This window comes from Protopterus annectens, chromosome 6.part0, assembly GCF_019279795.1.
Source record: "Protopterus annectens isolate FY-2018-M chromosome 6.part0, PAN1.0, whole genome shotgun sequence".
Taxonomy (NCBI): domain Eukaryota; kingdom Metazoa; phylum Chordata; order Ceratodontiformes; family Protopteridae; genus Protopterus; species Protopterus annectens.
Window position 1 is genome coordinate 1,989,174,735 of NC_056737.1, and position 144,179 is coordinate 1,989,318,913.

A 144,179-nucleotide genomic window follows, 5' to 3' on the forward strand; every position below is an offset into this window, starting at 1 on the left:
GTCTGGTTACCATAGCCTACTGTGTAATACTGTTTTAGCTAACACAGATTTCACATCACTGTACACAAACATTCCACACAAGGATAGCATCACTAACTGACTTAGGAGAAAACAGATCAATGTGTTATTACCCAAATATAGTTGGACAATTTATATAATTTATTCTGATACATAACTTTAAATTTAAATGAAGCATTATGTTGACCCTATTGGAAATGCAGTGGACACCAAAATGGTGCTGTAATACATAAACCTCTTCTTTGAAGACCTAGAATAGGAATTTTATGGCACTGCGCACATGTACTACTTGGCTATTTGTATTTTGTGGTAATTTGCTTATTGTTTGGACACAGATCATCATCTCCCTCAAGAAATTCTACCAGGAACTCAACAACATCCATCTCTCTATACAAAGTATGCTTGAAGTAATCATTTTTTAAAATATCTTTATTGAAATGTCACTTTTGACATAGGGAATCATACATTTATGTAAACGAAAACAGGTTGTACTGATATATTTTCAAACAAACCAAAGTCCTGTGCCAATGCCAAAGTCCTGCCAGACACCAACAGCCAAATCCAAGAGTAAAAGAAAGTAAGGCAGAACACTGCTATGAAGCGTAATTCTTTTATTAAAACACAAATATCCAAGGTTAGCGCTTTCGGGATAAAAACCCTTCATCAGACACAGTAAAATCTCATCAAACATTATTTAAAATATCCACCAGCCAATGAGCTACTAGTAAACTACCCGCCTTTTTTGTAGTGCAGGTTTTAAAGGGACCATGTCATTAAGACCAGGGCTCCTATGAGCCATCAATTGCAAAATCCAACGTGATTCCAGGGATTCTGTGATTAATTTTACATCACCACCTCTATTATTCATTGTCACATTGGTTATGGCCTTAAAAAGAAAGGTATGGGTAGGATTTAATTCAATGTGCCTATATAGTGCATTGTGCTTGTCCTTGTTCCTAATGCTGGACAGGTGCTGTAGCACCCTTACCTTGAGCATATTATTTGTCTTTCCTACATAAAACCCCGTGCATTGTGTGCACTCAGCTATGTAGACCAAATTTACTGTCCTGCAAGTAGCTCTAGCTTTAAAACTAAAAGTTCGCCCATTATTTGGTTGAATAAAAGTGGTGTCTTTATTAATGTATGGACAAGCTTTACAGGCCCCACAAGGTACGGTGCCTATATTTACTTTAAATGGTCTTTCTATGGTAAATCCCCTCTCTTTACATAATATGTCCTTGAGGTTCCTGTTGCGCCTATACCCAAAAGTGGGGCATGGACCAACAATCTCCCTCAACTTGGTATCACTTCTTAGGATATTCCAATTTTTATATACAATATCCCTGATGTCACCTATGTTGCTACTATAGGTGAAGTATACCTTCGGACATTCTGTATTAACGTGGGGCATTTTAGGTACATTCATTTCACTTTGTGTGCATCTAAGCCAAGGCTTATATCTATCCACCCTTTTTGATTTGCTATTATTCATGGTCTGATCAACCAATTGTTCTTTATAACCTCTGTCCAAAAAGCAACGCTTCAAACCATCCACTTCTTTTTCAAATTGGGTGTCATCTAAACATATCCTTGATACCCTGCATGCCTGTCCCTGAACAATGTTCGCAAACATGTATCGAGGGTGCATGCTATCAAAACTAAGCATACTATTCTTCCAGCATTCCTTCCTGTAGATGCTGGAAACTAAACCCTTATTAGTCCTAGTAATACAGACATCTAAAAAATCAATTTGAAAATCAGAGTACTTTAAAGTAAATCTAAGAAAAGTGGTTGTGGAATGTAAATATTCCACAAAACTTTCCAAAGAGGAATGTCACCCTTCCAAAATACAAACACATCATCAACAAAACGCATATAAGCCCCTATGTATTGCATCCAATACTGATGGTGAAAGATGGTGTCCCTTTCCCAAAAAGAAAGGACCAGATTGGCATAGGTGTTGGCACAGGGGGTGCCCATGGCCACCCCCTGTGCTTGCCTGTAGATCTGCTTAGCTCCAATGAAGACATTGTTTTCTAAAACTAGGGTCAACATATTTTTGATTAAAGAAATTTTTGTAGCTTCTTCCCCCAGATCGTGTAGTACTTCCCCCACAGCATGTATGCCATACTCATTACTGATCACAGTAAATAAATTTTGAACGTCTAAAGTAACAAGTAACAAGTTACCTTTGGGCAAATGTTGGTTAAATTCACTTACTACTTGCAAAAAACTCGCTGTGTCCTTTAAAATATTAGGTATTCTGTTAACAAAGGGATTGAGAGTGTGTTCAAGCCAGATGGAAATGTTTTCTGTCACCCATCCCCTGCCAGAAACAATCAGGCGAAGGGGAGGGTCAGACAGTGATTTATGAATCTTTGGTAAAGCTTTGAACACTGGAGTTACAGCTTTCTCAATCAGCAAAAATTTTAGCAAATCTTCATTAATATTCATTTCAAAGCATAATTGCTTTAAGCTAGTATGCACATTATCTATCACCCTCTTCACAGTTACAGGGTTAATTGGTATATATGTCATTCTGTCTGACAATAAATGCTCAATTTTAATATTATATATAGCTGTATCTAGCACCACTACACCTCCTCCTTTATCTGCATTTTTTATAACCAAATTCTGATTATTACTCAAGTCCCTTAATACTTTCTGTTGTAACTGAGATAAATTATAAAATCTACTGGTCTCTTTATTCTTAAAGTATTCCTGCAGATCATTTTTGCAGCTACTAATAAAAAGGCTCATGGCTGGAGAAAAAGGTGGAGTGTAGCAGCTAGGCCGTTTCAGACCACCTCTATTAAAATTTGTATTACCAAATACACATTTAAGGGCTAAACCCCTACAGTACATCATTAAGTCTAAAATTATATCTTGAAAAGTACTATTTTGTCCTGGAACAAATGTCAATCCTTTTTCAAGAACATAAAGCTCTTCTTTAGTTAAAACATGTGATGAAAGATTGTATACGATACCAGAAGTATCAGAAATAGTCAGTCCATAGTTCTCCTCTTCTTGGTGGTGTCCCTTCCCTCGCTCAATGATCTCTTCCACGCACCTCGTTTCTTGACAGGTGCTGGAAGAACACCCAAAAAATGCTGTGGCTGTGGCTTTGGGACGTGCTCCCTGTTCCAAAGCCAATATGTCAGAAGCGACAAAATCAGAAGGAGGAGTAATTTCCTCTGATAAAGATGAAGACGCTAAATTGTCCACAGCTGGAGGAGCAGGGCATACCCTCCGCTCAGCCTGTCTTTCTTCTCTCGCTTTCACAGAGCCAAAACTATCAGCATTAGCTCCTGCTGAAACTATATGTCCCGTATCATTCAAACCATGCGGTAAAATGTGTACAATTTTTGCTGCTGCTTCCGTTGGTTCCTCCGTGTATTGCCTCGATGTGCAAACTTCCTGTTGACGTCGGCCCATTCTCTTAGTGTCACCCACTTCACTTCCTGATGGAAATGGCCCCTTGTACCTGGGCCATACGAAGATGTTGCCCTTTGAGAAATCCTCAAAGTCCCTTCGCAATTTATTAATTTTCTGCAAACGCAGCTTGTCATTGCTATCAGCTAGCGTTTGATAGAGCTGTTTCAAGCCCGTAAGATGGAAGGGCTCACAAAATTCCTCCTCCAGCTTGCAGTGCAAACCATCAACCTCTTTTTCTAGTTTGTTAATCTCTGGTGCAAAAAATGTGTTAAGAATGTCCATATACTTAAAGCTAGTAAGTATGTTAAGTGACTGCCATTGTGCTAGTAGTTCCGGGTAACGATCTCCTTGTGCAGGCATGCACAATATTCTCATACCTCGTGGTACTATTCCGTACTGCTTGCAGGCTTCAAAATGAAAAGTCTGCCACTTTAACCTTTGTAGCCTGCCCATTTTAAAGCTCAGATCTCTAATGCAGTCATCGAAGTTCTTATCTGTAGCTGCTGGAACACAGCTACCCTCTGAAACAATACTGCTCACTTTAAAGCCCAAATTCAATAGAGGATTACCTTGTGTAAGGAAGTCCATACTTTGCAACAAGTTACAGCTTTCCCCAGGTCTCCTTGTTGAGTGACCACCATCCGATGGTATGGTAGCTGCATTATTCGATATAGCATGCATAGCACTAATCGGACCAAAAACTAGTAACAAACAAACAAACCAAAGTCCTGTGCCAATGCCAAAGTCCTGCCAGACACCAACAGCCAAATCCAAGAGTAAAAGAAAGTAAGGCAGAACACTGCTATGAAGCGTAATTCTTTTATTAAAACACAAATATCCAAGGTTAGCGCTTTCGGGATAAAAACCCTTCATCAGACACAGTAAAATCTCATCAAACATTATTTAAAATATCCACCAGCCAATGAGCTACTAGTAAACCACCCGCCTTTTTTGTAGTGCAGGTTTTAAAGGGACCATGTCATTAAGACCAGGGCTCCTATGAGCCATCAATTGTAAAATCCAACATGATTCCAGGGATTCTGTGATTAATTTTACATCACCACCTCTATTATTCATTGTCACATTGGTTATGGCCTTAAAAAGAAAGGTATGTGCTGGACAGGTGCTGTAGCACCCTTACCTTGAGCATATTATTAGGATTCAGCATTAGGAACAAGGACAAGCACAATGCACTATATAGGCACATTGAATTAAATCCTACCCATACCTTTCGCTCTAGCTAAGAATCGAACAGGACAACGTCTTACTGTGAGGCGACAACGCTACCACAGCACCACTACCGCAGTAAGGTGTGCAATCAGGTACCATATAAAAATACCATATAAAAATAAAAGAATGGTGTTGAAGCTGATAGAATCATAAAACACAGCTTTTATTACAACTGTTTAGCGCTTTTGTCCCCGTACAAAGGGACTTCATCAAAACCTTTAAAAAATACACTTCTCCCTCCTAATATACTCCTCCCTTTTAAGAACACCCAAATAATAACGAAAAACTAAATGATAATAATAACTGTAAAGTACTGCATACCATTAAAGCTGCAGCTCACCTTTAGATGACTGAATGTATGTTAAAAAGTATATGTAACAAGTATGTATAACAAATATCATCCACACAGAATTTTGAATAATATGTGTCTAATGTATTAAATTTTCCAGCAAAATATTAATAAAATGAATTAATATAACTCTACATAATGTATGTAAGCAAACCACCATATTTTTGCAGAAAATTGTTTTACAAAACTAAGCATGTGTAATAAATATGTAAAATTACTAAAAAAATCATGTTTACAATTTATTAGCTCTAAATTTAAGTAGAGGATTAATATAAATAACTTTATTTAAACCAGGGAATACTGTAGTTCTCAATTTAATTTGCCAAACCATTTCAGAGTGTTCTAGTTTGATTTCCCAGTCACCCCCTCATGGGTTTCGTTTAACATGTTCTAAAATGCCAAACTTAAACTCCTTATACTGGGGTTGACAGAGAGTTGTTTATACAAAGTGTTATTTACGTTTTTGTTATTAATGTCACGTGTATGTTTGTATATGTGCTTACAAAAACATTTCTCAGTTTTGCCTACATAAAAACTTGGGCATGCAAGACATTTTGCAGTATAAAATAATCCCCTTAGTTGCACAGTTACCCTTCATTAAATGTACCCTGAAATTTCATCCTGTATCCAAGCATGTAACAGCATTGGTTACACATCCCACAGTTTTGGCTACCAAAGCAACTGTCTTTATAATTTTTGTTGTTTCAATTAATTTGGGATCATTCAAAAATTCCTTTCAAATTACAGGCTGTTTTATGCACAAAGATAGGTGTGTCCCCTAGCCATTTGAAAATTGTAAGATTTGCCTTTACAATACTCCAATTCTTTGCTATAATATTCTTAACCTCCTTTCTCCCATCATTAAACTCTACCACCATGGCTCATTGGTAATTAATATCCCCTTTTAGAGCCTTATTAACATCTTCGTTAGACAAACCAACTCCTAACAGGGTTTATGTTTAATACCCCACGCCGACTTTACTTCCTGGCAAATACTTAGGACCAAATCAATGGGATAATTTTGGAAATAAACATATTTATAATCATATTAATTTCTCTCACTATGTGTTTATATACTGAAATCATCCTAACAGCCTTTACACATAGTTCCTTTACTAAACTCCTTTTCTTGGACATAGGATATGCACTGTTGTAGTGTAGGGTTTCCTGTATACTTGTGACTTAAAACCATTGTTGGTGTGTGAAATCGTGGTAACTAAATAATTAGTACAACTTATATTAAAATGTGATGTAAAACACAAACAAATCAGTCATTTTGTTCAAATATTTTATAAAAAGATCCACCGTCTCACTTGGTCCATCTAAAAGAATAAAAATGTCATCTAAGAAACACAAGTACAACTTAATGTACTTACTAAATTCACATTTAAAAATGTACATCTTTTCCCACACAACCAGTACCAAATTGGCATATATGGGGGTGGATGCTGCCTCCATTGTAACACTTTAATTTGTTTAAAGATTTCCTCCTCAGAATGAATATAATTGTTCCAAGTACCTAGAAAATTAAAACCCTAAGGAAATTCACTTTGTTAGTTAATAAAAATTCATAATCCAGTAAACTATCACAAAATAGTTCAACACCTATTTTATGTGGTATAAAGGAAAAATGATCCAGTACATCAGTGATTAAAAAGCCTAAATTACTGTTCCATAACTTTGGTTGAAGATGGCTCAAGAAATCCCAGGAGTCCTTGATAAGGTGTAGGGGGGGGGGTCTTATCATAAACAGGCTTTAATCATTTGCCTATCAAGGTGGCTATTGGATAAGTTTTAGATCCTTGAGTGGCAACAATGGGTTGAAAAGGTAGACATTCTAAGTTCTTATGAACTTTCTGAATGCCAAAATTGTGGGTATTATGGATTTAGATACTTTTAAAGCATTAAATAAATCATTATTCATTCTGCCATTAAATACAAAATCTTCTAATACATCAATTTGGTGGTAAGCAATATTCAGTTGATTTCTAGAGACTGAAACATATGTGTTAGTATCATGTAAAATATTTATCATTGCCATCGAATAATCTAAGGCATTATACAGAACAGTACCCCCCCTCCCCCCGTCGGGTTTCATAACCCTCAAATTGTCATCACTCAACAATTCATGCATAAGTTGTCTTTCTTTTTCTGACAGGTTAAAATAACTCCTAAACCTTCTTTTGTTTTTATTCACAGGTCTATAAACCCTAATACCCCTTGCTCAAAAACACCAATCAATGGGTGTAAGGGTGGGTTAAAAGTACTATTTTTCTTTAATAACCCTGGGTGTTTTTGTTCTGTACTATCTTTTGTATTTTTATCATGACAAATATACCTAAACTGAATTTTCTAACAAGTATCTTAAATTCTTTAATGGTGTCTATCATATTCCATCTTTTGTAAGGAATGAATTTGAAAACTTTTTGAAAAAGGAGAAAGTGTTCTTTGGTTAATATATGAGTAGTATAATTAAAAATGTTATAACCATCATATGAAACCAAAACCTGCAGTTCCTCTCCTCCGCCTTGTTTCCATATTTGGTTCGGGGATAAAATGGATACTGAGGTTTCCCAGGTCCTGGTCCCTGAGTTTGTTTGTACTGATTCACCAAACATTCTGACTGGCCGAGGGTAGGAAAATCCTCTTTGTCGTATCCATATTTCCAGGCAGGGTTTGGTTTCCATAAGATGGTTATAACATTTTTTTATTATACTAACCATGATTGCTCATGATATCCTTGGCAAGACTCCACATGAGAAAGTACAGTGGTATTTGAAGTTTCTTTCATACCAGCACCAACACTGTTGTCTTTTCAAATCCCTGTGCTGGAGTTTGTCAGAACTGAAATCATTTGGTGGAGACAGCAGATATTCTTAAATCCAGGTCTTCCCTTTTCTCCACCTGTTCTAAAGCATAATTCACCACAGACATCTCAGACTTTGCTTGGTGAACATTTTCACGAGAGGTAAAAGTGCAGGGGGGAGTGTGGAACATAAAGGACAAATGCAAGCACATACGTTTCAAAGAGATGCTTGTCCTGATCAAGGCACTCAACTCTCTGAATCATGTTTGGTTCCAGGGACCTATTCAAGTTCTTACAGATAATACCACAGTCATGTGGTACATCAACAAGCAAGGAGAACCAGGTCATGGTCCTTTGCAGACTAGCCATGTTAGCTTGAGATATAAACTGCTCAGCATAATCTCACTCTACAGGCATCCTACATTTTGTTAGAGCAAAATTATGTAACAGACAATCTGAGCAGTACCAGGGCAGACCATGACGAATGGAAACTATATGGGGGGGGGGGTCTTCCAAGATTTTAGCCATCCATGGGGAGTTCCTCAAGTAGACCTCTTTGTCTCCTCTGTCAACAATCAACAGGCAAACTTCTGTTCCAGAACTCCATGCAAGAAGACCTGGAAGACAGATGCCTTTTCTTTTCCTTGGATGAGAATGTTCCTGTATGCTTTTCCACCCTTTCCACTAACATTCAGGGTACTTTATAAGATTCAGAAGGAATCCCCCAAAATCACTATGAGGACTTAGGCAACCATGGTTCTTCCCTAGTTTGTAAATAGCCAGGGGTAATTACCCCAAGTGTCCTCACAGACTGGCTCTACTCACTCAAGAACACGGGTGTTTGATGCATCCCAACATCAGTCAATCTCAGTTGACTGCCTGGATGAGAGGGTCTTAATTCATTTTAGGCACCTGTTTACTGAAGACACTTATCAGGTACTAATGGAGGCCTGCTATTAGAAAATCATATATTGGCAAATGGAAAAGGTTTTCTAGTTGGTGCCAACAACATAAGCAGTACCCATTTAGGACCAGTTGTTCTCTGGTTTTACAATATTTGTCTATCTGAGTTACTATCATGTGGCTTTTGTTATTCTGCTATCAAGGTTCATTTATTGGCCATTTCAGTTTGTCTTCCCATGGGTCGACCTCTTTCAAAGCAGTCTCATGTCAAAATGTTTTTGAAGGGGGTTTTGCACAAGAGGCCTCCAAGTGAACCAAGTGGCCTCTGCTTGGGATTTTAATTTTTATGTTAGAGAAGCTAACATTTGAACCAGCTAACCTGACTGACTTGAGGTTCGTAACATGGAAAACAATTGTACTGATTGCTCTGACTTCTGCAAGAGTATCTGAATTGCAGGCTCTTATGGTGAATCAACTCTATCTCATTTCCCACAGGGACAGGGTTTCTTTGGGTACTAATCATTCTTTTATGCCTAATATGGTATCTAAGTTTACTTTAAGCCAACCTATCCATGTCCCCTTTTTCTTTCCTGAACCTACCATACCTTGGTTGTCAACAGACAACTCAGGTACTATCTTTACAGAACTAAATCTTTCAGCTCTTTGGATGAATTGTTCATTTCTTGTGACTGTAAGGAGAAGGGGCAACTACATGGTTGTGTAAGGCTATTTCCTCTTGTTATACTCACTATAACGAAATTATTCCAGGGAAGGCCAGATTTGCCAGGGTCTGGCTTCATCTATGGCTTTTTGGAAAGGGTTGGATTTTAGAAGTATTCTAGAAGCTGCTACATACTTCTAGTAAGGCACTAAAAGCTTGACTCCTTCTCTAGGACCATTCTCCAGGGGTGCCTGGACTTTCCTACTTACAGCTCTCAAATGTAGTAAGCTAGGGTAATCTACCCATGCAGCTACGGTTACTGCAGCAGTGATCAGTATGATGGACATAGTACAGTTGTCTAAGTAAACTTAACATAACAGTAGATATTGGAATGATCATTGCTACAGTAACTGCTCCGTCCCGCCTTCCCCTTGTTTTTTGGTGTGTTTTTATGCCAGGATGTAGACTTTTATTTTTTGTTGTTTCTAATATTATCCTTTCAGGGCTCAGCCTCCCTTTCTGTGTTGGCAGGAAAGCTCTGAAGGGCTCGGCACCTAAACTTGTCTTTTAGTCAGCTCATCTTTAGCTGCCTGACAGTTTAGGTACCTGGAAAGTGCCCTGAAGCTATACAATCTGGCTAGTTGTTATATCCTTGACAGGATATAACCCATATAGCTAATGCTGCTGTAGCAGTGATCATTCGAACATCTGCTGTCATGGTAAGTTTACACAACTGTACTTTCTTAGATACAGCACACAATTCCTCCATTTATGTAGGTCCTCTTAATGCTGGTTTGTTACCTGTTTGTGGTTCAATCCTTTAAATATGGACGCTGGATAATAATATCTTAAGTAAGACTGTAACTTGTTGCCCTTTGGTTGTCTAAAGTACTTGCATTAGGATATTTTGATGTTTTGATGCCATTGAATGTGTTTTTAGTTTTCTTTAGGACGACTGAGTTTATTTCTGTGTGTAAGGCTGGGTTTATAGGTGTGTGTGTGTGTGTGTGTGTGTGTGTGTGTGTGTGTGTGTGTGTGTGTGAGACTCAGAGCAAGTAATTTCATAAGACTGCAGTATTAGGTCACCTCTATAAAAAATACTTGCTTAATAGACTTACCTAGTTAATGAATAAATAAAACTGTGATTAGTGTTTCGACTGGAAACATGCAGACTACTTTTCCAAGTGTTTTTTTGCCATGCACATGAAATCTTGTCTTTGAAACCCTAAGCTAAGGTTTCAGAGATTAGAAGGGATTTCACATGAATGCTAAATAACGCAAACTTTGTCTTGTACATGTCCAGATATTTTCATACAGAAAGTTGTCTTGCAGATGGCTAGATAATGAACAATTGGTAGTGTGTTGCTACAGTACAGACTATGAGCTAAAATGCACTGTTTCTCCTTAGTGACTACCTGACAGACATTTTTGACCATGCTGTTACCTTACTTTGTCCTCTCTCTAGATCAAGCTGTATTTTTCCTCTTGCATGAGACATTTAAAAACTATGCTGACTCATTCTAGGTGGGTCCTTGTGTAAGTACTAACAGAGTGACAGAAACAGCTGAGACTCCAAAAGGAAGGGGCTACCAAATGGCAAACAGGCTTCTAATCTTGTTTTCCCTCTGATACTGCTAAAAGAAACAGTACAGAATTTTCTCTTCTCTCAGTTTCACATCATAAGATCAACATTATTTACCTCATTATTAAGTAAATCATTTTGATCAGTAATTACTTACATTAGGCTAATAGGAGCTGCCTTTCTTTAACTTGTCTTCACTAATTAGATTGCCTGACAAATGTGTCAGTACAGTAAGAATAACAGATAAGACATCCGTTAACTGCAGTATGTTGAGTTATTCTAATACATATATAGAGAAGTCGGAAATGTATGGAACTGTAAAGGCAATAATTGTTTATCCTTATTAAAAGCAATGTGGAGTGCCACAGTGCAGAACTAAGGAAAAAGAATTACAGTAAACACAAGTAAAATCAATGCTATTATGACACAGCAAACATTTTCATTTAAAAGTCTTGTAAAAAGTGTCCTTGATGAAAATTTCTCAGCTTCTGTTAATGGGACATTGAACTGTTTCACAGATTTTAAAATAAATAAGCACCATTTAAAGTATGTGGGTATTTCAAGGAAAATCAGTCAAGCCAGGGCAACGTGATGTAATGGCCGAGTATAAAACTGCAGTTCACAAAGAAATGAACAGGTCTGCTTAATGTTTTGAAAGAAATATGTAACTATGAGATAAAACAAGAAAGAAAGAAAGGAAGGATATCTAAGGATATGAAGCACATTCTGAGTGGTAGTGACATTTTTTTATCTTACTGATAAAGCCCATTTGGTCATAACCAGCAGAGCAAATGGGCAACATTTTTAACTTATCATGACATTATGCATCCCTCGATTTATTTAAATAACTCGAGATAGTGCAGAGGGTGTTGCAAAATCCCCTGCACATGGCTGTGTGGTGGAGAGCTTCCCCCACTGCACATTGCCTATTGGCCTGTTAATCTCAAATAAAAAGGCTTTTTACAGCAAAAAAAAGTATTTGACTTGATGTACCATATTCACTGTGACACTTTTTTCCTACTTTTTTATTTTTTATTTTATTTAAAGATGAAGATGACAGATTATACATATGGCCTTTACAAGACACTGCATGTCGATTTTCAGTCTTGTTAACAGAAACTATGATATTTTTGTGAGTTTCATCAAACACGACATTATATCTTACTGTAACTTAAGCAGTTTTCATGTGATAAACCACAGATTAATAAACAACACACAAAGACAGCAGAACAGACTACAGCAGAGGGAAAGGAAGTGTTGAGCTATAAAGCATTCCATCACAAGTTGTAATTCAAAAGGATGAATGCTCATTTGGTTGAAAGGTTTTTGTGGGTATAAAAAGGAGTGACTGCAGAAATGAGTGAATGTTCATTTATGTGCATCACATACGACTGAATTAATTTTATATAGTGTAGGTAAGAGTGTACAGGAAAATTAATGTTTAAATGAAAGCGTGATGGTTGTGAAGATGTTCAAAACTGTGTTACAGAAGTTGTGTAAGTACAGGTATTCTCGAGTTGAGAGAATAAGGTTTAGGTAAGGGTATGGCTTCAGAGTTGTACATGCTTTGTGTTATGTGTTCTGTGTCTTTTTGTCTCAGATAGTGGTAGTTTTAGGGAATGGGTTTTAGTGATGTAATGTGCAGGCTTATGGTTAGGCACTGGGGTATGGTTTAGCTTAGAAAACATGAGTAAGGTAGGCGGGGGCTTCTTGTCTTACCCTTTAGGCAAACTACACCCAGGCCTCTAACACATAAAGCTGTCAGCCTGGCTTATCCTGTTTCATTGTTAACAAAAACTCCTGCCTTTTCAGAGAGTGTAGTTTCCATCATTTCCTTTTCTCAGACTGTTTGTGCCAGAATGACTTATCAAAACAAATGGATATGTACTTCTGGTTGGACTTCCAGCAAAAGAACAGATAATTTCACAGCTTTTTCCCTATTAGTTTTTTGTTCTTTATATGAAATATTTGGCTGTGGACTATGCTATTCTTCCACCAAATTTCATCTTTCTGCTATTTCCTATTTCATTCTGGCATCAACCCTGCTTCTTCAGCACCTCTTAAGGTCTGTAGAGCTTTCTTGCATAGTACCTTTTACCTTAGGCCCCCTGTCCAAAATTCTCTCTCTTCACAGACATTTATTTTATGCTAAAAAGTTCACTCTTCCACACCCGTAGCATGGTCTCTCAATTGACCTGAAGTTCCTTTTTCAAGACCCTCCTTCTCGTGGTTATCGTTGTTGCCAAAAGGATTTCTGAGTTGGAGGCCTTTTCTGCCCAACTTCCATACCCGACTTCTCATGAGGAAAGAGTACAGTTCATCTTGTCCTGTGGGGAAAAGGCTGAAGCCCTGATAATAACCAGCTGATCTGTGTTAAACTAGTGGCATGGGTGTCTAAGGGATTGCTAGGGAAGATGAACTTGAGTAGATGATGCTAGCTTGCTGATCCTTGAGGGGAGGAAAGCTTACATACCTGCCAACTAGTGGTACCAAGCAGTGGCTGGGTCTTTCACTCACCTCCAGTGGTATAGGCTCGTGCTATTAGGTAGGGATTTTCATGGTGAGTCGCGGAACAAGAAGTTTGTGTGTGTGCGCGCGCGCGTGTGTGTGTGTGTGTGTGTGTGTGCGTGTGCGTGTGTGTCTCTAAACAAGTACACCTGTTCTTCAACCAGGCAGCTATGACAAGTCTGAGACAGCATAGATGTAGCTCCCTCAGAAGGACCAGCATGCCAGCCAGCTCTCTACCATGTCATATTTTTAACAATAGAAGAATGTATGGGCCAAAATGGCTTTCTGGGCAGGAGCAAAGTAGGGCTCTGTCTTAGCCTAGGGATATTCAGCTCCTGTCACTGTACAATGACTACAACAGTTGGGTGCAGGGAGTGAAGCTGCTGGGCATTGTCCCTCAGAAGTGGGGTGGGCGAAAAAAAGGGTATGATTAGAACAAATACATTGTTTCTATCAAAGGTCATTAAAGAGTCCAGTATGAATCAGTCAATAAATGTGATTATCTTTTTTTTAAACTAGTCTAATCATGGAGAATACCTTTTGCATTATATAGATGCCTGCAGACAGCTGAGATGCTATATGGACAGACCTAAACCTTTTAACAAGAGTGACAAGTTGTATGTTTCTGATAAGTCTACATTTGATAAGCAAGTGTCTAATGTAAATTTGGTATGTTTCTAAGCTCACACTTTCCAGATGATTAGTTACTTGTACTGAATCCTTTCTCAGTAAATATGGAAATAATCTATCTGCAACTTCCATAGCTCATTAAGCTCAAGTAATGGCTACTTTTCATGCCTTTTTTTCTGTAATGTCACTGCTAATGAGAGTTGTGTGGTCACAACATGATCTGATTTTCTCGTAGCACTATAAGCTGGGCAGTATCTGCAGTTCCAGGCTCCTCTTCAGAGCTACTGCTGTCTGTAGTTGGTTCTTACGTTAGTAGGCCACCTAGGAGGACATTTTGTGCTCACCATAATGCTAGATCTTTAAGAAATACAACCCTCTTTGGTCACATACTTTGGTCACATCTGTCCCTACCTGTTGTGTCTCTTTACAGTTATCCTATCCCTCCTTTGCCTTTTTTCTGTTTCCTTCAGCTCAGTCCTGTAACAAGAAGAATTAGAGCATGTAAAATGAGTAATGTATGGTGAGAGGAGGAAGGTTTCCAGAGTTACCTGCTGAGTTCTGATACCTGCATCATCATCATCGTCATCATCATCATCATTGTGGCTTCATAAATCAATGCCAGTACTACACTCCCACACCATTGGCACTAGTCGATCGCTCAACCTGACATCTTGCATCTGGATAGCCACCCCTTCACCTCTCCCTAATTACAATTCTGGCTATTTTTGTTGAAATTGGAAATATTTCTTGAGCTTGGATGGATGTAGACATTAAAATGTATGTTTCTTGTTTAATTTGGGACATTTGTTAAGTTTTCTGTTTGGGGAATTGTGGAATACATTTGCACAGTTCAGGTTTGCTCTTTGACGTGTATTTTAAATGTAAAACCAGTGGCTCTATGAGTACCTCCACGAGGGACCTAAACATATACTGGGTCCTAAACATACACCAAGAAAATAAACAAGACTCATTGGTGAGATAGGTTCATAACTCAATGTATTGCTACCCAATGTAATAATTTAACACAACAGGTCTAGCAAGGTGCTGCTTTGCCTATCTTGAAGGCTAATCTTTGATTGTATGGGTAGACAGAAATATATACTCCAAGGTTACCATGTACAGCCCTGCTATAACTTAGGAGGTGAGCATTATTAAGTGCTTGAAAGGGGTGACAAGAACTTTTGTGTGTGCCTATGTAAATGTATATATGGCCTGGCTTAAGGTCCCTGTGAGATTTTGCTTAGTATTGTCCCTATGTTCCTGTTTGCTTTTCAGATTTACCATCATAGCTCTCAACCTCTTACACAAGAAATCTGGACAAAGCCAACAAATGGGCGTCAAAGGCCTAAAAATATGGACAGTTTTTAAATATTGCTCCTATAAACATAGAAAGTTGTTAGAATAAAAGGTTATGTTTTAATATGCATTCTCTGAAAGATATGAAGTCTGAAACTCAAATGACTGTCATTATTTACTAACTTCAATCCTTAATGCTTTGCCAGAAAATCACACATTTTATGAGGAACAGACCAAAAATTTAAGCTAAAAATCTGGAAATTCTGCAAAAATCTGGATAATTGAGAGATATGTTTACCATTCATGCTGTACCTGTGGTGAATGAAAACTTTTAACCTGATTCATGGCCTTTATGATTATTCCATGGTTGTGTGATTCTGGAGTTAGTATATTTAAGTAAGGGGAGAATGGTGAAGCCCCCATATCAGGGAGCAGTATAATGGTATAAGACCATATGGCAAATACTGCCATTGTGTTAGTCCGTAACATTTAAGGCACTTGGGAAGTCTGTGGTCTGGTAGTTAATGCAGGGTACTAAGGTGCTGAATTGTTAAACAAGATGATTTTTTTAGCATCTTAAATCAGAATTCAAAGGACATAGGTACCCACAGATTAATAGAAAAGAAAACAAACCAAAGTGATATTTCTCATTGTTTTCATGCAGTATACACATGCATTTTTTTAATAATCATTCATTCAAACATTAAGCTACTCCTTAAACCTTACTCTTCCTCCTGAACATTATTCTGCATGTATTATTGCTACAAATTCCATTTATATGTAATTTGTTCCTTCTCTTTTCTGAAGGTCCCACTTCCAGTTCTTTTATATAATTTGCAGTATTCAGTACTTTTTATACAGTTGGTTTCGTTTTTGATTTTCATTTCCTAGTAATTGCCCATTAGTCATTAAAATTAGTAAGACCTCACTATGTCTAGCTATTCAGATCTGGTGTCCCAACTCAAAGATTCTTTTTCTTAGTTACAACCATTTGCTCCCCCAACATTTCTAACAAAGAAATGTGTTATGAGTTTTGAAAATCTGCCAGAATGTTACACTCCCAAAAAACATATATCCAGTTATCTCTCTTTCACATCACACCTCCAACATTTGCTGTCTACCTGAGGAAAATCCTCTAGTCGCTACTTGGAGCATAATATGCATATGCAAACACTTCAGAGCAAAAAATCTTAAGCCTTCTGGACTTTGTTCCATACTTGAGAACCATACAGATGTCTTCCCATTATTCCTTTATAAATTGCCTTTCTAGAGTCTTTTCCCAATTTTTTTCAAAACTCCTCTGATTGATTCTTACAGTTATCATTCAGTATTTAAATGTCTTACTAATTATGGGTTTTTTACGGCAGATTCTGTACCAGACTCAGCTAAAAACTCTACCAGATCTGGTCTTTCAGTTAGCACTCCCCTACCCTTTTTCTTTGCCTATAGTCTGATATTAATCCCTGGTAGGGTCAGGGGCGGCCCGTGCTATCGGGCTGTCGGACTGCAGCCCCCTCAACAAAAAAATTTTTAAAAATTCACGCATGCGCAGTAGTCCAGACTACTGCAAATGCTCCAGGTAGGGAAACATAGGAGACGTCTGTACACTTCAGTCAGCGTCAGGACTGTGGATTAGGGTTTGGATCACAGGACTATGGATTATTGCACGGGCATTTGGATTAACATTATGGAGAATGGGCAGCAAGGACAGGTAAGTGTGTCAAGTATTGTTTAGAATGGTAGGGAAGTGTGTGAATGAATGCATGCCTATTTGAATGGACTGGTGTGTGTTTATTGTTTAGAATGGTAGGGAAGCCTATTTGAATGGTGTGTGTGTGTGTGTAAATGCCCCAGGTGCGCATGGTGGTGTGGTAGGGAATACCTCAGGCTTGAACCCTGTACCCTGTATGCAGGTGTTAAAGACTTGAGTTCCCTACCCACCACCATTTGTAAAAAAATTGCAGATTTTTGCCTCATATTTGATCTGATCTGTTCCTCATAATATCTGTGGTTTGTAAATGTTCCAATGCTTGATATTTGATGGTGTAGTAGTAGCATTGTTGCCTCACAGCTGCAGGTTCTCAGGTTTGATTCTTGGCTGGGGTTCCTTCTTTGTGGGGTCTGTATCTTCTCCCTGTGTTTGTGTGGGTTTGCTTTTGTGTCCTCCCATGTTACGAAGACATGTCTGCATTATTTCTTCCTGGGCCTCTGCTGAAAATTGTTTTTTGTTCCAAGTCAGACTGTCCTGATTAACAAATGTTAAATAAAATTGACAGGCATTTGAATTTCAGACTTCAGGTTTCTGAATGTTTAATTTCTTACATATTTGATGGTGCAGTGGCAGTATTGTTGCCTCATAGCTACAGGATTTGTGGTTTGATTCTTGGCTGTGGTGCCTTCTTTGTGCAATCTCCATCTTATCTCTGTGTTTGTGTGGATTTTCTCTGGTATCCTGCCATTTTACAAAGACGTGTCTACAGTATTTCTCCCTGGGCCTCTGCTGAAAATTGTTTTTGTTCCATCAGAAGTAAAATTGACAGGCATTTGAATTTCAGACTTCATAGTCTTCAGAAAATACATAGTAAAACAACTTTTTATTCTAGCAATAAATATATAGTAACACAACCTTTTATTATAGCAATTTTTTATGTTTATAAGATGACTATTTGAAATTTTTCCTTATTTTTGGGACTGTAATACCCTGTTAGTGGCTTTGTCCAGGTTTTTTGTGCTAAGGTTGACAGCTATGGCAAGAACTGAATTCACTGAATATGTTTGAGGGCTGTATTCCCTCATTACTGGGTTTGTCCAGGTGTTTTGTGCTACGGGGTGGACAGCTATGGTGAGAACTGAATTAATTAAATGATAGCCATTTAAGTTTCAGTCTCCCTCTCGTTCACAAAACAGCTGATTTGGCGTAGTGGTATGTTGCTCTTGACTGTTTTGCACAGGGACCTCGTCTGTAAAATTACGATGGTAACACAGCATTTTTCTTTCACAAAGCAGGTGATTTGGCATAGTGGTATGTTCTGACTCTTTTTTGCACAGGGACTTTGGCAGTAAAATGTATGGTGGTACCGTGGTAACACAGCATTTTATTCTAGCAGCTTTCCAAGATTATACAAGCAATGTTTAATGTGTCCCTGGTTTTTGCCCTTTTGACCCACCCCAATAAATTTTGCTTTTTCCAGACTTCTTGTGCTGCGAAGTTGAGATGCAGTTGAGTATTGAGCAGATTTTACAAGGAGCTGAGAGCTGCAGGGAAGAGAAGTTTAGTGCTAATAGCACAACAGGCTGTGTGCTTGCTTTTGATGCAGAAGGTTGTTGGTTCTACTCCCATAAGGGGTGAATGCTGAAAGTTAAGATACTAATTATGAGCCTGTTATCAGTTTGCCATCCATTTCCTATTGCAATATTACTAGCTTATTTTTAATATAATTTAGGCAATTTATTCCACAGGGGCATCAGACACTTTATTGTTCGATGAAACCATGAAATGTAAAGGTGATTGCTAGCACCAACCTCTTCATTTCAGATTTATTTAACGTGGAATTATTTAGATGACTTTTTTACTACTTCAGAGATTGTGCATATTTACTGATAATGGTGGACTGTAGAATTGCGCATATTTACTGATAATAGTGGACTGTAGAAGTTTGAGTAGACTTTTATGATGGAAATGTTCTGAATTGGACAGTTTTGTTTCATTGTTTACTGGAAAAATGTTCAAAGCAATAGGAAGGTGTATCAAAGAGCACATGTATGTTTCATATGCAAGGGGCCTATGATTTGAAAACAGCCTAGAATTCATTTTTATCTGCCACGAGTAAAATGTATTTTCTTTGAATGTGGATTTTAATGTTGTTTCAGTGAATGTGAGTTTCAAGGGCAGAGAAGGTTTAATGCCAAGTTTGTTATGTCTTAGTGTTTGTGCTGTAAAATGCAAAAATAAAACTTTCAAATGAAGTTCAAATCATCATAGAAGTAAATCAGTATGCACATTAGTGTTTATGGTAAATGGAGTGAAATAGCAAATTAATGGATCATTGGAATGGCTGCAGAGAGGCTCCATTCGACCAGGGTTTTGTGAGGGGGAAGGGCAGCAAACTTAGACAGCCCCAGCTGAACCATACCTCCCAACTGTCCAGATTTTCAAAGAATGAATAGATGTTTTGCTTCTTATTTTTGATTTATTCCTCATAAAAAAATGTGGTTTTCTGGCAAATCATTTAGGAATTAAGTCACTAAATAATGACACACCTAGTTTCAGACTTCATAACCTTCAGAAAAATGCATGCTAAAGTAAGACCTGTTCTATCAACTGTCCCAGTTTATAGAAGAGCATTTTTAGTACTGTTTATATGTTCCCCCCAATATATTTGGCCTTGTCCAGATTCATGTCCCAGTTTATACAAGAGCAATTTTTAGTACTGTTTATATGTTCCCCCAATATATCTGGCCTTGTCCAGATTTATTGCATTAACAGGTTGAGAGGTACATGCAAATAAATTGCTTTATAGAATTAGGCATAGCCAAACCTCTGAACTGTCCCTGATTTTGACTCAAAATGTTGCTCTTCCCCTAATGATCCCTCCGCAAAATAGCAATTTTGGAAGAAAACATGGAGGGTTTATAATTAAGAAATAACTGTAATAATCAGATTACTTTTATTTCAGAAATGCATGTAGATTATTTTATTTTGTCAGTTGCTCAAGTTAGCAGTACTAATATTAAAGTGTCCCTTCCTTGACAGGTTCCCAGCTGTATTGTGTTGCTATTTTATATTTTTACATCATATTTTTTGGTCCATTTTTCATAAAATTGTGTTTTTTGGCAAATTAGTGACAAATAATTAAAGACTGAAGTTAGGAAATAATGACAGACATTTGAGTTTCAGATTTCATACCATTCAGAAAATTCATACTAATGCAAGACCTCTATTAGCTTTCTAAGGTTATAAGAGCGATATTTTAAAAATTGTCCTTATTTTTGGGCCTTTGTCCAATTTCTTTGTATGGCTTTGTCCAGATTTCTTGCTCTGAGGTTGAGAGGTATGACAAATGTGTCAGGGCCATCACAAGTCAGCCAGAGACATTTCAAACTGTGACATACTTGTTACACCCCACTCCCCCATGTAGTGACTCTGGTTGTGTCGAAGCAAGGCAAGGAGTAGTTATGCAGTGTAAATGTGCAGAGAATCCCACCCATCCAAGGTAGACACAAGTACTAGAGTGGCTTTTCATCTGTGCTTGATTTTTGCAGAATGGTCTGGTTTCTGTCATATTTTTTGTACTGTTGATTTATGCTTATTACTCAAAGTGCATGTTGCTCTGTGTTTAAGTAGCAATACTTTAATGACCATCAGGTAAGCTTGGCTGAGATTGCAAGATGCAAGTAAGCTTTAATAAGCATACTGTTAAAGAATTGCCAACATTGAAAGCCTTTCTGTTGCCATGTAGAGAATACTTAACTAGATAATGTATAAGCCTTGGGTATTGAAATGCATATGCCAGTATTTGTAATAAAGGACAGAATTACATTATTTTAAGAGTCTCATTACACTTGGAGACTTACAGTCATCTCTGCAGGCTTTAACCATAAACCGAATGCCAATCGTGTGGTCTATAACCTGTACAGTAATCCTTTTAAGCAATGTATCTTGAGCTTATTTTTTGTTTGCTTTTCATTTTTTACTTTGATCATGTTTTCCCCATGAAACAAGTAGTTGTTAGGCAGCAGGTCTTTTTTTGTATAAGGAACATTTTTACAAGTGGGGGCATCAGAGATTTCTACTTTCAGCATGTTACTTTAATAAAGCTGAATATAAATTATAATTAGAACTGCAGTGCAAGAAGTGGTTTGAGTTGAGTGCTGCTTGTTTTTCTTATACTTGATTTTGACTGGCATTCCATTAATGTATTTAAAAAAAGTAATTTATTTCTTCATGCCTCACAACCTTTTTTGTTTCCATCTAGATATTAAGCTGTCATGCAGACAATGCATTGAAATATTGTTATTCTTCTACACTTCATTTTGTCTTGATTGGACTCTCATGACAACTGTTTGGCACCCAATGCAGTATATTTAGTTTTTGTGGTTTGCTACTACAGGTGTTTGTGTGTGCGGTAGGGAATACCTCAGGCTTGAATCCTGTACCTTGTATGCAGGTTTTAAAGACCTTAATTCCCTACCCACCACCATTTGTGAAAAAAAACTGCAGATTTTTGCCTCATGTTTGATCTGATCTGTTCCTCATAGTATCTGTGGTTTGTAAATGGTGTAATGCTTGATATTTGATGGGGCATTTGTAGCATTGTTGCCTCACAGCTGCAGGTTCTCAAGTTTGCTTCTTGGCTGGGGTGCCTTCTTTGTGGGGTCTTTATCTTCTCCCTGTGTTTGTGTGGGTTTGCTTTTGTGTCCTCCCATGTTACAAAGACATGTCTGCATTATTTCTTCCTGGGCCTCTGCTGAAATTTTTTTTTGTTCCAAGTCAGACTGTTCTGATTAACAAATGTTAAATAAAATTGACAGGCATTTGAATTTCAGACTTCAGGTTTCTGAATGTTTAAGCCTTTGCATATTTGATGGTGCAGTGGTAGTATTGTTGCCTCACAGCTATAGGTTTTCTGGTTTGATTCTTGCCTGGGGTGCCTTCTGTGTGGAGTTTGCATCTCCTCCCTGTGTTTGTGTGGATTTGCTCTGGTGCCCCGTCATTTTACAAAGACGTGTCTGCAGTATTTCTCCCTGGGTCTCTGCTGAAAATTGTTTTTATTCTGTCAGCAGTAAAATTGACAGGCATTTGAATTTCAGACTTCATGTTCTTCAGAAAATACATAGTAACACAACCTTTTATTCTAGCAATTTTCTAAGTTTATAAGATGAATATTTGAAATTTGTCCCTATTTTTGGGACTGCATTCCCTCATTATTGGCTTCGTCCAGGTCTTTTGTGCTAAGGTTGACAGCTATGGCAAGAACTGAATTCACTGAATGTTTGAGGGCTGTATTCCCTCATTACTGGGTTTGTCCAGGTGTTTTGTACTAAGAGGTTGACAGCTATGGTGAGAACTGAATTCACTAAATGATAGCCATTTAAGTTTCAGTCTTCCTCTTTTACAAAGCAGCTGATTTGGCGTAGTGGTATGTTACTCTGTTTTGCACAGAGAGCTTGGCAGTAAAATGTATGGTTCTAGCAACTTTCCAAGATTATACAAGCAATGTTTGTGTCCCTGGTTTTTGGGCTTTTGACCCCCCCCCCCAATACATTTTGACTTTTTCCAGTTTTCCTGTGCTGCAAAGTTGAGTATTGAGTAGATTTTACAAGGAGCTGAGAGCTGCAGGCGAACAGAAGTTTAGTGCTGCTTAAGTGACGTTGGTTTGCCTTGTTATAATAGCACAACAAGTTGTGTACTTGTCTTTGATGCAGGAGGCTGTGGGTTCTACTCCCACAAGGGGTGGATGCTGCTGTACTGAGAATGTTCTCCTTGGTGAAGATACTAACTATGAGTTCGTTATCAGTTTGCCATCCATTTCCTCTTGCAATATTACTAGCTTATCATTTTTTTAATGTAATATAGGCAATTTATTCCTGAGGGGCAACAGGCACTTTATTTTTCGATGAAACCATGAAATATAAAGGTGTTTGCTAACAGCAACCTCTTCATTAGTTACAGATTTCTTTAATGTGGAATTATTTAGATGACTTTTACTTCTTCAGAGATAGTGCATATTTACTGATAATGGACTGTAGAATTGTACATATTTACTGATAATGGACTGTAGAATTGTGCATATTTACTGATAATGGTGGACTGTAGAATTGTGCATATTTACTGATAATGGTGGACTGCGGAAGTCTGAGTAGACTTTTATGATAAATGTTCTGAACTGGGCAGTTTTGTCATTATGGGTGCATGCATTTTGTTTCATTGTTTACTGGAAAAATGTTCAAAACAAATTTAAAACGCCCTCTAACAACTGTAATATATTGTACAAGGAATATAATTTAGTACAATGAGGAAGGTGTATCAAAGAGCACATGTATGTTTCATATGCAAGGGGCCTATGATTTGAAAACAGCCCAAAATTAATCTTTATCTGCCACTGGCAAAATGTATTTTCTTTGAATGTGGGTTTCAATGCTGTTTCAATGAATGTGAGTTTCAAGAGCAGAGAAGTTTTAATGCTAAGTTTTCATTGTGAGACTGCATTGCTTTGTTTAGTAGATGACTTAGTGTTTGTGCTGTAAAATACAAAATAAAACTTTCAAATGAAGTCCAACTCATCATACAAGTAAAGCAGTATGCACATTAGTGTTTATGGTAAATGGAGTGAAATAGCCAAGTAATGGTTCATAGGAATGGCTGCAGAGGCTCTTCAACCGTGATTTTGTCAGGGGGGAAGAGCAGCAAACTCAGACAGGCCCAGCTGAACTATACCTCTCAACTGTCCAGATTTTCAAAGAATGAATAGATTTTTGCTTCTTATTTTTGGTTTGTTCTTCATAAAATTTGTAGTTTTCTGGCAAATCATTTAGAAATTAAGTCACTAAATAATGATACACTGAGTTTCAGACTACATAACCTTCAGAAAAATGCATGCTAAAGTAAGAACTGTTATTCTATCAACTGTCTCAATTTATACAAGAGCAATTTTTAGTACTGTTTATATGTTCCCCCAGTATATTTGGCCTTGTTCAGATTTACTGCATTAACAGGTTGAAAGGTACATGCAAATAAATTGCTTTATAGAATTAGGCATAGCCAACCTCTCAGCTGTCTCCGATTTTGGCTTAAAATGTTGCTCTTCCCCCTAATAATCCCTCCGCAAAATAGCAATTTTGGAAGAAAACATGGAGGGTTTACAATTAAGAAATAACTGTAATAATCAAAGTTATAGATTACTTGAAATGCATGTAGATTATTTTATTTTGTCAGCTGCTCAAGTTAGCAGTACTAATATTAAAGTGTCCCTTCTTTGACAGGTTCCCAGCTGTATTGTGTGGCTATTTTATATTTTTGCATCACATTTGGTCCATTTTTCATAAAATCGTGTTTTTTGGCAAATTAGTGACAAATCACTAAAGACGGAAGTTAGAAAATAATGGCAGACATTTGAGTTTCAGATTTTATACCCTTCAGAAAAGTCATACTAATGCAAGACCTATTCTATTATCTTTCTAAGTTTATTAGAGCAATATTTAAAAATTGTCCTTATTTGTGGGCATTTGTCCCACTTCTGTGTATGGCTTTGTCCAGATTTCTTGCTCTGAGGTTGAGAGGTATAACACATGTGTCAGGGCCATCACAGTCAGCCAGAGACATTTCAAATTGTGACATACTTGTTGCACCCCACTCCACCATGTACTGACTCTGGATGTTTCCAAGCAAGGCAAGGAGTAGTTATGCAGTGTAAATGTGCAGTGTGCCCCCCCCCATCCAAGGTAGACACAAGTACTACAGTGGCTTTTCATCTGTCCTTGATTTTGCAGAAAGGTCTGGTTTCTGTCATATTTTTGTACTGTTGATTTATGCTTATTACTCAAAGTGCCTGTTGCTCTGTGTTTAAGTAGCAATGCTTTAATGACCATAATGTAAGCTTGTCTGAGATCATAAGATGCAAGTAAGCTTTAATAAGCATACTGTTAAAGAATTGCCAACACTGAAAGCCTTTCTGTTGTTGGCATGCAGAGAATACTTGACTAGATAATGTATAAGCCTTGGGTATTAAAGGACAGGATTCCATTATTTTAAAAAGCTCATTACACTTGTTGGAGACTTCCAGTCATCTCTACAGACTTTACCCGTAAACTAAACAGAATGCCAATCATGTGTGGTCCATAACCTGTACAGTAATCCTTTAAGCAATGTATCTTGAGCTTGTTTCTTGTTTGCTTTTCATTTTTTACTTACATGTTTTCCCCATGAAACAAGTAGATAGTTGTCAGGCAGCAGGTCTTTTTTGGATAAGAAACATTTTTACAAGTGGGGGCATCACAGAGATTTCTACTTTCAGCATGTTACTTGGCACTTTAATAAAGCTGAATATAAATTATAATTAGAACTGCAGTGCAAGGAGAAATGGTTTGAGTTGAGTGCTTCTGGTTTTGCTTGTACTTGATTTTGACTGGCATTCCAGTAATGTATTTAAAAAGTAATTTATTTTTTCATGCCTCACAACCTTTTGTTTCCATCTAGATATTAAGTAAGCTGTCATGCAGCCAATGCATTGAAATATTTTTATTCTTCTACACTTATTTTTGTCTTGATTGGACTCTCATAATGATGATTTGCCATGCCACCCAGGGGAGTGTATGTAATTAAAGTTAGTTTTTGTGGTTTTGAGCATAGCTCCTCCCCTTTCTGGTTGGCCACACCCCTTCCCCTTGACCCCACCCATTCAGCTGGCTCCTGCAGCCCCCCTTTGATTTGAAGTCACCAGCCTCCACTGGGTAGGGTAAGCAATCTGTAACCGACAGTCCAAACTTCTATTTGGACTCACTCACTCTCTTAACATTCTGTCTCTCTATCTTTCTCTACTTATTGACCCCAGTGGCTTGGTTCCTTTGTTAATTTTCTCCAGTACATTTCTTCCCCCTTTTGCCTATTTTCTATACCTTGATTGCATTCATCCCTAATTGCAAAATCTCCTTTCTCCATTCCTGTGTTGGCTTAGTCATTAAAATTCTGTTTGCTACTTTATGAAGACAATATTATGTATGTTTTTGCATTTTGTTGTTCTCTTTAAAGGTCAGCATCCAAAATACAGCTGCCTCTCCTTATTTTTTGTACCTCTGTCCATTTCATCATCATCCCTTTCCAGTATGATTTATAAATGTTTACCTGTTATGTATATGAGCCCTAACTGCATAGCTGTAAAATAATTCTCTAAATCAAGTAATCCTAAACCACCTTGTTCTATGCAAATAACTTACTTATCAACTTAATTCCTGCTGTCTTCCATACCTAAATAAATTCCTTCAACCTCTCCTCTGGTTGAAAAAAAATATATGTGACCTGTGTATAAAACTAGAGGCCTAAATACATTTTCACTGCTTGTATCTTACTATCCATATCCATAATCAAGAATGTTTCTAAATGAAAATGAGATTATTCTTGTAGTCCTGGGTACAATGTTTGATACCTTCCACCTCCCTTTAAGTACTGTGTTACTTTGAGCAAGTCACTTAACCAGACAGCGCTCCTGGGTCACCTCTGGAAAGGGAACTTGTGTCCAGTGAGTTTACCCAATTAACTAATTAACAAACTTAAACAAAAGTCAGTACTTGAGATTACTGAATATGAACCTTCTTCTTGTAGATCTGCAGTTATGTTAAGCATGTAACTTTTATTTAAATAGAGCAGGACAAGAGCCAGTGGGAGAACTATTGTAGAGACTAGTCCATAAAGTAAAATCCTACTGGATGCCTGAAGTTCTTGCATCAAGTTTTAAAAGTCTACCCACACTGCTGTCTTGAAAAAAGATCCTTATGTTATCATCATATCTCCTGTCTCAATAGCTGCTATATCTACCGCACTGCTAAAATATGTTCTCAAATCCCTGTTTCAGAATCGTACCACCAGAATAACAGTATAACAGTTGAATATATTTTATGAAGCTTTTTTGTGTCTAAAAGGTCATGTGCAAAATTGTGCAACTATATCAGCACCAAAGTGAAGGAAAAAGTTCTTACACTAGGTGTTTGCATTTTATTTCTACCTAATTGGGAAGGTAGGTCTCTCCATAAATATTTGAGCTGCAGTAGCAAGATTTGGAGAACGGATATATTATTTAATATATTTTATAAAGGTGAAAGAGCTCATGACTCACCACAGGCCTGCTGGCATACAGTAAACCTAATTAGAGAGGTTTGTTTGGTGATCATACCACTGTAAAGTCTGCCTAGATCTGAAATTATTTAATATTGTACCTGTAGAGATTTCAGAAACATCTATAACTGGGAGTTATAAGCTGTCTTTGTACATTTGCACAAGTTCATGGTTTTAAAGGCTTCCATACAGCTGTTCGATTTTTCAGACTGTCAGAACTATCATTGGCTCTATTGATCTGTTTATCTTTTGTCTTCCACTGCAGCAATAGGCAGCAAAAGAACTGTACTGTTTAAGTCAAAGACCATTGAACAAATGGTTTAAGGAAGGTGTTCCTCATGTAGATCACTGCTGCAACAGTCTTAGCTATATGGGTTTGTATCCTGCTAAGGATGTAGCAGCTGGACATCTCCTAAAGCTTGAAGGCACCTTCCGTTTGCCCAAACCATTAGTTAGCATAAGCTGAGTTGACTGAAAAGGCAGGTTTGGGCAGAATGCCCTTCGGAGCTTTCCAGCCACCAAAGAAAGCAACATAGAGTTGTCAGATCTGACTTCAGGACTGATTTTGAAGCTTACATGGTTCTAGAGCTCTGACTCCTCCCCTACCCATAATTCCCTGAACTCCACCCTAGTACTTCAAATCTCATTTGCCACCTAAAGACTTCAGATGTATTGTGAGGCCTGTCATAGCATATCTTGTATAACAGTTATTTCTTCTGGTCTTATTCTACTGGGAGACTTTTTCTCTCAAGTTTAGTGCGATTAGTGTAAACATTTTTTCTGTGTGTTATTATTATTTGTATAGCCATAATATAGAGTAGTAGCTTTCTTTGTAGGGTTATATTTATATATTTGTTATAGGGTTGTGGGGTTATATTTATATATATATATATATATATATATATATATATGCAAGGATTCACTTCAGAAGACTGAAAGCCAAAATCTTGAATTTCAAAAGAGTGAAACCAAAATCTTGAAAGTTCAAAAGACTGAAAACTCAAAATACTGAATCTCAGAATACTAAAAACACACAGGATGCCAACACTTATTATATTCCAGCACAACTACATACAGAAACAAATAAAAGATAAACTGTTTACCACTTCTCCAAGTATAAGCAGGGGGGCAAGCCCCCATGCACCCTCAATGTTGGGGCTGGGCCCCCTACACCCCCTACTACTTAAATATTTCAACTCCAAGATCGCACTCCACAGAACAAAATAGCAAACATACCATTACGTGTTTCATAACTGCCTGTTGTAACCTTAGTCATGTTCCCTTCTAACTTGCAATACTACAACATAATTCGTGTTAGTGTAGTAAAGTGTGATCTCATAGTTGATATATATAAGTAGCAGGGGGTGGGGGGGGGGGTGCAGCCGCTGCTGCTTAATCTTGGAGAAAAGTAATATGTTTTTTATTATATTTGTTTCTGTATCTACCTCTGCTGGAATATAGTAAGTGTTGGTATCCTGTGTGTTTTCAGTATTCTGAGATTCAGTATTTTGAGTTTTCAGTCTTTTGATCTTTCAAGATTTTGGTCTCAGTCTTTTGAAATTCAAGATTTTGGGCTTTCAGTCTTCTGAAGTGAATCCATATGTGTGTATATATATATATATATATATATATATATATATATATATATATATATACACACACACACACACACACACACACACACACACACACACACACACACACACGTATACAAATTTAGGTACTTAGATATAGTGTTGTGTGTGTGACAAGTTATGCTTTAAGATAATGGCTGACTCTCAAATCTTTAAGAAGTGTGCTGAGTGTGCTGTAGGTAGATGCAACCCCCTCAAGACCCTTAACACTTTGTGTGCGTTTAATTTTTGGGCACTGCTGTTAGATTCAGACTGCCAGTCTTATTCCCCTTTCAGCACCAGGGCACTTTAAGCTAGGCTTGAAAAGCGATTGTAAAAGGTGGTCTTCCTCCACAGACAGAGTCATCATTGCCTGGACCTTCCTCCTCTGCTTTCCCAGAACAGGATAAGCTAAAGACTAGGGAGAAGTCACAAGAAAAAGAGAAGGGCAAACAGACAGGAAAAGAAAAGGACAAGTCTCCTCCTTCATCCAAAAAGCATTCTCCAGATCCAACAGTGCCAGTCAGACCTGATTCAAACGTGGCCAAGAGGTCAGTGCTGACAGCTTCTCAGATCTCTCCATCATTTTCTCGGCCCTGGTTCTCACCAGAACTGGTGAACCTGAGCCTGAATTCAAAAATTCTTTAGGAAAGAAGATATTCCATGCCTTTGTCTGTGGTTTTTTCTGCTCAGTGATTTTGTAGCTTAATGGAAAATTATACTGACAGGATAATGAGAAATTTTCTGCGAACACAAATCCAACTTGGGGTTCTTTCAGTACTGTCCCCAATATACTGACTATTGGACATTCTATCCCTCCACTCAACTTGCCTGTTCTAGTCTAGTGGCTCTGGCAGTGTTGGATCCGAGTAACTCTGAGGTGCCTTTGTCAGTGCCTAGAATACAATCTACTTTGATAATGACAGCTTCCCTCTCTCTTTTGACTCAGATACCTTCAGATTGGGAAGGAAAGTAATGTAAACCACTCCAACTACAACCAAACACAAACAAAAAACAATTGATAACAGTCCCAAAAAGCCATATAATACATCCAAAGTTTGAGCACTTTTGTACTTTAATATTTGTGCTTCTTCAGAAGTGGAAAAATATGTTTAAAAACATTTAAATACTTCCTCCTTTAAGGTCACATGATCTAACCATCCAATCATACAACACCAAATTGAAACAAGGTGTAAAAGCAATGTGTTGAAAAATACATATAAGTTTAAACCTTATTGTTACATGTAATTAAAAATATATTAAATGTATAAATAGTAACCAATTGCTTGTACTATGCTTTTAATCTAAATATACAATTAATAGAAACCACATTGTTTAAGCCTGGTGGTGTTGCTGCATTTAATTTCATTTGCCACCATAGCTCCTTCTGCTCAAGGTGTATCTTCCTTATATGATCCACTCATAAGATTGATTTCAATTTTTTTCCACCACAGAGAATAAACATGTATGTGTGGGATTTGCTTCAGTACACTTACATAATGCACTGGTGTTCTTTTTCTTGTTAATTTCATAGATTGGGAAGGGTCTCAGAGTTGTAGGGTTAGTGCCGGGTTCTGCAGGGGGGGGGGGGCTTGACCCAGAGATTTTTGGAGCCATCTCTTCCCCTTGGGGCTTTGGCACTAGACAACTCAGGTCTAAGATCAACTTTAATGCCAGAGTTTGTTGGTGTTGAGGGTTCTGTCTCATCTTCAGATCCTTGGAGGACATCGGTATGGACACTGATTTCGGCCTTCAAGGCCTTTGAAAGTGTGTTTGCCATACCCAAAGGGGAAGGCATTTTCATCTAGCTCGATTCCACCCAAACCCCAGCTAGATCTTGCTGCTTCTTCTTTTCATCATCCTGCCAGACAGGGACAGTTGGGACCTCAAGCTTCTGAAACTACATACTAAATTAGCTCCCAGTCTGATTCTGACCTCCCAACAGAACCAGTTCATGAGAAGCTGATGTGCAAGTGAAAGCACAAAGACACGTCTCTAGAGTCCTTTGTGGAGTTTATCAACTTGGATGAAAGTGAGGGGACCCTTCCACCCCAGAAGATGTCACCTTTGATGAACTCTGTAAGCTTATGAAACACAGATGGAGGTGGTCCATGGGAGATCCCTCACTGGACGAATCTGTATTTTTAAAAGCCTTCGGTTCTGGCTCAACTTTGTCCTGGGTGGTATCATCCATTGATCCTCTTATTGATCTCATGGTGCAATGGGCTTGGAAGACCCTGATGTGGTAGAGCCGATACCCAAGAAGCTGGACAGGAATTTAGCAGCTACAAAGGACAGGAAACATTGGAGCAAAGATCCACCAATGGATGCTATGCTTGTAGCAGAGGTCACCAAGAAGGAATTATCTTAGGAAAGTTTCTCTGTCCATCCCCCTAATAGGGAATCTAAGGGGTTGGACAGATTTGGGAAATGGACTTTGTCATCACAGACCTTTGCTCTTAGGTCATTGAATTACTTGGCTCATGTCATTAGCTTCCAGAAAGACTTGACTAAGGAACTCTCCAAGTTTCTCTCCTGAATATGCCTACAGATGTTCAGAAGAAAGTGGACACCCAGCTCTCTTCAGTCAGCCTCTAACGTAGCCGTGTGACTGTTTCTAATGCATCTGATGGATTGGCCAAAGAGACAGGCACAGGCCTCATAGTAAGACAGCATGCCTGGATGCATCTTTGTGATTTTGTGGAAGGGTTTAAGACCTCCTTCATCAGCACTCCATACAATGGCGCCACACTTTTCGGACCTAAAGTTAAAGACTCACTGATCAGGAGCCAGCAGGATGGTAAGACTCTCTGTCTGCAGTGGGCATCCATTTTTCCACCCTCAAAGATCCTTCTCTAGGAATCAGAGGGCTGGGAAAAAGATGTGGTTTTATAAGTCAAAGAGCTGTTATCATGACTCTTCTGGTGATAAGACCTCCAAGTGACAGAGGTGAAGGAAATTCCAATAGATGTTGCCCAAGATGCAGAGGTGGACCATATAACCAGGGCTTCTATGGTTCTTTTACCGAGAAGCCCTGCCAACATTCCTGATGGGTTGCCTTACTGCTGCACTCTGGTGGCAGTCAAGAGATGCTTATCATTGCATCCTCAAGCCTGGTAAAACATAATAAAAGATTCATGGGTGCTAAAGCTAATTTTCAGAGGCTATTCTTTTTCCTTTTCCCTTCCTTCAGTAAAAAAGAAGTAATTTCCGACATTCCACCCAGTAAGTGGGAACCAGCAACAGCAGAGATTCTCAAGCTGCTAGTAGTAGTAGTAGTCATCCAACCAGTCCCTTGAGACCAGTTAGAATCCAGAGTCTGTTCAAGGTTCTTTTTAGTATCAAACAATAATGGGGGAACCTGAGACCAATTTTGGATCACAGTAATCTGAATCAGTTCTAAAACAGATAAAGTTCTGGATGGTCAAAGTTTACTCTATATTATTTCAATTGAGGAAAGATGATTGGTTGTGCTCAATAAATCTCCAGGATGGTTGCTACCAAGTAAAAATAGAGAAGCACTCCAGAGGATTCATCCATTTGTAGCTGGGAGCCAATCACTACCAGTTCAGAGCCCTGCCTTTCAGTCTCACCACAGTCCCCAGGGTGTTCACCAAGATAATGAAAGTGGTAGCAGTAAGTTGTGTGCACTAGTGATCCAAGTCTTCCTCTACCTCGATAACTGGCTCCTAACTGCTGCCTTGGAGCATCTGCTTCTACATTAGTTGGACCCTTTGCAACAATTGTTACTGGACCTAGGTATAAAAGTAAACTTCTCCAAGTGTCAGCTATTACCAGTTCAACAGATAGAATTCATTCTATGCCAGCTCAACTCAGCTTTACAAATTGTCAGCCTTTCTTACCACAGGGTTACATCTTTATGTCTACCAGCCATGCAGGTAATTCATCATCCCTCTCTTCCAGCACATTTGATCCTACATCTGTAATGCTAATGATTCCACTGGCCTGTTGCTATATGAGAGTGCTTTAGTGAACTTTATCAGTGCAGTGGTCACAGAACTTTTCACCCATTACATGTGAAGATTTAACTCACAAAGATTTGCAAGCAACACATCGCCTGATAGATAACTTCCCCTTTAGTAACTGAAGGACGACCGTTTCGCACAGATCTGCCATTAGAGGTAGTAATTACCGACACCTCCATTCTAGGGTAGGGGCATTTCGAAGGGAGGATGATCCAAGGCACATGGGCAATCTTATAGACCATTCTTCACATCAGTGTCTTGGAGATGAGGGTGGTCTTGTTAGCACTGCAGGCATTACGAGATGTTCTCACAAAAGGGTGCAATTTCCATACAGACAGAAAACACATGGCAGTCACATGGTGCGTCAACAAACAAGGAAGAACTCATTTTAATCCCTTGTGTCAAAAGGAAAATGTACAACTATAAGAAATGATTGTTACACTAAGGCTTTTCGCTTTTTACTTTGATTTTATGTAACCTTATTATACATATCACTACAACAACAGGATATGTTATTATTATTACTATCTCATATTATACATTATATACATACATTATACATTTATATTATAGTAGGCACAAGCTGAATGTTTATCTTTTTGTACACACGTTTTTTTTACATACGTTTTTTTTTACATGTCTTTACATGTTTTTATATGAGTTTACTACGTGTGTTCTATTTACATGGAACTTATGTTTTTTAACTAAACATTAATTGATTAAATATGAAAAACTGAAAGATATAACAAAAAAGTTTTTTAACTATGTACCTTTAAATTTTGGTTCCTAATTTGGTTCTAATTAACTAATTTAATATATATATATATATATATATATATATATATATATATATATATATATATATATATATATATGAGTTGTTTTTATGGCAGTGTTATTCTGAGGAAGTTTCCGTACCTTTGGAAATGAAAGCGCTTAATGGAACCACTGCATTTTATTATTAATTAAATTGGTGTTGTTACTTCTGGACTGAAGAGTCTACTTGATTTTGTGAACCATCATTTACCTCTACGCTTGTGGGACTGCCTTCATTGGGCTCTGTACAACGGGGAACATATTGTAGTTTTTGGTTGGGTTTTCCGTTTCTCCGTTTTCCACCATATTTTGTGGTTACTAGTGACTTCCCATTGATGACATTTGTGCTGCAGCAAGTTGATCTATGGTCCACAACTTTGTGTCTCATTATAAAATAGATATGCAGTCCAGATCTCTGTCTTCCTTTGGATCCACCATCCTTAGAAATGTCCATCCTTGATAATCCGAGAAGGACAGCCTAGGAATCTGTCCCATATGTTGAATCAGATGAAAATAGGCAACATTGGATATAAAATGTACGTATTTACCATAATGATAGATCCATGTTTGATTTTCATCCTATTCAACCTTCTTCCCCCCTGCCCCATATGGAAAATTGATACATATGGCTTAGATGAGCAAGCAGTCAGTACATTATACCCGTTCTATGAGTTAAAAGTAAGCACGGTTTAGCTGCAAGAATATTGTCAAATAACTAAAGATTTGAGCTTTAAAATAGGCACGATTGAAATCATATCATTTAGTCCAAAAGAGCCAGCTGCATTTAATTTGATCAGCCAAGAAAGTTCCCTGATTTCCAGTGTTTTGAAATGAGATTGATTAATAAGGAGGTGTTAGGAAATGGCCCCCTTATTATTTTTAAGAAAGACTGGTGTATTAAGAATTTTATAGAAAGATTATGAGGAGCTGCAGATATCAATTTTAAACATAAAAAAATAGGTAGAAACAAAAGTGGGAGGTGTTTGTATTGCTGCTATGTTTTCGAAGGAATTGAGGTGGACACCAAAGGTGCAGGCACAGTCAATGCCAGGCACCATATCAATTGTCAAATAAAGGGCTTAGTTTATGTAGCCATCTGCTAAGAATGTTTCATGTTTTATGTAGGGAAAACTGAAAGGGCCTTCAAAGATCATATTTATGAATACCTTTATGCAATTAAAAAGCAGCTTCAGACTAATGCTTTGTGGAAACATATCCACATGTATGAGTGCCATCGTTTTAAGCTTTTTTTGTACTTGAAGTGGTCAGAGAAGATTTTAGGGGGAGGACTGTAATGTCCCCACTCTGAGCCAGTAATCAAGGAGCCTGAATCCCCACCACTGACACTGGAGAGGGACATTCACTTGGAATACAAATGGATGCACTCATTATTTCCAGATGCCGACCTCTCTGCATCAAGCACAATTTTCCTTAAGAGCACGCAGAGCACACTCTCAGCCCGGGATTTGAGTGTCTCTGTCTCCCTCCAGGTCCCCAGTAAAACTCCTCACTGGTACAGCTGTAGTGTTAGGTCCTCAGCTGAGTGTCCAAGCCAAGATTTCCAGCTCTATGAAACCAGTGCTTTGTGTCCCTGCTCCCTGTAGCTGACACACACACACACACACACACTCTTTGAGATTTAATTTTCACACACACATACACACACCTGGAAAATGCTGTCAATGATTACTCACTCTACCAACTTTGTCCAGACTGTAAGGTAGATTCACTGCCACCAGTCAGTTACTATAAAGCGTTTAAAAGGGTATCCAGTTATGCTGAGTGAAGTTAATATTAATACAAATGGTAATGTTAACCAAACAGAAAGGCTTTCTAGAGTGGCCACAGTTATCCCCAAATAAATATATGCAAACACTCTCAAAACTTAAGTATTTTCTAAAAAGGACCAGCCACAAGTTTAACTATATTTAATAATGAATAATAAAATGTATTTATTATTTATTTATTTGCAGTTGTTTTACCAGGATAGTCCATTGGGCCAAGGAATCCGTTTTCAATGGAGTCCTGGGGAGAAAAGCTCCAAGACAAATTAAATTACAGTGAATTTTACATAGAAAATTAAAAAAAAAAACGTTTTTGTTTGGAAAGTACAGAAATATAAGGAGAAACATTGAAATTAATTATGCAATTACTAAAATAAGAATGAGTGTACAGTACAATTTATAAAATAAAGTAGTAGGAGGACATTAAATTTAAAACCATTAATTTCCTAAAATAAAGACGTAAGGAGGACATTAGATTTAAAAGCATTCATTATCTGAAAGGGTGAAGTAGGAACGAAGTACAGTTTATACAGTAAGGTTGACACACAAAAATACAGGCTCAGACAATAAAAGTGACACACAAAAGTACAGACTCAGAGAATAAGAGTGATACTTTAAAGGTTTGGATATGTGAAAAAGCAGGAGTATAGCAATTCATCAAGAGAAAAACAATGGCATTATGGGTGAAGTTATATTTTGTATGAATATATTGTTATACTTTTACGGTTGTATTAGTTAATGTATTCCAAGTTAATTACAGTACAGGGCGTACAACTTGCATTTATTACTTTTGTGCAACTATATTCTTCTAAGTGTACTTAATATATTTTCTATATGGCTACCATTTAATTTTCTATTTGTGTGAAACTTAGTTAGGATGGGAGCAGGAGCATATCCATTGAGAGGCAAGATGTGAGTGTAATGAGGTTTTGAATGAGAAAGGCAGGAGATAGTGCAGATGGAAGAAGGAAGAGAGTTCCAGAGGCATGCTAGGAAGAAGGATAGCAGGTGATTCCCAGCTGGATGTAAGGGTTTATGAAGTTTAATTAGGTTTTGGGAATTGGATCTCAAGTGTCGATTCGGTATGTACATTTCAAAGGTATTAGCTAGGGAGAGGCAGAGATATAATTTATGGATGCGTTTATGGGCTTGGATAAGTTGGGTGTAAGTGAGGAAATTGGGTAGCTCTAGCCAGCTTAGTTGATGAAGGGAATTATAGTGGTGGGAAGAGGATTTGTGACCAGCAGCAAACTTGGATATTTTGTTATAACAAGTTGCAAGTTTTATTTTAAGGGAGGGTTGCAGATTGTTAAAGATAGTTGCCCCATATAACAGGGATGTGATAAGGTATGTGTTGGCTAGTGTGATTCTAGTAGAGGGAGAGATGAAACGGCTATGACGGGAAAGCATACCTAGTTTTTTTATGGTGTTTTTTGATGTTGACTAGCAGATGCTTGTCAAATTTTAACTGATCATCAATGACTATTCCTAATAATTTTGAGTCGGAGACAATTTCAAGGGGAGTATTGTTTTTGCTGGTAATAATGAATGACAGTTTGTCAAGAGGAGAGTTTTTGGTGGGGGTCTGAAAAGCATCAGTATAGTTTTGGAAACATTTAGAGCCAGATGGTTTTCAAGCATCCATTGCTCAGTTGCAGAGATTGCGGCTTGAGTGAGATGTGTGAGATTTGTGAGGGAGGGGGAGGAAGAGATTATAGTAGAGACATCCGCCTATTGAATAACGGTGAAATTAGGGATGGCTTGATAGAAATCATTAATGAATATGTTGAATAATAGGGGGCCAAGAATGGAACCTGGAGGGCACCTGTAGGTGTATTGAGGAAGGGTGAGGAGGCCTTATCCCATTTTACTGCTTGTTGTCTATTTGTGAGGTAGCTTGAGAACCACTGGATGGTGGAAGGGGATAGGTTTAGGTTAGTGAGCTTGGTAAGGAGTAGGGTATGGGGAATAGTATCAAATGCCTTGAAGAGGTCGAGGAGTAGAGAGGATACGAAGTGACCAGAGTCACGGGCTTTATTGATTGTTTCAAGGAAGGTGAGGAGGGCTGTGGAGGTGCTATGGCCTGGTCGAAAACCATGTTGTGTGGGGGTTAGAAGTTTGCTATTGGTAAGCTAGGGTAGAAGTTGTTTGTGTACACACTTTTCAAGTAATTTAGAAATAGGGGACAGGATACCGATTGGCCGAAAGTTTTGAATGTCATTATTGTTACCGCTTTTATGGAGAGGTATAATGAAAGCTTTCTTCCAGAGTTGGGGGACTTGATTCTCTGCGATGTAACGATTAATAAGTATGCTAATAGGGAGGGCAATTACTTCAGAAGCTGCTTTTAAAAAGTAGGAGGGGATTTCATTGTGGGCATTTGAGCCTGGTTTTATTTTAAGGAGAAGTTTTTTGATGGTACAAATAGAAATGGGGTTGATAGTAAAAGGTGCGGGTTGTGGAGTTGAGGTGTTTAGGGAGGGAGAGGTGGGCTGGGGATGAGTTGCTGAGTTATTAGTGAAAGTCGATATTAGTTTATTGATGGTATTTATGAAAAAGGAGTTAAATTGGTTTGCTAAGTCCATGTCGGATGCATTTAGGTTAGGACATGGGTTTTCAGTTTTACCTGGGTTGAGGAGAGATGAGATTCCTTTCCAGAAAGGTTTGGGATTGGTACTGTGGTTAGTTTGGAGGTTGGTAAAGTATGATCTGCGATCAGTAGTGATGAGTTTTTTGACTTTATTACGTAGGCTTTTATATTCGGTGAGGATGGAGATGGTTTTATTTTTTTGATAACGTGCCCAGGTTCTGTCACGGAGTTGCATGGTAGCTAAAGTGTTTTTAGTTAGCCATGGGACTGTATTAATCTTGATACGCTTAATTTTTAGTGGGGCAAATGAGTTTAGTAGGTTTATAAAGGTGGTTTTAAAGTAGGTAAGAGCCTTGTCGAGTGAAAGGGTCTTTAGAGGGTTCCAGTTTGTGGTTTTTAGTATATATGAGAAAGTGTCTGGGGTGAAGTTTTTTAGGCAGCAAGTGGTAATATAGGAATGGGTAAGTTGGACAGAAGAGGGGAGATGATGAACGAATGTGGGGAAGTGGTCAGCTAGTGGGTCTGGAAGAATGCCACTGTCAGAGAAATTGTGAGGATGGGCTACTAAGATCAAGTCTATGATACTTTCATTAGTACAGTTTTTTGTGGGTCTGGTGATGAGATTGATTAACTGGATGAAATTATATAAGTTAATGTTAAGTGAGTTTGTGGGAGCTAGGATTGTGTTCCAGTTTATATTAACATCACCCAGGAATATGGTTTCATGAGTGATATTAGAGGAGACCCAGGATAGAAGGTCTTCGAGGGTTGAGATGTTATCACCAGGGGGGATATAGAGGGAGAGGACAAATATAAGTTTATGCTTGTTTATGTGTAATAGGGCTGATATCAATTCTGCTTTACCGAAACTAGGGAGGGGTTTGGTGTGGGGAGTGACTAGAAGGGAGGCAGAGTATAACATTGCAACACCACCACCTTTTCTAGGAGTTCTGTCATTCCTTAGTATACGGTAGTTGTGTGGGAGCAGCTCATAATCTTTTATGTGGGGCTTAAGCCAGGTTTCAGATATATTGAGAGAATGTCTGGTTGATTATGTAGTAGCCAGACTTGTAGGTTTGGGATTTTATTACAAAGGCTATGAGCATTTAGGGCAGCAAAGTGAAAGGATTTACCAGTTGGCTGAGAGGAGTGGGGTAGAGCGGTTGGATCTGGACAGGAAGAGGGGCCAGGAGTGGGGTGGATGTCTCCAGAGAGAAGGATAGAGATGTAAGTTTGAGGGAGATATTGTCCAAGGTGGCGTCGGCTGATGCAGTGAGAGATTTTTACGGATATAGGGCTGATATAGTTTATAGTTATATTTTTGGTTAGGACTGCATAGGGGAAGAGCATATATGTGTTGAGGGGAAAGAGACAATGGGATATATAGATGGAGCCCTGTGTATTGTTGTTGAGAATAATTGTGGTGGTATGGAACTGGGCATTATGTTTTAAATTTGTGGATTGGGTTAGGTAGTTTAGATAGGAAAGGTTTGTTAGCATAAATATTTGTATAAGGATGGATTGAGTTTTGAGAGACATGGTCGTTTTTAAATATGGATGGTGGAGTATAATTTAGTGAGAGCTTAGTTTAGTTTGCTGGATTTAAGTTTATGGGTGTATCAGAGACTCAGTGGGAGAGGATAGCCTATTTAAGACTTTTAGTGGAGGAGGAGATTTAGAATAAGATTTGATTGGGCTGTATGAGAGATGAGAGTGGCTATAGGAGAGGAGATTTAGAATAAGATTTGACTGGGCTGTATGAGAGATGGGAGTGGCTATACAAGAATAAATGTAGAGACCCTGGAAGTGGGTGGAAATTGGGGGTAGGGTAGGGGAGCGGAGTGAGCCCACAGGGCGAACAGAGCAGATAGATCCAAATGTTGGAGGAGCAACCAAGAGAACAATCAGAAACTGTAGCAATGCCTACAGCAGAAAGGTAAGTATTGTAAAGCTTGCTTGCCTAAAAAACCACCAAGAGAAAAGTATAGGGGCAGGAGAACAAATGTGAAACAAGCTAAAAAGAAGAATTTTATCAGGGTAGGGGATCAGTGAAGGTCTAGCTATATAGTTCACTAGTAATAGAAATATATTCAGAAGATATATAGTGCCATCTAGAGGCAATGGGAAAGATTGCAGCAGGGATGCCTACTTTACTAAAAGAAGTCTAGTTGGGCATAGGGAGAGAATATTGGGAGAACTTAGGGGGTGAGGGGTGCAAGCAGGCTATGGTTGGCTGCTTTCATGCGGCATGCAAGTATAACTCTCATAAGTTAAAGGCAAATATATTACAAAGTTATATATAGTAGTGTAGGTAACATACACTGAGGCTTCTTATGAAAAGGCGATAACCAGTCTGAAGGCACGTTGCCTCGTAGAGGTATCTTCACAGGTTATCAGGACAGGTAGTTTCTGGAGTTTGTTTTGTTTCCTGACTTAGGTTTACTTGACTCATGCAAGAAAAATAAGGGAGCACCCGGGCAGGACTCTGTAAAAAAAAAAGAACAAGAAAGTAAAGCACAAAAACCTCAGAAAAAAGATATTGCAATATGGAAAGGTACAGAAGAAGAAGAAAAGAAAGGGTAAGAGAGAAACAAGATAGAGTGGTCAGGAAGGAGGCTTAGCACAGATAGCATAAGAGGTGTAGAATCCAGAAACATAGACAAGGAAGGACCATCACCTGCTACTATCAAGGGAGAATACACCCAGTTAAGAGATAAGACAGAGCAAACACTTTTACCGCCCACATGCAGTAGAGAGAACAAGGTTCGGTAACAGTAAAGGCAGAGGGGTAACAAGTGTAACAAATAAAAGTTAGTGACAACAGGAGTAGAAATAATTGCATGCAAGTAATTTGTAAGCAGCAGCAGTTCAATGCAAGTGGATGTAAGACAATAAAAATTACATTATCAGTAAAACAGACAATAATAGCCAAGGAAGTCTTTCCTGACTCATAATCAACACTGTCATCATAGGAGCTATTTCTGTATCTTAGATAAGCAGTAACAAACTATGTCTAAATAAGAAAAAACGTTTTCTCAAGCATCACAGTATAGTAACACAGTCTAATGCCACCCTTTTCCTACTCATTCTGTATCGTAACGAATTGTTAGCAAACCAAAGGGAAAATCAGATTTGAGCAGGCATAACAGTGTGGTAGCGACTGAGTACTGTCACTCTTTACATACTAGTTCTGTGTCTAATGGCACAATTAGCAGACTATATCTTTTAAAAATACAAACGAGTATTCAGCAGAAGAACAGTTTACTGGCGACTATGTACTACCACACTTTTAAATACTAAAGCTAACAGTCGGAGCTGGATAATCAGTATAGTATATATTATCCGCAAACTCAAAGTAGATTAAAGGCAGGAGATCCAGATATTTCACAAGTTAATCACATTCATGAATACAGTTAGCTGTGAGGCAAGCGGCAAGGTACAGAACGAATACACATTAACTCAGTATATCACAGCTCAGCATATAGCTTGTCTCCTAGCATACACACTGTAAAACAAAATCAGTTAACCAGAGGCAAACAGTCTAACAATAAATGGCTAAATTGCAAAAAAATGGGTAAAAAAAACCCATCACATTGCAAGTATTTCTGCAGAGTTATTCACTTACCGAGAAGCGCGACAAGCAACTAGACCACAGGGCCACTTACAGTGGATGTTGCATGCACTTTAGTTGATTTAAAAATGGCGCCACATACACCTCTGAGAAGATATAATATTCGGAAGGAGATGGTGTAGGGGAGGGGATAAGGGAGGGGGGAGTGAGGCAGAACTGGAGAGGGGAAGAAGGGGGCGGGAAGAAAGCCAAATGTTGGAGGAGCAACCAGGAGAACAATCAGAAACTGTAGCAATGGCTACAGCAGAAAGCTAAGTATTGTAAAGCTTGCTTGCTTAAAAAACAACCAAGAGAAAAGTATAGGGGCAGGAGAACAAATGTGAAACAAGTTAAAAGGAGAATTTTATCAGGGTAGGGGATCAGTGAGGGTCTAGCTATATAGTTCACTAGTAGTAGAAATATATTCAGAGAAAAGCCCTATAGAAGATATATAGTGCCACCTAGAAGCAACGGGAGAAATTGCAGCAGGGATACCTACTTTACTAACGGAAGTCTAGTTGGGCATAGGGAGAGAATACTGGGAGAAGTTAGGGGGGTGAGGGGTGCAAGCAGGCTGTGGTCGGCTGCTTTCGCGCGGCGTGCAAGTATAACTTTCATAAGTTAAAGGCAAATATATTACAAAGTTATATATAGTAGTGTAGTTAACATACACTGAGGCTTCTTATGAAAAGGCAATATAACCCCTCTGAAGGCGCGTTGCCTGGTAGAAGTGTCTTCACAGGTTATCAGGACAGGTAGTTTCTGGAGTTTGTTTTGTTTCCTGATTTGGGTTTACTTGACTTATGCAAGAAAAATAAGGGAGCACCCGGGCAGGATTCAAGAAGCGCAACAAGCTGCTAGACCACAGGGCCACTTACAGTGGATGTTGCACGCACTTTAGTTGATTTAAAAGAACAAGAAAATACTAAATATCTATTTACAGTAAACACCAGAGTTTTAGTCACAGGAAATACTTAAAACAACATAGCTAGAAAGAGTTGCATAGTTACAGAAAAACAATAATTATCTATTCTCCCCGTATTTTCCTGACTAATCTAAAGAATTACTGTTCCTATATACTGAATAGAGCAATGCAAGATGATGTGGCTGAGTTGTCTTCCTGCTTTGTCAGTTTCAAAGAACAGACTGCTCCTGAGACTTCAGTCTTCTTTAATATTAAACATTATTTCTTTACATAATGACATCACATAAATTTGGTCATCTGACTTCTGATTCCCATGCACCCCTTTTGCTAGAAGCTGTCAGGATTTAGCACCTATGTGTTACCATATACACATAGCTTTGCTCAGATCTGCTGCAGCTGCTGAAAGTCATAAAACCATTTTAACAGTTCTCCTCCTGCAAAGCTACTAAGGCATATTTCTTACAGATATTGCATCTTGACTTCATTCAAAACTGTAAGATAACATCTTTCTGATCTAGTAGTCAGCCAAACTCTTCAGTCCAAGCTGTTTTTATTCTTCCAACTTACAAGTCTTTGTTGAAAGAATAAAAACAGCTTGGACTGAAGAGTTTGTTTGACTGGAAGTGTTTCCTACTGCTTCACAGTGTATGATTTCAGACTTTTTTTAGTTATATTTTACACTGTGGTTACTTTTGTTTTTTTATTTTTATGACCTAGGGTCATTAGTTTAATTTTTTTACTGAGTTTGAAGTTTGAGATTGACCTGTTCTCTTCCAGTATCCTCTGTCAAAACATATTTATTTTTATTTATTTATTTATTGCATTTGTTAACAGTATGATGGCCGACTGGGTTAAGAGCCCGTTTTCAGCGGAGACCCAGGGTGAAAAGCTCCACAAGTTACAAAATAAGCATACAGAAAATGTAACTGATACATTACAGAAAATACAGAATAGAATTAGGAACTTTGAACAATGACTTGAAACTAAATAGGCTAAAAGCAGTGTGGAAAAAGAAAGGAAACAATATTGTCAATACAACTTAATTGCAATCACAATAGAAAAAAAACTTGCAAACAGCATTATGGGGAATCTGTACAGCAGTAAAGTTAGCTAACAGTGAACGAGATGTATGAATAAGTATTACAGCATATGAGAGAAAGACTGAAAGAAATAAGTAGAGCATGGATGAAATTAACCTGGAGAATAGCAGGAACAAAGCCAATGATTGGAAAGGTGGAGATTTAAGAGTTTTTTGAATTCTTGATAATTAGGGTTTTGTGTGATCTGCTGAGGGAATGTGTTCCAAAGTTTGGCAATTTTGTAGGAATAGAGGGAGTCTCCATGTTGGTTGTGGGTGTGGCACACTTGTAGCATCAGTTTATCTGAAGTTCTGAGGGCCCTAAGACTGAAACTAGGTTGGAGAAGGTTAACAAGGACAGGGACACTGCTGAGTTGGTGAATAATTTTGTGGGCCATGGTGAGTTGATTGAGGGATAACAGGTTAGAGAGTTCAAGCCAGCTGAGTTGAGAGAGAGCAGTACAATGATGAGTCCTATATGGGAGATTGGAGGCAAATTTGTCAATTTTGTTATAACAGGATTCTAGGTTATTGAGGTCAGACTTGCGCAGGTTTGTGAAAATGAGGGAGTCCTAGAGGAGAGGAGAGAGCAGATATGACTGAGCAGTGGCTAATCTAGCACTGTGGGTTAGGAAAGGTTTAGCCCAATAGAGGGTACTAAGTTTGATATGAACTTTTTTGATTGTCAGAGAAGTATGTTTGTCAAATTTTAGGTTTTCATCTATTGTAACACCTTGAAGTTTAGTTTGGTTGGTGGGAACTATCCTGGAACCATCTGAGGAGAGAAGAGATAGAGAGAACTGACTTGATATAATTTTTTTGTTATTGAAGTCTATTACCTTAGTTTTATTAGGGTTTAGAATGAGTTGGTGTTCAGGGAGGTACTTTTCTATGTCTTGAAAGGTTAATTGCATTTTTTCTTGCAATTCTTGGGGTGAAAGGGCTGAACAGATGAGAGAAACATTATCTGGATATTGGACAATGGAGGCCAGTTTAGTAGCAAAGTTGAGGTTATTTATAAATATGCTAAAGAGGAGAGGCCCAAATATAGAACCTTGGGGTACACCGACAGAGATAGAGAGCAGGGGGGATACGTTGTTTTCCCATTTAGTTACCTGCTGCCAGTTGGACAGATATCTAAAGAACCCGGACAGGGATGAAGAATTGAGGCCATATGAAGAGAGTTTGTTAAGTAGCTGTTGATGAGAAACAGTGTCAAATGCCTTGAACATATCAAGAAATATAGAGGAGACAAGTTGGCCTTCATTTAAAAGATAATGAATGGTGTTGGTGAATGATAATAGGGCAGTGTTGGTACTATGTTTGGGTCTAAAACCATGTTGCGAACTGGATAATAGGTTGTGAGTAAGGAGATGGTTGAGGAGTCGATTGTGGATGCACATTTCTAGTATTTTTGAAAGGGGGAAAGGATGGCAATGGAACGGTAGTTAGTGAGTTCTCTGGAAGAACCGCCTATGTGAAGGAGAATGATGTGGGAAATTTTCCATAGAGCTGGGACATCATTTTCAGAGATAGATCTATTAATTAGGCTTGATATAGGGTAGGCAATGGAGGGAGTGGCGATTTTTAGAAATTCATTTGGAAGTAGGTCAGCAGCGAGGCAGTAGGGTTTTAGCTTGGATAGAGGAGTTTTTATGTAACTGGTATAGATGGAAGAGAAAGTGAAGGGGTAGTGTTTGTCAGGAGAAGGAGTGGGAAATGTAAGAGGTTTGTTAGGTTAGTCATTTAGCAGAGTGGTTATGGTATGTACAAAATGAGTGTTGAATTGAGTAGCAATAGGGTCAGAATTATGAGAGGTAAGAGGGGTTAAGGAGTGACCTGGGCTAAGGAGATAATTAATGCTTTGTCAGAACTTTTGTAGTTTAAGAGTGTTTGTTGACAGGTTAGGAAGTAAGTTTGTTTATCTTTCTTGATTTGTTTTTCAACTTGGTTTCTTAGCTGTTGAAATGCAGACAGGTTTGTATTGTTTCTGGTAATGTGGTAAGCTGCCCAGGCTTTGTCTCTATGCTTTAGCAGTATTTTAGTGTCTGTGGTAAGCCAAGGAAGGTGTTTGGCTTTTAGGCAAATTTTGCTGGTGGGAGCGAGTAGATTAAGAATACTAAGGAAGGTACTATTAAAGTACTGCACAGCTAGGTCTAGTTGAAGGACTTTAGGTGGTGCCCAGTTACATTGTTGGAGTAACTGATTAAATGTGGAAGGTGAGAAGTCTTTCTTACTACGGATGTATTTATAGATAATGTTGCTCTGAGACTGGACATATTTTCTGTATAGGAAAGTTGGTGTATGGCCACTGAGAGAATCTGGTAGGCAGCCCAAGCTATATATATAATGCTATACATGCTATACAATGTATGCTATACATTTAATTCAGTTACAGTAATACATGTACATTTCTTTTCTTTCCAGCAGGCACACTGTTAATACATTTTCAACACAAGCAAACTCACAAATACATTTTAAGCACAAGCATCTGTACAAATCAGTTTGATATACAAATGACATATAATTATTTATAAAACTTCAGCTAGCTGTGCTGGCATATGTAACACATCCACTGCCCTACTTCTCCTGGCATAGCTGGCAGTACCTCCTATCATCAAGGACCATAGAAAATCTGGAAATCAGGGAACTTTCTTGGCAGATGAATTTAAATGCAACTGGCCCCTTTGGATTAAATTATATGATTATTTCAATTGTGCTTATTTTAAAGCTGAAATCTTTAGTTATTTGAGAATATTCTTGTTTTTATGCTTCTGTTTTACACATACAAATGTATATTTTTGGTATATTGTATTTTTTTAAGTTTTTGTTTATTTTGGTCTATTTATGCCCAATCTCAACAGGCATACCTTGCTTGTATTATATTATTGTATGTTTGAAATCATTTATCTGTGAGTATAACTTTAAGAAGTGGAATGTTACATTATGTGGAAGCTTTATAGGAAGTTATGTCATTTTGCTTCCTTTTTTATCTCCGATGAAATCTTCTTTTATGTAGAGAGACAAAAGCGCTTAGATTTGAATAAAAACATTATTTTTTTATTGTTAGCCAGTTGAGTTATTTATAATTACTTCTCAACATTTAGTGTAATACTACATTGTTAGCAATAGTAGTTTCCTGGATGTCCCTTTATGTCATGCAGCTAAGCCATGCTTACTTTTAACTCATAGTAGTGGTCCTGTTTAAGTTCATGCAGAGTGGCTAGAAGCAGCAACCCCACATTCAGTGGCATTTTTTCTCCATTGTAGTTTAGGCTGTGGATTATTTCTTTCAATATTTTGGGTTCCTATTTTCTTACATTCACATGCTAATGTTTGGCAGGCTGGTGTTTTATATGGTTGTTTCTTCTTATCTCCATTTGAACCTATGTCACATCCTTCAAGACTTTTCATTTTCATGACAACCCTCAAACAGAAACTAAATATATTTGCACAATACCCCCATTTCATATTAGCTTAGAAAAAACACACAAAGCTATGTACATCTTCAAAAAATGATAATTAAACCTCCAGATGGGAGCAATTGAATTGCCACAAATTGAGAGCTGCACCCATGAGTAATTGAGAGCTGCACCCATGACCATTATCAAAACTAAAATTTTGGTAACCATGCTAAACTTCATGCTAGAACCTGTGTTTCCATTTACACTGATTGCTCTATGTTGCTTTTTCTTATCTTTATTCACTTTACAGATGTGAAAGGCAACTTACATGTTTTCAGAAAGCATTAACTTTTAGCCTTTAGAAAAAATGTACTGACTATCTTTAAATAAAACTAAATTAAACACTGTTGTATTTAATGCATTAAAGTATTAAGGCTGCTAGGAAGGCATTGAATTGCTTGCCATTGTATCTTTAAATTTTGTATTTCCTCTCAGCAAAATGTACTCAGAACACTCAATTGCTTGCACTGACAATCAGCTTGTCTCCTTGGAAAAACAGTCAGCAATGGATATTTGTCAATTTCACTCAGAGCAGAACGTACAGATGCGTTCAGTGGCAGATTCTTGACTCCCACTGAATATTTGCCAGTGAAAAAGCTAATATCTTTACATATGTAGGATACTTAGCATTTTTCATGACTTTCATTTTGTCATATTTTTCAAGCCTACTTGATTACAGAAAACACTTGTTTATAGCTTAAGCCAAGTGCATTAGTCTACATATTCACATTTGTAAAAATAAGAGAAAATATCTTAATTCTACGTATAATATAATCAGTGCACTTTTGCATCTCACCCTAGCAACTCAAGATTATACCCACAAAATGCGCAGCTCCGGAACAATAAAGGCTGTTTCAGTGTTCAAGGACCGAGCTGGCCCTAAAATAATCCAAAAAGTCCAATCAAAAATGAAATTAAGAAGTATTTTATTACGCTGGTGAACGCACACAAAATAAAATAAAATGTATGAATACAGAACATAGATTAAGCACTTTTGTCTTCCTCCGGATACTTCTTCAGAATCAAAAATTTGACTAAGGCTGAAATGCATCTGCTTAATGAATTAAGCAGTAACAAAAGAATTTGTGTGATGAAACCAGATAAGGGGGGAGTGGTATTAATGGATAGATGGGACTACATTAAGAGAATGAAGGACATTTTGGACAAGGAAAATCATTATGGGTTAGTGACTAGGAACGAGATCTATATCTCATACAAGAAGATAGATTTAATATTGGAAGATTATGTGTTACAAGGGTTGATTGATATTGATTTGTATAAATTTCTAAAAGTCCCTAAGCCTGTTATAACTGTTACTTTTGGTATACCGAAAGTACACAAGTCACTTTATAACACACCCATGAGGCCCATAGTTTCATCACAAGGGTCTAAGACACAACCTTTAGCTCTTTATGTCGATACTAAGTTAAAAAAGTTTTACAATAAATACGATCATATTTTAGTTGATTCGTGGGATTTTTTAAACAAAATTGGTAAGAGTATATATACATATCATATAATATTTATTACGATCGATGTAAGGGACTTGTTTTCAGTGATGCCACAGACTGAAGGTTTGGGATGGTTTGAAGAAATGTTGACCAAAATGAATTTTTTAACAGGAGATGAATTTAAAGTGGTTTTAGAGTGCATGGAATTGGTTTTAAAATGTAATTATGTTTATTTTCAGGGTGACTATTATCACCAAAAAAAGGGAGTTGCTATGGGATCAGCATGTGCCCCCATATACACAAATATTATTATGTTATTTTGGGAGTGTAAATATGTTTTTAGGTCAGAATATAGTCAGCATATAGCAAAATACTTTTGTTTTCTGGACGACATTTTTGTTTTATGGCTAGGACCTTACGATTATATAAAGGAGTTTATCTACTATATCAATCATACAACTACATTTTTACAATTCACTTATCAAGTGGGAAGAGATGAAATTCACTTCTTGGATGTAAAATTAAATAAAGACCACCAAAAATAAATGTTATAGGTCACACATCTATAGGAAGGAACATTTTTCAAATGCTTACTTACATTTTGAAAGTGACCATCCTTATCAATTAAAGAAAAATATTGTTAAAGGACAAATTATTAGGATGGCTAGAATGATTTCTGATGAGGGTGATTTTGTGAATGAAATCAACAATGTGGAGAGAATGTTCCTTGAGAGAGGATATCCGATGGAACTTACAAATTCCATCAAGGAATATGTCCTTATAGGCAGGAGTAACAAATTTATTCCCCTTTTGACTAGTGGGGGCACTTTAGATTCAGGTTTTGAGTCAAATATCATAACGAACACCCACAATGGGCAGAGAGGTGATAATACTGATAATTTAGATACAATACCATACTTGACACTAACATACTACGGAGGTATGAGATGGTTAAAAAAATGTATTAATGAAACTTGGGATTTGTTTAGAAATATATCTACAAAAACTAATGTGTTTCAGTGCAATATAAAATATAGTTTTAGGAGAAATAAAAATATTAAGAACATAATTGAAAGAGAAAAAATAAATACAGGAGGGACCAGTAGGAAATATGGCACTTTTAGATGTGGTAGATGTGCACAGTGCTCTTATATTGCTGGATTAAAGGAAGTGAGAATACCTAGCCTGGACATGACACTTAGGGCTAGGAGGTATAATAGTTACTATTCAAAAGGGGTAGTTTACTTAGCATTCTGTCAGGCATGCTGGAGTCACTATATAGGGAAAACCGAGCGCCATCTCAGATCTAGAATTTATGAACATATCAGGGACATCAACAAGCAAAATGAAAATAATGCCCTGTATAGGTACGCCTTGACTTGTAATGTGACTGATTTTAAGAACTGGGTAATAGAGGAGGTCGCTTACCCAGAAAGGGGTGGTGATTGGGAGACACTTTTGGAGTATAGGGAAATGATTTGGCAACTGAGACTTGATGCATGTTGGGGCAAGGGTCTCAATGACCACATTTATATTACTCCAGCATTGAAATTGTTAGCAGCAGACCCTAAGATAAAGAATAAAGTTAAAACAAGATGATAGTCATCATATTTAATTTTTTTAAGGAATTTTTAGAATTTTATATAAAACATTTTTTTATATATATTTATTTATTTACATATATATTCATATATTTAATTATTTATATATTTATATTGATGGGTAAATATATCTACATTGTGCAGTACAGAAACAAATTTCTCTTCAATCATACTGAATTATACTGAATTTTGACTTATTGTAGTATTTTGATTTTCCCAAATTTGCCTTTATTCTACTGTTCTGCTTTTGGAGTTTTGTTTTTTCTTTTTTGTTTTTTAGTATATGCTAGCCCTCTCCTCATGTTAGCCCTTTAAAGATTAATTAGGTAATTAAAGATGTTACTGCTAGCCAATGATCTTGGAACATTATGTATAAAACAAGGACCATTGGAAAATGATGTTAGATTCTGAAGAAGTCTCCGGAGGGAGACGAAAGCGCTTAATCTATGTTCTGTATTCATACATTTTATTTTATTTTGTGTGCGTTCACCAGTGTAATAAAATACTTCTTAATTTCATTTTTGATCGGATTTTTGGATTATTTTAGGGCCAGCTTGGTCCTTGAACACTGAGACAGCCTTTATTGTTCCGGAGCTGCGCGTTTTGTGGGTGTTTTGTGCTTATTTCTTTCTTTCTTTGGTTAACTCAAGATTACAGCATATTCACAATAAACTTGCTTTTGTCAAGTCTTTCCACTCTTGGTATACTATAAAGCCTATATTTCTTATGACTAAAAAAATTATTATCTTTAACACATACAACAGTCACTGAAAAGAGACTTCTCCCACACACATCTTTAAATACTCTTGACTACACAAAATTGCTTTATTATATATAATATGCACTTTATATCATGAAATGTTTTATACAAATAGGAATAACCTGTCTCAGTTTGGATTCATCAAGGGCAGGTCATGCTTATTTATCATGGTAGATTTTTTTGAAAAGGTCACCAAAGCAATGGATGAAGGCAAAATTGTACACACCACATACCTTTAACCTGGCCAAAGTTTTTGACATAATTTCCTACTAGGGCATAGTAGAAAAGCTAAATAAACTGGGAATAGACTTCTATGTCACCCACTAGATTGCCAACTGGCTCACAGATAGGACACAAGAAATCAATATATGGGAGGTTACCTCCACAAAGAGACCAGTCATCATTGGTTTCTGGGAACTCTCCTGTTTGTCATCTACTTTTCTGAAGTAAAAGCCATTAACAAAGGGCTTTGTCTGACTACTTTTACAGATGACTGCAAGCTAGGAGTAGTAATCAAATTCCCAAATGTCTTAGCCATTCTACAGGAAGGTCTGTCCCAAATAAATAACTGGTGCCAAAATCATGGACTGAAACTAAATTATATAAATGCATTACTGTATCTTTTGAGGAGTAATCTGAACTGGGAAACTATCACATTAACAGTACCCCCCTAAGAGTTTACCCAGTTATATGGGATTTGGGAACGTATGTGGACAGTGGCCTAACATTTGACCAACATGTGTCCATTGTTGTAAGAAAGTTCTTCTATATTGCACAGCTTATAAACCAAGAGATTGTGTCTAGATCTAAGGATGTTATTGGCCCCCTTTACTCAGCCCTCATTAGGCCAATCATCTAATATCCCCCTTTTCCATGTATCTGCCCAGACACATGCAACAACTGGAACACCACAGAGAAATCTTATTAAAAGGATACAAGGCCTAGATAACATGTCCTATGTGGATTGGCTCAAAGCCCTGTCACTATACGTGGTATCCTGTAGACTGCTCAGAGGTGACCTGTGTCTGGCATAAAAGGTATCCTCTGACCTAATACTGATGGATTTACTACACATCAGCACATCAGATGGCATCAGAAATAGTCTATGGATCTAAACCTCTTCTGCAACATTAATAGAATGGTGTAGAGGAACAGGTACATCTGACAGAGGATACCACATCTCTGGAACAGACACCTAATCCACTTAAAACAAAGTTCATATCTGTCAATATTCAAGCATAACTTGGATCTATGGATGGGAAATAGAACATTTATCCCAGGACTGACCCATGTACTATTAATGGACAGAGGTAGCTCCTTAATGCTTTATCCCATGCATAGGTCTATGGTATGATCCTAGTTATTCCCATTAGAGATAATATATAATTATTGACCATGGGTTGTATATAGCCAGTTGCTAACCAAATGGGTAAGTTAATTTGAGCACAAAAGAGGAAATTGGTTAGGCTTAAAATTGCCCACAAAAGCAGCAAGTGTAGCACTATGGACCTATATAAGAACAAAAATTATTTTGCTTAAAGTTACTTTTTCCTTTTTGGTGTTCTTTAAAGTGGGTGTATACTTTGCAGTCTACTGACAAGTTTAACAAAGTCAATGAAAGTCCTGTCACTCTCAATCACTTTTTCTTGTAAAGCCATATTTGACAAATATGATTACTGCTTTATAGTCTCTGAGTTATTCACTAATTTAAGTGTTACTTGTCTTTTTCCTATTCATTTACATCTCCCAACACCACACTCTGGTCCAAGTCTAAGGAAATCCTAATTCTTCTAGTCAACTCCTGTGCTTTTTCTGTCTCTCAAACATATTCATTTGGAACAATGGAAAAGGTTTCACTGGCAACGTCTCTCTTGCTGCTTCCAAAAAATGTATTTGATCATCTAGGAAAAAGTATTCTGAAGACAGCTGGATAAATCAGCTTGAATCTTACACCTTCCTCTCAACATTCCTTGATTATTGCAATAAAATGTTCTTCTCTTCTGCCTGGTGAACAATGAATAGTCAGTTCCCACAAATACTCTGCTGTCTCCAATTTTTAATACTTTTACCTTCTTCCACAGTTTTGTATGGATCAACTCTTTCTGCTAGTATGATTACATCTTTACTAATACAGGTCTTGGCTGCTTTCTCGTTGCCAGGTTTGGAGTATACACTCAATGTGCCCTTTCAGTTAACAACTTTTGCTGTGGAATACCAGTCCAGTTGCTTATTTATGCTTTCATAAATAATACGGTGTATTACTTCCAGTTTCTGTGGTAGAGTACAAGATCTCAGGTTTACCCTGAATGCTCTGTATTCTAACTCTGCCATTATAGGTTCATAGGTTGGTACTAGGCTATTGGCCCTAGGGCCTATACAAGCCTAGCCATAATAGTTCCTTGTTTTTTTTTATCAGAATATTACTTCCCTGGACCCCTGTCTAGCAAAGCTATTGATGTGATCCCCGGGGTAAATTTCATATCACTCATCCAATCATCAAGGTTCCTTTTGAAGAGGGCCAAGAAGGCGCTCTGCTTGACATGTATGGGCAGTCTATTCCAGAGTATGGGCAGTCTCTGGTACAGGAACCTCTCTCTCCAGCATGTCTTGTTCATTGTAATGACAAGGTTTAGGTCCCTGGAGCATCTGGCTCTGAGGGATTGGGATTTCTTTAAGTGTAGCATGTCCAACATCTCTGGGTTTGACATGGCCTTGTATGTTAAGCAGAGATCACCTTTGAGTAGACAATATGCAACAGAGTATAGCTGGAGTTTTTTTAGTCGGTCAGGATAGGGCATCTACTTTAGACCTGTGATTCTTTTAGTGAGGTACTTCTGCTGCCTTTCCAGTTGCTGCAGATGTCTAGTGAGGTACATACCAAACAGGGTGTTGTACTCAGTTATGTGTCTAATGAGGGATGAATACAGTGGGACAATGTCCTCTTTTTTTTCCGGATGAAAAGCCCTTGGTGATGAGGTGTGCCACATAGAAGGATTTCCTAATTGCTGTGGCAACATGGTTATCAAAGGTGAGACCATTGTCCACCTGTATTCCCAGGTCTCTTATCAAACTTTTGGTGTTTAGTGTGCTGCCACCTATGTGGTAATTCACAGGTACATGCTTTTTCCCCAAAGGGGATAACTATACACTTCTTGGCATTGAGCTTGAGCCCATGGCTCTGGCACCAAGCATCTGTTTCTGTAAGGCCCTTTTGTAGGATATCCACATATTTTGGTGATTTAATAATGGCTCCCAGTTTGCAGTTATCTGCGAACTTTGTTAGCCACAGACCCTTAGTGTTGGCTTGTACCTCTGAGAAGTAGATACCAAACAAGAGAGGTCCCAGAACTGAACCCTGAGGCACTCCGCTTGTCACTTGTCTGGAGCTGGATTTGAAGTCTGCTACTTTTACAGTGCGGACTCTGTCAGTAAGCCAGTTTGCGACCCATCAAGTGACATAGGGATTAATGCCCAGCTTAGTAAGTTTATCTATGATTCCAGAGTGGTGGGTGGTGTTGAACGCCTTTGCCAGATCCAGATAGGCTGTATGGACCGCCTTACCCTCGTCCATGACTCAAGACTGATTCAAAGAAGTCAGTTTTAGGAGACACGATTGGCCCTTCACGAACCCAAAGTGGGTGGGGTCCAGTGTTTGAAGGTAGCCAATGTCTTTGTTTATAAGTTCCATGATAATATGTTACATAGCCTTGCAGATCAAGCTCGTCAGACTGATGGGGTGGTTATTGCCAGGATCCAAGGTGGATCCCCCCTTGTGGAGTGGGATGACTGTAGCTGTGCGCCACTCAGTGGGTATGATGCCTGAGGTGAGGCTGTGGTTAAACATGACACTTAGGTGAGGTGCCAGCTCATCCTGTAGTTTATGTAATACACAGCCCGGGATGTCATCTGGTCCCATGGAAGCTGTATTCTTAGCTTTGGAAAGTGTGGATTTTACCTGTTTGGCTGTGATTACCAGAATTTGGCAGTCTTTCAGTATTGAGATGGGCCCTTTATGGGGTGAGAGGGGGGTGAAGTTGGCATTGAATTGATCTGCAAGGATATTGGCAATGTCCTTGGGATGAGTATATTTAATGCCATTCTATTGTAGCTCAGAGCAGATTTGAGTATTGCCATTTAGATTCCTGACATAACTATAGAATGCCTTGTGGTTGTCTTTGGAATCTTTGGAGATTTTATTGTTGTAACTAGCTTTGGAGGATTTCATGAGGGATCTCAGCTTCTTACTGAGGCTAGTAAGGAAGTTTTTCGTAGCCTGGGATTTTCCTTTTTTCTGCAAGAGTTTCTTCCTTCTGTTATATAGTTTGTTTATGGCAGGGGACCACCAGATTGGCTTCCTTTTTTTTTTGGAGACAAGCATCTTGGTTCTATTTAGGATGGCATGATTCATGCACGAGTGTATGTGCTCATACAGTGCTTTAGTGTAGGATTCAGCAGTCGAACTTTCAGTTCCCAGCTGCATGGGTTCCCTGAAGTTTGTCACTTCTGACTTGAGTAGCATGAAGTTGGCTTTGGAGAAGTTTTTTACGGAGGTTTCCTTACTAGAGGGTGGGGGTGGGATATGGATGTCGAAGGTGATTAGCTTATGGTCAGACCTAACCAACGAGGAGGTGACCACTGGTGTGGAGGAACAATTTCCCATGTTGGTAATGACCATGTCTAGGATATTTGTGTCCCTGCTGGGACAATGGATGAGTTGATCCAGGGTGTTGGAGTTTATGAATTCCACGAAACATTGGGCAAAGATATTGGTACACGAGTAGTTTTCCCAGTTAATGGCAGGGTAGTTGAAATCATCCAGTATTAGGGTGTTTGGTTGAATCTTAATACTTTCCATTATGTTTAGAAAGGTGTTTTGAGAATCTTGGGGCATGGTGGGGGATCTGTATCAAGGTACAATTCAAATTGCAGTCTTGCCTAGTGTTAGTTACACCTGGAGAATTTCAGATGCATTGTGTTGGGCAACTAGCCTGGAGGTGTGGATATCCTTGGTGAATATGGACACTCCTCCACCTTTAGTGTTTCGGTCCTGGTTTAGTAGCCGAAACGTGTGGTAAGAGTTGTAGTCTGGTATTGCAGGGGTGCTCTCTGGAGCCTTGAACCAGGTCTCAGTTACTGCACAGATATCAATGTTCTCCATTTTCAGAAGTGCCTCAAGAGAGTGCATTTTGAGGTCAAGACTTCAAGCATATAGTAGCATAACCTTCAGTTTTTGCAAGCTTGTATCAGTTACAGTGGTGGTTTTGTCCTTTGAGCCTTGCCTAAAAAAAGGTACTATAGGGGTGGCAAGAGCCCTAGCCAGTAACCTGAATCCCAGGGGTGACAGGTGCAGACCATCTCTGGCAAATCATCATGGTCTGTTGATCATGTCGTCCCAGGCAGACAGGTACTGGATCCCCTTTGAATGACACCAGAAGCTTAGCCAATTGTTGAAGTCAATCATTTTGTCTTTATATTGTGGTATCATTCTGGGTGAAGGCAGGATGCTGCTCAGGGCTAGGGTCATACCTGCCTGGGCTGCATGATCTGAGAGCTCCTCTATATCTCTTTTCATGTAGTCCAGGGAGGTATGTCTCAAGTTATTCACTCCAACATGGACAATGACAGACTCGTATTTGTACTTGTTGTGGAGTGACTTGACTGCATGCGTTATGTGGTGGATCCTGGCAACCGACAGGCAGCTGACCATAATTCTCTCTTTGCTCAGCCTGGTGAGTGGGATGTCAGTGTGCCTGACTATGGAGTCACCTATGACTAAAGTGTTGGGAACGTTGTCTTGCCTTAGGGGCTGTTGTTGGGTGGCACACTGGTGTTGTGAGCTATGTGAAACTTTGGTTGTGATTGGTGTTTGTTTGAGTTTCTGCTTTGGATGTCCTTGTTTCCTGGGAAGGTTAATATTAAGGGCCTCCACATATGTGGGTTTACTGTTTCTATGTGTGGGTGTTGGTGGCGAGGGTTTTCAGAGGCTATGTGTTGCTTGAGGTGTAGTGCAGGTGCTAACCTTCTCCTCTTGGTTGTCTAGCACAATCTTGGTTGGAAAGAGCTTTGCTTCCAGTTTGGCTATGTAAGTGCTTTTCTCACAGTTTGTGGTGCTGGGTGATAGAAGGAGAGGGTTGTCTGTGTACATGAGGCAATTGCTGCATTGCCCAGTATGCCCAGATTCACCAGGTGGACAGGAGAAATCACCAGAAGCTGACCCTTGGACATGCCTGGTTTGGTGCTTTTTGTAAAGTACAAGAGCTGTTTTCCCTTCCCTTGGCAAGGTACTTTACAATTATAGGCTGTTTACTGCTTGTGATTAATTACACCTTATTAGCAAGGAGAGTTGAGTGCTTGGATTCGTTTAAGGCTTCCTAGTGCTTTCCAGCAGGTTTTAGAGCAAGTGCTAGCCACAGGAAATCAGATTTTAGTGCTCTCCTAAGAGTTCTGCTAGTTCTAAGGGAACATTTTGAACAGCAGACTTTCCAGCACCGGGAACTGTTTAACCGTAGCCCCGCGTCGATGTGCAAAATCACAGAAACACACATTTTTATGCCAGAAAGTTAAAGGGGATAGAAATCAGCCCAAAATGGCCAATAAGCTGCAATTTTAGTGCTGAAACCACTCTAGCGCTAGATTGGCAGTACAATGCTCACCACTCTCACTGGCAAGCAGAAGGACGTCCCTGTAACACAGCAAGGTTTGGAATAGCTCTGATCACAAGAAATAAAGTCCTGAAACCAGCAATGCCTGGGATCTGGACTATACTAGCTTAGAAAAGCAGGGAAACAAGCAAACAAGTTTTTTTTTTTTTTTGATAAAACAGGCAGAAAAATGCAATTAAATAGTGAATATATTCAGAAAAGGCAAGCACACTTGAGTGTGTTGCCTAAAACACTAAATGCAATAGAAAAACAGCAAATGCAGTTAAAAACATTTAAATTAACAAGCGGAAGTGAACAGTAATAAAAACGATTTAAATGGCAGAGATGAAACAAAATAAAGTAGCTATTAGCTTTAGATGCTTTAGAGAAGTGCAGAAACAGCAAAAAATGATCGTTAGACAGCAAAAACAAACAGTTTAAGCTAGAAAGTACTTGCAGTCAACCAAAAGTCTCTCTTTCTCTTTTCTGGTGCTGCATTAGTCTGCAGGACTCCCAAACAGGATCTGCTGATCTACAACTCCAGTGGTTATTTGAAACATCTCCTCCTGAGAAGTTTCATACTTAGCCAGCTTTTTCTTCATTTCAGACTCTGATTTTTGTAGTTTTATCAGTTCATCTGAATAATTAGTTAAAGCTTTTTTATTTTTCCAGCCTTTTCTTATTTGAATTGATATACTCCTTTAATGTTTCATTTATTTTAATCACCTGTGAATACATTTGATTTATTTTTCCTCTAAACCACTGGAAGCCATCTCTTGTACCAAAGCTGAAGTTTGAACTGCTTTTCGCTGAACATCTACAGGACTCTTCCCAGCCAGTGTTTTCTCTTCACCTTTTCTGGTTGATTTTCTTTCAGGTTCTCTAAATTTCTTTTTTTCTGGGATTCATGCAATGTACTTACTAGCCAGTAACTGATTCTTTCTCAGAAAAACAGTTTCACAGGATCCCATTTTTTAGTTTCTGTTTTCACACTGAGAGAGCTGAAATTAAGCTGTTGATCAGTGTGCAGCCAGACCTGTTAATTCAGCAACAAAACAAGGACATTTGATTGGTTCACAAGTCACTACACCTCCCAGTTTATGAATTGAGATGTTAATCTATGATAAAGGTTTATTTTGCTCTTAAGTTGCTCAAGGGCTACAGGATGCCATGAAAATCTCTACTAGGAAATTATACCTCATGGTGGGATTGATTTTATACCTTTCATTTTCAACTGTAGCTTTCCCAGGTGTTATACCCCTGTCCCATACCCCTTTTGAAGGTCTGGTTTGAGTATCTTTTAATTTATGTTCGCTGCTTTTTCAGCTAAGAATACCTTTTGTCTGCCTGATAATAGCCATTAACATTTTTTATTTCCTTTTGGCACCTGGATGTCAGACCCCATTGGATGTAGGACTGCATTTGTCCCATCTACATTACCCAGCATCAACCTTTGCATTGGCTACAATGTGTTGATGTCTGTCCCTTCACAAGCTAATTAGACTGATGCCAGTGCTTGTAGTCTTTTTTGGAAACTCATCTGGTTTTCTTGCTGTTGTCAATTTATTTCTTTAATGAGTTCTGCACGAAAAAACTTTGGTTCCTAAATTTGATGTTTGTTTTATTTTAAAATCATCAAGAAACCAACTTATCTGACATCAAAGATCTGCAGTCGGGGGACTGCATACATATTTGCTGATCTCATCAGATCCAAACAGTGAAAGTTTTAAAACATGAGGAGAAGAAGTCTAAGATGGCATATTTGCTTAGTTTAACATATGCATTTCATTGTCAAGCGAGAATGGAAATAAAACCATTAAACCATAAGCAGACTAAAATCAGACAGCAACTGAATGTGCCAAAAAAAACTAACAAAAGAATATAAACAGAAAGATCAGATGAGAAAGAAAGAAATGTGGAAAATCATAAATATAGTGGAAAGTACAGAGATCTCCTGGTGCAACCTCATGTTGACCAAACTTTAATGCAGGAATAGTTAGGGAGAGGTGAATTGAAACCAGAAGATGAAAGATTGATAATGGTGGTCCAGGATATAGACCACACACACACACACACACATATATATATATATATATATATATATATATATATATATATATATATATATATATATATATTTATCAAATCCATTGAAAAGGTGGGAGAAAGACAAATGCAGGTTCTTTATAAAAGAACTGGAAACAGCCGCACATTTTATTGTTGGGTGTGATACACTCATGGCAGAAGGCATATGTAATGAAAAAGCATAATAATGAGTCAAGACTGTTGCTTCAGGAATTGTATAAACAGTACAATATAAAAGAAGCTGAGAAGCATTGGAAATATGATCCACAAAGCATTACAAAGAATGATATAGTGTATGTCACATGGGATCACCCATTACCAACAGTTCAAATATTAGATGCAAGAAAGCCAAATACAGTAGTGTATGAAGAAAAGACAAAAGTGGCATTGATCATTGGAATTACTACACAAAGTGATTACAGAGTCTTAAATACGGAGAGACACAAAGTCATAAAAAAATATTTGCTGGCAGAAATGTGAGCGATATGGAAGATAGTTAACCAGACAATTCCAGTAGTAGTAAGAGGACCAACAGGTCTAATAAAAAAATAATTTACAACCATTCTTAAATATGCAACCAGTACATGTAACTCCATATGAATTATAGGAGTCATTTGTGGACACATTGTAGGGGCTGAGAAGAGTACTCTTGCCTAACATCAAAGATTGAAACAATCCTAATTTCATGATCTCTAACCATACTGTGACTTAGGAATGCAGTTCATTCTCATCATGGTATTAGAAACCCCAAATACTTGGGAGAAAATAAACCAAAAAAGGGGAAGGTTCTGTGTATAGAGTTATAGCCCCCACTCCAGTCCTTACAATGTAGAAATACTTTAGATACTGCTCATTCTTTCCTAGTGTGAAACAGCTTAACATGTCTCAAAAGAGGATGATTTGCAGATTCACAGGAATAAGTTACAAGTTGTCCATCACTTTTGGTACATTTCGCCAGAAATCTTTCTCATCCTGTTTCTGACAATCAAAAAGCACAATTTTCTTGACACTTTAGTTGTTTTTTTTTTCCTATTTCTCATTCAGGATGTGTGCTTTAACTTTAGATTCAGTATCATTAAATAAATTATGTTATGCCAAGCAAAAACTTTCTGAAGATACACGCTTCATGCTTATTATGCTTTAGCCTTTCCTATCAAGAGATTATTAATTTCTCTGTGGGACGAATGACCATACCCTGACACCACTGCAAAACATTAAAGAATTATTTTATGGTGGAGAGCTCCAGTAAATGGAGTATTTATCATATTTATGTTCAGATATGGCATTTAAACGCTATCAACACTGCCCAGACGTCAGAGGAGAGGCTCAAAGAGTCCCAGTACTGAAAGAATACATCACTTGCATTTTTAAAACCTATGTTAAAAATTGGCTTTGCATGGGATATTCTCACCATTTCATCCCATTTTGATCATAGTGGAATCCCAGGTTTAACCTCAGGCCAAAGAATTTATATTGAGGTCTGCTGCTAGTAGGACTGAACCTGTTTTCTTGCCCTTTCCCACCTCTCCTTCATTGAGGGTACCACAAACAAAAGCCCCTCCTTACATTCTTTACATGTCATTTTATGCATACCCATCGCTGTGTTGCTAAAGATGGATTTTTTTGTGCTTGGTAACATCCATTAAGGTATTAGCTTTCCCACTGGCACCTAGGTGTCATACCCCAGTGGATGCCAGTGATGCATTTGTCCCACTTTTTAACACAGGAGTATCCCTAACATTTAATATTAGGCGAGGATGCATCCATCACCTATTTGATACCATTGGTACTATGCCCTGTGGTGTTAGAGCCACTGGCATCAGAGTTGCTGGCATTGGCTTACCAGACACTAATAGCATTTGCATTGGGATGGACATGTGTCTGTCCCTCAGGCTTCTGTCCTGCCTTTGATATTTATAGTCACTTGTATGCCTAATGGCCTTTAAACTTCTCACAGTAATCTGGACATAAGACATTTTTCTCTGTTCCCTTTTTTTGACATGAGCTGTGACAAACAGGAAAGTTTATTTATTCAAATATTGTAATAATCAGCTTGCCCATCATGCACTATTAAGTTATTTAACGTAAACTGCTAATAGTTAAAAGTCGTGTTGTAAATCTTATTATTGTAGACGTGTATCTTGTTAATATATCAGAAAAAGTAAAACTCCTGATTTTACTTTTTTCCTAATGCCAAAAGGCCTAGCGATGTATATACAATTGCTTTATAGAATATTGCAAGTCTATTTTCCACAAATAATACACTTTTATTGAATAATTTACTAAATATTGCTTACTTTAACTGATATTTTTCCTTGGAGTATTTTTATTATTACCTACATTCAAAAGAAGAAATGTTTGATGTGTTATACAAATCAGAAGTGTTTTTTCTTTTTCTTTTTGTATATGTTTCTTGCCTCCATGCCTGTCAATGACTCAAAAGTCTTGAGTCATTTCATTTCCCCATATTAGGTATATTCAGCATAAAAACAAGAGCAAACTAGATGGATCATTATCTATGCGGTCATGGAGGTAGATTGTACCCTGTCTGGTATTCTGCCAATGAGGGCATTTTTGTTAAGACCTTAATTCTGCCTCTCGTAGCCGATATGAATAATTTTAATGGATGACATCCCACACTCATCCTGCATGGGTGCACACTCACTTCCACATGCTAATATAGGCTACCATCACTTGCTTGGAATTGCCAAGCAAGTATTTGTGGTCTTGCCCTTTCTGGTGCTGCGCAAGCAACTGCTTGCATGTTGGCAGTTGGCATACTGAAACCTCAACTTCTTCCATGCCAGATGAGCTTGCTAGTGTCATCTGTTACCTCCCACCCTCTCACCCAAGCCTGTATTTGAATTTGGATAATCTGTTTTGTAGTTTGGCTTTATCATAGATTCATACATTCACTAATGCTCAAAGGCCACTGAGTCTTATGACAATTCATGACTTGCTAGTATGCTTCCTCTTGCCACATCTCCTCTACATCAGAGAACTGGGGTAAAATCAAAAGTGCTTTATGAAGAAAAATAATGCACAAAAGTAAAACACAGTAAAAAGCAACAGTTGCTATGTTTCTGTTTTGTATTATAAAAATACGCAATTGTGCCTATTTCATAAATACAGTAAGACAAACTAGTGTGTGTAGTACAGATATTACTGCACACCTGGGCTTGTAAGGCATGAGTTTTTACAATATTCTGGGTATGTTGCTACACTGCTACTGTACTCACCATAGCTCATCCTACTGCCTACATGGTGCATATTTTGGTATTTCAGCATTATGCTTCTTAACAGAGAAAACTTAGATTGGTGGACATCTGACAGTGTTACAGATAGAGAAGCAAAAGACAGACACAGTGTCACATCGGATAGGCTTTTAGCTACCTGATAGGCAGGTAATGGCTGCATGACAACAAACCAACTAGATTAGTTAATAACCCATTTGTTTTACTGCTCAAGAGCATCTCTCTTTTAAAAATCTGCTTTTATGATAAGTATGCCATGCTATACTTCTTAAGGAACAACACTGGACCAGGATTCACCAAGATTCGTAGATGTTTAGTGCATTGCACAGTTCAAATTAGCAGAGGTAGCAGCAAGAGACAGGATGTGAGTGATCCAAAACACAAATAGGCTTGGAAATGAGGAACACAATGCGCATGATGACACCCAAATGGCAAACTGAATCAGAAGTATATACAATGGGTGGGTTTACATCCAGTTGGTCGTGCGGCCAAAGGTTGATCCGGCGGAATTCTGAACCGAATTGTCGAATCTCGTTTGTGTGAATGTGCAGAATGTGACGCGCAACATTGAATTCAAATTTCCCAATCGCACACCAACCACAACAGGCACTACCATAGGTCGAGAGGGGGGATATAGTGGCCTGGATGGCATTCAGTATTCCCAGGTTCGACGTTCGTAGCTTTGACGTTCTGCGGTCCTGGTGTTCTGCAGTCGGCATTTTTCCATTCGAACATCGGCCGTACTGGGTTGGGTTGCATGACTAGGCTTATAAAGACCCTGGTGGTCGTTAGCCATTAGGCTAGTATCAGCATATAAGTCCCTTCAGGTGGTTGTTCACAGTCCCATAGTTTCTGCATTTACCTTGCCATAGACTGTGTCAAGTCCTGATACTGCATGTCAACACAGTGGACAACAACAATGGTCACTTCATGGCAGCTTATCCCCACCACTGAAAGATGTTATCCCTGACTCTCCACAACTTCACAGCATATGTAGTTACTATGTTCACCTGCCATCACCCTATCCCACCCACCCCAACCTCTGTAGATAAGGTGATGTCTGCTGTACAGTGAGTCCAGTCCATGCACTGCCCTGCATAGCATAGGTATGATATTGACTTAGCACCAGTCATTTGTCTGTGTTAGACCCACTTGCAGGATATTAGTGTCATGAGAGGAATTTAAGGCAACTCCCAATTTGCAGTGATCTGCAAACTTAGTGAGCCAGTGGCCCTTGACATTAACCTTGACCTCTGAGAAGTAGATAGCAAACAGGAGTGGACCCAGCACCGAGCCTTATGGTACACCACTGGTGACATGCCTCATGGTGGAGGTGGTCCCACCAATCCCGACTTTCTGGGTCCTATCTGTGAGCCAGCTGACAATCCAATAAGTTGCATAGAGATTTATGCCTAGTTCAGTGAGTTTGTCCACAATCCCCAAGTGGGGTATTGTGTTGAATGCCTTAGCTATGTCTAGGAAGGCAGTATACACCATTTTCCCTTTATCTGTTGCCTTAGTTACCTTCTGTAAGATGTCCACTAGGTTAAGTAGGCATGGCCTTCCTTTGACAAAACCAACCTGTGATAGGTCCAGTGTTTGAAGGTTGTACATGTCTCTATTGATCATTTCCATGGTAATTCATTACATGGCTTTACATATTAGACTAGTCAGACTAATGAGTCTGTAGTTTCCAGGGTCAGTTAATGATTCCACCTTTGTGAGGAGGGATAACCATTACCATCCTCCATTTGCTTGGTATGCAGCCTGTTTTGATGTTGTAGTTGAAAAGTAACTCAAGTCCTGATAGGTCATGTTTCAGGCTATTTAGGAGGCAACCTGGGATATTGTTGGGCCCCAGTTTGCTTGTGTTGTTAGTCTCATTGTGCGCCGCTATGACCTGCTCCATAGGGGGTATGGATTTCACAAGGAACGGTAGGGGGGAGTGGAGGTTAAAGTTTGAGCTGACTTTGTCAGCCAACATATTTGCTATGTCACTGTGCTCGGTGAGGGTGGCACTATTTACTACCAGTTCAGCGCACTGTTATGTGTTACCTTTGAGGTTTTTAACATAGCTGTAGAAACAACAAGAAATACTGCCAAAAAACAGGTACCTGTGTCCAAATAAACACAAAGTCCATTTAATAAAATACAACAAACTGACTCAGGTAAGGCTTCACACTCCAGTGTAAGAAACTCCCAAGTTTTTAATCATGAATAAAGGAACACAAGCGCTTTCACAAACTGCTTCATCAGTTGTTAACAAACACTGAAACTCAAAACCATCCTTTTATATCATTACAAAGACATCACATACTAAGACATCTCTCATAGTCGCACGATCAAAAAAAAAAAAAATGATCATTGAAACCATCATTTAAAAGCATATGCCAATACTTGATAGTATCAACATGCAACATATACAATAAATTTTATAATATAAAAAACTTTATAACTACAGAAACATTATTACAGCTACAAATAAAATGAAACATATTATATAAAATATATATTATTATTAATGAGCATTCTTTATCTAAACAGTGGTCTGGACTTCAATTTAGGTCTCAGGGTAATGTGTTCATTCAGCCCATGTCCAGCATCCTCTCTGAGTCTAACTGTCCAGGTGGCCTATAACTCCTCAGTTCTATTACGAACATCACCTTCTCAAGCATACGTATAAACCCTACTTATAGCCATGAACTTAAATGTATGTGTCGAATCAGCACTAATAACATGTTCTCATCTCAATCTCATTCATCTAACTAGCTTCTAAAAAAGAATGCTTTGCTAAGGGACAAGGGACACTGGAGTTGTGAGGTCTACCCGTATTGGAACTTTTCCATGCAGGAACTGCAGTTTTTGCGAATATATTTCTGATAACAACACATTTATACATCCATCTATAGGGCAGAGATTTACTCCTAATATATATGGGGACTGCCGTAGTAACAACCTAGTTTAGCTAGCTATTTGCAGGGTCTGCTCTTGCTTCTGTGTAGGCAAGACAGCCCATCCACTGAAAGAGAGAATTAAAGAACACCTTAGCGAAGTCCGCAATGCTAGGCTTTCCAATGCGTTGGCTAAACACGTTTCTGGGAATGATTCTAGCCATAATTTTGAATTTATGGTACTACAACTAATTGTTCCTAATATGAGGATGGGAGATTTGAATAATGAAATAGAAATGAATGAATTAAGATGGATAATATGATTGTAGGCTGATAAAGAATCTGGGTTGAATGGTTCTGTTCATTTAAAGCCGGAATTGAAAGTTCAGCTAATTAGATGAATGAGACTGAGATGTGTAGTAGCTGATTGGTCTGCACTATATAAATTGAATAATGGTGTTTTTGAATTAGGTCTGATGAAGTGCTAACATTTGGCATGAAACTGCTTAGCTTTTTACGTTTTTTACTATGAGCTATTTGTTGTTTTAATAAAGTGTATGTTGTTTATTATTGGAACCTTCTGCTGGATTTCTTTTTACATTATCATTGTGCTTGCTTGAGGATTCTACTAAACCTTTATGAATGCCTCTTAATATTTAAGGCTGCAAGAAAATCAGTAGGAAAACTAAAATTAGGAGGAAGAAGGTGGGAGGCTCTGTCTAAAACATATGGCAATATCATCAAAGTTATCAGAGAAGGTATTTATATATAATATCTGTGCAAGATGAATGTTACTACCCTAAACAGTATATATACAGAGCATGATAATACTGCTAGAATGCATATGTAGTTATAACTAAAAAATAAAAGTAAACCAGTCAAACTTGCAAGAGTTGTTTTACGTATAATTAGAATTCCACATGTAATATTCATGGTTCTTGCATATGTAAACTCTTGAGAACTTCCCTTCTGTAGATTGTTTAGTTTCACACTAATTTTAACATTAATTTTACCCTTTTTGTGTGATTCGTCCATTTGACATACTTCAGTCATTTATGCATGTTTCATATTCATGTTACTTGTTGAACAGTGCATGTTGTTTGTATTATCTTTTATGTAGTTTTGTTTTGTTGTATTTCTGTAGTCAGCAAAGGATCTTCACCTACTTCTTAACCTCATCACTAGTTAATTCTCTTCAGTCAAAGGGAAGTATTTCACCCTTCTAGAGCTTAAGCCAACTAGAGTCCCATTTTTACCTGGATCTAATTTTGACACTATTTACACCTCCTTCTGTAATATCCTCTTAACACTTTTAGGTAAGCAGTTTTCTCAGCATGCACACATAGAATGATAGGTGGATGACAGCTCTGGATAATAGCCGAGGTAAAGCACTTGAGAATGCCAGGAGACTCAAGTGAAATATTTAGAAAGTATTCAGTGATGCAGAAAATTTTTCTTCATTGATTACTATGAGAAGTTTAGGCAAAAATCCTGGATGGTGACAGTTTATGCTGTCATGCTCAAGGGAGGCTTACCTCTATTCTAAGTGCAAAACTTGCTAGAAAGAAGTAAACCATCTTGTTGGCTTTTCCTAAATGTTATTCATATTGATTATTCTGCAGTAGCCTAAGATACACGAGTTGTATACTGTAGAAGATATAACAGGGGCCAGCTTCCAAAGCTTCAGGGCACCTTCTATATACCCAAACAGTTACTCTGGTCAAGCTGAGCTGATTATAACAAGTTGGGCAACAAGCCCTTTACAGCTTTCCTGCTGCCAAAGACAATGGTCCTTTGTGGGCTTTAGAGGAACGACGGTCTGCTTGTGCTCTTTCATTCCTGGGCAGATAAGCTGTTTATCATATTGATCACTGCTGCAGTAACCTTAGCTATATGGGTTATATTCTGCCAAGGATATAACAGCGTGCCAGCTTCCAAAGTTTAAGGACACCTTTCACAGACCCAAACTGTCAGGCAGCTTGGGCAGAGCTGACTAAAAGACTAGCCAAGCCGTCCAGAGTGAGAGTATGCTCCTGTGAGGCTTTTGAGGATTGATGTTCAGCTTGTGCTATTCCTTTGCTGGGCATAGAAGTTCCCTTTGGGGTAAATACCTTCCATTCAGTAATTTTGGTGATTATTATTTTCCTCTTCAGGACAGTTATGTTAAAGCTAAGAGTTTGTGTTTCAACAGACTGTCATGAGACTTTACTGTACTTTTAAATGAGAGTGCTTTTTTTTCTGTCAGTTTAAAGGTTGTTTTTTGTCTGTGGAGAAATTGTGTTTATTTTAGTTTTTGTACCTGGCAAATGTTTTAAAGTGCTTTTTTACTGTGTTTTTGAGTGAAAAAGTGACTTTTAAAGACTTTAATTTTTTTACCAGCTTTTGCTGCTTGTTTTGCCCAGGAAAGAGGCATGAGTTTTGGCCTGACCATGAAACAAACAGTTGGTCCCAAGCCTGGTCCTTCTTCCAACCACAAAAGGAAAAAGTGAAGCAAAAAACCTTTGCCACTGCAACAGGCTAACAATTTGCCTCTGCCACAGGTGGGTGACTCTGCTGTGGCAACTTGTACCTCAGACCACTAATTTTTTACCTCAGACCCCTCTGGTGTAGCACCTACAGCCACTAGAGACCCTGGGTTTAGCCATGTCCTCTGCGGCTATTGAGGTCCCCTTCAGTGGCATCGGAGAATCAGTCTTGTTGGTCTTAGGAGAGGGCACAGGGAAGACTTCACTATTTTGTCAGAATGTTGTACTCATCCCTGGGGAAGCTACTGCTGACATTTATATACGTTTGGCCCCATTTTTCTGTCAAAAAGAAACAGAAAACTAAACATGTATCTACTCTTCCTCAAATTTCCTTAGGAGTATTTTACTGGGTCTTTCTCAGGTTCTTATTCAGACTTTTGATCCTTCGTATTTATTGCTTTTTGGTTAAATAAAGAAGGATACCTCCTTTCTTGAAGAGATTCAAGATTCTGAACCTGGACAGGAAGATGAAGGGACAGATATGGGTTTTCTCCTCAGTTTTCTGATTCAGACTGAAAGGGGAGATCAGTTTTTGATATTCCCTTTGGGGTTCTTCTCTCTCTTTCAGACTATTTATAGAATGTGCCAATGTTTATCTTACCAGTTATTGCAGCATGATCTGAAATAGTTATTGAATACATGTCAAAGTTCTCAACTGAATGCACAAGTTCCTGTGAAGTGTAATTTCGTTCTAGTCTAGCCCATTTTTTGTATCTTGGGAATAATATGCAAATTCTCTCTGAGTTCCTACTACTGAATTCATGTCTTCCATACCAAATATTTTCATAAATTTTTTTGGAAAAATACCCTCTTTTATCATAGTTTCCCTTCTAGGTCCATAGATACATCCTCATTGTTGCAAGTTAAATTCCAGTCCCCACATGTAAGTAATATTCCCTGTTGAAAGTTGATTATTTCTCCCAAAATTTTGTAAGCTCCATAATAGCAGTTTAGCTGGAATATAAATATATGCCAGCATAGTCCTCCTCCCTTACCAGTATCCCCTGCCTGACAGTTTGGGAGTTTGGAAGGTGCCCTGATGCTTTGGAAGCTGGCCAGCTGTTATATTATTTGCATAAAACTTCCAGATGTGTCTGAGAGGTCTGCTTTTCATTGGTTAGTGAAAGTGTCTTTTTCTTAAAATAATAGTTATTTTGACTTCTCACTTCCCTTTAAGATAATTAGTAATATAATACAGCTGTGTGGTTGACTGTAGCTTTATATATTTTCAGAACAATTATAAGGTGGTTGTTAGAAACAGAATAGCTGTTACGTTTTTCAATGTGTATTTTTATCTAGATCAAGTATTGTGTGCCACTTATTAGCTGTGAGTGTTTCCTATATACTTAGAGTGTGTTACTTATTAAAATTTAATTGTGTTTTATTATAGTTTTTCTAATGTCATAAAAACCTTAAGGTTTTAAAAAGTGCTTGGTTTGCGTGCACAAAATTCTTCAAGACCTGCACCCTCTTTGTGTATATTGCTTAGGTGCTTCCCACCTTCATGGTGACTGTGATATTTGTGCTACGTTTGGGTCCAGGGCTCTGCAAGGCAGAAAAGAAAAACTTATTTTAAAAGGTTCACTCCCCCTCAGACAGAGTCTCATCTTCTTCATCTTTAACACTGTCTTCTGCTACTAGGCCAGCTTCAGCTTCACCAAGCAGTAAAAGGAATGAAAAGGAAACAGATAGGCCTAAAGAAACAAAGAGAAATAGAAAAGTCTACAGAGAGAAGATACAAAGAGAGAAAATTGGAAGAGAAAATAACAGAAATCAAGGAAAAGGTCTCTGAATCTGACTGATCCTTTGGGTCCAGCACCAAAACCACCAAGGAAGTCAGATCCAACAACTAGGCAGATCAGATTCCCTCTCCTCAAGTCAGATTCTCACTGGAGTTGGTGAGTCCATGGCTCCATTCACCTGTTTTACAGGAAAAGTGATTCCCCAGGCCCCCATCCATGGCATCATCATTGAGGTTGGCCCGATCCACTAAAAGCCCTACTGAAATGGATGTCGACCATATGATGAGAAAATTCTTAAGGCTGCAAATCCAACTGGAATTCCTCCTGGTACTGTCCCCAAGGGGAGTTCCAGGTACAAGCTCATCTACATATTCACTACCAGTTTGCTGTTTGGATCCAGTTCCCACAGGTCTGAGCCTTTCTTGGGACACCTCATTCGAATCCGACAGTACAAGGGACTTTGGCTTTGACTACATCCCTCACTCTCTTGACTCCAATTCTTTTGGATCGAGACAAGTCTTGGAGCCAAAGTATCTGTGTTGCTTTCCTAGTGATGCAGTTAACGCTGAAGATTTCAGAGCTGTCTTTTTCACTCAGAGCCATAGCATTCGATAGCTTGGGTCTTATGTCATCCTTGGAGCCAATCTTTATTGTAATGGGAAAAGTTCCCGAGACTTTAGATAGGAGAAACACTTCCTCATCTTTGATCGCTATGTTAGCTTTCAAGGCTGTTGAAAAGGCCTTGGCTGGAATTTGAAGGCAGATGCGAACCTTACGTTTGTATCCATCCTGACTACCAGTGGATGCTTTGACTTATTCCTCTCATTCTGATTGATGGGGACAATCAGTGTCTATAAACTTGGAGGGTACTCAACACTTGAGTTCCCAGTCTGATTTAAACCTGTCTCTTGAGGCACCCAAGAGACAAGATCCTAGGAAACAGAAGTACAAATGGAAGCACTTTGAATTCTGTCTTGAGTCTGTCACAGAAGGCACATATTTGGATAAAGGTGAAAGGTCTCTCAGATCTCTTCTTGGAGACATCACATTTGTTGACATCCTAGAATTGATGAAGCAGAGATGGGGTTGGTCCACCAAAACCCCTTCTCCAGGTGAATCTGTGCTCCTCAAAGCTTTTGGTACTGGCTCATCTGCATCCCGAGTGGTACCCCCATAGATCATAGATATGGCACAGTGGGCATGAAAAGACCCTCACAGAGTGGAACCCATCTCCAAAAAGCCTGACAGTATTTCACTGGCACCAAAAAACAGGAACTATTGGGGTCTATATTTCTTCAACAGTCTAGGTTGTCAAATGCTCAATGATCGACACAAGTGTCGAAGTTTCAAAATCGCGAACGGCCATATAAGCGAATTCTTTCCTCTGGAAAGAATTCGCTTGGCCATTATTAGGGATTTTACCTTTCCCAATGTAGAGTGATCTCGGAGTTGGTATATTTAGTTGGGGGGGCACAGTCCCCCACGTCGGGGTGTGTGGGGGGCAAAACCTCCCCACTATATTTAGGTTGAAAAGTAAATTTTATTTCCTGACAACCTAGCGAATTCTTTCCAGAGGAAAGAATTCTCGTATATGGCCATCGTGATTTTGAAACTCCGATGCTTAGATGTCGATCATTAAGTATTTGACAACCTGAGCTGTTGAAGAAATAATATAGACCCAAATACTGAACTGAAGGACCACCATTAGATGCCATAGTAGTAGCAGCAGTCATAAAAAAGGAACTGTCTGAGGAGTGTTCTTCTGTTTATCGCCCTAACAGGGAGTCAAGGGCATTGGACAGTTTGGGGAAACAGACTTATGCTTCAGCGTCTTTCACACTCAGAGTATTGAATTACCTTGCATGTTTGTTTTTTTTTTTCAGAGGGATCCCTCTCGGGTGACTTACCACCGGATGTTCAAAAACAGTTGATGCCCAACTGTCTACCCTACAGTCTAATGTGACCATGCGCCTGTTTTCCAATGCAGCTGATGGTACAGCAAGAGCAGCAGGCACCAGCATTACGATGCAGCAACATGCCTGGAAGAGCCTCTGCGATTTTGCAGAAAGCTTCAAGACATCCTTTATTAATGCCTAATTTGATGGCTCTGCCCTCTTTGGTCCAAAAGTTAAAGAAATGCTTACTAGGAATGAGCAGGATGGTAAGACTCTGTCTGCTATGGGAATCCATTTCTTCACCCTTCAGAGGACCTATTCCAAGAGCCACAGGGGTGGTAAGATGATGTGGTTTAGAAATTCACAGGGTTATCACCAAGACACTCCGGAAGACGGACCCTCCCCCAAGGCATAGGGGGAGGTAACTCAAATGGATGTTGTCCCAGTGGCAGAGGTGGACTGCATAACCAGTGTTTTTGTATTCCCTTTACCAAGAAACTCTATCAGTGCTCCTGCAAGGTTACTTGTCTGCCACAGTCTGGAGGCAGTCAGGGGATGCTTAACCTTACACATACAAGCCTGCCAAAACATTCCATCAGATTCCTGGGTACTAAGGATAATCACTAGAAGCTACCCCACCCCTTTGGTACCCTCCAAAAAAGAAGTTAAACTTTCCTGGTGTTGTACTCAGGCAGTTGGAATCTGCAGGTACAGAGTTTTCAAAGTTTCTAGAAAAATATTCACCCAACAGGTCACCACTGATCTGGATCCAGAGTATATTCCAGGTTCTTTTTATTTTCGAAGAAGGCAGGGGACCTCAGCCATCTTAATCAGTTTGTGAGATTGACAAACTTCTAGATGGTCATTGTGCAGTCCATATTGCCTCTGTTGTAGAAGTATGATTGGGTGTGTTCTATAGATCTCCAGGATGTTTACTATTGTATAAAGATACTGAAACAATCCTGGAGATTTTTCCATTTATGGCTGAGGGACAGTCATTTTCAGTTCAGAGCATTGCCCTTCAGTCTCATCACAGCACTCAGGTGTTCACCAAGATTATGGCAGTGGTAACAGCTCACCTCTGACTGTAAGGGATCCAGGTCTTCTCGTGTCTAGATGGTTGGCTCCTAACTGCTACTTCCAGGGATCTGCTGGTACAAAAATAGGCAGTACTACTCCATCTCACAGATCTGCTGAGTGTCGCAGTAAATAAAACAAAAAGCCAGCTGTCTCCCATGCAACAAATAGAGTTTATAAGATGTCATATTCCAACCTACCAATACTTGCTAGTCTCATTACCCAATATAAGAACCTTTCAACTTTATGTTCATCTAATAAACTACTTGTATCAACATGTAAATCTAATAACATGGCAGGAGATGCTCTGTTCTCAAATGCAATTGTAAAGTATAGGAACCAACTCCCCCATGAACTTACATCACTGTCTTCATTTGCACTTTTTAAACACAATCTGAAACTCTATCTTAAAACCCATTGGTTATGTCCCTGTATATATCCAGACTAATCTCATACTATATCCCAAATACCCTCTCTTAAGACCTAATTCCTGCTCCATCTGTGTCTTTTTAGATCAAGGCCTATGCTTGGCAAAAACATATCTTATCCTTATAGAGATAATTTAAAATACCTAGTTAAATTCTTCTGCATATAATTCTAAAGCACCCTACCTAAGGCAGGCAGCAAGTATTGTTTAAACTGTGAGCATTGCTGAACTGTTGAAATTTGAAGTATGTATTTGTTTAACAATTGCTTTCTAGTTACTAATGAAGTCTTGTACATAAAGTCTAAAATATCTTATCTACTGCTTGTAACATGTTTTTTTGTATAAACTGTGAAGATTCCTGAACTGTTTAAAATTTGTAGTATTTAACTGTATAACAACTAGTACCTGTATGTTAGTAGTCTAGTAATCTCTTGGAGCTTATCTCCCCTGGACTCTACTGAAAATGGACATAAATCCAGTTAGACTATCCAGGTCAACAAATGTAAAATAAAATAAAATATCAGCACAGTTCTTCAAATTGTCAAGCATCCAGATGCCAGAGTACTGTCCTTACAAATAATGTTCTCTCAGGTTAGTTCAGTATCCCCTTCCTCATTCAAGGTTGATTCTCCATCTGTTGGGGTTGATGATCTCTGCCATCGCATTAGTTGCATTTGTTAGATACCACATGAGAGTTTTAAAGTGGACTATCAGTCCAGTGTTCACAGAGTCTACCCCCCTCCATGCCAGAATTTGCCTCACACAAATTTGTAGAGATCATATCAAATGATGGATAAGCTCCCTGTCAGTAAGACCATGGTGATCATAGACGCTTCCCTTGTGTGTGAGGGGATGACATTTCGAGGACAAGATTATTCAAGGTTCTTGGTCACCTTTAGAGGCTAACCTTCACATCAGTATCTTGGAAATAAGAGGCTTATCTTGCAGACTTTTCAGGACTACTTACTCAGTGTTGTGATATCTATCCAGATGGACAATATGTCAGTGGTCTGGTACATCAGCAAACAAGGAGGAACGCAATCATACTCAGTTTGCCCAGAGGCCATGAGGGTATGGCAGTGGGTGATGTCTTCCCATCATTTTGTGGTAGCAGTGCACATACCTGGGATGTCAAATGTACTAGCGGACAAGTTGAGCAGTTCAGTCCTGTTGCCTCACAACTGGTCTCTCAGTCAGACAGTGGCAATGGAAATGTTCAGCTGCTGGGGACATTGCTCCAATCTTTTTGCATCATACTCATTTTTCATAGACATTGCTTTTCTATCAAAGGTGGCCAACCAAAGAAAATTTAAATCAGTCTTTTGATTTACAACTCTTTTTTTCCAAAAGTTCTCAAACAAAGGAGAATATCTGCTACACACTGTAGATGCTCACAGACAGCTCATATTCTACCTACACTATTCCAAGGATAGAATAAAGTATTATCAAGTGTTTGCATCCTTTTCTAAAGCAAAAATTGGGAAGAAGTATACCAAAAGTCACAATTTCCAAATGGCAATCATACTGCATTTCCTTTATTTATAATGACCAGGGTTTATCCATACATACAGAACCAAAAGCCCATTCCACAAGAACAACGGCTACCTCTACAGCATTCGTGAAGAAAGTTCCCATTTATGACATTTGTGCAGCAGCAAAATAGTACATGGTTCACACAGTTGTATCACATCACAAATTGGATGTGCAATCCAGAGCACATTCATCCTTTTGGTTCCACTATTCTCAGGAATGTCCTTCTTTGATACCACCCAGGTGTCTTTTGGCAGTTTGGGAACATGTATCAGATGTTGACGTGGACAAAATTAAACAATATTGAATACAAAATAGATCCCATTTTCTTTCATTTTTGTCTACTTCAACATCCCTTCCTCCTTCCAATATTGTCACTGACAGTTTCTGGGGTTTGGACAGACCTCACCTAAGACCACCTGTTCAAAATGTTCCCTTTATTCTTACTGTGATATTAACAAGCCTGTCAGCTCAGATACCTACAGGTTTCTGCAGTTACAAGAGCAGATCTATAGTTAGGTAAAACAGCAAACTAGATCTGAGGAAACTTAGTGGAGAGGAGGGAATTATGGGTAGGGAAGTAGTCAGAGCCTCAGATCCACAGTTCTAGAAGAAGGTGCTGTAGTAGGATTTGATTGGATCCAACAACCCGCATGATGAACGAGAAGAAAATGAGGCAACATGGATATACCATTATGGTAAGTACATAGCTTTTGTTTTTTATTAACTATCACTTGACTTTACTGTACTTTTAAACAGGAGCGCACTTTTGTTTCTGAAAGTTTAAAAGTTAATTTAACCATTCTAAAACTGCTTTTTCTGTGGAGAAACCGTGTCTAAATTGTATTTTTAGGGGATAGTAAAGTGTATTAGAGAGCTTTATCTTGCATTTTTACTTGGAAAAGTGAATGTTTGCTACTTCATAAATTTTACCGGCTTGTGCTCCATAGTTTCCCTGGGAAAGAAGCACCACTTTCAGCGTGACCGTGGAAGAAACTACTGGCCCCATGGTCAGTCTTTCCTCCAGCCGCAAAAAGAAAAAGTTAACTAAACAGCCTTTAATACCACGTCAGGCAAGCAATTTGCCTAAAACATAGATGGGTGACTCTGCTGTGGTCAAAGCTGGCTCCTCAGACTACTCTTCTTTTTCCCTGGATCCCTCTGGTGTTGGCAGTACTATAGCGATGTTTTCTGCAGCTGTTCAAGACCCCACTTTGGGCAAAGGAGAGCTTCTGTTGTTGGTTTTGGGAGTAGGAGCCCCAGCTTAGCCAGAATTTTATGCTTATCTGTGGGGAAGTTGTTACTGACATTCATAATCTTGTTTGCCCCAAATTCCTGCCAAAAATGAACAGAAAACTAAACTTGTAACTTCTCTTGCACCAAGTTCTTTGCACATGAGTAGTTTATTAAGTCTGGCACAGGGTCTTCCACAGGCTATTGACCCTTATTATCAGGTAGTTTCTAGTAGAAGAAAAAGGGATTCCTTTTTTTTCATGAAAAGATTCAAGAAATTGATCTGGAGTGGAATGGGATGGAAAGATACAGATTTTTCTCTCAAGTTTGTGGATTCAGACTCAGAGGAGAGCATTGTTATCTGAATCTCCCTAAGATTCTCTTTCTCTGAGACTATTTTCAGAATGTGTCAGTGTTTTCAGTTGGAGAACACTGAGGTTCCTCAGTCCATCAGAAAATATTGTGAACTGTTAAAACTGGAATTCCCTGACCTTCCCCCAGTGCTGTCCACATTGCAGGATGTGTTTGTTAGAGCCTACTGCTCCTAAGAAAGCAAGTAGAATGTACAAAGTTCCATGTTTTTTCAAATTTTTATAGACCTGACCAAGCAGCTGTAGCCTTAGTTAACCAGCTTTTGCTAAATAATTCTAATGGATGGTAAAACTATTGCATTGTTTGGGGAAAATGTATATACGTCTGCAGCTTTCATTTTTAGAATTTTGAATTGTCAGACTCATATGTTACCGTTTATTATAACTAATTGTGAAAAGATGAGGAATGTTTTACAGTAGAGTGTTGATTATCCGAACGTCATTTATCTGAAACAACAGTTATCCGAACACAGCCTTCCAAAGTTTTCAGGTAGTAAAAATCATGAAGTGTGAATATGTAAACGTTATACATATTCGCTTGTACATGTTTTTTGAGCTTGTAGCCCACTTGTGTGAAAAATATTCTTTATTGTCCACTGGAATTACTGAATGGTTACAAAATGTATTCCCTGCGTGCAGAAAAAAAAAGATTTTAGACTTTTTTTATCCAGTTCAATGTATGTTTGATTATCCAAACAATTTGATTATCCGAACTACCCTAGGTCCCAATTAATTCAGGTAATTGACTCTCTACTGTATCTGTAGTTCCCCCATGAGGAAAAATCTGCTTTGTGTGATTTAGTTTCTTCATTTTCTGAGGTCACTATTCATTGATTAAAGTGTGTTTATGACTTTGTAGATACTGCATCCAGGGCTGTTGCCGCTGGTACTGTGTTGAGGTTTGCCTGGCTGCACTCACAGAACCTCCCAGAAGATGTTAAAATGAAATTTTAAATTGTCCTTTGGACAGAGATTTAGCTTTTTGGCTCTCTGCTGTAGAGGATATCAAAAATGTGATTAGAGGGGTAAGCTAATACAGGACATTCAGCCCCCATCCTCCAAATTATACAACGATTTTTCTGCTCCCTTGTCAAATTTTGGCAAGAAACAAAATAGCCTCAGAAAAAAACTGGTAAGCAGATGTTAAAAAAATGACAAGGAACTCCCAAAAAGAAAGCAGGACCCTCCCAGAAAAAAAGGACAGACAAATAATTTGGAATGATTATATAAGGGACCTTGTATCCTCCTTCCCACCCTGGCAGTCCCTTCCAGAAGTTGTGAATTCCCATTTCCCTCTTTGGCAACAGATTGTTTCAGACAAATGAGTTTTGAGATTGATTTAGCACAATTACAAATGGCAGTGGGAAGAAATTCCTCCTTTCCAGGGAATTATTCCACATCTACCAGACCATACCTCTCTGTTTCCTTCTGTACTGCAAAACATGATGTCTCATGGGAACCAGTTCCTCTTTCCATTTTGTGAAGATGTTTTTATTCAAAAATATTTCTGGTGTTGAAAGAAAATGCCTGAAGACCAGTTCTGGACCTTTCTTTCCCAAGCCAGTATGTGATAGTGCCCAGGCTCAAAATGCTTTTGCTTTAGAACTTGCTACCCTTTCTTCCTCATTTGAGTTTTTTGATAACCGTAGATTTAAAAAGATGCTTATCATCACATCCCTATTCCTCCAGACTTCAGATGATACTTAATGTTTCATGTGTTTGGATCATATTACTAGATGTTACGTTGTCTATCTCGCCTTCATTCTTGCTGGATGGGTTCGGAGCCAATCCTCGGCTCCGATTCGGCCTACTTCTAAAGCTCAAGAGCTATTTACTGGCTCAAGGCCTCCCCATATCCCACAATGCTAGGCGTCAGATACCCAGATCTCGTTTGCCGCTTCAGCTACGAGGTTGCAATTTTACTGGCTCCAGGTCGTATAAATCTTTTCTTGTATTATTACCTTTATATTGTCTTTTTTTTTAGATAATCCTTCCCTGTTAGTTTAAATGGATTGTGTACCCCTTGTTATCCCACTCAGAAACTCGTTTTTGTTGTTAGAGAGTTTCTTCCCCCCCCCCCCACCCCTTGTTAGGGTAGTGTTAGGCCCTGTTTAGCCACAATTAGTTAGTCTTGTATTTTTTTCTTGTATATTTGTATATTTTTATTAGTAGTAAGGTAGTTGTAAGGTTATAGTTCTATAGTTATTATTAGTGTTAGTTTTATCTAGTGCATGTGTGTGTGTGTGCCTTGATTAAGCACTAGTTATTTATTTATTTATTTTTTTCCCCTTTGGTATCCCATTACCAATATGTCTAAAGATACCAATGTTTCAGGTTTCAAGAAGTGTGATTCGTGCTGTCAGAAGATGTCTCTGACAGATGGTCACACTTCTTGTGTTTATTGCTTGGGTCCCCTACACCTGCAGGACTCCTGCTCGGTCTGCCATGCCTTCAGCCCAAGAGTCCTGCAGGAGCATAGAAACAAGCTCATTTTGAGAGGCTTACTTAAACCAGAAGGATCTACGGCTAAGCCTCCGTCTGGAAAATCCTTAAAGCCCGCCAAACCATCGGCTCCCTGTTCGGAGCCATCGCCGAGCGGAGCTCCTGCCTCCTCATCGGTTCCAGCTAGAACCGACATCTCGAGACCTCAACCAGCTCCGACCTTAGTGTCGGAACCTTCTCTGAGCCGAAAACGTTCAAGGTCCCCCTCTTTAGAATCTGTTCATTCGGCTCTGAGGTCTCCATTGCTTCAATCGGAGCAAAGCCATAGGTCCCACTCCTCTCGGTCCTCCAGGCTATCCGATCATGACTTGGAGAGGGTGGTCAGTAGGCTTCTAAAATCGCAGGCCCTGGCCAAAATGTTGACCAGCCCTTCTCAACAGACTGTGGCTATCCCTGTGTCTTCAGCAGTTCCTCCTCCGACTCTACCATTGTGTTTGGAGCCGGAGCTCGTCGGGGCTCGAATCATAGGAACGTCGGAGACGATGCCACACCTTTCGACTCCGTTGTCGGCTCCGATCTCTTCAATGGTTCCGTCCTTGGAGGGATCCGGGTGCCGAGACTCCCTCGTCTGCTCCGAGGGGGCGAGTGGCATCGGACCCTTGTCTGACCCCATTTTCCCTCTCGGGGTCTCGGCGCAGGTGAGCTCGGCCCCGACATCAGCCTCGGAGCCGTCCCTCTCAGTGCCGGGAGGGGTTCACGTCTCTTCAGAGTGGGGACCCTCTTCTCTGCCTGATAGGGGTGCCTTCGAGGTCATGAGGAGCGTGCTGACTCCTGTGTCGGCTCCACGATCGGCCCCTTCGGCTCCTCCCCCCATGGTGCCTGCATTGGTCTCTGTCCACCCTCCTGACACCAAGCGTGGAGAACAGATGCTCCTGGTCGCCCCACTGGGCGGATCTTCCTCTTCCAAGGCCTCCCCTGATCATTCAGAGGAGCCCCCTCGGAAGAGAAACTGTAACAGGAAACATGTTGACTCCCCCGAGTCAGTCACGTCTGATACCGACTTGGAGGATCCAGAAGGGTCCCCAAGGTCCCCCTCTGAGGATGTGTCCTTTTCAAACATGACAAACAACATTCTCAGTAGAAAAAACACTTTAATGTGAGGAGCAAAGCTTTCGGATAAAATCCTTTATCAATACTGAAAATACAAATGCAAATGCAGAGTATATATAGGTCTAAAAAAGTCATATGACCGGCAGCCAAGAAGTCACATGATCCAATCATTAAAAGAAAACATGTAGAAATAAATAAATATGCAAAGCTAAAAAATGCAACAGCGTAATGCATACATGAAAACAAAAAAACATTTAAAAAAGGAAGAATGTATATTTTTTAAAAAAAGGAAGAATGTATATTTTTAAAAAAAGCAAAGTTTTAACCTAAAAATCACATGTACAATCATATACATAAAGAGAAAATCTCATAATCTAGATCTACTCATTCTGACCAAAATAGGTTTAAGGCTGACAGTACTATTCAAACCAGGGGGTGAGTCACCCATCAATCTAATTATCCAGTTGTATTCTTTAATTTCTAATTTGTTATTGATATCACCACCTCTTGGTGAGGGTGAAACATGGTCTATAGCTTTAAATTTAAATACATGCTGTTCACCAAAACATAGCCTGTGTTTATATAAAGCATTAGTGTCCACACATCTTCGGATTTCAGACTTGTGTTCTGTGATCCTATCTTTAAGTTTACACGTGGTTTTACCCACATAGAAAGAGTTGCATAATACACAGGTAGCAAGGTAAACCACGTGGGTGGTAACACAAGTAGCAGTTACATTGAACCTAAACAGCCTCTTACTGACTGGGTGTTCAAAGATACCTAAATGTTCATCATCAATGTCATCACAGCATGAGCAGTTATAACATTTTCGTGTGCCCATAATGCTGGATGGATGTGTTGTGATATTTGTAGGAAAATCTTTGTAACAGAGGACACTCTTGAGGGTTCTCATGTTACGATATGCAAAAAATGGGACATTGCCCAGCATTGCTTTTAACTCTTCAGATGCCATCAAGATTAGCCAATTCTTATGGATAATACGTTGTTTTTGTACTAAACGAAGTAACATATCTTACTTTCATCTCATTCTGGATGGACACATTGGGCAAGCCAACAGCTTGTGTTTCTATGGCGTCATTTAACATAACAGGGGCCACCCTCGACTTTCTTTCCTCTAGCACATTTAGTTTCTCATTATTTAAGGTGGTAGCATCATAACCACTGTTAGTGAAATCAGCTATCATCTCATTCAACTGTTCGGAGAAGCTAGGATCTTCCGTGTTAAACCTACTGGCTCTATAAAATTGAGACCTGACAGTACCTCTAAAAACATGTGGCATGCATACTACTTGCATGAGTGTACCTTCCTGCACAGACTTCCTTTCTATGGAGGCTTGTTCTAAGTGTACCACCGTCAAGACTCAAGTTGATATCTAAAAATTAATAGTAATTTCAGATGAACACATTTTGAACTTCAAAAAAGATGAGATTGAATTGATGTACAGCATAAAATCATTCAAATCCTGTAACGTGCCCCCCCAAATCAAAAAAACAGTCGTCCACAAATCGTTGAAAGAACTTTACATTATCTTTATATGGATTCAAACCACTAAATAAATGTTTCCTTTCCCACTGGTATAAAACTAGGTTGGCATAAGTATTGGCTACTGAAGTACCCATAGCCACACCTGTGAGCTGAAGATACAAGGATTCATTAAAAAAGAAAACATTATTTCTCAACACCACATCCATGAGAGTGCATATTTTTTCAATTTTGTGGAAGTTGAGATCAGGACATGAGAGTAAGAATTCCCTCAACAAATCCAGGCCAATATCAGTTGGAATGACAGTAAACAAAGATACTATGTCTAGGGTTACCAAAAGGTACCTTCTTAGATGTAGAGACGCCTTCTCTATGTTATACCATTGCTTAAGCTTCTGAACAAAATCAGTGGTGTCACGTAAGATAGAGTCACATTGACTAATATATGGTTGAAGTTGATCATGCAAATAAACTGAAAGCGGCTCTGTTACCCAACCAGCACCTGAAACAATTGGCCTCATTGGTGGATCAGTGAGGGATTTGTGGATCTTAGGGATGCCATATAACTGTGGGGTAATTGGGCACGGTACGGTCAAATAATTAAATAGATCTAAGTCTATGTCACCTTGGATCTGTAGGTCATAAATTACCATATTCACGTATGAGATACATTTCTTAACATCCAAAGGGGTGATTTCCTTAAATGCAGTGTCATCACTAAGTAAACTAGACATAGCCAAAAAATATTTGTCTCTATTCATAAGCACAACTGCACCCCCCTTATCAGCTTGCTTAATGACAATATTTATATTAGATTGCAAGTCTCTGTATGCTTGAAACTCTTCATAGCTAAGGTTAAAACATTTTCTATCATTATATTTCTTAATATTTATATCAAACATTTGTCTCATTTCTGCTTCACATACATCATGGAACGCTTTAACAACAGGTACATTGACAGGGATGTATGTACTAAGGCGTTTGCAGCCTTGAGTCAACATCTGTGTATTGCCGAATAACAGTTTTAGATTTAACAGTCTCGTGAACCTTTTCAGATCTGTCAGTGTCGAAACTAAATCATCTGCACATGTGTGGATGAAGTTCAAGCCCTTAGAGAGAACAGAATAGTGTGTCTCGTTTAAAATGAAATCTGACAAGTTTAACGTACCTCTGTAAACTTGCGGCTCATCTTGCCTGAGCCTAAAGGGCTATCCAGTTTTCTTTTGTTCATTCTATTTGGTGTTTCATTCCGTGTATTCGACGAATCTCTCGTGTTAATTACACGCTCTCTAACCGCTTCTGGATGGTCCAGACTGAAGCGTTTATTGGAAAAGTTTATTTTAGTCTGCTGCATCTGCGGCATTTTTTTGTATGCATATGTATTCCCAGTAGTAGCACTAGCATGTCTGCCATCTGTGAGGCTCTCAGAGGAGCCGGCAACGCCTCCTGTTGACGTTGAGGACGTAGCGCGGACAGAACCATCAGCTCCGTGTACCAAGGGGGTAGTTGACTTTAATTCCGAGTCATTCTGAGTTAACTGAACACTACTCGAACCAAAATCATCAAGAGAGTCCAAGCCATCATCACGAACATGCACAGGGACAGTTACATCAGTTTTTCTGTATTTATGACTGTTGTCTCTAGGCCAAGAGAAAATGTTACTTCTTGTGAAATCATTTACATCCCGAAGAAGCTTACGCTTTTTGCTAGCTTCCATCCTTGAATCAAGTAACTGAATTTTTTCCACCATGCGCTCATAATTACTAGATAGGCTCGTAAATGCAGGCATATTAACTAAGTCATTCTCCATTGACATAATCTCCTTCTTGAGATCATCTTCAATAGTCTGGAAGAAATCATTCATCAAATGCATGTAGTCTATTCCTAGTTTAATGTTTAGCTGTTGCCATTTCTTAAGTAACTCATGGTAAGTGTTCCCATAGGAGGGCATTTTCAGGATTCTCAGCCCTCTGGGAACAATACCTTTGTTAATATAGGGAATGAAACTAAAGTGCTGCCATTTCAGCCGCTTAAACAAACTTGTTTTCCTCTCCAATAATTGCAAGGATTTGTTAAAATCCAAAATTACATCCTGGGCAGGTGCAGGTACATCCATGGATAAGCTACTGGTATTTTCAACAACAGTTAGCAGAGGATTAACCTCAATGTTAATCAGAGATTTAATGGAAGTCATTGAGTTTGCCATAGAGAAGCAAAAAGGCTGCCAACAAAAAGACCTTGAAAGTAGCAAATCTTCTGAAAAGGCAGAAGAAAATGTCCAAACACAAATGCCAAGAGGTCCAGCAAGACAAACAACGTTCTCAGTAGAACAAAACACTTTAATGTGAGGAGCAAAGCTTTCAGATAAAATCCTTTATCAATACTGACAATACAAATGCAAATGCAGAGTATATATAGGTCTAAAAAAGTCATATGACCGGCAGCCAAGAAGTCACATGACCCAATCAAAAGAAAACATGTAGAAATAAATAAATATGCAAAGCTAAAAGATGCAACAGCGTAATGCATACATGAAAACAAAAAACATTTAAAAAAGGAAGAATGTATATTTTTTAAAAAAAGGAAGAATGTATATTTTTAAAAAAGCAAAGGTTTAACCTAAAAATCACATGTACAATCATATACATAAAGAGAAAATCTCATAATCTAGATCTACTCATTCTGACCAAAATAGGTTTAAGGCTGACAGTACTATTCAAACCAGGGGGTGAGTCACCCATCAATCTAATTATCCAGTTGTATTCTTTCATTTCTAATTTGTTATTGATATCACCACCTCTTGGTGAGGGTGAAACATGGTCTATAGCTTTAAATTTAAATACATGCTGTTCACCAAAACATAGCCTGTGTTTATATAAAGCGTTAGTGTCCACACATCTTCGGATTTCAGACTTGTGTTCTGTGATCCTATCTTTAAGTTTACGCGTGGTTTTACCCACATAGAAAGAGTTGCATAATACACAGGTAGCAAGGTAAACCACGTGGGTGGTAACACAAGTAGCAGTTACATTGAACCTAAACAGCCTCTTACTGACTGGGTGTTCAAAGATACCTAAATGTTCATCATCAATGTCATCACAGCACGAGCAGTTGTAACATTTTCGTGTGCCCATAATGCTGGATGGATGTGTTGTGATATTTGTAGGAAAATCTTTGTAACAGAGGACACTCTTGAGGGTTCTCATGTTACGATATGCAAAAAATGGGGCATTGCCCAGCATTTCTTTTAACTCTTCAGATGCCATCAAGATTAGCCAATTCTTATGGATAATACGTTGTTTTTGTACTAAACGAAGTAACGTATCTTACTTTCATCTCATTCTGGATGGACACATTGGGCAAGCCAACAGCTTGTGTTTCTATGGCGTCATTTAACATAACAGGGGCCACCCTCGACTTTCTTTCCTCTAGCACATTTAGTTTCTCATTATTTAAGGTGGTAGCATCATAACCACTGTTAGTGAAATCAGCTATCATCTCATTCAACTGTTCGAAGATGCTAGGATCTTCCGTGTTAAACCTACTGGCTCTATAAAATTGAGAACTGACAGTACCTCTAAAAACATGTGGCGCATGCATACTACTTGCATGAGTGTACCTTCCTGCACAGACTTCCTTTCTATGGAGGCTTGTTCTAAGTGTACCACCGTCAAGACTCAAGTTGATATCTAAAAAATTAATAGTAATTTCAGATGAACACATTTTGAACTTCAAAAAAGATGAGATTGAATTGATGTACAGCATAAAATCATTCATATCCTGTAACGTGCCCCCCCAAATCAAAAAACAGTCGTCCACAAATCGTTGAAAGAACTTTACATTATCTTTATATGGATTCAAACCACTAAATAAATGTTTCCTTTCCCACTGGTATAAAACTAGGTTGGCATAAGTATTGGCTACCGAAGTACCCATAGCCACACCTGTGAGCTGAAGATACAAGGATTCATTAAAAAGGAAAACATTATTTCTCAACACCACATCCATGAGAGTGCATATTTTTTCAATTTTGTGGAAGTTGAGATCAGGACATGAGAGTAAGAATTCCCTCAACAAATCCAGGCCAATATCAGTTGGAATGACAGTAAACAAAGATACTATGTCTAGGGTTACCAAAAGGTACCTTCTTAGATGTAGAGACGCCTTCTCTATGTTATACCATTGCTTAAGCTTCTGAACAAAATCAGTGGTGTCACGTAAGATAGAGTCACATTGACTAAGATATGGTTGAAGTTGATCATGCAAATAAACTGAAAGCGGCTCTGTTACCCAACCAGCACCTGAAACAATTGGCCTCATTGGTGGATCAGTGAGGGATTTGTGGATCTTAGGGATGCCATATAACTGTGGGGTAATTGGGCACGATACGGTCAAATAATTAAATAGATCTAAGTCTATGTCACCTTGGATCTGTAGGTCATAAATTACCATATTCACGTATGAGATACATTTCTTAACATCCAAAGAGTGATTTCCTTAAATGCAGTGTCATCACTAAGTAAACTAGACATAGCCAAAAAATATTTGTCTCTATTCATAAGCACAACTGCACCCCCCTTATCAGCTTGCTTAATGACAATATTTATATTAGATTGCAAGTCTCTGTATGCTTGAAACTCTTCATAGCTAAGGTTAAAACATTTTCTATCATTATATTTCTTAATATTTATATCAAACATTTGTCTCATTTCTGCTTCACATACATCATGGAACGCTTTAACAACAGGTACATTGACAGGGATGTATGTACTAAGGCGTTTGCAGCCTTGAGTCAACATCTGTGTATTGCCAAATAACAGTTTTAGATTTAACAGTCTCGTGAACCTTTTCAGATCTGTCAGTGTCGAAACTAAATCATCTGCACATGTGTGGATGAAGTTCAAGCCCTTAGAGAGAACAGAATAGTGTGTCTCGTTTAAAATTAAATCTGACAAGTTTAACGTACCTCTGTAAACTTGCGGCTCATCTTGCCTGAGCCTAAAGGGCTATCCAGTTTTTTTTTGTTCATTCTATTTGGTGTTTCATTCCGTGTATTCGACGAATCTCTCGTGTTAATTACACGCTCTCTAACCGCTTCTGGATGGTCCAGACTGAAGCGTTTATTGGAAAAGCTTATTTTAGTCTGCTGCATCTGCGGCATTTTTTTGTATGCATGTGTATTCCCAGTAGTAGCACTAGCATGTCTGCCGTCTGTGAGGCTCTCAGAGGAGCCGGCAACGCCTCCTGTTGACGTTGAGGACGTAGTGTGGACAGAACCATCAGCTCCATGTACCAAGGGGGTAGTTGACTTTAATTCCGAGTCATTCTGAGTTAACTGAACACTACTCGAACCAAAATCATCAAGAGAGTCCAAGCCATCATCACGAACATGCACAGGGACAGTTACATCAGTTTTTCTGTATTTATGACTGTTGTCTCTAGGCCAAGAGAAAATGTTACTTCTTGTGAAATCATTTACATCCCGAAGAAGGTTACGCTTTTTGGTAGCTTCCATCCTTGAATCAAGTAACTGCATTTTTTCCACCATGCGTTCATAATTACTAGATAGGCTGGTAAATGCAGGCATATTAACTAAGTCATTCTCCATTGACATAATCTCCTTCTTGAGATCATCTTCAATACTCTGGAAGAAATCATTCATCAAATGCATGTAGTCTATTCCTAGTTTAATGTTTAGCTGTTGCCATTTCTTAAGTAACTCATGGTAAGTGTTCCCATAGGAGGGCATTTTCAGGATTCTCAGCCCTCTGGGAACAATACCTTTGTTAATATAGGCAATGAAACTAAAGCGCTGCCATACATTGAACCTAAACAGCCTCTTACTGACTGGGTGTTCAAAGATACCTAAATGTTCATCATCAATGTCATCACAGCACGAGCAGTTATAACATTTTCGTGTGCCCATAATGCTGGATGGATGTGTTGTGATATTTGTAGGAAAATCTTTGTAACAGAGGACACTCTTGAGGGTTCTCATGTTACGATATGCAAAAAATGGGACATTGCCCAGCATTGCTTTTAACTCTTCAGATGCCATCAAGATTAGCCAATTCTTATGGATAATACGTTTAATACATGGTGTTTTTGTACTAAACGAAGTAACGTATCTTACTTTCATCTCATTCTGGATGGACACATTGGGCAAGCCAACAGCTTGTGTTTGTATGGCGTCATTTAACATAACAGGGGCCACCCTCGACTTTCTTTCCTCTAGCACATTTAGTTTCTCATTATTTAAGGTGGTAGCATCATAACCACTGTTAGTGAAATCAGCTATCATCTCATTCAACTGTTCGGAGAAGCTAGGATCTTCCGTGTTAAACCTACTGGCTCTATAAAATTGAGACCTGACAGTACCTCTAAAACATGTGGCGCATGCATACTACTTGCATGAGTGTACCTTCCTGCACAGACTTCCTTTCTATGGAGGCTTGTTCTAAGTGTACCACCGTCAAGACTCAAGTTGATATCTAAAAAATTAATAGTAATTTCAGATGAACACATTTTGAACTTCAAAAAAGATGAGATTGAATTGATGTACAGCATAAAATCATTCAAATCCTGTAACGTGCCCCCCCAAATCAAAAAACAGTCGTCCACAAATCGTTGAAAGAACTTTACATTATCTTTATATGGATGAGTCGGTGTACCTGGACGCGTTTGGTTCTCGCCCTTCCACCTCCTGGGTGTCTCCACCTTTCGACCCGCTCATGGAAGTGGTGGCTCGAAAGGCGTGGACAGCCCCGGACATAGTGGAACCAACTCCTCGCAGGCCCACTAAGTTTATTACAGCCCCATCCGACAAACAATTTCTGATAAAAGGTGTCCCTGTTGATGCCATGGTGGTGGTAGCAGCCACTAAGAAGGAGTTGGCTGACCCTTCGATGCCTGTCCGTCCACCTAATAAAGAATCTAGGACAATGGACAGGTACGGGAAGCGGATGTTTTCTTCAGCGACTTTTTCCTTGCGGTCGCTGAATTATCTGTGCCATTTCACCCACCTTCAAAGGGATCTTCTCAAGGAACTGGGTGATACCCTTCAGGATCCATTAGCTGCAGGGTCTCAGGATAAGATTAACTCCCAGCTGGCGACCCTTAACTCTATAGTCAACTCCTCCATGTGGCTCATTTCTTATGCAGCCGATGGGGCGGTAGGGCCGCAGGTACAGGCATGGCTTTGAGAAGACATGCCTGGATGCGGTTATGTAACTTTGCTGACCCCTTTAAGGCGTCCTTCACCAATACCCCCTTCGATGGTTCGTCTCTGTTTGGACCACAGGTGAAGGATACCCTTACCAGGTGTGAGCAGGAAGGCAAGACTCTCTCTGCCGTGGGAGTCCGTTTTTCTACTCCCTCTAGACCATACCCTAAAGGTCAGAAGAGTGGAAAAATATGGTTTCGGAAACCCCAGGAGTCGTGCCTGACACACGTGGCGAGTTCCCCTCCAGGGGCAGAGGAGGAAACAATAATAGACGCCACCCGAGGGGCAGAGGGGGTCCACAAAATCAGGGTAGCAGAGAATCTTTCTCTGACTAACACTTTCAGCACCCCTGAGGGGCTGCCCGACTGTCCACCTTCAGAGGCAGCCGGGGGAAGATTGTCACTGTACCCAGAAGCCTGGCAACTCCTCACACAAGACAAATGGGTATGGTCTATCATATCCGAGGGTTACAAAATCCCCTTTGTCCACACCCCTGTACAAGCAAACAGGTCCCTTCCAGATATTCCACCCAGTCTAAGGGAACAAGCAGTACTAGAAATTTCAAAACTGCTAGGAAAACGGGCCATCCAGCCAGTCCCAGCAGACCTGCAAGGATCCGGGATTTACTCCAAGTTCTTTTTGATACCAAAAAAGACAGGGAACTGGTGACCCATTTTGGATCTCAACAGGTTAAACAAATCTGTTCAAAGAACGAAGTTCCGGATGGTCACGCTTCAGTCCATTCTACCCTGTTTGGGTCAGGAAAATTGGATGTGCTCCATAGACCGTCAGGATGCATACTACCATATTAAAATGGGCAGACGCTCCAGAAGGTTTCTCCGCTTCCGGCTGGGAGCCAGTCACTATCAATTCAGAGCCCTGCCCTTTGTTCTCACCAAAGCCCCCAAGGTGTTCACCAAATGCATGGCAGTGGTTACGGCTCACCTGAGACGGCGAGGATTCCAGGTGTTTCCATATCTAGACAACTGGCTCCTGACTGCTTCCACCAGCCATCAGCTACTACGAGCCAGGGATTATACCATCCAAACTTGCTCCGAGCTAGGTATCTCTATAAACTTCGAAAAGTCTGTATTGTCGCTTGTCAATCTATAACCTTTATAGGCGCAAGATTAAATACAAAAGAGCTGTCGGCAAAGCTTCCCTTAGAAAGAGTATCAGACATTCTCCGACTTACTAAGTGCAAGAGAATTCAGGCCAGATTTGTACTGAAAACTTTGGGTCTCATGGCAGCAGCAATCACATTACTTCCTCTGGCTCGTTTTCACATGCGGATTCTTCAGTGGATGCTTTTTACCCAATGGTCGTTTCAACAGCTTCCGATGTCTCACAACATAATAATCACCCAATCATGCAAAGACCACCTTTCTTGGTGGATGGTCTCCTCTCAAGTACTTCAGGGCAGACCATTTTGTTCTTCCTCCTCCTGTTGCCACGGTGACAGCGGATACCTCCCTGATTGGGTAAGCTGGGCATTTTCAGGGCAGAACTGTCCAGGGCACTTGGCAACCTCTAGAGTACCACCTGCACATAAACGTCTTGTTAGTGAGAGCGGTACTTTTAGCGTTGCAAGCTCTTCAGGACTCTCTACCCACTGGGACTATTGCAATTCACACAGACAATATGTCTGTGGTGTGGTACATCAACAAGCAGGGCGGAACCAGGTCCTATCCCTTATGTCGAGAAGCACTCAGACTCTGGCAGTGGGCGATCTCCTCTCAACGGTTTCTGATAGCAACGCACATCCCCGGAAAGTCCAATATCATAGCGGACAGGCTAAGAAGAGCTATTCTCATGCCTCACGAATGGTCTCTCAATCGGTTAGTAGCAGACAAAATTTTCCGCCGATGGGGTCAAGCTTGCTGCGACCTTTTCGCAACCCCTCTCAAGAGCAAGTGCGACGATTTCTTCACTCTCTTCCCCTACCCTGGCCACTCCCTCAGAGACACTCTAGTTCACGATTGGCCCCGGGGTCTTCTGTATGCATTCCCACCCTTTCCCTTAATTCCCAAACTAATTCAGAAAGCAACCGCATTGGGATCCAGGATGATCCTCACTGCCCCTTACAGGCCTCAACAAATTTGGTTCCCATTCCTGCATCGTCACCTGCTGGAGCAGCCTTGGAATCTGGACCCACTGCCAGAGCTCTTGGTCCATCAGTTGGGTGGGCTGCACCAATCCCTTCAGTCTCTCAACCTCACAGCTTGGTTGCTCCACTTCCAACCTTAGCCAGGCTTCCACATATTTCTCAGCCAGTGCGTGAAATCATCCTTTCTTTGCACAAATCTGCTACCAGGAAGACTTATGCTAGTAAGTGGAAACGTTTCTCTTTCTGGGCGGAGGCTAGAAATATAGACCCCTTTACAGCCCCAGTCCATCACATTATAGATTTTTTAGCAGAACTTTTTCGAGCAGGATCCTCGTCTGCCACCATTAGGGTCCAATTGGCTGCTATCGCTAATTTCCACGCTGGCCTGTCAGAAACCATCATCGTGTCCCACAAACTTTGTAAGGCTTTTCTTAAAGGGACTATTTTACTTAGGCCCCCGGTTAGAGATCCCCCGCCTCCGTGGGATTTAAACCTGATATTAACTTCCTTGATTCTCCCTCCCTTTGAACCTGCGGCCTCCTGTTCCTTAAAATTACTCTCCTGGAAGACTCTCTTCTTAGTAGCCATCACCTCAGCTAGGAGAGTGTCGGAACTTCAAGCCCTCTGTATTCGTCCTCCTTATCTTGTGTTTCACAAGGATAAAGTTTCACTCAGGACTAATCCCTTTTTTCTGCCCAAATTTCCTTCTGAGTCAAACCTGAATCAGGCTGTTGATCTGCCTGTATTTTTCCCTAACTATTTGAACAGAGCTGAACAAAAGTTACACCAATTGGATGTTCACAGGCAATTACGTTTTTATTTGGATAGGACTAAACAAACAAGAAAATCGGACCAACTCTTCCTATCCTATGCTGAGGGCAAGCAGGGCCTGCCAGTTTCTAAAGTAACCCTATCCAGGTGGTTGGCCTCTATTATCACTTTGATTTATCAATTGAGACATAAAGAACTCCCTACAAAACCAAAAGCTCATTCCACCAGAATGTTAGCTACGTCGGTAGCTTTTCAAGCAAGACTACAAATGAAATCTATTTGTGCTGCAGCTACATGGGCTACTCCTCATACTTTCATTTCACATTATAAGTTAGATATGGCCTCCAGGAGTCGAGCTGATTTTGGTTTCACTGTGCTCAAGAGTCTGTTCCAATGAGCCACCCAGGGCTAAGGTGCTAGGGACGCTGTCCCATCCAGCAAGAATGAAGGCGAGATAGACAACTTAACATTAAGAAGTTGTGTACCCTACCATAACGTTCCATGTTAGTTGTCTTCTTCTCGCCTTCTTTCTTGCATCCCACCCTCCATCCCCCTAGCCTGGACAGACCGAGAAGAATCCCTTTTGAGGCCTTCTTCCTCTGGCTGAGTTTTATCTAGGTTATGTCCTCCTCTGTTTTTAGTACTGTAGGTAAACCTTGTACTTGGGACAGGTGTCCTTAAAAATTTTTTTCCATGGTGTTAGCTCTGCCAAACGAGATCTGGGTATCTGACGCCTAGCATTGTGGGATATGGGGAGGCCTCTAGCCAGTAAATAGCTCTCGAGCTTTAGTAGTCGGCCGAGTCGGAGCCGAGGATTGGCTCCAAACCCATCCAGCAAGAAAGAAGGCGAGAAGAAGACAACTAACATGGAACGTTATGGTAGGTACATAACTTCTTATTCTCTGCCTTACCTTTTGGGCTGTCCACTGGTCCATGAATGTTCACAAAGTGTTTAGCTCCAGTTATAGCCCATTGCTAACTATTGGGTATCCACTATTTTCCACATTTAAACAACTTGATTATTTTTGCAATCTTTTTCAGAGTGTCAGGAATCTCCCACTTGGGTGAAAGATCTCCTATACAGGCTTGTTTTCTAAGAGAACATTTAAAAGTCTGTTTTTGGCTCCATCACACAGGATTGTATTCCTAGGGCGTCTGCCAGACACACCTCAGTGCAAAGCTTTTATTGTACAGGAAAAAAAATAGCTCTATCAATGGATTTCCACTCAACCTTTGGTCACTGGTAGGGAATATTTCAGGATTCTGGGTCTGACAAGACTCCACATGAGATATTTTCATTGGTGTCTTAAGTCTCTCTTGTCCCAGCACCATCGTCCATGATCTTTTCAGATTCCAGTCCTGGGATTTGTGAGAAGAGAATTCCCTTGGTGGAGACATCAGATATCACTGAATTCAGGTCTCCTTGTCTCCCCTTCTCCCATCTTACTGCAGATCATACAGTCAGCACAGATGCCTCAGATTTTGCTTGGGGAGCAGTCAAGGGAGATGAAAGTGCAAGGCAGTCTTCTATCTGAACAATCTGTGGTCCACAGGATCACTTCAGATTGTTTCTGACAATACCACAGTGATGTGGTACGTAACCAGATCTTATCCCCTATGGAGACTAGCCATGTTAGTATGGGATATAGCTTTATAGCACAGTTTCACACTGCAATGTTAAGTTGTCAATCTCGCCTTCATTCTTGCTGGATGGGTTCGGAGCCGATCCTCGGCTCCGACTCGGCCAATACTAAAGCTCGAGAGCTAATTCCACCGGCTCGAGGCTCCCCTATATCCCACAATGCAAGGCGCTAACTACTCAGATCTCGTTTGCCGCTTAGCTAACGAGGTGCTTCTTCTACCGGCTCTGGCAGGTTAGTAAGTTTTCTTGTTCAGAAACTTCTATTTCAACCCCTATTTTTTTCCTTTTAGTATAGTTTTATTTAAAGTATTTCAGTAGTTTAAATCAGGTCCCCCTCTTGTGTCAGAAATCCCTTTTTATTCCCTTCTTGACTTTTAGGCTTTTGGCCCTCTCCCTCTCCTTCCCCTAGTCCTTCAGTGTGACTGGATTTTTATTTTGGTTAAGGGTGTGTTTGTGTGTTGTGTTTGTGTTTTTCCACTGAGTTTAGGATGTCGAAAGACTCCAAGGTCTCAGGCTTCAAGAAGTGTGATTCGTGCTGTCGGAAAATGTCTCTGACAGACGGTCACACTTCTTGTGTATATTGCCTGGGACCTTTGCACCTGCAGGACTCATGTGCTGTGTGCCATGCATTCAGCCCTAGAGTCCTGCAGGAACGCAAAAATAAATTGATTTTATGTGGCTTGTTAAAGCCTGAAGGCCCCCCGACCCACTCTGTGTCGGGGAAGCCTTCTAAGACTTCCAGACCTTCGGCTCCAGTTTCAGAGCTGTCCCCTGGAAGCATTAAATCGGCTTCGACATTGGCTCCAGCTGGAGCCGATGTTTCCAAATCTCATACCATCACCTTGGCTCCGGCTGGAGCCGAGGTTGACAAGACTCAGTCGGCTCAGATAGGCTTATCGGAGCCACCTGCTAAGAAGAGGTCTAGGTCCCCTTCCATCGGCTCCATCCATTCGGTGCCGGGATCTCCTCTTCTATCAGAACGGAGCCATAGGTCTCATTCCTCTCGGTCCTCCAGGCTGTCCGACCATGATTTACAAAGGGTGGTGAGTAGACTTCTCAAGTCCGAGGCACTGGCCCAAATGCTGCATAGCCCTACTCAACAGTCAGCGGCTATTTCCATCCCTGATTTTATTCCTCCTCCGACTCCTTTGAGTTTGGAGCCGGGGCTCATTGGAGCAGTGGCTGTCGGTGCTTCGGAGCCGATAACTTCCCTTTCGGCTCCGTCATCTGCTCCGATTTCCTCATTGGAGGGATCTTGGCGCTGGGCTTCCCTCGTCGGCTCTGAGGAGGCGAGTGGCATCGGACCCTTGTCCGACCCCATTCTCCCTCTCAGAGCGTCGGCGCTGGTGAGTTTGGCTCCGACATCGGCCTCGGAGCCGTCCCTGTCGGTGCTGGGGGGGTCCTTGTCTCCTCGGAGCGGGGACCTCCGGCCTTGCCTGATAGGGGTGCCTTCGAGGTCATGCGGAGCATGCTAGACCCAGTGTCTACCCCACAGTCGGCTCCGTCAGCTCCTCCCTCTTCAGTGCCTGCGGTGATTTCTACCCATCCCCGTGTATCAGACCGCAGAGAGCCAGCTCCTCAGGTTTCCCATTGGGAATTTCCTCCTCTTCTGAGGCCTCTCCTGATCCGGTAGGAGAACCCCCTCGGAAGAGACAGTGCAGGAGGAAGCACATTGACTCCCCTGAGTCTATCACCTCTGACACTGACTTGGAAGAATCTGAAGGTTCCCCTCATTCCCCCTCTGAGGATGTCTCCTTTGCTGACATCCTTGAAATCCTAAAACAGAGGGGGAACTGGCCCGCCCTTAACCCTTCAGAGGACGAGTCAGTTTACCTTGAGGCGTTTGGCTCCCGCCCTTCCACCTCCTGGGTGTCCCCTCCCTTTGACCCCCTTATGGAAGTGGTGGCAAGGAAGGCTTGGATGGCCCCTGATTCAGTGGAACCTACCCCAAGGAGGCCGTCAAAATTTATTACTGCCCCTAAGGAGAAAGAGTTTCTATCAAAAGGTGTCTCTGTTGATGCCATGGTGGTGGCCGCAGCCACTAAGAAGGAATTAGCCGATCCTTCGGTACCTGTCCATCCTCCTAATAAGGAGTCTAGGACCATGGACAGGTACGGTAAGCGGATGTTTTTGTCAGCGACCTTTTCAATGAGGTCGCTGAACTACTTGTGTCACTTCACCCGTCTCCAGAGAGATTTGCTCAAAGCTATGGGTGAGGCTATACAGGATCCAACAGCTGAGGGGTTCCAAGACAAAATGAACTCCCAGTTGGCAACCTTGAATTCGATTGTTAACTCCTCCATGCGGCTTATCTCATATGCTGCTGATGGGGCGAGTAGGGCCGCAGGCACAGGTGTAGCTTTACAACGTCACACCTGGATGCGGCTTTGCAATTTTGCGGACCCTTTCAAGGCGTCCTTCACCAATTCCCCCTTTGATGGCTCAACATTGTTTGGTCCTCAGGTGAAGGATACATTGACTAGGTGCGAGGTGGAAGGTAAGACTCTCTCTGCCGTGGGAGTCCGTTTTTCTACCCCTTCTAGACCTTATCCTAAAGGTCAGAGGGGAGGAAAAATGTGGTTCCGCAAGCCTCAGGGAGTCTCATCTGACACACAAGGTCGATTCCCCTCTAGAGGCAGAGGGGGGGAATAACAATAGACGCCGCCCTAGAGGCAGAGGAGGTCCACAAAACCAGGGTAGCAGAGAAACTTTCTCTGATAAACCCTTTCAGCATCCCTGAGGAGCTGCCCGGCTGTCCACCTTCGGAAGCAGTTGGGGGAGGCAGTTGGGGGATGATTATCACTGTACCCAAAAGCCTGGCTTTCCCTCACCCAAGACAAATGGGTACAGTCAATCATATCCGAGGGTTACAAAATTCCCTTTATTCACATACCTTCCCAACCCAAACGATCCCTTCCAGACGTTCCACCCAGTCTAAGGGAACAAGCAACACTAGAAATATCAAAGCTGCTATCAAAAAGAGCTATCCAATCAGTCCCAGCAGACCAGCAAGGATCCGGAATCTACTCCAAATTCTTTTTGGTACCAAAAAAAACAGGGGACTGGAGACCTATACTGGATCTCAGCAAGTTAAACAATTATATCAAAAAAACAAAATTCCGGATGGTCACGCTACAGTCCATTCTACCCTTCTTGGGTCAGGACAATTGGATGTGCTCGATAGACCTTCAGGATGCGTACTACCATATCAAAATGCAGATACTCTCCAGGAGGTTTCTCCACTTCAGGCTGGGAGCCAGTCACTACCAGTTCAGAGCCCTGCCCTTTGGTCTCACTACAGCCCCCCGAGTGTTTACCAAATGCATGGCAGTGGTCGCGGCTCACTTGAGACGTCAAGGATTCCAGGTGTTTCCATATTTAGACGACTGGCTCCTTACCGCCACCACCAGACATCAACTGCTTCTAGCCAGAGACTTCACCATCCAAACTTGCCAAGCTCTAGGCATCTCAATAAATTTCGAAAAATCTGCCTTGTCGCCTTGTCAATCTATTACCTTTATAGGCGCCACCTTAGACACACTCAATCTTTCCGCCAGACTTACAGAGCAAAGAGTGTTAGATATCCGCAAACAAGTTTACCTTCTATTACAATGCAACAAGGTCAAAGCCAGGGTAGTCTTGAAGGTGTTAGGACTCATGGCCGCTACTATCACCCTTCTCCCCTTAGCTCGTTTCCACATGAGGATCCTCCAATGGATGCTGTTTACTCAAAGGTCCTTCCAACAGCTCCCGATGTCTCACATCATATTAATAACTCAATCATGCAACAATCACCTGTCTTGGTGGATCACATCACCTCAAGTTCTCCAAGGCAGACCTTTCATTCCTCCCCCCCAGTCGCCACGGTGACAACGGACGCCTCCCTGATCGGGTGGGGGGGGGCATTATCAGGGCAGGACAGTCCAGGGCACGTGGCAACCTTTCGAGTGCCACTTGCACATAAATGTCTTAGAGATGAGAGCAGTGCTTTTAGCGTTGCAAGCCCTTCAGGACTCTCTTCCCAAGGGGACTATTGCAATTCAGATGGACAACATGTCCGTAATGTGGTACATCAACAAACAGGGCGGAACCAAATCCTACCCCTTATGTCGAGAGGCACTCAGACTTTGGCAGTGGGCTCAGAATTTTCTGATAGCAACGCACATTCCCGGGAAGTCCAACATGATTGCGGACAGGTTGAGCAGGGCCATTCTCATGCCCCACGAGTGGTCTCTGAAGAAATCGTTGCTGGAAGAAGTCTTCCAAAGATGGGCCAGCCTTGCTGCGATCTTTTTGCTACTCTCCAAAACAGCAAGTGTCATGACTTCTTCACTCTCTTCCCATTACCAGGCCATCCTACCAGAGACGCTCTAGTCCACGATTGGCCCCAGGGACTTCTGTATGGCTTTCCCCCCTTTCCACTGATATCTCAATTAATTTAGAAAGCTATCGCCTTGAGAGTTACAATGATCCTCATTGCCCCTTACTGGCCTCGACAGATATGGTTTCCGTTCCTCCATCATTACCTGTTGGAGCAGCCTTGGCATCTGGACCCGGTGCCAGATCTGTTGACCCACCAGTCGGGCCAGCTGCACCACTCCTTTCATTCTCTCAACCTCACAGCGTGGTTTCTCCAATTCCTACCCTAGCCAGGCTTCCCTTAATCTCTCATTCGGTCTGGAACATCCTGATAGCCTCTCACAAATCTTCTACCAGGAAGATTTATAATAGTAAGTGGAAACGTTTTTCCTTCTGGGCAGCATCAAAAAATATAGACCCCTTCACTGCACCTATCCAGTCTATCCTAGACTTTCTGGCAGAGCTCTTTCATTTAGGCTCTTCTTCATCTACCATTAGAGTACAACTAGCTGCTATATCTAATTTTCATGTAGGTGTCTCAGACTCCAGTATCATGTCACATAAGCTCTGCAAAGCCTTTTTAAGAGGTGTTTTTCTGCTCAAGCCCCCAATCAAAGATCCCCCCACCTCAATGGGACTTGAATTTGGTTCTGGCATCCTTGATCCTCCCCCCCTTCGAACCAGCGGCTCCATGCCCTCTTAAGCTGCTCTCATGGAAAACACTTTTTCTAGTAGCCATAACTTCAGCTAGAAGGATATCTGAACTTCATGCTCTGTGCAGTCGTCCTCCTTACTTAGTTTTCCACAAAGATAGGGTGTCCCTCCAGACTAATCCGTCCTTCTTACCTAAAGTTTCCTCTGAGACAAATCTGAACCAAACGATTGACCTCCCTATCTTCTTCCCTGACTATTCCAACAGGTCGGAACAAAAGTTACATTTTCTAGATGTTCACCGCCAACTTAGATATTATTTAGACAGGACTAAACAGTTCAGGAAATCTGATCAGCTTTTCCTGTCTCATGCGGAAGGAAAATTGGGCCTTCCAGTTACTAAAGTGTCCCTTTCAAGATGGCTTACCTCTATAATTACCTTCATCTATGAAATCAGACATCAAAAACTGCCTTCAAGACCTAGAGCTCATTCATCTATGGCATTAGCTACATCTGTAGCTTTTCAGGACAGGCTGCCATTAGATTCCATTTGTGCAGCAGCCACCTGGGCTTTTCCTCATACCTTCATTTTACATTACAAATTGGATATGGCCTCCAGAAACCGTGCCAACTTTGGTTCCACTGTTCTCAAGAGTCTGTTCAGATAGGCCACCCGAAATAAGGTGCTAGGGACGCGACCCCATCCAGCAAGAATGAAGGCGAGATTGACAACTTAACATTAAGAAGTTATGTACCTACCATAACGTTCCATGTTAGTTGTCTTCTTCTCGCCTTCTTTCTTGCGTCCCACCCTCCTTCCCCCTAGCCTGGACAGACCGATAGGAAATTTTGGGATCTTCCTTTGGAGTTTCCTTCCCACATGTTCTACCACCTCTATTCCCCCTTTTATGTTTGTGGTAGCTTACATTCAGGTTTATATAGAGGTGGGTTCTTTTTTCTCCATACTGTGGAGACCAGAACTGCTTGGTTTAGCTATCAAACGAGATCTGAGTAGTTACCGCCTAACATTGTGGGATATAGGGGAGCCTCGAGCCGGTGGAATTAGCTCTCGAGCTTTAGTATTGGCCAAGTCGGAGACGAGGATCGGCTCCGAACCCATCCAGCAAGAAAGAAGGCGAGAAGAAGACAACTAACATGGAACGTTATGGTAGGTACATAACTTCTTATTATCCCACATTCCATCAGAGCAAATTTGTGTGGCAAACAAGCTGAGCAGGACAAAGATAGACACTCACAAATGGAAAGTAGATCAGGCAGTCTTCCAACGTTTGATCCATCTTTGGGGAGTTTCTCAAGCAGATCTTTTTGCCTCCTGCCTGAACAGTCAGTTGGCAAAATTCTGCTCCAAAACTCTTATTCCAGAAGGCCTGGAAGACAGATGCCTTTTTTCTTTTTCTTGGACAGGAATGTTCTTGTATGCTTTTCCAGCATGTTCATTGATATCCATGGTACTTCTAAAGTTTTAGAAGGATTCCATTGAGTTTATTGTGGTGAATCCCTCCTAACCCAGGCAACAATGACAGTCCCTTCTTTTGAAAATGGCCAGAGGCAATTATCACAAACTTACCCACAGGCTGGATCTTCATCAGGGATGTTTGATACATCCTGACCCCAAACAACTTCAAATTTAGGCACCTGTTTACAGATGATGTGCAGGGGGTACTAACATGCTATTAGAAAATTATTTACATGTATATACATATGTATGTACATATGTATGTGTGTATATATATATATATATATGTGTGTGTGTGTGTGTATTTATATATATATATATATATATATATATATATATATATATATATAGATATATAGATATATATATATAGATATATATATGTATATATATATATATAGATATAGATATATATATATATATATATATATATATATATATATATATAGATATAGATATATAGATATATATATATATATATATATATACACACACACACACACACACACACACACACACACACACACACACACACACACACACATATAAGTAGATTGAAAATGTTTTCTAGTCAGTGCCAACAGCATAACCAACACTCATTCCGGGCTAGTGTTTCTCTGATTTTGCAATATTTGAGAGTTTCTTTCCTATGGCCCATCTTGCTCCTGTATCAAGGTTCATTTGTTTGCCATTTCATCATGTCTGCCCATGGATACTACCCAATCAATGCATTCTCATATCAGTGTGCTTTTGAAAGGGGAGTTACATAGGAGACCTCCAAGGAAACTGGTGGTTCCCCCTTGGGATCTTTTCCATTTGAACCAGCTCAGCTGGCTAACTCCGAAAACAGTTTTACTGATTTGTCTGACCTCTGCAAGAAAAACATCTGAGTTGCAAGCTTTTATGGTGCATCATCCATATCTCATTTTCCACACAGGCAAGGGTTCTTTGAAAATTAATCCTTCTTTTATGCCTAAAGTTGTATCTGAGCTTGCTTTAAGCCAGTCTGTTTATATTCCTATGTTCTTCCATAAATCCAAAAATGAGTGAGAAAGGGTACTTCATATCTTGAATAACCACAAACAACTCGGGTACTATCTTGACAGAACAAAATCTTCTAGAACTTAATATTACTTGTTAATTTCTTAAAAAGGTAAAAAAGGGATAACCTGTGTCAATACAGACTATTTAAAAGTAGTGTCTCAAGCTACTGCCTTTTGTTATTCTCACCACAACAAAATTATTCCAGGTTGGGTCAAGGCACATTCAGCTAGGGCTTTGGCTTCATCTATAGCTTTATGGAAAGGGATGGACTCTGGAAGTAGCAACTTGGTTCTCTGTGCATACTTTTACAATTCATTGTAAAGTAGATTCCTTCTTCAGATTTAGGGCAGGGTTTGCAAGGACTATTGTCCAGGGGTTCCTAGAGCATTCTCCTTCCACCTCAGGCTGACAATTACTAACTGACACGCAAGATAAAAAGCCAGGAAGGAAGATTTTGGAAGGTAAAGAATAGAACGTATATATTAAAAAATGAACAGGCTGGAAAAAAGCAGATGGAAAAGGAAAATAAAGCAGCAAGGAACGTGGAAGAAGCAGAGGTTTAGTTAGGCAGAGATATTAAGAGGAGAGCCAGTGCTGAGTGGGAATGCAGTAGTAAGCAAACATAGGTTAGGGAGAACTATGAGCTTTGGAACTTAGTCATGACTAGGGGTAAGTCAAGAAAAGGGGTGAGAAGTACACGGACAAGGACAGTGAAGGCTGAAATAGGGCAACATATAGAGTCACAAATTAAATTGCCAGAGACTGGACAAAGAGACAGATTAAGAGATGAATAGCTGTGAGGAAAGGGAGTAGAGCCTGGAGGAAGTGTGATTCAGAGTGGTAGAACAAATGTGCACTGTATGAGGCAATAGTGTAGTTTACTGACTTGTGTGGTATTAATGGAGGTGGGGTTTCCTAGATCAGCAGGTATGAGCAGGTATGAGAGTTAAGAAATCTAGTGGTGAAACCTGAGGGGAATGTAACAGGAGCAGAGAGTAAAAGAAGAGGGCATAGGAACAACCAACATGTGTTATGTGGGATGGCAGGGGGAAAAAATGAAATGGAAAACAGACGAGTGGGAGAAAGACAGATAGACTGGATGGGAGGACTTGGACAGAGACGGTGAGTAGAAGAAGGAAAAGACAAAGAGGAGCAGAACAAGAGAAATGGGAGAGGTGAATGGGATCCCATCATAATTATGAAGACTGAAACTGGAACAGACTGAATTTGTGAAAAAAGGATTTACCTTTTTCCTAAGGGGCACTGACCTCTGAGGTAGTATCTTTAGAAGTACATAGCTGTGAAGGGTAGTGGGTGCAGCCCATTTGCAAACAGGTTAAAAATTCCCATTTTCCCAGATTCTGGAGTTCATAACTTCAGACATTGGAATGACAAGAAGGAACCAGGTTAAAGAGGAGGAGGCATGGGAAAGATGAAGGAGAAGTAAAGGAGGCACAACTAGATGTAAGTTGAGACGTAGGGGAACAGGCAGGTCAGCTAAAAAATGGGTTGAAGCAAAGCACTAAATATAAGAAGGTGAGAAAAGAAAACGTGGAAGTATGAGAGGAAGCAGGGAAGGAAGAATGAAGAAGGAAACGATACAGGAATAGTCTACCAAGAGGAAGGAGAGCAAGCTCTAGAGGAGGTCATAAGGTAGTCAGACTAAGAGAACAGCAGACAACGTACTTATTTATTTGCATTTGGTAATTCACGTAGAGCACTAATCCATTTGGACCTTTCCAGACTCAGACTAGGAACACTGGTGAAATTACTTACTCAGTCACACAGTGGACAAATGGGGGGGTGAGGGACTCAACTCCTGAACTACAGGAAGTAGCATGTTAATAGTCCATAACATTAAATCTATGCACTTGCAAAGAAAGGCAGAAAGGATACTCATGGGTGGAGGACTCAACTGTAAGATAAATCAGATGAGGGGGCAGAAAGGAAGTCCCTTAGTAGATTTAGAAATGGTCCCTCAGTTGATACTAGCAAGAGTAGACCAGTTAATAATTGAGGTGATCACTAAGGGTGTCCATTTAAGTCCTAGTGATTTAACAGAGAAGAATGTGGAGGAAGCTGCTGGATGGGTTAAGGCCGTTCGCTGTTAGATGTAGGTAAATGTAGATTAAGGTGGGTTCTTTGAGATGCTGCTAGTGCCTACAGTCATAACGGAGGCGAGAACAATTCAATCGATGAGTGAAAGAGTGGGGAAAGGAACAAGGACACAAGATAGATGGATGGAGATGGGAGCAGGATCTCAGAAACGAGATGTTTTAGAAAGGATTAGTTCAGTGTCAGTTCACAAAAGGGACTGATGATAAAGCACATGCTGGAAATGTACATCATGGCACTAACAAGAGCAGGATTGTGAGCACTGTATACTAAAAATCAAAGAAGACAGTGTGGTTAATCTGAGAGCAGCAGTAGCAACATATGACCACAATATAGTGTGGTTTAAAACAAAGATAAAGGTGCTGAAGTGGGACACTAAAACATTAGTATGGGATAGCAGAGGGATGGATTATGACAGAATGTAGACACTAGTAAGGATCAACATGCAGGGATAAATTCACTTTTCAGAGTAGTTTAGTACCTGGAAGTGAATGGATTAGGTGCTTGGGAGGGAAAGTCCAGAAAAAGAAGAAAAATAGTGTGACTGAAGGGTACTACAAGGAAAGCATATAAAAACAAAATAAAGGACATACAGAAAAAAAATGGAAAAGGAAGAGCATCAGAGCTGTGGCTTAAAAAGAAGCTAGGAAAAGGCAGGTATGAAGATCAGAACAGCCAAGGCTGAGATGAAAAAGATATGAACAAGGAAATAAAAGATAGTGAAAAAGAAAACTTTTTTAGATATGTAGAAAGTGAAGCGATAGATACAAAAATAAATAAAAGCAAGGGATATGAAAAATAAATGGAAATGGACAGAATATAAATTAATTATTTGTATCTGTTTACATGAAGGAGAATGCGATTAGTATACTAACACTGAAGGGGCAGGGAGAAATAAAAGGTCAATATAAATGAATAAGGCTGTAGACCGTGAATAGATGGAGAATGATCTCTTTATCCTAAAGAAGTAGAATGGTTAGGAGCCAAATGGATTACCCATATGAATACTCAAAAAACTGCTGCTGAAGTGTTGACTTAATGCTCCGAGTACTTTTCAATATGTTAGTGGTACAGGGTGTGATTGCCAAGGTCTGAAAATGCACTAAAGTTAAACTTCTGTATAAAGGACAAGCAGAAAAGCAATTCTGGCAATTATAGACTGGTAAGTCTGGCCTCATTATTGGGGAAATTTATGGAAAGGTGCTAAGAGAAAAGCTTCAAGTTTTTAGAAGATGCCTCTGTTCAGGCCATTAACTGTCATGAGGGTTCACAAGTAGGAGTTCCTGCCAGGTGCAAATTCCATGGTTTACTATCCGGATGGTGAAAAAATAATGGTATGCATTAAGTGGAATAAAAAGGAGAGGAGAGGAAAAGAGAAGGTGAGAAGCAGCTATGAAATACTAGTTGTGGTAGTTTGAAAGACTAGTAAGACCTGTAGTTTTTTTATGCTGGCATTTTTATGTTTACATGTATTCACATATAAGGACTGAATCTAATAAAGTCTCCTGGTGGGATAAAGTATTAAGTTACAAGCTGCTACATTTTCTATGCAAAAAACATAAAATAAGAGGTGAGACATGAGTTACAGCACCAACAGTTTCATTAGCTTTATTTTCACATTCTTGACAGTGTAAAGGAAACTAGACCACATGCTTGACATACTAGTGCTCTGAACAATGCAAATGGCATTAAATATGTATGGAAGCATCCCTTCATATTGCATCCCCTTTTGGAGGAACTAAAGAATATGCCATTCTTTTGAGGTAGATAATTTAATACATAAATACGTACATACACATTCTTTAGCAGACATCATTGTATAGAACAGAAAACTCTTATAGTGCGCTTTCGTAAGGATTACTTCAATTGTTTGATCTTTCTATAACAGCATTACATTTGATATTAACATTTTTATTGCACAATATTACATGGCTGGGCCTTCCACAGTAAGTTATCTGTCGAGGACTGTATTTAATGATTTTAAGGAAGGGCTTGAGGGTGAACCACAAATGTTGATGTTAGTAGAAATGGCACTGGAGCAACTTTCATTTGGGGATCTGGTTTAGTGAGTTGTGCAGGGACCCAGCACCAGAAATCCTGTTGCAATATAAAGGTATGTCTCTTTCAGTATGTGATGCCCTTAGCATTGTTCGCTATCAAGGACTCTTCAGAAGTGCTCTCTTCCACTGTCCTTTGTTAAAAGAATTTAAAGTGTTTTAATTCTGAGCCTCTCCCTAAAAAGCTCAGAAGAGTTCTATCAGAAAAAACAAACAAACAAATGTAGAGAATTACACTTTAATTTCCCAGCAGAAGACATTAACTAGGAGTAAGGGGGTCAGGTCTTCGCCTTCTTGAAAAAAGACCACAAATTTGGCGAGTACTTGCAACTGTGCAGCAGAATGAGGATTGGTCTTGTGACCCTATCTTGTCTTTCAGAGATGATTGCAAAGGCCTACCGTTTTACCCACAGTCCTCCTGCGTGGTTGTATACTAGGTGGATATCTTGAAGGATGCTGCCAAAAGCTCATGGGAAAATCTGCTCATGGTTGTCTCTACCAAAGAAAGCAGAATGTGTTTTATGGCCCCAAGGGAATATTCAGTTTAAGCAGATATGTCCAAACCAAATATCAGTGTCTACAACTGCGCTAGGCAAGGCAGAAGCTTCTCCAGATTCCAACTGTTTATCCAACAGACTGGAAATTCAGGGCACTAGATAGAATTGGGAAGTATGTGTTCATATCTTCCAAATTGTTCCTATATGTTTTGAGTTGTTTTTCACACATGGTCTATTTAATTTCTAAAAGCATCTGGCTATTACAATGTGCTATGTATTAGAGGAGTTACCAGATGGACTGCTAAAAGACAAGTTAAAGGTCAATGCTACTGCCTCTGCAGACATTAGCAGTCTTAAGGTATATGTCATTTACAGATCAAAAAGTACAGCTTTGTCTTACTCTGGGAATCCTGGATGTAACTTTCAGACTTCACCGAGAAAACTAATGTAATATTTTTGTATTCTCCATCTTGGGATCTCTTCTGATTTGTTAGGATGTAGAGCAACATTTGAAATGAATGGAAAAGTTGGGCAAGACCCTCAGTGAATGTGGGTGTAAAATTCCACCCTCCACAGCGTTCCTTTAATAGGATGGCAAAGGAGCCATTGTTACATGTAGTTTTGGAATGGTATACAGCAACAATAAGAGAGTACTTGAAAGATAAAAGCCCCTTCAGTCTATATTCCATCAAGGTCACATACCCCAAGGTCAGTGTTCTTGGCGATCTACAGGAAGCAGCAGTTATCCCAAGAGCAGACATCAAGAGTCCCTAGACTCTGCTTGACTACTCCACTCTTTGAACATTTTAATTCTCCCTCTACATGCAGCCCTGGAAAAAAGATTTTGAAGGACAGATAGATAAAGGAAGTATTCTCCAGAGGTTATACTGTGCTGTTTCACTGGCATCCAGGATTTCTATTCCTACCTTTCTCATGAAAATCAAGCAAAAAGAAGATTCAGTTTCCTAAGAAAAAGAAACTTCCTGGAAGTCCCACCATAGGTAAGGTGACAAGAGAATTTCAGGATATTCTTAGAGATTTGTTTTCATGCCAAATAAAATAAAATATCTCAGATCCATTTTGGATCTTAGCAACCTAAACACATTTATTCCAAAGGAAATATTTTTAAATTGATCATGACAGAGGTGTAGCTAGCTAATTTTGAGCCTGGGGCCATCCCAAATCTGCTCCCCAACTTTGTTAAGGAGCAAAAAAAAAAGCTCCCTTCTGAGACATAAGGAGCAAAAATAAAAAATCTACCAAGCAACTTCTACAGTGTATAACGCTTCAGTTCAAGAGAATATAAAGTTCTTTTCATAAGTTCATAGGTAGGTACTAGGCTATTGGCCTGAGGGCCTACGTAAGCCAAGCCAACAAGATTCTCTGGCTTACGCCACCCAAGAAAGTTTGAGGTCAGATTTGGAGGGTGCAACTTTTTACAGTGTGGTTCTGTCAGTGAGCCAATTGGCAACCCATCTTGTGACGTAGGGATTTATACCTAGTTTAGTGAGTTTAGCTATAATTCCAGAATGGGGGGGTGGTGTTGAAAGCCTTGGTGAGGTCAAGATAGGCTGTGAGAACCACCTTACCCTCATCTACGGCTTTGGTGACTGCCTCAAAAAAGTCGATCAGGCTCAGGAGGCATGATCTGCCTTTCACAAACCTGAACTGGGTGGGATCTAGAGTTTGGAGGTTACCAATGTCTTTATTTATGAGTTCCATGATGATAGGTTCTATGGCCTTGCAGACCAGGCTCGTCAGGCTAATAGGGCGATAGTTCCCGGGATCAGTGGTGGCTCCCCCTTTGTGGAGTGGAATAACTGTTGCTGTACACCATTCAGTGGGTACAAGCCTGATGTGAGGCTGCGATTGAACATGGTGCTTAGGTGGGGAGCCAGTTCGTTCGTTCATTTTCTACTTTTAAACTACAGCTTATTGTACACATGGAGTGCTACAGCTCTTCAGTTCTGACCGCAAATGCTGTACCAACATTTATGTGCCAGTAAGCACAAGTAACTATTTGGGATCTGCCAGTCATGCCCCCCCTAACAGTTTGATTTTGGGGCAGCAACCTTACTCACCCTAACCTAGCTACACTTCCAGTAATTACTCAGCACTTCCTTTCTTTTTTGTCACAAGGACAATAGATTTTCTGTTTGGGTTTTACAAGAAACCTACTACCTAATTTGGACCTTCAAAGGATCAAGGAGATTTCTCTGCTTTCAGGACAGAGCCAGTCATTTCCTCTGGCCCGGGGTATTCACAAATTGTATGTTGGTTGTTGCAGATCACCTAAGATTGCAGGGAAGCATGATATTCCCACATCCAGAAGATCACTTAGCCATCAGTAATGTATTGAGAAAACAAGAAGGATTCACCACATAAGCTATTGTGCTCCCGAAGCTCCCAAAGCTCCACTTACTACCAGGTCACTCTCCCTAATTTTATTGGTAACACATTACTCTATGCTGGACCCTTCTGCCCCAGGACAGGATATTGTGTCATTATCAAGGAGTTACTCTATTCTCTCAACATAGTATTTTCCAGCAGAGACTAGTCTCTGAGCATAAAGCTTTGTAGCTGCTTCAGTTTTTCTATAACGTCATGCCAAATTCACATGAAGATACTACAGTGGATAGTGAGGGTCCAGTAATTCCAGTATCTTGACCCTTCAACATTTCCATTTTGAAACCCAGAGCCTATCAAAGGCACCTGTGGTGATGGTTGGGTCCCAGTGTTCTTAAAAGCTCCTATCAGCTTGAGAAACCTCAGACTGCAGTCACCACAGATGCGGATACTGTAGGGTGGGAAATGATGCAGTAGGCAGTCTGTTCCCGGTGCTTAGCTATCTCAAGAGTCCCATTTTCTTATCAGTGATTTAGAGTGAGAGCAGTTCCTCTAATCTTTCTGGTCTTTCCTTTCTTTATCAGGAAAGCCTCTAAATTCATTGAAGCAAGACAGTAATTGCCCAATGTGTCAACAAACAGGGAAGGATGTACTCTTATCCTTTCTGTTGAGAGTCGGTGATGTATGACAGTAGGCCAGCAACTTGCTTAGCTTTGTAATAGAGGTCAACATTCTACTTCTCTGATGGACATTTGCAGTCACTGCCCTCTACTGCTTCACAATGGTGCATAAGTCCCCCATTGACATGAAGGAGTTTTCAACTCTGAGGCACTCCGGTATGTGATCTGTTTACCTCTCCAACAATCTAAATATCTCCTGGACATTTTTCCCATCTACTATCTTGTAGAGGGTCAGGAAAAATGCAGTAGCTCACAAAGTCCTTTATGTTCCCCTCCATGTAGCTAGCCTAAATTCTGAGAGCTACAGCCATTCCAATAGCTCCCTTCTTGTCAGGACAAATCTAAACTCCGTTGGTGAGCCGACTTCTTTTGCAGAATCCCCTCTGTCTCTTGATTATTCAGAACATTGCTTTCTCACCCTCAAGACAAATATCATCCAGATTCTTGCACCCTAAAATGGATGGCCTGCCAGTTCCACTTATAGCCAAAGGTCTACAGCTCTCTTATTTCAGAAACCATCTACTCAAATGGCTTACTGAGATAGAGGGACCAATTTTTTTGAGGTTTGCTCAAAGGGTTAGATTCCTTTACAGTTCATGTTTCCTTGTTCGTACATTATCTTTGTCCCTGTACTCAGCTATGCTTCTATTAAAATGTATTTGGCATCCATGTCCAGCTTTTATGCTGGATTAAATTCTACTTCTCTTGCTTTTGTTATGTTTTGCAAAGCCTTTTTACATGGTAATTTTTGTTCCTTGGGCAACCTATTAGAAAAACTGGTCCACCTTTTAAGCCTGCAGTTTCTGCTGACATAAAGGTTTTGCTTTTGAAAATACCTTTTCTAGAAGCTAGTTCCTCTGCTTGAAGAATTTGAGTTTAAACCCTTTTTTCCAAGTCTTCCTGACATCTCTTCTATAAGGAAAGGATGGCAGAACAAAAGTTTACTACACTTGTGATTCATGCCACCACAGAGTCAAATCTGAATCAAATTTGTCTTTTTTGTCTGAATCTTCTGATCAAGGCAAGTACTTTCTCCATTATATTGCTGTTCACAGACCACTTAAAATTTATGTATGAAAAATGCATATTTTCACAAGAATGACCAGTTGTACCTTGCTAAATCTAGAGATAACAAAAACATTTCTAAGCTCACTCTTTCCACGATTAGCTGGATTAAATTCTATCACAACAAACCTGAAATGTCTGTGCTTGTAATGCCCACAGATCTTTCCGCTAGAGCTATGGCTACTGCTACTGTCTTTTTTAGTAAAGCTACTATGGACGAAATCTTGCACATCTTTGTGAGGATATATAACTTGGGCATTAGTTTTACGTCCAGGTCTTCCTTTGGGGCTACTGTTGTTTGAGATATGTTCCCATGATAATGGCTACCCAGGAAGATTACCTTGGGAGTTCTGTTGTAAAAGTATAGAGACAGACCTCTTTTTTCTATCAAATATGAAAGCTATTGATTTACTGTAATGATAGATTTCTAAAAAGAAGGGCCACCTTTGGTAATTTACCCTCCATCCATTCTAGATCCATTGCATGTCTTGTCTGTAGTTCAGTTTTCCTCTTTCATTTTTTTCCCTGAGCTCAGTGCTGTAACAGAACTAGATAGTGTGAGATGAATAATGCATGATGGAAAGGAGAGGGTTGTAGGCAACATGAGAAAGTTTTACTACCAAGTGAACCTAATACCCATGGCGCTGGAGGTTACTAAAGATGGAATTTCTGAGATGTATCAGTGTGGAAAGTACATAAGTTCATTTTTACCCAGTCAGTAGACTCAATCTGTTTCTTAATTATGCCCATGCTGTCCAGTCTTCTCACTTCCCTACCTGTCAGTGCCACTCCTCATAGCTACTAGAATTTTGAGAGAGGTAGGCACACTAGTAAAATGATAGGATTTGCCTGACTATAACAAAAACATAGGAAATAACTCAGGCCACAAAATGCTTCTTTGTAACCATTAAACAAATACTTCTGACTTTTTTCCATGCACATTATACATTCTCTTCACTTTGATAAACTACTGCATGTTACACAACTCAGTATAGCTGGAGTTTTTCATCCCTCTGTATAGGGGATTATGATCAGAGGTTTGATCATAACTAACTGCATAACCAGGAACCAAACACAAAATCAGGTAAAAATGAAACAGTCCAAGTGTACACAGCAGGTCCACACCAAAGTAAAATTCTTCCTTTTATTCACCAGTAGATTAAGCGCTTTTGTCAGCTTATAGCTAAAGACTTCATCAGAATCTGATTCTGATGAAGTTTTTAGCTATAAGCTGACTTCTTCTTCTTCTTCTTTCGACTTTTTCCCGGTTAGGGGCTACACAGCGGATCACCTGTTTTACAGTGTTGAGTTGCCAGCCCAGCGCCCAACCTTCCACAGAAGGCACACACACACACACACACACACACACACACACACACACACACACACACACACACACACACACAGACTCACACCTAGGGCCAATTTAGAGTGTCCAATCCACCTACAGCATGTCTTTGGGATGTGGGAGGAAACCGGAGCACCCGGAGGAAACCCATGCGACCACAGGGAGGACATGCAGACTCCGCACAGAAGGCACCCCAGCCGAGGATCGAACCAGAGAACCTCTTTCTGTGAGGTGGCAATGCTAACCGCTGCACCACCGCGGCCGCCCACGAAAGCGTTTAATCTACTGGTGAATAAAAGGAAGAATTTTACTTTGGTGTGGACCTGCTGTGTACACTTGGACTGTTTCATTTTGATCATACCTAACTTGCTATGTATTCAAAACATGGATTCCAAGAAATTCACCTCGAGTGGAGTGAAGCAAAACTTAAGAGCTGGATCTTGACATCCATGTTGAGAACACATACATTTTGATCAGAGAGACCCCATCATAATTCTTTGTAGCGCATGGAACTTTACCTTCACCATGTAGTAAAAGTCATAAAATATGTAGGCGTGCTAGGTGTTTTACAGCTTTGAAATGTTGCCAGGTGTCCATATGATGAACAAACACCATTAAAAGCTGTTATACACTTAATTTTGCCACACTTTTTTTTTCTTGTATGACAGGGACATGTCTTAGTTTGTAAAGCTATTTTTAGCTTCTCACTGCTGTCCTCTGGTGGCCCACGCTGACTGCTGTAGCATGAGACTAGAGCTTAACAGTGCTGAAAGGTGCTTAACAAAATCACATTCTTGCATCATAATGGTGCTTAACAAAATTGTCATTTCCCCAGATATGCATAATTGCTATGTTCCATATACTGCATGAAAACAGTCTTGAATTTCTTTTTATGTTTGCAGACAAGCAATTTCTGACCTAATAGCTTTGCTTGATAACATAAATAAATAAACAACTTGAACTTCAGAGTCTACAGTTTTCTCCCTTTTAGATTCATTGCATTTGAAAAGACATAAAAATACACCCTGCAGCTTTCTCTAGTTTAACAACACGCTTTGATTTTTTACTTTTGAGCTTTTCTGGCTAGGTGTCTAACTGATCCTTATGCCTTATATTCTCTGCCTGACATTCCTGCACAGTATTTACTCTTTCAGCATCTGATACTTTATTTTACCACAAGCATTCTCTTCTTTTGCAAATTTGTGTTTTGAATTTTACAGACTTCATCAAACTTATTCATGTATAAGAATCTGCAGGCTCAGCATTTCTTTTCACCATTCTTAAAACTATACATCACATAGAACATACTGGCATTTTGTTTTTCAAGCTTTGTATGTCTCACATGCTCATTTTTACTAATTTTCCTTTCTTACGTGCAAATTTACCCTTTTCTAATTTCTCTAGAGCTGTTTTATTTGAGACCATGCAATTGCATATTAGCTGACTGGAAAGATCTGTGCTTCAAAGTCCAGAATTCAGTCTTGTCCTCTGGTCACTGCATGTTCCCATTTGTCTGGGTATGTTTCCTCCAGATGATTGACTCAGCTACACTAAATATATCTAGCTATATATATTATGTGTGTGTGTGTGTGTGTGTGTGTGTGTGTGTGTGTGTGTGTGTGTGTGTGTGTGTGTGTGTAGATATATATATATATATATATATATATATATATATATATATATATATATATATAAAATAATGAAATATGATAAGTAAATTAAACTGATAATAAAATTGTTTGCTCCATCTCTGCATGATAAAAGGATTATAACCGAGATAATCAGAGTCTGAGTGCAGTTTAGGTGTTAGAAGAGCCAGTCAAGAGATTGTGAGAATGAGTAAGTGTCTGATGCTGGCACACCCATCCTACAGGGAGGGAGTGGTGGAGTCATTAGGCAAATAACCCTTTTTGTAAGTGGAGGCTTCCCTTCTACCACATTACAAAAAAAAATTCAGGATTTAGGATGTGGGCTTGGAGATCCCAATCCAGTAATGGTAGCTGTTATTAGCACGTGAGTGGAAGCATGGGGAGGGTGTAATATTCCCCACAGTGACTTGGGTGCTCATTTCAGCCAGTGAAGTTAATGTCTTAACAGAAAACACCTTCATTACTAAGATGCCATGAAGGACACAAACCACCTTCATGGCTGCCTGGATGATGTTCCCTCTGACTGGCTGTTGCCATTATGCTTGGAATACATACTACAGAGTAATGGGCTCAAAATTGATGGGTGGTCTTGATAGTAGAGACAGATGCAAAAAGCACAGAGACACAAAAAATTGCCAATTCTACCTACATCAGATTTGATATTTAAAATTAAATCTGATTCTTACAACAATCTACTTCTCATTAGATTTTTTTTTCATGTACTGCCTGTTGATTCTCTGTTGTATTAAGAAACTGTGTAAGATACACGCTCCCGGTATTTGACTTGATACTTTAATTCAATAACACAAGCAGCATCACTTTTTACTGAAACTTGTGTTATTGAAAACATCAAATGACAAGTGTATGGCAGTTTTTCTCTTGACTCAGGAGTTATTCTAAAAATTATGTCTTGCCAATGTAGTCTTTTATTACTCTCTTCATTTCAAAGCTCATATATTATAAACTCTCTTGTAACTTACAGAAATAATAGCACCTTTCCAGGCTTCTCAGCTATTCCACTCACAGTCAGGAATAAACTGAATGTTTATATTCAAAGTTTCTAGTTCTTCCATAAATTGTCTTGCAGGAAGACATTTCATGGAGGCTGTACCTGACAAATTAAACATGAAAAAACTTGCCCTGCTTCACTTCTGGTTTTACTGCTTGCACTATGCAACACTTGGTTTTCAAAAATATGAAATATGAGATGTAGCACTGCCAGCTCTGTTTGTTTTGCTTTTAAACCCACATTAGTTCATAGGAAACCAGGCCACATTATTCACTTATTGATATTTTGAACGATGCTTAATGTGTCAAATATTTAAAGATATTTACCAACATATTACACAGGTTGCCTTACCATAAGCAAATTTTTTGCCAGGGCAGGAATGCCCCTATATACATACCACTCATCCTTATTTTTATGGGTACTGTTCTGTGTTGGGTGGCCTGACTGAAAAGAGTTGCTTTTTTAGCAGTGATGTACAAGGGGTCTATATTACGTCGAACTAAAACAAGTTAGAACATTGTAATATCGAACCCTAAGGTCCGAATGTGGAAAATAGCGAAGCCATGGTACATCGACTTTTTTCCCCAGGGAAAAAAAAATCGGTGGGCCATATTCGGGGCTTTGCTATTTCCTCCACTGTGGTGCGATGTCGGAGTTGGTATATTTAAGTAGGGCGGGTGAGGGGCAAAGCCCTCCACTTCAGTTTAGGTTTAAGGTTAAGTTTTTTTTTTTTTTGCCACAGAACAGCGATTTTTTTCCCCTGGGAAAAAAAAATGTTGTTCTGTGCTTTTGGTTTTGTTGGGTTTAGAACATAACAGTTCGATATTACAACATGTACAAGATATGTCTGCAGACTGCAGATTTTTCGGCTCATAATCCACATCAGATATGTGCTAAGATATCAGTGGATTTAAATGAATGGCAGCACTTCCCTTTTTAAATTATCCTGAGGTTAGCATTGATTTTATTTTTCTTGGGGCTTTCAAACATCAACAACACCCCCCCCCCACGCACACACACACACACACACACACACACACACACACACACACACACACACACACACACACACATATATGCGCACGCACACACATACTGGTCTTGAGCCATTTATTTCTCCATTACAAAGAATGCTTTAGTAACCAGTGGCTAGGGTCAGAGCTGACAGGAGGGGCCATCACCCAGCTTGCAATGGAGAGTACATTTCCCTCCATCTCCCCTGATGACTGACGTACAAACTCATGTAAAGGAGAGCCTGTAGTGCCTCCTCCAAAGTACTTTTGCAGGCTGAGGTAAGTGTGCAAAGTGCTTTTTGCTGTGTTTTGTCAGGCAAAAATACTTTTTTTACTACTTATTTGTTTTACTTACTATTGGTGGTTAACTTCCCTGAGAATCAGTTACCTTTTACTTTTTGACTATGGAACAATTTACTTGTTCCTCTGTTCTACCTTCCAGCCACAAAAATAAAAAGATTGATAAGCATCCTTTGACATCACAGCAGGGTGATAAAATGCCTCAGCTCTTGGTAGGTGACACTGATGTGGCCAAAGCTGGTTCCTTGGACCACTCATCTTTTTACTTTGACTCTACTAGTGTAGTCCTTAGAGTCACCATGGACTAGGGTTGGACACATCCTCTGTGGCTGTTGATGCAGCCTTGGTGGCCAGAGGTGAGACACTGTTGTCGGTCTAGGGAAAAAGGGCAGGAAATGGCTTTCTGCTAAACCAGAAAGCTGTGCCCCATCCCTATGAGGTTACTTCTAGCAATTACGGGTCAGTTTCTTCAAAAATTCCTGTTTAAAAGACAAAAAAATTAAACAATTCTTCTTCTGTCTCAGTGACAAAAAAAGATTGTTTGTTTTCTGACGAGATTGAAAACATTGCTCCTCAAAATAATTGTGAAGGGACAGATTAAATTATGTCTCCATAGCCTTATGAATTAGATTCTTAGGAGAGTGATGCTTCAGCCAGTCCTTTTGGAAGGATTCTCTTTCTCTGAGACTATTTCCAGAATAAATTAGTTGTTTCAGTGGGAAAATACTAATGTATTTCTTCCCAGGCCTATTATGAAAATGCGCTTGTCAAGGCTGAGTCTGGCTTTTCTGGTAAACAAATGTTAATAAATAAATAAAATTATTATCATCAAGTTTACTAAGCAAAGTAAATTGTAGTATACGGTATTATAGTGTCATATAGCATATATTGTATTGTGCTGGAATAAATAAATGCCTACTAGACTGTTTTTAGGTGTAAGGACATCCGCAGTCTAATGATGATAAAGGACATTAATTTCAAAGCTAGTTCCCTTAAGTGCTGCCTGTTTTCCAAAGATTTGAATATGTAATTCTTATACCCACTCTGCTGTATTTCAACCACATTTTAATCTAAACAACTAATATAACAGAAACAGAGGCAGTAGTGATCTGAAGATTCACTGAAAGAATGCACTAAAGCATGCGAATGCTCTGAAGATGTAGTTAGATGAAGTAATGCAGTAGTGAACATTTGGCTGTGATAATGTTTGATAAAGTAAACAAGACTAAGTTAACTGACAGCAAACAAGAGAAAATGGGATAACTCACAAGAGAGAAAACACAATATAAGAAATATTTGGCACAGGAACTGAAGTGAACAAAAATGTCAATTCTAAATCAGTGTACTGCGAAAAAGCAGTACCATTCGTATAGAAACTCTCAAGTTAAAATATGTTACATGTTGCCTAAAGGCATTACAGTACCAGCACTACTTTAACTATAATCAGCACAATGCTAACATCCATTTGCAGTTTTTCTGCCCTCCTGGATGATTTTTTTAATTCTTTTTTTTCTGTATATTTTTGTCCATTCCACCCTGCGACCATTGAGCTATCCTAGTGGCACATGGACCTGTTTGTTCACTGGTGGTGTGTATCATCTTCAGAGTCACCAAGGTAGCAGCTTGTTGGGAGGGCGGGGGGCATCATCCTGGCAGATATCAGGTAAATATGTGCTTTTGTTGGCATCCTGGCAATTAAAGCATTCTGTAGTAAGGACCTAAACCCCTCCCCTTTTGGTGACATGCACAGGAATGCCAGTGCCCAGCCCCCCCATGTCTGTGTTAGTTCACATGCAAGACAGGAGCTACCTTCACTGATATGAGCAGCCACAGTGCACACCTCTCCTTACATCTGCTTTTTTTTTCCATGCTGTGAGATTTCAGTCCCTTGACAATGGAGAGGCAGACATAGCCTGCTGGGTGCCACTTCCTGTCTCAAAGAATAGGCATCACCTTTCCTTCCTGCCAGCACATCCCCATCACTTTCCTGAGCTGCAAATCTAACCTGAATCAGCAGTTAGGGCTTTATCCCTCTACGCCATCTGGGCTGGATATTTTAATTATTTTTTTTCAGTTCTATATACAGATAATTATATAAATATATAAGATATATTTGATGACTACAAAACTAATCTATTAGCATGCTGTTTTTGCTGTTCTGAAGGGATTTTTAACTGTAAAAAGATTTGTTTTAGTTTTTTTGCCATATTTCATAACATAAAAATATGCAAAATTATTTTTTCTTCTATGTATGCCATTTATTTGTTTATGTTCTGTAATATTCATTTAAGGCTTAACAGTTCACTAGTTATTTTATTTTTAACACCTTTATTAAATTATCACATAAGACAAAGGCAGACAATCATTTATATAAAAAACATTTTAACATGATTCCAGTTACGTACATTATGTTGTTGTTTGTCTTCCGGCTTTTCCCGGTTAGGGGTCGCCACAGCGGAACTCCGGTCCACTAATGATTGGCAGTAGGTTTTTACAGTGCCAAGTTGCCAGCTCGATGCCCAACCTTCAACGAAGGCACGCCCATTCACGCATGTCTTTCGGAACGCCACTTGACCGCGGGAAGGACATGCAGACTCCACGCAGAAGGCACTCCCCACACTCCAGCCGAGAATCGAACAGGAGAACCTCTTGCTGTGAGGCAACAATGCTACCGCTACACCACCATGGATATATCCAGTTACATACATTATACACTATGCATATTCTTTTTGTAACTATCCTCTGTCCAGCATTACATAAATTGCCCAATTCCTGCTTTTCATAGGTTCATAGGTAGGTACTAGGCTATCGGCCCTAGGGCCTATACAAGCCTAGTCATAACAATTCCATGGCTATTGCTTCCTGCAGATATTTACTTTCCTGGACCCCTATCTAGCAGGGCTACTGATGTGATCCCTGGAGTGAATTTCCTATCTCCCATCCAATCGTCAGGGTTCCTCTTGAAGAGGGCCATTGAGGCGCTCTGCCTGACATGTATGGGCAGCCTATTCCACAGCATGGGGAGTCTCTGGGTCAGGAACCTATCCCTCCAGCATGTTCTGTTTCATCGTGATGACAAGGTTAAGATCCCTGGAGCGTGTGGCTCAGAGGGATTGGGATTTCTTTAAGTGTAGCATGTCCAACAACTCTGGGTTTGACATGGCCTTGTATGTTAGGCAGAGATTGCCTCTGAGTAGGCGATATGCGACAGAGTATAGTTGGAGTTTCTTTAGACGGTCAGCATAAGGCATCTGCTTTAGGCCTGTGATTCTTTTTGTGAGGTATTTCTGCGGCCTTTCTAGTTGTTGCAGATGTCTTGTGAGGTACATACCAAACGGGGCATTGTATTCTATAATGGGTCTAATGAGGGATGAGTACAGAATGACAGTGACCTCCTTTTTTCTGGATGAAAAGGTGATGAGGTGTGCCACATAGAAGGATTTTCTGACTGTTGTGCTATGTGGTTATCAAAGGTGAGGCCATTGTCCACCTGTCTCCCTAGGTCTCTCATCACACTTTCGGTGTTTAGTGTACTGCCACCTATGTGATAGTTCACAGGTACGTGTTTTTTTCCCAAAGGGGACAACTATACATTTTTTGGCATTTAGCTTGAGCCCATGGCTCTGGCACCAGGCATCTGTTTCGGTAAGGCCCTTTTGTAGTATATCCACATAATTTGGGAATTCAGTAATGGCTCCCAGCTTGCAGTCATCTGCGAACTTAGTAAGCCAGAGTCCCTTAGTGTTGTCTTTTACTTCAGAGAAGTAGATGCCAAACAAGAGTGGTCCCAGGACAGAACCCTGCGGTACACCACTTGTCACTTGTCTGGAGCTGGATTTGGAGTCGGCTACTTTTACAGTGTGTGCTCTGTCAGTAAGCCAGTTTGATACCCATCGAGTGACATAGGGATTAATGCCCAGCTTAGTAAGTTTATCTGTGATTCCAGAGTGGGGGATAGTGTCAAAAGCCTTAGTGAGGTCCAAGTAGGCTGTGTGAACCACCTTACCCTCGTCCACGGCTCTGGAGACTGATTCGAAGAAGTAGATCAGGTTCAGGAGGCAAGATCGGCCCTTCACGAACCCAAACTGGGTGGGGTCCAGTGTTGTTGCCATTGTCTTTGTTTATAAGTTCCTTGATAAGATGTTCCATGACCTTGCAGCTCAGGCTCGTCAGACTGATGGGACTGTAGTTCCTGGGATCCAAAGTGGATCCCCCCTTGTGGAGTGGGACGACTGTAGCTGTGTGCCACTCTGTGGGCACAAAGCCTGAGGTGAGGCTATGATTAAACATGACATATAGGTGAGGTGCCAGTTCATTTTGTAGTTCATGCAGTACACAGCCCGGGATGTCGTCTGGTCCCATGCATGCTGTATTCTTGGCTTTGGAGAGTGCGATTTTTACCTGAGTGGCCGTGATTACCGAAATTTGGCATTCTTTCGATTTTGAGATGGGCCCTTTAGGGGTGAGAGGGGGGTGAAGTTGGCACTGAATCTGTCTGCCAAGTTATTGGCAATATCCTTGGGATCAGTATATCTAGTGCCCTTCTGCTGTAGCTCAGAGCAGATCTGAGTATTGCCATTTAGATTCTTGACATAGCTATAGAATGCCTTGTGGTTGGCTTTGGAATCTTTGGCAATTTTGCTTTTGGAACTAGCTTTGGAATATTTTATGAGGGATCTCAGCTTTCTACTGAGGCTGGTGAGGGAGTTTTTTGAATCCTGGGTTCTTCCTCTTTTCTGCAACAGTTTCTTTCTTCTGTTGTACAACTTGTTTATGGCAGGGGACCACCAGATTGGCTTTCTTTTTTTAGAGGACAGCATCTTGGTTCTATTTGGCTCGGTCCATGCACAAGTGAATGTGCTCGTACAGCACCTAAGTGTAGGATTCAGCAGTTGAACTTCCAGTTCCCATCTGCATGGGTGTCATGAAGTTTGTTACTTCTGACTTGAGAAGCATGAAGTTTGCTTTGGAGAAGTATTTTATGGAGGTTTCCTTAAAGGGGGGTTGGAGTGGAATGTGGATTTCAAGGGTGATTAGCTTATGGTCTGATCTGACCAACGAGGGAGTGACCACTGGTGTGGAGCATTGATCTCCCATGTTGGTAATTACCAGGTCTAGAATATTGGTACCCCTGGTGGGACTATGAATTAATTGCTCTAGGGCATTGGAATTTATGAATTCCAAGAACCGTTGAGCAAAGATGTTGGGACAGGATTATTTTCCCAGATAATGGCAGGGTAGTTGAAATCACCCAGTATTAGGGTGTTTGGTTATATCTTAATATTTTCCAGTATGTTTAGAAAGGTGTAGTGAGAATCTTGGGGTATGGTGGGGGATCTGTAGCAAGCTACAATTTGTATTGCAGTCTTACCCTGTGTTAGTTGCACCTGGAGAATTTCAGATTCATTGTGATGGGCAACCAGCCTGGAGGTGTGAATATTCTTGGTGAATATGGACACTCCTCCATCTTTAGTGTTTCGGTCCTGGTGCGGTGGCCGAAAAGTGTGGTATGAGTTGTAGCCTGGTATTGCAGGGGTGCTCTCTGGAGCTTTGAACAAGGAGAGCCTCGAGAGAGTGCATCTTGAGGTTTAGACTTCAAGCATTGAGTAGCATTACCTTCAGATTTTGCTTGCTTGTACCCATTACCATGGTAGTTTTGTCCTTTGAACCTTGCCTAAAAAGGCAACATAGGGGTGGCAAGAGCCTTAGCCAGTAACCTGAATCCCAGGGGTGACAAGTGCAAACCATCTCTTGCAAAGCATCATGGTTTGTCGATCATGTTGTCCCAGGCAGACAGATACTGGATCCCCTTTGAATGACACCAGAAGCTTAGCCAATTATTGAAGTCAGTCATTTTGTCCGTATACTGTGGTATAATTCTGGGCAATGGCAGGATGCTACTCAGGGCTAGGGTCATACCTGCCTGGGCGACATGATCTGAGAACTCTTCCATGTCTCTTTTCATGTAGTCCAGGGAGGTACGTTTCAAGTCATTCACTCCAACATGGACAATGACAGAGTAATATTTGTACCTGTTCTGGAGTGACTTGAGTGCATGCGTTACGTGGCAGATCCTGGCAACCGACAGGCAATTGTTCAGCCTGGTGAGTGGGACATCAGTGTGCCTGACTATAGAGTCCTCTATGACTAAAGTGTTGAGTATGTTGTCTTGCCTTAGAGGCTGCTGTTGGGTGGCACACTGATGTTGTGAGCTATGTGATGCTTTGGTTGTGTTTGGGGGTGGTGTTTGTTTGCGTTTCAGCTTCGGAGGTCCTTGCTGCTTGGGCAGTTAATGTTAAGAACCTCTGCATATGTGGGTTTTGTGTTGCTATGTGTGGGTTTTGATGGTGTGAGTTTTGAAGGACTATGTGTTGTTTGAGGTGTTGTGTGGGTGTTAACCTTCTCCTCTTGACTGTCTAGCACAATCTTGGCTGGCGAGCGCTTTGCTTCCCGTTTGGCTATGTAAGTGCATCTCTCGCAGGTTGTAGTGTTTGGTGGTAGGAGGAGAGGATTGTCTGTGTACATGAGGCAATTGCAGCATTGCCCCAGTATGCCCAGATTCACCAAGTGGACAGAAGAAATCACCGGAAGCTGACCCTTGGACATGCCTGGTTAGATACTTTCTTTGTGGAGTACAAGAGCTGATGTTCTTCGTTTTCCATTGCTGCAGTCCTTACTATTGGGTATAGTCCGCATCCAGTCGGCCCGAATACCAGAGTATAAGGCTGACGTCGGTCAGGGCGCATTAGACTGACGTCAGTACGTCAGGGTACTAATGCGCATGACCGGCGTCATATCCTCAGTCTTTTTTGCCGCGTGGTCCGATGCAGAAGCAGTTTTGCGAGTGCAGGTTGGCGTTCTGAAATATTTCCGAAACCGGAGTTTCAGACCGAATCAGAGTTGGCTAAGTACCCCGTTGGGGAACATTTTGGTTTTTTCTTGCCTCAGTATTTAACCAGATGTCAGAAAAAGTGAATAACTGTATTTCTTGTGGGAAACAAATACCTCATAGGGATTACCATACATTGTGTATACCTTGTTTAGGGCCTGAGCACGACGTTGTTGGTTGCCGCTCTTGTGCTAGGTTTAACAAACGCACTATTAAGAGGAGGTTAGACTGTGCCAGATTAGTGTTTGGGAAGCGTTGCAATTATAAAATGCCGTCGGATGCTCCGGCGCCCGCTTCACCCAAGAAGCGCAAGGACAAAACAGCGAAGCCTAGGGTTGATGAACCGGCAGTCCCGGACGTCGGTTCTTTAGGTGGCTCAGTGGAGCCAGAGGTTTTGCCAGGAGTTTCTATGGAGTCTCAGGCAGAAACTTTACTGTTACAGGATGTACCCTCTCAGGAGGCAGGCCAGGCTGAGGGGGCTTCTCAGGTAACTATTCTTCCCTCTCTTCCCAAAGTAGTTAGAGCCTCTCCTTCTGTTGCCAAAACTTCTTTTAGAGGTAGGCCAAGTTCAGCTTCAGTAGGGGCTTCTCCTAGCCTTTTTGATTTTCCATAAGGATAGGGTATCATTACGTACTAATCCTTCCTTTATGCCTAAGGTGGTTTCTAGTGTGGCTTTAAACCAAACTATTCATTTGCCTACTTTTTATGCAGACCCCCAAAATAAAGGGGAAAAGATTTTGCATACTTTAGATGTACACAGGCAATTGCGTTATTACTTAAGCAGGACTAAGGATTTTAGGCAGTCTCAGCAGTTGTTTGTTTCTTTTGCTTTGAGTTCGCAGGGCAAGCCTGTGTCAAAACAAACTATTTCTAGGTGGATTGGCTTTTGCATTGCATTTTGTTATTCCCATCATGGCAAGGAGGTTCCAGCTGGGATTAGGCCTCATTCCACTAGGGCTACTGCCACTTCAACAGCATTTCTCCGGGGGGTGGCAACTAAGGATATTTTGGAAGCAGCTACTTGGAGTTCAGTGCATACTTTCTCTAAGCATTATCACCTTCCTATCTACTCTAAGTCTAGGGCTGGTTTTGCCACAGCTGTTTTGCAAGGCATGTTGTCAGCTCCTGCTTCTTTATGATTTGCCAGCCTCCCTTACCTCTGCTTTGGGATTCTACCCAATAGTAAGGACTGCAGCAATGGAAAACGAAGAACATAGTACAGTTTTGTACCTACCATAAATGTAGATGTTCGAGGATTCCATTGCTGCAGTCCAATTTACCCTCCCTCCTTCCCCTCTGTGTTTAGGGGTGGTTGTGTAGGTGAGTTTACCTGCTTATATTTTTGTATATATTGTTCATGTTTTGGTGCAGGTATTTTGGGCCTTGTCTTTTTAGGGTCTTCTGACATCTGGGGCAAGAAAAGACTGAGGATATGACGCCGGTCATGCGCATTAGTACCCTGACGTACTGACGTCAGTCTAATGCGCCCTGACCGACGTCAGCCTTATACTCTGGTATTCGGGCCGACTGGATGCGGACTATACCCAATAGTAAGGACTGCAGCAATGGAATCCTCGAACATCTACATTTATGGTAGGTACAAAACTGTACTTTTTCCCTTATTTTTGGCAAGGTGCTTGCAGTTGTAGGCTGTCTAGTGCCTACAGCTATTTTCTTTTTATTACCAAGGAGAGGTGAGTGCTTGTAACAAATTAAGGCTTCCTAGTGCTTTTTAGCGAGTTTTAGAGCACGTGCTAGTCACAAGTATACAGATTTTAGTGCTACTGCTGATAAACTAGCTAGTTCTAAGGGAAAATTCAAAGAGCAGACTTTTTGGCACCAGGAATAGTTTAACCTTAGCCCCGCGGTGCGCAAATGCACGCAAACCCATGTATTTATGCCAGAAGGTTGAAAGGGATAGAAATCAGCCCAAAATGGCCAATAAAACTGGAATTTCAGAGCTGGAAACCACTCCTCTAGTGTTAGATAGGCAGTACAATGCTCCCACTCTCACTGGTAAGCAGTAGGATCTCCCTCTACCACAGCAAGGTCTGGATAGCTCTAAACACTGACATTGAAGTCCTGAAACCAGCAAAGCCTGGAAACTGGACTATTCTAATGAGAAAAAGTGAGAAATTAGCAATCAAGATAGAATTTTTTTTTTTTGGTTAAATTAGACTAAACAATGCAGCTATACAGTAAATAAGCACAGAAAGACTAATGCACTTGAGTGTATAGCCCAGAACAGTAAACTCAATTAAAACTGCAAAATTAGAAATTTGAAAATTTAATCTTTTTAAATAAAGCAAGGCAAGTACATAAATGGAAAATGACTTACAGGCAGAAATAGAGTGAAATAAGTAGCTAGTCTACTTTTTAAGCTTTCTGAGAAGTACAGGTAATAAAAACAACCAAAATCAGCAAAAATTAGAAAATTCAGCAAACAGTACTTGCAGTTAGCACAAAAAGTCTCTCTTTCTCATTTCTGATGCTGTAGTACTCTGCAGGATGCCTAAACAGGATCTGCTGATCTAAAACATGCTCAAACACAGGCAAACACGCAGATCTAGTCCAGAAAGTTGAAAGGGGTAGAAATCCGCCCAAAATGGCCAATAAGTTTGCAATTTCAGAGCTGGAAACCACTCCTCTAGTGTTAGATAGGCAGTACAATGCTCCCACTCTCACTGGTAAGCAGTAGGACCCCCCCTCTACCACAGCAAGGTCTGGATAGCTCTGAACACTGAAACTAAAGTCCTGAAACCAGCAAAGCCTGGAAACTGGACTATTCATAGGTTCACAGGTTGGTACTAGGCTATCGGCCCTAGGGCCTATATAAGCCTAGCCATAACAATTCCCTGGATATTTCTTCCCATAATATTTACTTCCCTGGACCCCTGTCTAGCAGGGCGACTGACGTGATCCCCGGGGTGAATTTCCTATCTCCCATCCAATCGTCAAGGTTCCTTTTGAAGAGGGCCAATGAGGTGCTCTGCTTGACATGTATGGTCAGTCTATTCCAGAGTATGTGGAATCTCTGGGTCAGGAACCTATCCCTCCAGCATGTTTTGTTCATTGTGATGACAAGGTTTAGATCCCTGGAGTGTGTGGCTGTGGGGGATTGGGATTTCTTTAAGTGGAGCATGTCCAACAGCTCAGGGTTTGACATGGCCTTGTATGTTAAGCAGAGATTGTCTCTGAGTAGACGATATGCCACAGAGTAAAGCTGGAGTTTTTTAGATGGTTAGCATAGGGCATCTGCTTTAGGCCTGTGATTCTTTAAGTGAGATATTTCTGTAGCCTTTCCAGGTGTTGCAGATGACTTGTGAGGTACATACCAAACTGGGCATTGTACTCTCTAATGGGTCTAATGAGGGATGAGTACAGTGGGACAATGACCTCCTTTTTTCTGGATGAAAAGCCATTTGTGATGAGGTGTGCCACATAGAAGGATTTCCTGACTGTTGTGGCAATGTGGTTATCAAAGGTGAGACTACTGTTCACCTGTGTCCCTAAGTCTCTCATCACACTTTCCGTGTTTAGTGTACTGTCACCTATGTGGTAATTCATGGGTACATGTTTTTTCCCAAAGGGGATAACTGTACATTTCTGGCATTAAGCTTGAACCCATGGCTCTGGCACCAAGCATCTGTTTCTGTAAGGCCCTTTTGTAGAATATCCACATCATTTGGAGATTCAGTAATGGCTCCCAGTTTGCAGTCATCTGCAGACTTTGTTAGCCAGAGTCCCTTAGTGTTGGCCTGTACTTCAGAGAAGTAGATGCCAAACAAGAGCGGTCCCTGGACTGAACCCTGAGGTACTCCACTTGTCACTTGTCTGGAGCTGGATTTGGAGTTGGCTACTTTTACAGTGTGTGTACTGTCAGTAAGCCAGTTGGCAACCCATCAAGAGACGTAGGGATTTATGACCAGCTTAGTAAGTTTATCTATGATTCCAGAGTGGGGAATGGTGTTGAAGGTCTTGGCGAGGTCCAGATAGGCTGTGTGGACAGCCTTACCATCGTCCACAGCTCTGGAGTTAGAAAAGGTGGGAAATTAGCAAAAAGATATTAATTTTTTTTTTGGTTAAATCAGGCTAAACAATGCAGTTATACAGTAAATAAGCACAGAAAGGCTATTGCACTTGAGTGTATAGCCCAGAACAGTAAACTCAATTAAAACTTTTCAAAATTTGAAATTTGAAAATTTAAACTTTTTTAAATAAAGCAAGGCATGTGCACAACTGGAAAATGACTTACAGGCAGAAATACAGTGAAATAAGTAGTTTTTTAAGCTTTTCGAGAAGTGCAATCAGCAAAAATTAGAAAATTCAGCAAAACATACTTGCAAGCACAAAAAGTCTCTCTTTCGCGTTTCTGGTGCTGTAGTACTCTGCAGGATGCCCAAACAGGATCTACTGATCTAAAACAAGCTCAAACATGAGCAAACGTGCATATTTATGCCAGAAAGTTGAAAGTTATAGAAATCAGCCCAAAATGGCCAATACAATTGCAATTTTAGAGCTGGAAACCACTCCTCTAGTGTTAGGTAGGCAGCACAATGCTCCCACTCTCATTGGTAAGTAGTAGGACCTCCCTCTACCACAGCAAGGTCTGGATAGCTCTGAACACTGAAACTAAAGTCCTGAAACCAGCAAAGCCTGGAAACTGGACTATTCTAGTTAGAAAAGGCTGGAAATTAGCAAACAAGATAGAATTTTTTTTTTGTTTTTCTTTCTTTTTTTTTTTGGTTGTTTAAATCAGGTTAAACAATGTAGTTATATAATAAATAAGCACAAAAAGGCTACTGCACTTGAGTGTATAGCCCAGAATAGTAAACTCAATAAAAACTTTGCAAAATTAGAAAGTTAAACTTCATTCCTCCTCCAGAACATTATTCTGCATGTATCGTTTCTCCAGTTTCCATTAATTTCTATGTAAATTGCTTACTCCCTTTTCTAAAGATCCCACTTCCAGTTCTTTTATCTCTGTTACAAAATTCAGTTCTTCAAATACAGTTGGTTTAGACTTTGAATTCCATTTTCTAGTAATTGCCTTTTGGCAGCCACCAGAATTAAACTTAGCAAGGCCTTACTATGTCTAGGCAGTTCAGATCTTATTTCCCAGCTCAGAAAAATAATTTCCTTAGTTACATCCATTTGCTCAACATATATTTCTGACAGAGTGCACCGTGGAGAATTTTAAAGTCTGCCAACTCATTATACTCCCAAAATATATGTCTTAGTTACCTCTTTTTTCCCCATCACACCTCCACCATTTGCCATCTACCTGAGGAAAATTGCTTTGGAATCTGCTGGGAGTATAAAAGTACCTATGCAAATACTTCCAAGCAAAAATCCTACACCTTCTAGACTTTGTTGCATATTTCGGACCATACAGATGGCCTCCCTTGTTAATTGCTAATTCAGTCCCTGTTCCCAATTTTTTCTAACCTCCTCTAATTGATTCTTATAGTTACCTTCCAATATTTTATATACCCTACCAATTATCCCTTTTTTAATTGCAACTTCTGTTCTAGATTTAAGTAAAAACTCAACCAGAGATGTTTTTTTCACTTAGGATTTGCCTATTCCTTCCCTTTTGACTATTTATTTATTATTTATTTTATTTTATTTTAGTTTACATTTGTTAACCGTGTAGAGTCCGGCTAGGCAAGTAGCCCGTTTTTAGCGGAGACCCGTGGAGATAAGCTCCATAACAATAGTACAAAAAGATTACAAAAATTTTAAAAAATTTACAAACAATATACAAAAAAAATTTGACAGTTGCCAACAATTACAATTTACAAAAAGGTGAATGTAAAACAGAAAACATTACATGTGAAGTTGTTCAATCTCACTGTTCATTCTTTACTGATGGGTTCGGAGCCAATCCATCAGCTCCGATACGGCCGTTTGCAAAGCTCAAGGTTTACCAGTAGCTCGAGACCAAGCCCCTTATCCCATGATGCATTGCTGGAATTACCTCAGATCTAGTTTGCCGCTGCATGGATCTCAGAGGTTCCAGTTTTGCTCGAGCCAATATTCACCAAAACGTGTTTTACGCAAGTTGTTTCTCTAATTGTTTGACATTATTCTATAGATTAGTCTTAGAGTAGTTTTTGTAGTTTATTATAAGCTGACTGATGGGCACGTTCATTGCGTATATTGCTTAGGTACTGTACATTTGCAGGAGTCCTGCAGTATTTGCCACTCCTTTTCCTCGAGGGTATTATTGGAGAAGAAAAGGAAGCTTGTTGATAGAGGCTTGCTGAAGCATCCTTTTTCCAAAGCTTTGAGTGACATGGATGTGGCCAGCACGTCCTCCAAGTCTTCGAAATCTTCAGGAGACTCCAAGGTATCTAAAGAGTCAAAAAAGTCTAAGAAAGTGGAGGATTCCGGGACATCGGCTCCACAGCTCTTGGAGCCGTGCGTCTTTTCATTTTGGAGCCGGCCCACAGTTCTGGAGCTGGTATCTGAGAGACCTGCCTCTCCACTCCTTCAGTCGGCACCGTTGGTGCACTCCTCTAGGCCTTCTGTCAGCCTCTCAGATTTGGATATGAACCGATTGGTGCAGAAGCTCTTACAGGCACCAGGTCTTGCTAAATTGTTGTCGGCTCTGACCCTAGCGTCAGAACCAAAGACCACCACTCCGGATTTGAGTGCTCTTCCAAGCCATACCAGACCTTCGGAGACAGAGGGGGCTGACCTGCTGATCGTGGAGCCGAGACCTGCTCCTGTGTCCTCGGTTCCGTCCACTCTGATGTCCTCAGCACTGACCGGGGACTCTAGGAGCTGACACTCTCCTGTCAGGTCCTGAGAGGATAGTCGCACCGACTTGGTGCCGACTTTTCCTCTCGGGGCCTTGGCTCGGATGAGCTCGGCTCCTACCTACATCTTGGAGCCCACGGCCTCGGTGTGGGAGGGGCTGGTGGTTCCTTTGGGTCCTTTGACGCGTCGTTGGAGCCATGATGCCTTCAAAGCCATGAGGAGAGCCTTGTCCCCTAAGACATCCTCGACACCAGGTCTAGCCTCTTCTTCCCCCAAAGCTCCTGTGTCCACTTCTGCCTCCATCGTCCAGGTAAAGTGTAGAGACCCTGAGCCTCAGGTAGCCCCGCAGGGCACCCCCTGCTCTTCCGAGTTCTCCCCAGAGGCTCCCACTGAGGAGGTCCCCAGAAAGAGATTGTGCAAGAGGAGACACTTGGACTCCTCACAGGTGTCTTTGACATCTGACACTGACTTGGATGAGTCAGAAGGGTCCCCACGATCCCCCTCTGGGGATATCTCCTTTTGCAGAGATACTTGAGATCCTTAGGCAGAGGGGTTGGCAGTCCAAAAGCCCTACTGAGGACAAGTCAGTTCTCCTGAAGGCTTTCAGGTCTCAAACTTCCAACTCTTGGGTGTCTCCGCCCTTCGATGAGCTCATGCAGCTGATCTCTCGGAGGGTGTGAGAGTCACCAGAGTCCATGGAACCTGTCCCTCAGAGGCCCAATAAGTTTATTTTTGCCCCCATAGATAAATCCTTTTTGTCCAAAGGAGTCCCTGTTGATGCCATGGTGGTGGCGGCGGCAGCCACCAAGAAGGAAATGTCTGAGACTTCCTCGTCTATCCATCCTCCTAACAGAGAGTCGAGGATCATGGATAGATATGGGAAATGCATGTTTGGTTCAGCGACTTTCACAATCCGATCCCTGAACTATTTGACCCATTTCACCAGACTGCAAAGAAATCTCCTTAAGGAGTTGGGAGATACTCTTCAGGGTGCTGTAGCTGCAGGGGCTTCTGACAAAGTTGCCACCCAGCTTGCTACCCTAAATTTCATTGTGAACTTGTCCATGCTTCTCATATATGCAGCCATTGGCATGAGTAGGGCAGCGGGTACAGGAATTGCTCTAAGAAGACATTCCTGGATGTGCTTGTGTTCCTTCGTGGAGCCCTTTAAGTCTTCATTTATGAACACCCCTTTTGATGGCTCATCTCTCTTTGGACCTAAAGTGAAGGAAAGTTTGACCAGGTGTGAGCAGGAGGGAAAGACTCTGTTTGCCGTCGGAGTCCGTTTTTCCACCCCTACTCGGCCTTACCCCAAAGGCCAAAGGAGAGGAAAAATGTGGTTCTGAAAAGCCCAAGGAGCCTTTCAGGACACACATGGTGAATCCCCCTCTAAGGGCTGAGTAGGGGGTAATAATGGAAGATGTCACCCTCGCGGCAGAGGGGGGTCCGCAACACCAGAGTGACAGAGATCATTTCTCTGGTCAGCCCTATCAGCGCTCTTGAAGGAGGCCCAACTGTCCTGCTCTGGAGGCAGTCGGGGGTCACTTATCTTTGTACCCAGATGCCTGGCAAGATATAACAAATGACAGCTGGGTATAAAGTATTATTTCCAGAGGGTATTTCATACGGTTCTCCTCTCCACCCACACCCGCAAGGAGAATCCCAGACGTTCCACCCAGTTACAGGGAACAAGCAACTATAGAAGTCCACAAGTTGCTAGAAAAGAGTCATCCAGCCAGTCCCAGCAGACCAAACAGGATCTGGAACTTACTTAAGATTCTTTTTGGTTCCAAAGAAAACAGGGGACTGGAGACCTATTTTGGACCTCAGCAGACTCAACCAATTTGTAAAGAAAGAGATGTTCCAGATGGTCATGCTGCAGTCTATACTTCCCTTTTTGGGGAGAGACAATTGGATGTGCTTGATAGATCTCAAGGATGTGTACTACCACATAAAAATGGCCAGGCCATCCAGAAATCATCTGTGTTTCCGGCTGGGAGACAATCATTATCAATTTCGAGCCCTGCCCTTTGGTCTCACTACAGCCCCCAGAGTGTTCACCAAATGCATGGCAGTAGTCACGGCTCACCTGCGGTGTCTAGGATTCCAGGTGTTTCCGTACCTAGACGATTGGCTCCTTACCTCCACCACCAGGCATCAACTGAGTCAGGTAAGGGAATACACTCTGACACTCTGCAGTCACTTAGGCATTACAGTCAACTCTGAAAAATCTGCCTTGTCGCCATCACAGCATATCGTCTTTATAGGGGCAGAGTTAGACACTTCAACCACCACTCTATGACTACCAATCGAGAGGGTCTTTCTTCTTTGCCAGCATGTCAGCTCATTGGTATCGAAAGACAGAGCACCAGCTGCAGAAGTTTTAAAAGTATTGGGTTTGATGGCTGCAGCGATCTTGGCCATACCATTAGCAAGGATGCGTATGCGGATTCTTCAATGGCGGCTGTTCACTCAATGGTCTTATCAGGAACTTCCCGTGAATCACATGATTTTAATTGCAAACTCTTGCAAGAGAGCTCTCCAGTGAAGGTTGACATCTCTTCATGTAACCATAGGATGCCACTTTGTACTACCACTCCAGTAGCCACTGTGACCACAGACGCTTCCCTGACAGGGTGGGGGGGCATTTTCAGGGAAAGACTTCCCAAGGCACATGGACGGATCAAGAGTCACACCTGCATATCAATGTTCTGGAGATGAGAGCAGTACTTCTGGCGTTGCAGTACTTCCAGGACTCTCTTCCTCTAGGGATGATTGCAATTCAGATAGACAATATGTCAGTAGTCTGGTACTTGAACAAGCAAGGTGGGACCAAGTCTTACCCCCTTTGCCGAGAAGCCCTCAGAGTTTGGCAGTGTGATGTCTCCTCCCAGCGCTTTCTGTTTGCAATGCACATCTTGGGGAGATCCAGTGTGATAGCAGACAAACTGAGCAGGACAATCTTGTTGCCACACGAGTGGTCCCTCAAGCAAGAGATTGTGGACAAGATTTTCCGCAAATGGGGCCAGCCTTGCTGCGATCTTTTTGTCAGTCACATCAACACGAAATGCAGAAGCTACTTTGCCCTGATTCCCCTCCGGGAGAACCCCCAAGAGACGCACTCATACACAATTTGCCCCGGGTCTCCTCTATGCATTCCCTCCAGTGCCACTAATACCCGGACTTCTACAGAAAGCAAATTCGCTGGGAAGGACCATCATTCTTATAGCTCCTCATTGGCCTCGGCAGATTTGTTTTCCATTTCTTCATCATCATCTCTTGGGGGAGCCATGGATTCTGGACCCAGTACCGGACCTTCTGACACATCCGTCGGGGGACCTCCAGCCTTCCTTGCAGTCACCTCTTTTTTGAATCTAATATCAACCAAGTCATTGAGTTGCCAGTCTTCTTCCCTAACCATTCCAATAAACTAGAATATATGCTGCACACACTTGACGTTCACAGACAGCTCAGATATTATTTGGACAGAACAAAAGATTTTAGAAAATCAGATCAGTTCTTTGTGTCTTTCTCTGAAGCCAGAAAAGGCAGACCAGTGGCTAAAACAATGCTTTCTAAATGGCTATCTGATTGTATCACTTTTGTTTATTCAGCTGATAATATGCCCTTACTACACAAGATTAAAGCTCACTCTACCAGAGCAGTTTCTACATCTTCTGCATTCCAAGCCAAATTGCTCCTGGATAACATTTGTGCTGCAGCCACTTGGTCTAAACCTCATACCTTTATCACTCATTACAAAGTTGATAAGGCCTCCAGGGACAAGGATTCCTTTGTGTCTACGGTCCTGAAGAATGTACTCCCATGAGCCACCTAAGATTGAGGGTGCTAGGGACGCTACCCATCAGAAAAGAATGAATGGCGAGATTGAACAACTTCACATTAAGAAGTTATGTACTCACCATAACATTCCATGTGAATTGTTCCATCTCGTCTTCATTCTTACATCCTTCCCTCCAGCACCCTCCTGGCTGATAGTTGACTTAGAGGCTGGTCTCATCCTGGTTGCTCAATTCGTCTTCCTCTCTATGGGAGGGTAGTTCTCTTATAAGGATATAGTACACGCAGCAAACAAGATCTGAGGTAATTCCAGCAGTGCATCATGGGATAAGGGGCTTGGTCTCAAACTACTGGTATATCTTGAGCTTTGCACACGGCCGTATCAGAGCCAATGGATCGGCTCTGAACCCATCAGTAAAGAATGAAGGCGAGATGGAACAACTCACATGGAACGTTATGGTGAGTACATAACTTCTTAATATCTTAAGCCTTATTACAGATAGTAATATGAAACTTACAGACAGTAATATGAAACTCATTAGATATATAACTAAAAACCATTGTGGCATTTTCATTTGGAAGAAGTAAGACAAGAAGATAAAATAGAAAACATTTGATTGAAGGCATGAGAAACTAGCCAGGAGAATTACAGGAGCATAGCCATTGCAGAGTAAAATATTCCTTTAGGAGTTTTTTGAAGCTATGATCTGTGTTTTTTAAGATATTCTGGGGTGATAGGTTCCACTGTTTGGCTACTTTGAAGGAAAAGAGAGAGTCACTGAAGTAATTATGGGATTTTGTAACCTTGAGTACAAGGTTATTGGATGATCTAAAGGTCCTGGGGTTGGTACCTAGTTGCACTAGGTTGGAGAGTGCAGGGCAGTTTTCAGGTCTGTGGATAATACAGTGGGCAGTGGTGAGCTGATTGAGAAATAACAGATTGTGAAATTCAAGCCGTGTAATTTTTGAAGAGCAAGGTAATGATAGGTCCTGTTGGGTATATCAGCAGAAAATGTTGCTATTTTGTTATAGCAGGAATCAAGCAGATGTAAATCAAACTTGTGCAGGTTAGTGAAAAGTTGAGAACAGTAGATAAGAGTAGATAGGAGGTGGGATCTAGCTGTGACTAGTCTGGCTTTTGAGTAAGGTAAGGTTTGGCCCTATATAGAGCACCAAGTTTGATGTGAACTTTCTTTAGTGTGAATGATATTTGTTTACTGAATGTTACGTTGTTGATTATTGTGACACCAAGTAGTTTTGTTTGGTTAACTGGTTCTATTATAGTGCCATTAGTGGAGTAGATGGAGAAAGGAGGTGGTTTTGCTTTGGATTTCCTGTTAGAGAAGATCATTAATTTTGTTTTGTTTTGTTTGGGTTTAGGATGAGTGGAAGTCCATTTAGATAATTTTCAATATCTAGAAACGACTTTTGCAGTTTATCTTGGAGTTCTTGGGGTGTGGTAGCAGAGCAAATAAAGAGTAGAGTCGTCAGCATATTGAATAATAGAAGCAGATTTAGTGGCAGTGTTTAGACTATTTGTGAATATAATAAAAAGGAAAGGGCCAAGGATGGAACCCTGAGGAACCCCAACAGAGACTGGGAGGAGTGTGGAGAGTTTATTATGCCATTTAGTTGCCTGTTGTTGATTAGTAAGGTAGCTAAAGAACCAGTTGAGAGCTGTAGAGTTGAGGTTGAAGGAGGCTAGAGTGTTGTGTAGTAGTTGGTGGGATACCATATCAAAAGCTTTGGACATATCAAGGAATATAGTAGAAACTAGTTGTGCATTGTTTTTGAGGAGATTGGTGTAGTTAGTGAAAAGTATGTGGGGTGTGGAGGTACTGTGTTTTGGATGGAAGCCGTGCTGTGAACTAGATAAAAGGTTATTTATAGTGAGGTAGTCTACGCGCTGTTTATGGATACATTTCTCTTAAGATTTTAGCTAAGGGTGAGAGCATGGCAATGGGCCGGTAATTAGAGAGATCTTTAGATGGGGCTCCCTTGTGGAGGGGGATGATATAGAATATTTTCCATAGTATGGGGCCATATTGTTCTGCGATGGAATGACTGATTGGGATAGATATGGGATAGGCGATGGAGCTTGCAGCAGTTTTTAAGAAGTCATTAGGGTGTTGGTCAGCTGCTAGACAGGTAGGTTTTAGTTTTGATAGGAGTTTTTTGATATAAAAGGTTTGTATGGTTTAAAAGAGAAGCAGTTGGGTTTAGAGTTTGTAGGGGTAGGCACTGTAAGGGGTTGGTTACATTTGTTGTTTTTTAAAAGTGAAGTGACAGTTGTGATGAAATGAGAGTTAAATTGGGATGCTATACATTCAGTGCTATTTGTTGTAGATGGTGCAGGGGTAGAGGTTTTGCCAAGGTTGAGGAGGTAGTTAAGGATTTGCCAATATTTTTGTGGGTTATTTATGTGTTTTTGCTGACAAGCTAGAAAATAAGATTTTTTTTATCAGGTATTTGCTTCTTAGGTTTCTTAGTTGTTTATAAGAGGTGTGGTTTTCTAATGTTTTGGAGGTTTAATAAGTAGTCCAGGCTCTATCCCTTTGATTAATAAGAGATTTAGCATCTTTGGTTATCCAAGGTAGGTTTTTGAGTTTGGAACAAATTTTTCTTGTTGGAGCAAGATTATTAAGGATGTTGAGGAAGGTATCATTAACATATTGTACAGCTTGGTCTAGGTGGAGTGATTTTAGAGGTGACCAGTTGCAGTTTTGAAGTAGGGAATTTAAGATGGTAGGGGAAATTATTTTGTTGCACATGTGTTTGAAAATGACATTACGGGGGAGTGAATGTATTTCCTTAGAAGAAAGCTAGGGGGAGTGATCACTGAGAGAATTGGAGAGGCACCCAGCCTGGTGAGCAAAGTTGGGCTTATTGGTTGGTATCCAGTCTAGAATAGATTCTTTCTTGGTGTGTTTATCGATTTTAGTGGGGAAGTTTATAGTTGGGTGAAATTGAATAAATTGATAAAATTGGAGGGGTCGTCAGATGAGCAGGATAGCCAGTCCAAGTTGAAATCACCTAGCACTATAGTTTCATGGTTGAACGTAGAGGATGCCCAAGATAAAAGACTTTCAATGGTAGGTAGATCATTTCCTGGTGGTAGGTAGGAGGCAATAATTATGATGGTTTTATGTGGATTTACTTCAAATTGAGTTGTTAGAATTTCTGCTTCTGATAGATCTGGGAGAGTACAGATTAATTTTTCAATTTTGAGGAAATTTTTATACATGATGGCAGCGCCTCCACCATGCTTGTTCACTCTATCTTGTCTAATAACATTATAACCACTAGTAAGTATTTCCTCAACTTTAATGTGGGGTTTTAGCCATGTCTCTGTAATAATTACTATATCAGGACTGTAGGTAGTTAGAGCTGCATGAAATTCACTAGTTATTTTGTGATAAAAAAAATTAGGTATGAGGAAGAAGGTGGAGGGCAGTATTAGCAGGTGTGGTGGGTGTTCTTGGGTGGATTGGAAGTAGCTTTGTGGGTCCTGGGTTAGGATGTATGTCAGCTTGGATTTTGATTTCTGTTAGTGAGTGTAGAAAGAGCGAGAGTTTGAACTTGGATATTGGTTGATTAAGGAAATCTGGATAGGAAGGAGGGTTGAGGGTATGGACATATTTATAGTGGAAAAGCAATATATTAGAGTTATTCTAGAGGTTAGAACAGATGTGAAAATGGATATTTGGTTTTGTATGGTGTGCAATAGTGGGGAGAGTAGGAGAGGGGTACTGTGTTATGTTTGATGTGATGAAGGAAGTGGAGTGGGAGGCTAAGTAGAGGGTAATGATTAGGAGAGAGTTGCTCAAAAGAGTGGTGATAACTGACATGGTGAAATAGTACGGAAATAGGAGAAAAATATGGATGGGTTGGTGTCTGCAGTTTAGTAGAGAGAAAAATATATTGATACAGTGATGGGGTGACAGTGTTATATGAGGTATGTAAATAATGGTTAGTGAGGTGGGAGGGGAGAAAATGAAAAAAATGATTGCGGGTGTGTTGGATGAGGTAGCTGCAAGCTATAGCACAATGAATTAGAAAGGTGTGGTTTAGGTTAATGTGTGTAAGGAAAGTGGGGGTGGGTGGGAATGGGGGGAGGGTGGAGAAGCTGAGTGAACCCAAGTGAAGTGAGGGCGAACGGAGTGGGTTAAGCCAGGCCCGGAGGCAAGCACAGTCCAGAAACAATCAGTAGAAAGTCTAATAGAAACATGCTGTGTACTGTTAATAGTAAGAAAAAAAGAGGTTTTATTGTGTAGTACTACCAGGTAAGAAATGTACCTGCGGTGGTGGTGCTGCGGTAGCGTTGTCGCCTGAGAGTAAGACGTGGTCCGGTTCGATTCTCAGCTAGAGCGTCTTCTGCATGGAGACATGCGTGAATGGGCGTACCTTCGTTGAAGGTTGTGCATTAGGCCTGGCAAGCCGGTACGTAAAAATCAACTGCCAATCATTAGCGGACCGGAGTTCCACTGTGGCGACCCCTAACCGGGAAAAGCCGAAAGACACAAACAAACTACCAGGTAAGAAATGTCTTAAAGCAGGATGATTAGTCCAGCATTTAAGAGACATAAATTTGTTGAAAACAGGTTCTTTTAAGAATGGGGGGGGGGGGTTCTTGCTGCCAATCTGCTTCCCAGTGTACCAATTCACTAGAAAGTAGATAAAGCCTTAAATAAGTATACTTTAAGACTTAAAAAACTAAGCCAGCATACTTTGCAGAGAAAAAAAAGATACTGCAAGGTGAGAGATAGCAGAGCTGAATGATGAGCAGTTTTTGTTGCAACTGTTTATTCAGTATGCAGGACTTTTAACAGTACACTGGCAGTATGGAGAGGAAAAAGACAAAGCTTGGCTGTTTGCTGAGGAGAGAAAAAAAAATTGTTACCAATTATGGGGTTCAGCACATAAAAGATAGATGGAGGTGTTTTAGAGAGGATAGAAAGATAACCTCAAACAATATAAACACTAAACTGTTGAGACTACCACATTATCATTCACTCTAACACAGTAGTCCAAATGCAGTGCTACACAAAATTTAGCTTTAAAATGTTGCTAAAGTTAACAATAAATATACTTAGAAAAAAACAAAAAAAATATTTATAATATGTAATATTATGTTAATATATTATTTTATAATAATATATCATTTATATTATTTATTTTTCTATAATTTGATATCAATCCCTGGTAGGGAAGGCAGCTTGTAGCCTGCACTCCAAATGTCTTATTGGCCTCATGCCATTCTATTACCTTTCCCTGTGTAGTTATTTGCTCCCAATACTTTGGCTCCCTTGACATTTTTCTCCAGTAAATTCTCTCCCTCTCTTGCCTATTCTCTGTACCCTACATACATTCATTCCTATCAGAAAAATCTCCTTTCTCTTTTGTCATGTTGGCTTAGTTCTTAGAATACTTTCTGCTACTTTAAGAATATAATATTGTTTTTCCCTTCTTTCATTTCTTCAAGTCTTTTGGGTTTCTAATACCATGACAGGAATGGACCCATTCCTAAGTCAAAGTAGACTTAAAGTTCATGAAATTAGTATTGTTTCAATCTTTGATGTCAGCCAAAAATGCTCTTCCCATCACCCGCAATGTGCCCAGTAATGACTCCTGCAGTTCGTATGGAGTTACATGTATTGGTAACATATCTAAATACAATTGTAGATTCTTTTTTATAAGACCCATTGCTCCTACTGTTATTGGTACTGTTTGGGTATCTTTCTTCCAAATTGCTCTCGTTTCTGCCTGCAAATCTTGATATTTTATGACTTTGTGTCTCTCTGTATATAAGACACTGTAGTCACTGGTGTAGTGATTTCAATGATCAATTCTACTTTTGTCTTCCTTTCATCGGACACTATATCTGGTTTTCTCACATCTGTCTTTTGAACTGTTGGTAATGGGTGACCCCATGTGATGTAGACTTCATCATTTTCTATGATGCTTTGTGGTTCATGTTTCCAGTGTTTTTCAGACACTTCAGTACCATAATGTTTGCACAATCCCCAGTGCAACAGTCTTGCCACATTATTGTGCCTTTCAGTATAAAGTCCTTCTGCCATTAGTATGTCAGAACCAGCAATGAGGAGTGCAACTGTTTTGAATTCTGTTTTACAAAACCTACATTTGTTTGTTTTGCTCACGTGTTCAATGAACTTTGTAAACCAACGTGTATATAGCCCACTATCTTCGGCCGCCAATATTAACCTTTCATCTTTTGCCTTGACTTCATCTCTCCTTAACCATTCCTGCATTCAGTCCTGATCGACATGAGGTTCTTCCAGAAGTTTTTTATACTTGCAACTATATTTATGCATTTTCCACGTCTTGCCTTCTCATCTGATCTTTCACCTTGTATTCTTTCTTTTGTTTTTTTTTTGACACATTCATTTGCTGCCTAATTTTTATCTACTTCTGGTTTTATTTCCATTCCTGCTTGACGCTGATATGCTTCTTCTAGACTAAGCAGGAAATTCATCTTAGATTTATTCTCCTCTTGTTTTAAAACTTTCACTGTCTTTTGGTCTTGTGAAGTCAGCAGATGTGTGTGCAGTCCCATGATTGCAGATCTATACATGTGATCAATTTCAAGTAGGCCCATACCTCCTTCAGAACTGGGAATATATGGGTCTATATCATAATACTGAAGTATTAAAAGTTTGAATCACTAAAGTTCGAATTTTAATGATCGAACCTTTAATACTTCGAATGTTAAAAAAAACAAAAAAAAAACATTTTAAGCCCAAAACAAAAAAAAGGCTCTATGCAGGGGGAAAAGCCCTCTCTGCACCCCCACTCCCCGCTACTTAAATATACCAACTCCGAGATCGCAGTACAGTGCAGTAAAGGGAAATCTTCCCTTCTGGTACTCTATGGCGATCTCCGTTATATGATTTGAGGTTTTAAAACTTCCATCATTAAAAGTTGACCTTTAGTGATTCGAAGTTTTAAACCTTCGAACATATGATAGGAACCCCTAATATATAATCTTGGTATACACTGATTTTTATAAATCATTTGGTGAGCATGAAGCATCCTTCTTGTTTTCCTATCTAATCAAACACATTTTGGGGCGAGTCAGTCACTCCAAAACTGTAAGTTAGGACAGGAAGAGCAAATTGGTTTATAGCTTGCATTTTGTTCCTAGATGTCAACGCTGTTTTCAGGATTAATTTAAGTCTTCTAAAATATTCCTTACTAAGTTTTATTCACATTTCTTCATGCTTTATTGTTGATCCTTCATCATCTCCCAAATATTTATACAGTCTCTCTTGCTCAGGTTCTTTTATATCACGTTCTTGTCCGAAACTAATGTTTTCTTGGTGCTGCAGTTTTCCTGCTTCGAAGGTTGCTTTTGCACATTTATCACAACCAAATGACATTCTTATATCGTCTGAAAAAGTTTTGAGTACTTGAAGTTGTGCTTTCAGTTCCTCATCTGATGAGCTGTACAGTTTTAAATCATCAACAAAGAGAAGATCAGAAGTCTTTACACACTGTTGTTTTCTACGAGCCAAATTATAGCCATGGCCTAATCTGTTAAATAGACAGCTTAATGCATTAAGGGCAAGACAGAACAGCAGCGATGACAGGGAGTCACCCTGGAATATCCCCCTTTGGATCTTTATACCTGGAATAATAATTTGTTCTTTATCATGGCTTAATTGTAAAGTGGTCTGCCACTGTTTCATGGTCATTGTAATGTAACTGAGCAGTGTAGGATGCATCTTATACATTTTTAAGCATTCTTTTATCCATGAATGAGGGATACTATCAAATGCTTTTTTGTAGTCAGTCCATGCCATACTTAGATTCTTCCCCTTTTTACAGTTCTCCATTATGACTTTATTTAGCAGCAGATGATCTTTGTTCCATATGACTTTCTTTTATTACCCTTTTGTTCTATTGCCATGATTGAATTTTCTTCTAAATGACTATAACCACTGTCGGCATCAGTTCCGGTGTATAGTTTATACCTTGCCAGAAGGTAAGTTATTGGTATATAATTTTTAGGATAAGTTGCAGGTTCACTCTTAACTAGGAGCATTGTTTTTCCTGAGGTTAGCCAGATTGGTGTCTGTTCAGGGTGCACATATAAATAGTTTGTACTCATGGCTAAATCTTCGTGCAAAGATGTTAATACTTTTAACCAGAAGTTAGGTACTGCATCAGGGTCTGGGGTTTTCCATTTGGAGGCTTTTCTTAACTTTATCACAATCTGTCTGGCCGTTACTTCATCCCATTTCATATCCTGTAACTTTCAACGTCTAATCTTTTCTTTTACTTCTATCCATTTAGCATCTTTGTTATGTTCCACAGGATCTTCACAGATATTTCTCCAAAATTTATCTATTTCTTCATTTTTGGGTCATCTTTCAAGTCCTTTTACCTTATTTCCCAATTCTCTATAGAACTTTTTAAGGTCATTAATTGCTTATTTTGTACTTTTCCTTTATATTTAACTGTGTATCTTCTAAGTTTTTTTTGCCTGTGCTGAGATTTTATTATTTGCAATAGTGCAAGATAGATCCTGATCCATATAAAACTGTGCATTGCTTTTATCACATCTATCTTTCTGAGTATTTTGTTGATCTGTTCCATCTTCTGTACTCCTCTAACAGTGACACTTTTTGTCTTAACTGCTTTATAGCTTTCTCTGTTCAATAATTCCATGATGGTATTCGGTTTCTCCCCTTCCTTTCCCTTACTACCCTGTGTTCTTATGGTAGAATTTTATCTGTTATTAATTTAGCTGTACTGTAATATATCCCGTTTATTTCTGTAATATTGCATGGATCTCTATGGACAGTCCTAATTACTGTGTTCATTTGTTTTATCAGACTTCTGACTTTTGGAGTTTTATTGACTTTCTGTAGTCTATTTCTTTCATTGATCTTAATATGTCTAGCTATCTCTATTAAATCAAGCAACTCTTCTCTTAGCTCATTTTCTTCTAAACTGAGGGCACATTTTTTTGTTCTCCATTTCCTGCGGGCATTCTAAAGAGAGTTCTATAGCTTCTTCCTGTGGCACATTCTCTTCAATTTCATCCTGTGTTATCCTTTGTTCTGTCATATGGGGACTCATTGGCCTACCTTGCCTCAACATTGACTGTGTCAGAGATGTGACAGTTTCCTGATCCTTCCCTTGCTGTCCAGCTTCAAGTGAACATTTGCACTAGTTTCCTGTTAAAGGCTCCAAAATATCTTCATACGGCAACTGACCAGTTGCTTCCCCTTCCACTGGTTTCTCCTTAATTTGGGTGTCTATTGCTATATCCTGCTGTGGTGCTTTCTGAGATAGATTTTCTACAGTGAATTCTTCACTTGGCAGGTACTCCATAACCTCAGTTTCTATTTCTTTAACTTCTCCATTACTAATCTTCTTTTCTACTTTTCCTCTTTGTTTTCTTATTTTTTGTATTGTAAAACTTTCCATGTCTGGATTCCTTTGCCTGTATTTCTTTTCAAATATCTTTGGTGCTGCTCTTTTTGTACTGATTAGTTTTGCTTTCTCCTTTGCATAAATATTACACCATATTAAATCTCGTTTTCTTTCCCTTGTCCATATTTCTTCTTCAGATGTCTCCTGATCTTCCTGTTTCTCCTCACATTGGGGACTCGTTCCATCATGCTATGATGTAACCTGTGTTAGACCTTCTACACCAAATCCTTCACTTCTCAGGCATTCCATAACTTCAGCTTCTATATTTGAATTTCTACTTCACTAACCTTCTTTTCTACATTCCCTCTTAGTAATATCATTTTCTTTATTATGAAATTTTCCACATCTGGATGCCTTTGGCTATATTTATCTTGGAATATCTTTGAGACTGCATTTTTGTATTGATTAATTTAGCTTTCGACTTTGCGTAAATATTGCACCATATCAAATCTCTCTTTCTTTCTTTCCCATGTGCATATTTCTTTTTTATACTTTTCAAAAACCTCTAGGTTTTGTTTATATTTTCACACTTTCTCAGATACTTCTTTTTTCAAAACAGATCAAAGTTTCTTGGTCTATATAATGTTTGTCACAAATCTGTTGTATTAATAAACACAATTTTTTATTTGAGGCTTCTTATAGTTTTTCTTGTGGACTTATTTTTCTTTCCTCTAATTTCTCTCTTAATCTTTTTGTATATCTTGTTTCTGGAAATTCTGGGGTTTTTGCATAAAAGTAAAAATACATAATTTATTTCTTATCCTCCGTGGTCCACTCTAGCATCTTTATGGCTCTTCTTTGGCCTGTCAGGTTTTGTGAGTTTTGTGGACTGCTACTTCCTTCTACAATAGGGAGGCCATCCTCCCCCTGGGCCTGGCCTAGCACCATTGTAGGAATGTTTCTGTATTCTGAGGAATCTACACTGTCATTTTTTCCAGTCCTGGCACCAGTGTGCCCACCAGGATTGGGCACTTTTTTATACCAGGTCTTGTGTACCCAGCTAACTTTTTTAATTTTTGATCTACTTCTGTCCATGATATATGCTATATAAAATATAGTCAGTATATCAGTGTCATCTTGGTGAGATTTTGTGAAAAACAGGGCCCACCTTGTGAAGGTACTCATCAAGAGTTGAGGATGAAGCCAGTTTCAGCAATACTACTGTCCTTTGCTTGCTGACTTATCATCTCTCCATTCGGACCCCTATATAATATAACATAATAGTCTGTATGGCTGTTCCTATTCTCCTTAAGGATCTGTATCCAGAATCCCATTTTTTGCTTGTTTCTTAAGTTTCCCTTTGTTTTCATTTTCATTCCTTTCCACATTGAATTATAACTTTCTGCTGGTGTTATGTACATGAGCCTTAATTATGTAGCTCTAAAATATCCCCTCAAATCAGGTAATTCTAAACCACTTTATTCTAGTGGAAGGACCAATTTATCCCACTTACTCTTGCCATCTTTCCCAACCAGATAAACTCCTTCAATGTTTTATTAATTATTGTCCACAACTCCTTTTCTGATTGATAAAAATATGCCTGATCTGTATATAAAACTAAAGGGACTAAGACATTTTCATTGCTTTTAGCTTAAGTTCCATATCTATAAACAAGAGTTTCCAGTTTTCTCAGTTTTTGTATTATATTTTGTTTAGTCTCTTCCCACATATCCTTAGCTGCCATAACATAAGCCTTTTTAATACAGTCTTCAACATACTTCAGTTTTATTGTTTCCCCACGTATATGGGTATTGCTGAACCAATCTGTGTGTGGGCAAATAATTTATGGCTATAGTCTTTGTTTTACCTTCACTAATTTTATATCCTGAAAAGCCTTGAAATGTTCCAGAACACTGAGATGTCCTTTTCTGGATTTATCAGGTACAAAATAATATTTTCTACAAATAAAGCTACTTTTGTTTAACTTTTTTTTTGTATCCAAACCAATTTTATCCTTGAATTTCTGAGTCTCTTATTTTCTTTGCCAGTAGCTCTAAATATAAAGAAAATAACAAAGGGGAAAGAGTGTACTCCTGCCTGGTTCCTCTCTTAAGGCACAACTTATCAGAGAGGAACCCTCACACTTTAATTATTGCCTTTGATAACCTCATACATCCTCATAATTAATCTTATTATTGCATTAGAGAATGCAAATGTTATGACTACCCTACTCATAATATCCCAGCTTACTCTGTCCAATGATTTCTCTATATCAAGATCCACCAACAACAGTGGTATTTTCTTACATTCTGCTTCCCTC